This window comes from Malaclemys terrapin, chromosome 3, assembly GCF_027887155.1.
Source record: "Malaclemys terrapin pileata isolate rMalTer1 chromosome 3, rMalTer1.hap1, whole genome shotgun sequence".
Taxonomy (NCBI): domain Eukaryota; kingdom Metazoa; phylum Chordata; order Testudines; family Emydidae; genus Malaclemys; species Malaclemys terrapin.
This window is the reverse complement of record NC_071507.1, coordinates 77,359,591-77,481,486: the sequence shown is the minus strand read 5'-3', so window position 1 is coordinate 77,481,486 and position 121,896 is coordinate 77,359,591. Positions and strand designations below refer to the sequence as shown.

General features: G+C 41.9%; 3 protein-coding genes across 3 annotated transcripts; 2 read left to right on the top strand and 1 right to left on the bottom strand.

Annotated features, from left to right (window-relative positions):
* The first annotated feature begins 939 nt into the window (after positions 1 to 939).
* Positions 940 to 3,589, top strand: LOC128833850 (cytochrome c oxidase assembly factor 6 homolog). Its single transcript, XM_054022060.1, has 3 exons — positions 940 to 1,201; positions 1,974 to 2,125; positions 2,944 to 3,589. Exons 1-3 carry the CDS (start codon positions 1,069 to 1,071, stop codon positions 3,037 to 3,039), a joined length of 381 nt encoding a protein of 126 aa, XP_053878035.1. The 5' UTR covers positions 940 to 1,068; the 3' UTR covers positions 3,040 to 3,589.
* Positions 3,590 to 4,757: 1,168 nt separating this feature from the next.
* Positions 4,758 to 103,992, bottom strand: TARBP1 (TAR (HIV-1) RNA binding protein 1). Its single transcript, XM_054022059.1, has 30 exons — positions 103,104 to 103,992; positions 101,410 to 101,507; positions 99,529 to 99,595; positions 89,795 to 89,943; positions 87,719 to 87,771; positions 84,708 to 84,805; positions 78,225 to 78,360; positions 71,112 to 71,208; positions 68,790 to 68,879; positions 63,488 to 63,626; positions 62,270 to 62,366; positions 61,849 to 62,024; positions 57,865 to 57,962; positions 53,041 to 53,202; positions 50,198 to 50,391; positions 49,525 to 49,786; positions 49,236 to 49,424; positions 38,410 to 38,609; positions 38,186 to 38,257; positions 34,101 to 34,221; positions 32,052 to 32,162; positions 30,688 to 30,837; positions 26,624 to 26,710; positions 24,543 to 24,739; positions 20,725 to 20,806; positions 17,530 to 17,701; positions 17,041 to 17,232; positions 14,222 to 14,346; positions 6,840 to 6,976; positions 4,758 to 5,161 (listed from the first exon to the last, which is right to left on the bottom strand). Exons 1-30 carry the CDS (start codon positions 103,990 to 103,992, stop codon positions 4,996 to 4,998), a joined length of 4,806 nt encoding a protein of 1,601 aa, XP_053878034.1. The 3' UTR covers positions 4,758 to 4,995.
* Positions 103,993 to 104,097: 105 nt separating this feature from the next.
* LOC128835043 (uncharacterized) lies at positions 104,098 to 107,031 on the top strand. Its single transcript, XM_054024353.1, has 3 exons — positions 104,098 to 104,186; positions 105,234 to 105,792; positions 106,460 to 107,031. Exons 2-3 carry the CDS (start codon positions 105,525 to 105,527, stop codon positions 106,900 to 106,902), a joined length of 711 nt encoding a protein of 236 aa, XP_053880328.1. The 5' UTR covers positions 104,098 to 104,186; positions 105,234 to 105,524; the 3' UTR covers positions 106,903 to 107,031.
* Positions 107,032 to 121,896: the final 14,865 nt, after the last annotated feature.

Genomic DNA, 121,896 nt, shown 5'->3' with positions numbered 1-121,896 from the left:
GTCAGCACTGCCTTCAGAGCTGAGTTCTTGGCCAGCAGCTGCCACCCTCCGGCCACCCAGCTCTGAAGGGAGTGCAGAAGTAAGGGCAGCAATACTGTGATCCTCCTATAATAGCCTTTTGATCCTCCCCGTGACCCTCTTTTGGGTTGGGACCCCTACAGTTACAATAGCATGAAATTTAAGATTTAAATATCTGAAACCATGAAATTCAAGATTTTAAAAATGCTATGACTGTGAAATTTACCAGGATGGACTGTGAATTTGGTAGGGCCCTAGTTATTGGTCTGCCTCCACACTTCAAAGCAGAGGAGAACACCCCTCCAGTTTGGACATGAGAAACACTGGTCGCAGCTTTGTCATTCTAGCTCCCTACAGCTTCTCGGTATGGCTTGAGAAACAGGTTGCTACAGTAAAAATACATTGTAATATCTGTGGTCCTATCAATCACGTGTCCACAGACCCCCGACTTATCCTCGACATGCCCATGCTTGGCTGCGTCCTGAATCCCGCGCTCGTCCCGCTACCCAGCACCGTTGACTGTGATAAGACCAAAGATCAGCCTCGGCCCACGAAGCTGCGACATTTGCCTGGCTCAGCATTGGCAGGATCAGGTGTTACGCGGGGAGAGAGTCGATCACGAGTAACAAAGCCACAGTCAGGATTCACACTTCAGCCCAGTCGGGTACAACCTCCCCTCACAGCCCAAGCCCCTCCCCCCTCGCCTGGGGCTGCAGCCCGAGGGCAGGACTCGGCTGTGCACCACCGGGGCTTTGCCTGACTCCCAGCACCCGGCCTGACCACTGGGGGCGCAGATGGGAGCTGGGGAGCCCCCCGCAGCCCTAACCTGGATCAGGCTCCACCCCCTCGCCTAAGAACCAGGGTATTTGTGCCTGGGCCAGATAGGTCCCGCTCCAGCCCCGCCCCGGGCCCAGCAGCCTGAGGGGCGCCCCGCCCCGCCCCGCCCCCTTGGGAGTTCAGCGTCCCCTGCCTAACGCTGCGACCCGGGAGCGAGAGTAACAGCAAAAGGTGGCACTACTAGGCCCGGGAGCGTCTCCTAGCAACGCGGAAATGGCAGCCCCCGCAGCATTGCGCATGCGCACAAAATCCCGGTCCCATGTGTTGTCTTTGCTACCGTCACGTCCGGCTCTTTGGATCTGTATCCGGTCTGGGGTCACAGCCTCAGCTGTGCAGCTGCCGGAGGGTGAGTGGGGCAGGTGCCTGGGGACAGACGCCAGAATCCCGCCTTCCGGCTCTGCCGGCGGAGACGGGGCCGGCCCCGAACCCGTGTGCAGTGGGGTTAATGCACCTTGTGGGCCGGGGGAGACGCTCCCTGCGCCGCGGGCACACGGGGGTTTCCCTGCTGCTCTCCCACGGGGGTGGTGGTTTCGCTCTGCAGGCGCTTAGTTTTCACCGCCCGATCAGCGTTTCTATGAGCTTGGGGCCTGGGGAAATAGCTTCAGATTCTTGTTATTAAACTGTAACAGGGGCCAGGAAAGGGGGAGCCTTAGTGCAGCTTTGTCCTATCACTACACTGATTTAAAGTGTAGTTTAGTGTTTGCTCTTTTAAAGGGAGCATATACCCAGATTTGTAATTTGCGTTGCTACTTTGTTAAGTGCGGACCCTTTCTGGTTCCTGTAAGTGGAAGCCGGCTGATGTGAAGCATCTTTCCTCTTTCTAAAATTAAATGTTGGTGACTATAACTTCTTGTAGGGTTAAGCTTCTCAGACGTACAGCAGCTGCCTATCAGCAATATGATTCATTTTATTTAGTTCTCCACCGTTTACTGTGGCACAAGATCAAGTGGCACACTCAAGGTTATTGAAGTCATTACAAATAAAGTCTCACATCTTGCCACTTCTTGGACCTTTTTCACTAACCAGTGCAGTATTTGTGTGTGAATAAACTTGAGGCAATAGGCAGATCACTGTTTAAAGGGGACAAGACATTTACAATTTTTTTTTTTTTTTGCCAGTAATAAAAATGTCAGCGCCATCAATGGAGGAAAGGAAGGCTTGCTGGGGAGCCAGGGATGAATACTGGAGATGCTTAGATGAAAATATGGAAGATGCATCTAGCTGTCAGAAGCTTAGATGTTCTTTTGAATCTAGGTGTCCACAGCAATGGGTGAGTGCTAGTAGCTTTTCACCAGTCATAAGATGCAACCTGACTGTTGTATCAAAAATGAATTTCTTCTGCACATAAATTAGTTCAGATAAGCATTCTCAAGTAATACTGCAATCTGCATTATTCATAATACCTTACAGTAATTGTTTTTCATTTAACAGACACTGCTTCCCTTTAATTTTTCCAGTTATGTAACTATCCAGAATATTTGTACATTGGCATAAACACATGTAAACAATGCCCTACAAATAGTTAACTTCTGCTGCACAGTGAGCAAAGCATTACTATTGTAGATCCTCTTAAAGATTGGGTATTTGTTTCATGGAGTGGTATATTGAAAAAAACAAAGTGTGTATTAAATCCAGAAGACTGCCTAGTCAGATAACTGGTGAAGTAGATTTCACCCTATCTAAGTTATGTTGAGATACCACTGGCAAGGTATTTGGGAAACGTCCTGTCAACTCCCAGAAACAGGGAAATTAATGGATACTATTTCATAAGTGAAAACCTTGACTTCAAGGGGAGAATGCTCATGTAATAGTGGCAGGGCTTGCAATTGCATGGCACTTGAGACCAATGTATTCCTATGTGCTACATCCCATTTTTTCCTGTTTCAACGACTGAGTTCACATTCTAAACCATTAACATACACCACTTTTCAGTATCAACTTGGTCAAGTGTGTATGTTTAAATAATGATCAAAGACTGTTCTTTTCGCAATCCTGTTAGATGATGTGTGAATAAGAACTTTTCACGTTGGAGTCCCATACTACACCAGTTTGCTTTGATGAACATAAAGTGATCTCTCTTTAAAACAGGTAAAATACTTTGACAAAAGAAGAGACTTTTTAAAATACAAAGAACAGCTTCAAGCAGGAGAATATCAGCCTCCTGGGACTACTGAAAAGTCATAGCTACGCATCAACTTATTGAAACACAATCAATGAAAGAATAATAATATGGAAGAGAAGTACTGAAATATGACAAGAACTCCGAGTTAAAACTAACTGTATTGTATCTCTAGAAATTCATGCTGCTTTCCTTGTTGCAATGTCTCGCTTTTATGCGAGAACAGTAATTAAACGAAAAAGACAGTGACTGTAAGTGTATGTATCAAAGAAATATGGTATATAACTTTTCCTATACCTGATTTTTTTTATCATGTAACTAGGATGAAAAGCAGTGTTTCCCAGAAATTAATGCACTGAATTATAAATTTATATTTTAGGGAGAATATTAAACTGTTTTCAAACTTGACAAGTTTTTCTATGCATGAACTAACTTTTCTAAAAAGCTCCTGCATCTTCCCTCCTTCTCTATGAGGATAATGTGTCAGTGTAAGTGAGCAGGTATACTCCATGCTAATTCTTTGAACATTTTGTGAATCAAATTAATTTCAGCTGTCTTACTGTATGGCAAGATTTTAGATAAAGATCCAGAGGTATAAATAACCACTGCATCTCATTTCTTATGTAGCTGGTCTTCATTTATGTATTTTCATAAACATCTGCACAATTATAGTTGAGATTTGTAGGTGAACAGTTTCTCTAGTATGTCACCAACTTTTTTTTTTTTTTAATTTGGAGATATATCTATTATAGAACTGGAAGGGACCTTGAAAGACCATTGAGTCCAGTCCCCTGCCTTCACTAGCAGGACCAAGTACTGTCCCTGACAGTGTGTGTCCTCCCCCTCCCATCATCCCTAAATGGCCCCCTCAAGGATTGAGCTCACAACCCTGGGTTTAGCAGGCCAATGCTCAAACCACTGAGCTATCCCTCCCCCCTGTATTTGTGAAAAATACAATGCTACAGGTATGATTTCTTATATCCCTGTTTGTATAATTTGGTGGCAATGATATAACCAACTCCTGTATTATTCACAATGGATTTGCTTCAGTAAAGGTTTGTTTTACGTGAGATAGTCCTTAGGCAAAATAGCAGCTGCTTTAATAACGGCATTTTCCAAATTGTCAGTGAAAAAGGCTTAAAAAAACATTGTGTATTAGGACAGGGCCCTACACCTGAATAATTCACCTGGCTAAATTACCAAGCATAGAGTTTACTGGGATCAGCAAACACTGTTTAGGTGTTTAAAACCTGTGTTTTAAAAATGCTCACTAACATACACATGATTTATCCCATACTCCTAAACCACTTCCCCATTTCCTGATGTAAAAGACCCTAACTGGTCCTCTGCCAAAACTTCCAGCTTCACTTCTAAAAATGTTATCACTTCAAAATCTGCAGTACAGTGAAAATTTAGGGAGAGAGTAAAAAACTGAATTTAATATGAAAATGACCATCACGAAGGAATAATATAATAGATATTTCATACTTAATGTCAGTTTTTAACTTCACCTAAGACAGCTGCTGTACCCAGATGCTGCAGAAAACAAAGTACCTTACCACAGCCTACACAAGAGTGTTAGTAGTGAGTATGGGTGATAAAATTAAAACCATTTGAACCTCAGCTACAGCTATTGTGACCAGAATGACTGCTATAGTAAAAACCCTAGATTTTGAAGTACACTGTATGAAACAGTTAAATGTCAGTGAGTTGCGTGTTCGAGGGGAGAAGTCTGTTAACTCTGATTGTTTCCACTGCAATACGAGATCCACACATACGTAAGCACTATACAAATAAGACTATTTATTACCAATAAAACAGTTGTATACAATCAGATAATACACGTTAAGGCATTTAAAAACAATTTTTGTACTACATAATACCGTTGTATGACATGCAAAATTTAAAAACATCGTCATTCACCCTGAGTCTGTAATTATTCCATGTGTTTAAAAACATATTTTACAGCACCATAAAAAGCCATCCAGCTGCATTACAAATAAGGCACAAGACTCCTGCAGTTATTTCAGTTGTTTTTGCTTGATCAGTTGTTGCCTTGTATACTCCCAAATCAGCAGTGCTCCACTTACATGAACATTCAGTGATCGAATGATACCCTGCTGAGGAATTTCCACACAAACATCCAGATGTTGAATCAGGTTTGCTGGGATTCCCTCATGTTCATTTCTAATAAGGAGGAAATTAAAAAGATGTAAATCTTTTACCCAGAAAAGAAGAAATATCACTTCATGCTGTCTCCAATATGCACCTGTCTGGAGAAACCGAAGTATCCCACAACAGAAAAAACAAGAAATGAGCTACAGTAGCAAACACCACTCACACCACTAGTTGCTGCCAGCTCCACCCATCATGGAATAAGTTTCTTATCCATGCAGCTGATGCTTACTTCTTCATACATATAACTGATGAGCACAAAAAAAGAAAACCTAAAAATTCCATAGCATTGTAATCGGAAACTTACAAAATGCTAAAACTAGCGTCTTGCTTCAGAAGCAAATGTTACAGAAACACTGAAGACAATGGAAACTAGACAGTGTAGTAGTTTAGTCCACTATCTTTTTGCTTTAAGAAAAACTCAGATTGGTTCATTTTGGTTGTGACTTAACCAAAGTATAATATGGTCTTATCCGAATAGAGGTTTTCCACATCTCAAACATGAGACTGATATACAAGGATCCTAGATTAATCTTTTTGCCACAGGAAAACAAGGAATTTGCATTTTTACAGAGAATCTTCAGTTTTTACATTTTGTGAAAATAGTTAATATGTTTTTATTTTAACTAAATTTTATTGACAGTACCAGTATCACTTATTCAGTGCGCGCAACCTCCCCGCTCTTGTGGTTGATTTTTGAATGTGCTTTAAATTTACATAGCTAAACATACTCCAATAAACTGCTTCTGGCATATAGAGGTTACTCAATGGCCTATGGGAGTTCGTGTTTTAATGCATCTCAAATTTCACTTCAGCCTCCAGATGTAATTAAAGTTATGAAAAGATGCCAAAAACTTTAAAAATCACCCCTAAAGATCGAGTCACTGAGTTTGGCAAGGACAAACTTCACATTGATGGTAAGATTTCTGTGTTTCCAGGGCTGGGCCAGCTAAGGGATAACCAATCACTAAATACCCGTGACTATCTTAAATATTCCCACACTGGTCCATAGGTATCCAGGTCTGCTATTTCTAGTGACAGCACCTCAGAAAGCACTGCTTACACAGACTGTACCCCCTTCTGAATGAGGTCACTGAAAATAACATCACATAGTTATGCTGAAGATAAAATGGGTAAACTAAAGTGTGCAACATAACTGGAAAACAAAGTGTGGAAAAGGAGGGTGAGTGAAAGAGAGGCTGTCACATTACAAAAGAGACTCAGGGCATTTATTCTGTCACGTGAGAGACTTATTACTGGGTTTAACTTTAGCTCATTGGCAAGGCAACGTCTATGAAGCTCTACATTAACACTGTATTCAGCTCATGAGAGATGAGAGCACTCTCTTTGCAGAAATTCCTGTGGCTGAGCAAATGAATTAGCATTATTGGGCTCTACAGTCCTATCCAGAAGCCCTAGCCAAGGAATAATGCCATGGTGTGATGCTTTGTGGTGAACCACAGAGACCAGAGTTATAAAGCCCTCTTTAAAGACAAAGATATTTGATCCATGGGGTTCTATATTTTAAATCTTTTATACCAAGTGGAAGAGAAATACTGTTATATACCGTCTTTTTTTTCCTTCCACCAACATTGCTTGATTTTCAAATCATTAAACTGCTGCTCACGAGGAAGGGTGGCTTGATGGACCACAGTATGGAAACTACAGATACAGGTTATTTGTAACTTACCCCAGCAATAACAAGGATTTCTCTGGAAAGCAGTATTCAGTCAAGTCAGAACTTTTAGCAGTTTGCTCCACACCTATGATAGTGTAGCCTTCAGTTTTCTTCTGCTGTAAATAATTAACAAGCTGAGATGGTTTCACCTGCATGTTAAGAATGGGGGGAAATGTATAAATATTTAAATATTTTGTATATAAAAATATATTACCGCAAAAAACTTTTACACATTTCTAAAGTTGAGAATAGAACATTCTACAGAAGAAAAAATAACAATTAAAATTTTAAACTAATTTTAAGATTTTTTTTCAGACTGGTAATTGGTAATAATACAGAAATATGCTAGGGCTCTGGGCTTCACAGATATTCGTATAACGCAGATCGTAAGTTTTACTGAATCCATACATGATTATATCATATGGGAGTGTTACTGCAGATCAAGTGCTGGACGTCTGGTGTTGCCCCAGCTTATGTTTACAAGGCCTCATTATAAAATCCCTTTTTAGGAGGAAGTCAGTAAAAGAATGGGACTGTTGCTAGATAATCCCCTGGTATAGCTGACCGAGAACCTGCTAGAAAAACAGCACCCACTGGGACTATACAAGTATCCACTCACAGCAACAAATGCTCAGGAGCTGAGGTGACAAGAGGCAGTGAGTCCCACATCTGCCTCATTTCTTATTGCCAACAGCCAAGTCCTTTTGAAGATGGACGTGTAGTGTGAATAGCAGGACAGCTCTACCAAAATAGGAATGCGATCTGGAAGCCTCTACTAAAGAACAGTGTCTTGAAATTGCGTGGACCAAGTATCAGAGGGGTAGCCATGTTAGTCTGTATCCACAAAAACGAGGAGTCCGGTGGTACCTTAAAGACTAACAGATTTATTTGGGCATAAGCTTTCGTGGTTTTTTTCACTCACAAAAGCATATGCCCAAATAAATCAGTTAGTCTTTAAGGTGCCACTGGACTCCTCGTCGTTTGTGTGGACCAAGTACCACATAGCTGTGCTGCAGATTTGGCTACTGGTACATTCTTCAAACAAAGGCAGCAGAAGCTGTCTGAGCAGTAGTGGAATGAGCTCTAATATGGCTAGGTGGATCTAGTCTACCTTTAGTATGTCCTTATACAGGTGAACGCCCATTTTGATAATCAATGGGAGGTTACTGCCTGACCCTTAATCCTATCAGCAAAGATCACAAACTGGCTAGGTGTGTTCCTGAAAGTTGTTGTCTTGTTAAAGTAGTAAGTATGACAATGCCCTTAATACATCAAGCATATGAAGTTTAACTTCCCAGGGGATTGAGTGAGGCTTGGGAAGCAAACTTGGTGATGAATAAATTGCTTCATATGGAATTCCAAAACCACTTTGGGCAGGAACTTGGGATGAGGCCTCAGAGTAAGCCTGTCCTTATGAAACTGTGTATATATGGGGAAGCCCCCCACGAAAGACTGCATCTCCCCTACTCAAGCTGATGTAATGACTACTAAAAAGGCAGTCTTCAATGATTGACGGTATACAAGGTTCAAAGTGGGGAGCGATCAACCTTGTTAATACTATATTGAGATCCCAAGAGGAAGGTCCAAGGGCGGGCTCCTGAATTGGGTGAAAAAGCATGAATGAAGTCCTTAAGGAATATAGCCAGTGTTGGGTGAGAAAATACAGTGTGGCCTGACATGCAGATTTTAGCTAGATAGATCTTTATGGAGCTAACAGAAAGCCCCAGAATAGAGATATTATTGCTAGGTAGATCCATATGGGGCTGACAAAAAGCCCAGAATGTTTCTGATAGTAAATAGTTCTGTATTGTTGAAATGGGTGTCCAGTGAAATGAAATGGGTGCTCAGATGTCCAAACAGAAAACCACCACTTGGTTTTATAAGTAATTCTAGCTGAGGCTTTTCTGCTTTGGAGCAGAATGTACTGACCTTCAGGAGAACACCTTATGGTGTACATCAGCCAGCCAGCATCCAGGCTGTCAAACATAAGGAGATTGGGTCTAGGGGTGGATCTAGCCTCCCGGGATGTTTTGTGTGACCATGTCAGACTCAGCAGGTAAGAGATCAGGGGCTGCATTGAATAGTTCATCAGATCCGAATACCAGAACTGCTTGGCCCATCATGATAATCAGTCCAGCATCTTGACTCATTTTCCTCAGGACCCTCTGTCTCACAGGAACCAGAGGCAAAGCATATATCAGTCCCTGTGTACAGACGGTAAGAAAAGCATCCTGGATTGGAGCCTTCTCTGGAGCAGAACACTTGGGATTTCTTGTTCTGGTCTGTGGCAAATATGCTATTGATTGGTATCCCCCCTTGCAAAAGATGCTCTGCAGCACCGGGTCCTTAACTGACCACACATGGTTGTCTGTGAACTGCTTGCTGAGGTGATCTACTAGTAAGTTCTGTCTGAATGTCTGCAAGGGCTAGTGATATGAACCAGTGACAAATATGCAGCAAGTCAACAGCCAAATGGCCTGACAGAGCAGAGATGACCTGGCGCCACCCTGTCTGTTGACATAAAGCATAGCTGTATCAGGCCTACAGACAGGTCTATTGGTGCAAAATAGGCCACAGGTACCGAAAACAACAGTACTGACATGCCGGCTACCAAGAGTGCCAAAGAGGTGTGTCAGAAAAAAGGCAGTCAGTGGATTTAGCCAGTACAAGTAATTTTTTTCATGGCTGTAATAAGGCGCCAAAGGGACCCATCTTAGACTACTGGCTGCCCATAGACTAGTCATAAGCTTTGCAGCCAAACATGTCAATTCTTGGGTCTCAGTCTAAAGGTCCTGGAGGGGGGAGATCTACATGTGTAGGCTCATCTCTGGAGTGATGCTCCTTCCTAAACCTGCTTAAAGAAGTCAACACATGGACTGAAGTTGGCAACTGGGACCTCAGACATCTCAGCCCTGGAGCTCAAGGTGGAATCCTGGCTCGCGGGGACACTAGCCAGAAGGGACTGGAGGGAAGACTAGGCCTTAGCTACATTCTCCTCCATGCCCAAGGAAGGTGTCAGAGCATTTCAGAAGTAGTAACTTTAGTCGGGCATCTCTAGACTTCTAAATCCAACTGGAAAAAGAGTGTCCACCATTGAGGGACACAGAAGCAGCACAGGAGGGGCATGCCTTAACCCTAAGGAGTTAGCTTCCATCATAAAGAGCTTGACTCTAGCCCTGCCTACTGAGGAGGGCCCCAGGCTCACTGGCAGGTGTCCCTGGTCACGCTAGTGTGTGCAAGCAGCTTGCACGCTCCCAGACAGGAGTCCCTTCCATGCAGAGGTCTACATCTTGCACACACTAGCCTGACCAGGGACAGCTCGAGTTGCCAGGTGTCCGGTTTCTGACCGGCACACCTGGTCGAAAAGGGACCCTGGTGGCTCCAGTCAGCAGTGAAAAGTCCAGTTGGGGATCTGGCAGGCTCGCTACATGGCTCTGCGTGGCTCCCTGGAAGTGGCAACATGTCCCTTGGCTCCTAGGCGAGGACACAGCCAGGGGGCTCCATGTGCTGCCCCCGCCCCGAGCACCAGCTCTGCAGCTCCCATTGGCTGGGAACCACAGCCAATGGGAGCTTCTGGGGCAATGCCTGTGGGCGGAGAAAGCACACAGAGCTGCCTGACTGTGCCTCTGCCTAGGAACATGTTGCTGCTTCCGGGGAGCCCCTCATGGTAAGTGTTGCCCAGAGCCTGCACCCCTCACCCACTCGTGCACCTCAACCCCCTGCCCTAGCCCTGAGCAACCTCCTGCACCCAAACTCCCTTCCAGAGCCTGCAGCCCTCACCCCCTCCTGAGCTCCCTCCCACACCCAAACTCCCTCTCAGAGCCCACACCCCAACTCCCTACCCCAGTCCTGATCCGCCTCCTGCACCCAAACTCCCTCCGAGAGCCTGCACTCCAACCCCCTGCTCCAGCCCAGAGCTCCCTCCCCCACCTTGGAGCCCACACCTCCAGTGGGAGCCATCACCCCCTCTCGCACCCCAACCTCAGCCCAGAGCCATCTCCCACACTCCGAACCCCTCGGCTCCACCCCGCAGCCTGAAGTCCCCTCCTGCACCCCAAACCCCTCATCCCTGGCCCACCCCAGAGCCCGCACCCCAATCCCCCGCCCAGAGCACCCTCCTCTACCCTGAACCCCTCATTTCTGGCTCCACCCCGGTTTTGTGCAATTAGGAAGTTGGCAACCCTAGGGACAGCTGCCAGTGAGCCTGGGGCCCGCCCGGTGGGCATGGCTGGGGACCGTACAGCCACACTGGAGAATCTGTCTGGGTTGGGCGCTGGCTCCTGCGAATGGCAGCCCGACATCCTGCTGCTTTTGCCGCTACGATTTCTGGTATAACACTACAGCTCCACAGATATCCGCTATATCTGCGGATATAAACTTTGTATCCATGCAGGGCTTTACAGATGAGATTTAAGGGACAGGGACAGTCTGGGAAACTAAAATCAGGCAATTGCACAGAAAGTGCCTAAAATTAACTATTTATAATGTATTAACTATAACAAGTTAACAGGAGATTTTTCATTAAAACCAATAAAGGTACTTTTGACACAGAGTGAAGGCCTTTTTTCTCACAACTAGTCACAGAAAGAAAGGAACTGAGGTGGCTGGGCACCACAAGACGACCAAACAAAATATAAAGCTTTAGATTTATTCCCTCATGAACTTGTCTATATACGAAAAAATCCTTTTTGCATATAACAAAATAGGAAATTATTAGTATTTACCCTAGAATCCTTTTCTGGAACTCTGGTGATTAGCTGATGTTTACATGGGCTTTCTTTCCACTGTGTATGCTTGTGTGGTATCTCTGACTGGGACCTTGGAATACAATATTTCTTTTTTTTCCTTCTTTCTCTCTTTATAATCTCAACTTGTCAGATACATATCAGAAACCAAGTCTCACAGGCAGTGTAAAATGTATCATTACTATAGTGTTCTGTACAGGCTGGGTGTGGAAAATGTTGTTTAAATGCAGGTCTGTTATCATGTAATTGAAGCAGAGTACTGTATGGCTTTATAATTTATTCTGAAAACAAAACTATTTTAAAGGATTGACAATATTGTGAAAATACAGAGAATTTTACTCTTACATCAGAAATAAAGTTTTCCAGAGATTAATTGTAAGTAGACTCAGAGTACTATGAAAATATACAAAGCTGACTCTGAAAATGGATATATCTATTAGGGCTGTCAAGCGATTAAAAAAATTAATTACGATTAATTGCTCTGTTAACAATAATAGAATACCATTTATTTAAATATTTTGAATGTTTTCTACATTTTCAAATATATTGATTTCAATTACAACACAGAATAGAAAGTGTACCGTGCTCAGTGTTATATTTATTTTTGATTTCAAGTATTTGCACTTTAAAAAAAACACACCAAAATATAGTATTTTTCAATTCACCTGATACAAGTAGTGTAGTGCAATCTCTTTATCATGAAAGTTGAACTTACAAATGTAGAATTATGTAAAACAAAAACTTCATTCAAAAAATAAAACCATGTAAAATGTACAGTCTGCAAATCCCCTCAGTCCTACTTCTTATTCAGCCAATCACTCAGACAGACAAGTTTGTTTACATTTACAGGAAATAATGCTGCCCACTTCTTGTTTACAATGTCACCTGAAAGTGAGAACAGGTGTTCTCGTGGCACTGTTGTAGCTGGCGTTGCAAGATATTTACGTGCCAGATGCACTAAAGATTCATACGTCCCTTCATGCTTCAACCACCATTCCAGGGGACATGCGTCCATGCTGATGACGAGTTCTGCTTGATAACAATCCAAAGCAGTGCAGACTGACACATGTTCATTTTTATTATCTGAGTGAGATGCCACCAGCAGAAGATTGATTTTTTTGGTGGTTCGGGTTCTGTAGTTTCTGCATCAGAGTGTTGCTCTTTTAAGACTTCTGAAAGCATCTCCACACCCTGTCCTGATCAGATTTTGGAAGGCACTTCGGATTCTTAAACCTTGGGTCAAATGCTGTATCTTTAGAAATCTCACATTGGGTACCTCTTTGCATTTTGTCAAATCTGCAGTGAAAGTGTTCTTAAAATGAACATGTGCTGGGTCATCATCCAAGCCTGCTATAACATGAAATATATGGCAGAATGTGGGTAAAACAGAGCAGGGGACATACAATTCTCCCCCAAGGAGTTCAGTCACAAACTTAATTAACACATTATTTTTTTAAACAAGCATCATCAGCATGGAAGGATGTTCTCTGGAATGGTGGCCAAAACATGAAGGGGCATATGAATGTTTAGCATATCTGGCATGTAAATACCTTGCAATGCCAGCTACAAAAGTGCCATGCAAATGCCTGTTCTCACTTTCTGGTGACATTGTAAACAAGAAGCGGGCAGCATTATCTCCTGTAAATGTAAACAAACTTGTTTGTCTTAGCGATTGGCTGAACAAGAAGTAGGACTGAGTGGACTTGTAGGCTCTGAAGTTTTACAATGTTTTGTTTGAGTGCAGTTATGTAACAAAAAAATCTGCATTTGTAAGGTGCACTTTCACGACAAAGAGATTGCACTACAGTACTTGTATGAGGTGAACTGAAAAATACTATTTCTTTTGTTTATCATTTTTACAATGCAAATATTTGAAATAAAAAATATACACTTTGATTTCAATTACAACACAGAATACAATATATATGAAAATGTAGAAAAACATGCAAAATATTTAATACATTTCAAGTGATATTCTATTGTTTAACAATGCTTTCAAACTGCGATTAATTTTTTAAATTGTGATTGATTTTTTGAGTTCATCGTGTGAGTTAACTGCGATTAACTGACAGCCCTAATATCTATATAAAAGACTACAACCAGAGGCTTGCATATAGTGCTAAGTGTTAGACCTACAGTCTGAAGCAAGATGCCCTGATTTTGATAAACTATAGAAAAGGCTCTGAAATCTACTTTGTAAATTAGTTTCAGGCAAACTGTGTGATTAATTATTCTCATCATCAAATAAATGGGCTAAACAAGATGAGAATAACAACATTTAAATGAATCATTTAAGTTTTACAAAAGAATTTTAAATTTCAACGTACAACCATCAGCTGTAAAATACTAGAGTCAGAGTATGTTATAAAACAAGAGGCAACTAATACAATCAGTTTCATTAACACAAAAAACAATCAACAAACCAACCTTTTAAAAACTGCTACAAGGGTTTTCAAAAGCAGCAAGCTAATGCAAAAATACCTTGATACTAGCATAAAAAAGAAGCGTACTTATGCCAAATGGGTAAAGCAGTTAATTTTCAGGAGAGGGAAAAAAGTGAGACCCTTGACTTAGAGGGCATCAGTTTGAATGAATTTATATGTACAGTGCTCCTTTTAAGTAAGCACCTAAAATACTTTTTCCACTCACCTCGACAAGAGGAAGCCACTGTTCCGCGGAAACACTGAGATGTTGAAATTGCTTATCATTTATATAATGAAGACTGCCAACAACTAAAGCAGATGCCCCAAATATTTCACTTGTACGACACAAACCTACAAATAAGCACAAGATTTAAAATATAAAGAATACTTTAAACAACAAAACTAAGGTATTAAAGCACATGAAAAAGAGAAGACAATCTGAAAACAAATAATCTCCAGCAATATAAACATTTATTTCTCTAGTCCTGCTGTAGATGGTTTGGCAGTGATGATGAGAAGTGTGCTTGAGGAGTAACTTTCTCCTCAACTTCAGCCTTCAGTTCCTCCCTTGCCTGTTCAGGAGCTTCAGAAGCCCTCCAGGCTGCAGCTCAATGGTGTTTCCTCGGTTGCTGGTAGGTCACACTAGAGCAGTGGTTCTCAAACTTTTGTACTGGTGACCCCTTTCACATAGCAAGCCACTGAGTGCGACCCCTCCTTATAAACTAAAAACACTTTTTTATACATTTAACAACATTATAAATGCTGGAGACAATGCGGGGTTTAGGGTGAAGGCTGACAGCTCACAACCCCCCATATAATAACCTTGTGACCCTCTGAGGGGTCCCGACCCCCAGCTTGAGAACCACTGCACTAGAGGTAAGGGAGAACTGTTGTCTTTGAACCTGCTAAGGATTACAGTATGGCCACTGTGATGGGAAGGCGCTGGTGGTTGGTGCACAGCTGACCAAACCAGGAAGGCTGTGGACCAGGGGGATGATATGCCTGAGGTCCATCGTAAAACTGGGTCCCATATGGCAGGTGAGAAGAGTGATGGGAAACCATGTCCTCTTGCTCACTTTCTGAGTGCAACAATGAAAAGGGTGATGCATGGTAAGTCAAGGGTGGTCAAGGGCTCTCGCTGAACTCAGTACTGGGTCCCCGGTAATGAGCAGAGGCGAGTCGGGTGCATCAGACACCAAAAGATCTGTTGCGCACTGGAAGTCTGGCGGTCCAGAGGGCATCGGTCCCCGCAGTGGTTGTCGGTGCCAAGAGGCTTGTATAGATGGGGTCAGAGATGTGGACCTGATTGCAAGATCTGTTGGTGCCAGGCGTACCACAGGCAGTACTGATGTTGACGTCTGTACTGACGGAGCCTTCCCCAGGTCGGATCTTCTATATTTTTCATGCCCCTGTGGTACCAGTGCTTTTTTGCCGGGGACCATTGGGTCACTGGATGGAGCAACTCGACTTGCTCCATTGGCACAATATTGTGCATGCTCTGGGTACCAGATTGACACAACTCTGGTGCCATTGGTACTGGATTTGGGCTTCAGTTGCTGATACAAACCACAATTCTGTGGAATGTAGTTCTCTCCCGGGCAATGAACACACTGCGAGTGTCCATCAGTCACCAGGCTAGACTCCTTGCAATTGAGGCACTTTTTGAAGCCTGGGATGCAGGGCATACCTTTGTCTAGGGGGGGTAGTCTCCCCACCCGTCCCCACAGCCCCCCGACAAGGGGTTGGCAGAAGACAAAGTCCTTTTTTTTTCCTTTCTTTTTTTAAGGCGATGGCCAAAATAAAATCTAAACGAAGTAAAGAAAGAAAAAGGGCTTCAATGGAAGCTAAAAATTGGCAATTCTAAAAGAGTTAATGATCTGCGGATGGACAACTATAGCTCTGTCATTAGCCAGAGGCAGTTGAGAAGGAATTGAGGAGGGTTCCCCCGCGTATGACTTTTAAAAAAATTTAAATCAGATTTTTTTAAAATTTAAATTATTTTCAAAAGAGATATTTATTTAAACAAATTACATTTGAAATTATGACAACCTATGTAAAGGCCAAAACTTAGTATAATCTACTAAAATCATCTAAATTAAATACAAAAAATAATATTCAAGTACTCCGTGTTTACTGTCAAAATTTTAAAGAAAGTCAAACTCCTGAACTGGTGGTAGACTAAGGCTAAGCACCTGGAACTAAACTTTGTCGAAGTGCTAAATCAGTTTTCGATAGCAGTAGTTCCTTTTGCAGATGCAGAGTGAATATTTTCTTCATTTCAATTTATTCAACTAGTTCAGTTCAATGACTAGTTCATTCAAAGTTGAGAAATGGCCTGAGAATTGAAAAAGCAGGAAAGCTTATTTTCCTCTTCCAATCTATGAATAAAAACTAGATGTAAAAGGATGTGATTACGAGTTCTAAACTCCTGAATGACATGAAGGCCAGAAACCATCAGTTCAATTCACTAATTACAGATAATATTTACTTTGTTTAATAAATCAGTTGGTTTTAAAGGCAAAACATGTTTTGCTAAACATACTTTTATTTCTTATGTATCCAGCACATTTAGGATTGTTTTTATTAGTTAAATAAAACTATTTGAAAACACTGTTTTAATAATTTTTTTAAATTTAATTCCAATTTCCAATCCAAATTCAGTTTAATACAAATCACAAGTAAAAAATTAATCTAAACAATAAGAAATGTGTCATTTTTTCACCATTCTAACAATAACAAAAAGTAAAGATTAAGAATCTGAATAAATATATGTTGAGCTATATAACTTCTTAAATAATGACTATCCAGTATATTTTCCTGGCTAGCAAAACAAACAAACAAAAAGGTACTAAATTATACCAACCAATAAGAACCAACCTTTCTTTAGGAAGATAAATAAAAAGTACAAATGCAAATAAACTTTAAATTGATTATTTAAATCAATATTTCCTGCTTACTGATTTAAATCATGAATAAAATCAGCTATCACAAAAAGTCAATACACCCTGCTCAAATAAAGTATTAAAAATATGCATTGAACCTTACCTCCTAAATTGGTGGGTTTATCAATAAGTGAGGCCACTACAATCAACCTACTGTTGGATTTACCAAGTTTAGCTGCCCGGTCCTGAAATACCAGTTCCAGGTCTAAATCAGGACTACTGTTTTTCCAAGGGATGATCTTTTTCTGAACATCTGTCCATTCTGTTTGGTTATCCATTTCAACTAAATCTGAACCTAAGAAAAAAAGTGTTAGGTTTAATTATTTAGATGTGGAAAATACTGACATGATAATGAAACGGTTTGGGAACCCCTGTTTACTAGGACATCAAAGTTATACCTTTCTGAAACTCTAAGGGTCACATATGATCATCAATCTCTATACATGATGCTAATAGCACAGCATAACTATATGCTCTACTGCAGGTTTTTTAACAATTATGTTTAGCAGAGCAAGTACTGACCAAATATATTGCTACTACCAAACCCAAATAATTTATCTTAGATCAAAACATATATGAATTTATATTTTACCCATATCTTGCTGAGACCAGTCACTTGGTTTTAGATTAAGAAGTTCAGTTCGAGAATGCAACCAATGAAATGCTGCAGGCAAAGAAATGTCAGTATATCTGGTAAATTTACAGAGTGGGATCCATTCATCTTCAACAAGTTCTGAAAGGCGTGGAAGGGTGTAAAATATTGTCTGCAATGTAACACAGAACTTTTAGGATAATCTCAGAAAAAAATAAACTTCAAAGAGATACTAAACTAACTTCAGCATTATTTTATATTACAAATATTTTATCTATCATAAGCTATAACTTACTGATCAATACATCTCTGAATACTCATCACCTGGTGCAATACAGTAACATATATTTAACATTATGGACATTTTCCAGTTTTAAAGATAAAACCCATAAAATCCTACCAAAGCAACAATCTAAGAAAAGGTCTTTACAAATATTATGCTGGAAAATGCCTCAAATGTACAACTTTTCTAATGTTAAAAATTGCTTGTTTAAGGGGCTAGCAGCAAAGGAACTCAGACACACACTGGAAGCTTATACCTCAGAACATAGAGTTTTGAAGGGCAATAATTTTTTAATCCCTATATTTCAACAAAATTAAAAAAAAACAATAAAAGATGTTAACTCCTAAAAATAAACCACAATTAACTTAAATACAAAACATGGGGGTGGAAAGGGGAGGGGAAATCAGGAAAAAATAGAAAACCACAAATTGAAAATCCAGACCTTCTTTCAATTTCAATGGTTAGTTTTATTTAATCAGTGGAATGTTATGCCACCCTCATATGTTGGTACAGTCACTAAACTTCACAATAGTTTGGAACTAAAAAATGTGTAAGTCTGAAAAGAAAAACAATCCTTTTGTGATGTTTCACTCATTCTTTATGAAAATATGCTTATGATATGAATATGACATAACTGAAATGTACTTTATACAAGATGGCGCTTGTAAGATATCATTGGAAAGGTTATAATTTATTGAATGTAATTATCCAATTTGTATGCCTGTATCATTTCTGTATCTGAAGTTAGAAATATTAACTATGTATCTGTATTTCAACTATGCTACTTTGGGTGACACCCACTGCTAACACTTCAGGTACAACAATGGAAATGCCAGACAGGGCTGATGACCCATCAGCCAGGACAATGGACAGTGAAAAGGCTTGGCCTTCCTGCAGACGCTCCATACTGCCACTGACTCATGGATGCTGTGATACTACAGAGTCAGGTGGTCTTGTCACCTGATACTAAACATTGCCTGGGACTTCTTGTAACTTTCCACTGGAAGGGAAGGGGGGTCAAGTTTGGGAAACAAAGGATTCCCGCCTTATGTAAATCCTATTTAAGGGCGGGGAGGAAGGCAAGCACACCTCCACTCCATGGCCTGTCTGCCCAAGAAGAAAGACTGCGAAAGCCTCCTGAAAGAGGGTGGGGGGGGGGAAATGAGTCCAGATTGAGACGGGTCCAGTCTGAAAAGGAATATAACTGGAATTCTGAATCACAGAAACTTTGCAGCCTGCCTAAAATAACATTTAGGGTGAGAATTTACATTTTGTGACCTGTTTCTTAAGTATATTAAGCTTAGCTTGCATATTTTGCTTTATTTGGTCAGTAATCTGCTTTGTTCTGTCTGTTATCACATATATTCACTTAAAATTCACCTTTTGTAGTTAATAAAGTTACTTCTTGTTTATAGTATAACCCAGTTTATGTAATTTCTAACGGGGGCAGGGGGGCAAGAAGTTGTGCATAACTCCCTCCACATTGAGGGAGGGGGCAAATTTCATAAAACCTTTGGGTTTGTACCCCTTAAAGGGAGTGGGCACCAGGGTGTTGGGGCAAGCACCTAAGGCTGAATCTTTCCAGAGTGGACTTCTGCCTCTCTGTGCAGCTGGGTGTGGCGCTTCCTGTGTGCTTGACTGGAAAAGGCTTGTGAGCCTAGCCCAGCAAAGCCAAGTAAAGGGAATCCAGGCTGGCAGAACAGGCTGACTCAGTGGCACCCCAGCACATCAGGTGATACCCCAAAGGGCCCAAACCCATCACACCTTTCTTTTGAGAAATTTGGGAAAATTTAGTCTACAGGAAAACTAAGGCGATGATCTTAGGTGAATCTCCCTGAAAGAAATGAGCAGATACAATTTGGACTCTAAAGAAGCAAGAAATGTAATTCATTCACTGACTTCCTGTTACTGTTTTAGAGCAACAGATTAAATCACTCTAGCTAGGATTGCATAGAAATGTATTGAGCCATAACAAAAAAATATTAAGATATTTAGAAAACTAATTGATCACCAATAGCATGGATGGATTGACTATGTAAACTATTATTTTATTAACTGAGATGCTCAAGTATAGAAGACACTCCAAATTCATACTCTTATGTAATACATCTGAAAACAGGTAGTTTTCCCTCAATCAACAGCAAGCAAATTTCAAATTTCTGAGAGGATGTTCTGTTTTTGTCAAGATAGCTGTGCATTCTTCCTCATTCTTGCCTCTTTTCTGCTTTAGACACCCTACTCCTGTTTTTCATCTTCACCTTTATTTTGCCTTATTTTCTCTTCCCCTTTTGTTAATCACTCAGCTTTGAGTTATTCTGAGCCACAGTGATGAAGCTGAGCTGAAGGAGGAACTGATGAGTCTGACTTAAATGCATCTTTGTCTTTAACTGACAGAAAGTGAGTACTTTTAGCTAAGCCACTCCAAAAAGCAGTTTAACAGCACATCATAGAACAAGTGCAAGAGTGAGCGGGATAAAATTCTGAAGGTGGGTCATATAAAAAAAACGTTGTGGCGGCCCATGTGTGTCTTATTGGCTGCAACTGAGCTACTGCAAACAATTGATCGAGCAACAAATACAAATATGACTAGAAAGGAGTTCACTTGTCTGCTTCCTCCAGATTAACCAACAACAATTATAATACACTCCTACATTCTTGGGTTTTCTATGTCATTGATTTAGTTTTCTAGCCATGATGGCTATAAAAAAATAATTTAAAAAATAATTTGAGTCCAAATATATTTGTTTTAGTCTAAGATGCACTAAAACGTTATGAAGTTATTTTTCATGAAATCCAAAAATCAGTTACAACTGATCATTACTCATCATGCAGTAGAACAATGTCCAAATTACAAATACAGTAGCAAAGCAGTGAAAAATCATTGACTATTATATACAGTATTTTGTACTTGCCTCTAGACTGTAATCCTTCAGGGGATGAAATGTTGCAAAAAAGAAATGATCCTGGATTCGTTGCCAATTCTTTCTAGCATTCCTATGCATTGCAAAAATACAGTAAGATATATGCCAAAATTCTACATGTTGACTTATTACAGTCTGACAGTAAAGAAGTCCAGTCTAAATGCATATATTATATATTGTGTTAATAGAAAAGAGACTATTTTAAATATATATTAACCACTCATATTTATGAGACTCATTTATGAATACAATGAACTGGAAATAAATTCACTTTGTGTTTCCAGGAACTGGGAAGGAACATATTTATATGAATTATGGTAACTAAGATAAGTATGTTTGATAGGGAAAGGTATCATACCCTCTCTTAGAGAAGGGGAACAAAAGTTATCCCAGGAACTCAGAATAAGAGGACTTATGAATGGTGACAATAGAGATGAATGAAAAATTAAACAAACTAAACTGCTTAAGACCCCAAACCAGTAATAGGAGGAGTGTTCATGTCGATCTAATTACAAATAAATACTCTGCAAAAATAGCAGATAATCAATTTCTCTATTATTTCAACCTTCTCTTTCTCTTGCCATGGTTAGTGAAATTACGAACACCTAAAACAGTGCAGGGAGTTGCATTCAACATTTTATTTCTTTGGGTTTCAGTGATACCACAAATATTTGCAGGAGGATCCTAATTTAAGAACATAAGAACAGTTGTACTGGGTCAGACCAAAGGTCCATCTAGCCCAGTATCCTGTCTACCGACAGTGGCCAATGCCAGGTGCCCCAGAGGGAGTGAACCTAACAGGTAATGATCAAGTGATCTCTCTCCTGCCATCCATCTCCACCCTCTGACAAACAGAGGCTAGGGATACCATTCCTTACCCATCCTGGCTAATAGCCATTAATGGACTTAACCTCCATGAATTTATCCAGTTCTCTTTTAAACGCTGTTATAGTCCTAGCCTTCACAACCTCCTCAGGTAAGGAGTTCCACAAGTTGACTGTGCGCTGTGTGAAGAAGAACTTCCTTTTATTTGTTTTAAACCTGCTGCCCATTAATTTCATTTGGTGATCCCTAGTTCTTGTATTATGGGAATAAGTAAATAACTTTTCCTTATCTACTTTCTCCACATCACTCATGATTTTATATACCTCTATCATCTCCCCCCTTAGTCTCCTCTTTTCCAAGCTGAAAAGTCCTAGTCTCTTTAATCTCTCCTCATATGGGACCCGTTCTAAACCCCTAATCATTTTAGTTGCCCTTCTCTGAATTTTTTCTAGTGCCAGTATATCTTTTTTTTTCCTCAAGTCTTGGCAGATAAAAAGACCCAAGTCTGCACACATTTGATTAGATGTGGAATAGAGAGATAAATGAACAGAAGCAGTATTAGTAACTGTAGTGAGCCGGTGTGGCACCCCTCCGTCTCCGATAGGGCCGAGCTTCCTCCAACCCCAGCGTGGGCGGAGCCACCGGGTCCGGGGCCCGCGCCTCCGAGGTCACGGCCCCGACCCGGAAGTATAAAAGCCCGCCAGCAGAGCTCAGCGAGGCCCAGACCGCCAGAGAGAGCAGACGTCCCGGGCCGAGCTCCCGCTTGGGAGACAGCCGCAGGCCACGAGCCGCCTGCTAACCCCCCGCGCCGGTCAAGCCTACCTCTCGCCAGGTACCCCGAGGAGGACTGGCCCAGCCTGTCCCGGGCCCGCTACCCCGAGGAGGAGCCAAGCCTGCCCCGTGCCAGCTACCCTGGGGGAGAGTTGCCGGACTGGCCCCCAAGCCCTGCACCAGAGGAGCCGATGCTGCTGGACTGGCCCGAACCCGGCATCGCCAACGAGGTAGGCCCCGAGGGGGAACATGGAAGTAGCCCGGGGGTAGCTGACCCCGGTCAGGCTGCAGAGGCCGGTGAGCCAATGTCAGTGTGTTTCAGTCAGGATACCCCACTGACCAGCAGCGGCAGTAACCGCTGCTAGGGCCCCGGGCTGGAACGCAGTGGAGTGGGTGGGCCTGCGTTCCCCCCTGCCACCCCGCTCACGGGTGGCAGGCTTCCTCCTCACCCGACGCTCAGGTGTAGAACCCTGGGCTTACCCCAACTGCTTGCCTGCTCAGCCCCTGCGCCAGAGGGCCTGAGTTGTGACTGTTTGTGTCCCGCTCTGACCTAGGGCCTGGGCTCCTTAACTGCTTGTTTGCTCAGCCCCTGCATCCAAGGGCCTGAGCTGGGACTGTTTGTGCCGCACCCTGACCCAGGGCCCGGGCCTGCTTAAGCCGCTGATTAGCGCCCAGCCCCTGCGTAAAGGGACCTGAGCTTTAACTGTCTGCGCTATAGTGAGCCGGTGTAGCACCCCTCCGTCTCGGAGAGTAGAGCCCCGGCGCGACCCTACTACAGTAACATGTCAACATGTTCGCTGTAGGTTTTGTGATGTGATCCTACACCCAGGAAGGAATTTGTAGTGCTCACTAAACATTACTCTTTGAACATGGATCTCCTATGTGAATGATCCTTTAAGCCAAGTACAGGTGAACCTCGATTTTATGAGCACCAATCTTATGAATGGCCATTTATACGAACCATTTTTCCTCCATAGAAAAAAACAAAAGGTCACATAATGAGAGAAATGTTGATGAAAAATAAGTCAACATCCACTCACATTCCAATGCCTTCAATGCACTGAAAATCACTTTGCAGTGGTTTGATCGCCAAGAAGGCGGCTATGCAGTACACCATCCTGCAATTTATACACCATACGGACTGTAATTTTGAGATGTTCAATGTTAGGAACTTTTGAATTTTACAAACTCATCAATCTACAATTAATTCATAAAATAGGGGTTCTACTGTAACTCCACATGCAGGGGACACACAAGTACTGGCATTTCTTTATATATAGCCAAGAAATGCAAATCTTTTGGGAATCAATCTGTTAGATCAGGGGTCGGCAACGTTTGGCACGCAGCTTGCCAGGGCAAGCACCCTGGCAGGCTGGGCCAGTTTATTTACCTGCTGATGCAGCAGTTTCGGCCGATCGTGACCCTCACTCGCCCCGGTTCGCCGTCCCGGGCCAATGGGGGTGGTGAGAAGCGGCACGGGATGTGCTGGCCGCGGCTTCCTGCCGCCCCCATTGGCCCGGGATGGCAAACCGCGGCGAGTGGGGGCCGTGATCGGCTGAACCTGCCGCGTCAGCAGGTAAATAAACTGGCCCGGCCCGCCAGGGTGCTTACCCTGGCAAGCCGCGTGCCAAACGTTGCCAACCCGTGTGTTAGATTAAACGTTTAAACACCTGTATTTGTAAACATGTTATATTGACAAACTAGCCCCAATTCACAATGCACAGAACAAATAAACATTTACTGTAATTTATTAGCTAATAAGCTTTGTTTTTCAATCTGGGAGGCAAGATGAGAAAATTCAGGACAGACTACAAAAAGTTATAAGCCCTATTCCCCAAGCCACTAAAGCTCATCTCCATTACACTGCCGATAGTCTGAATAACAGTCTGCTCACATTCTCAGACAGGCACAATAGTTATCGGATGAATGCATAACTTTCTACCGAGGATTCAAATTAAATGAAACCTTTTAATTCTGAAGCACAGAGAAGGGAGGAAGTTTTCTATAATTTCATTTTATCTGCTGATGACATCTTTAAATTCCATTTCTAAGTGTTCTACTTAAATAGATGAAACACATGAAAATCACAAAGATTATCAAGTGCTACTTGACAAGATTAGACAAGTGGTTTAAGAAGGTCCTCAGACACTACAAATGATTCCAGCAAAGATAGATGGAAGAGCTGCATTCTAAATCAGAAGAATTTCACTAACCCTGCACCATGCATGTTTTCCACTTGATGAAGACTCGATTCAATAACTGGTGTCAAAGCTTCAAATTCTTCCACACACAATGCTTTGCACATGCCCCAGATTTTCTTGAGGGCTACTAATGCATAAAGTCGAACACTGAAATTGTGGTTGAAACACCACTGTAGAACAACAAGAAGGGCTTTCTTCAAAATTGGTTTCTAGAGAAGGAAAAATATTCTTTAGTTTACATTTTTGACTCATCACAGCATTTTGCCCTTGGAGAGCATAGGAAATAGTTTGGGATTGTGAGATAAGAATATTAGCTAGTGTTCTGCTAAAATGGTCAGCACTGAAATACCTAACAGTTTCATTTAAATTGCAAGCTTTAAGTTTCAGACTTGACAACCCATTCACATGAATGGAACAGTTCACATCTTTCAGAACCAAAAGCTTGTCTGTACATGGAGTTAATTCATTTCTGAATAACTCCATTTGTGGACACTTATTCCAGAATGAAAGTGCCTTGCTCCTGTTTAGCTTATTAAAAAACAAATACAACTTTTATCTGTAAATGTTTAAACTTCATGTTGGCTTTCATTTGTAAACACACCAAAATATTATTTACTATTTGTATTACCATGGTACCCAGAAGCCCTAGTCATGGGCCAGGAGCCCATTGTGCTAGATGCTTACTAACACAGAACAAAAAAGATAGTCCCAGCCCGAAAGAATGTGCAACCTAAGTATAAGACAAAAGATGAATACATTCAGCTAGACTGGAAGTACCAGGAAACAATGAGACAATATTGATCAGCATGATAGGCTCTGATTTCAGCATACCACTGGCCTAACCATTGTCACATTTCTTGTAGACATCACAGGAAAGTAGAGTTTTGAAGGAAGACAATGAGGTTGCTTTGTGGGTGATTATGGGGAACTCCTCACAAGTATGAGAGGCAGCATGGGAGAAGCCTGCCATCTTCTCCTGGAGGTCTGCATCAAGCAATTAGTTAAATGGACAATGTCAACTTGAAATCTAATCAGTTTCAAAAAATGAGTTAAAAACAGTCAAGTACTATACCCCTTCCCTACATTTTCCTCCCATTGTGGTTTTAAAAATCACCTTTTCCTATTTTTTAAAAAAATGTATCTCTCTCCCCTCTTGCTGTGTGAAAGCTCTCACACAAACTGTAGAGGAAACCAATATATTATTTTGGGGCGGGGGGGGGGGAAAGAGGGGGAGTTGTCAGTAAAACTGACTATACACAAAATGACCAAACTGGGGAAAAAAAAAAAAAACAGAATGTTTTTCCTTCAACCAGTTTCAGCTCAGTAATCTGAAATGCCAACTGTAATAATATTAGGTAAATGTTTTTCAGACACAAGTGTGATTTTGATGTTGACAATAATCCTTTAATAAGCACAATTCCTTTTTATATGTGGTCCAAAACAGAGAAGAGGACAGAAGGCAGCAGTGTGTGTGGGTTTCTGCTCCATAAGAAACACAAAAGGATGGGGTAGGGCAAATAGCTATGTTAGGCTCAGAAATTTAATTGAACATCACACAATGCTATCTAAAACATTAAAACCTAAAACTGAACAGGCACAATCAGATATTAAAAGCACACTAAACACACACATTAAAAAAACCTTTCACAACCACATCTTCAGGGTTGATTTTGTTTTTCTCTGATTTCCGCCTTTAATTTAACATTTTGGACAATAAGGGAAGAGCTTTATTTAACTTTGATAGTCTATCACTGATTAACTTGATCCTGACAACTTATACAAAAGGCACTGAAGATAGCAGGATTACTTATATGAGTAATAGTTTGCAGGGTTGGTCTCTATATGCATTTGGACTTTTATCCTGTACAAAAGACTCCAGAAGTCATCTAAACTAGTGGCAAACTGACAGAGTTACAATGAGCACAGGAAAAGTTAACATTTGACAACTTGAGAGAGACTGACAAAATTACTAGGGAAATAAACATTTCCAAGATTCCAAGAAACTATTACAACCCATTTTTAAAATCCCTATATAATACAATTGTGAGCATTCCTTTAAATGTTTGTTCTGGTTTTCTGTAATTTGAACTTACCTTCTCAGAGGTATTTTCAAGAATAATGTCAAAGTGAGACAACACAGATAAAAATGTACAGATGCTAGTTTTAAGCTTTTCTTCACCCTGAAGTGAACACAATGTAATAAATGGAAAAATGTTATTGCTGCACCTTTTTGTATTTCACAAAGTGTTCTATAGACTCCAATTATAGCTGCAGTCTTTGTAACCACAATGACCATTCTACTGGAAAAACATGTTTTCGTTAGCAACACTTGTTTAAAAAATTAAGTAATTTTGTACAAGAGTATGGTTTTAGTTATTCATGTTGTGTTCGTTTTTGTAAAATATTTTAACCAATACTAACTATACTATGGTATATATGAAATAAGCTGCATTCTCAGTTAAGTCTAGATAAAAAAATTATCGTGACAATTTGTCCCTGTGCAAAAAAAAGCAAAAGTGTGGAAAAAAAACTGATCGGAACTGAACTAGCTAAAACAACAAGGAGTCTGGTGGCACCTTAAAGACTAACAGATTTATTTGGGCATATGCTTTCGTGGGTAAAAAACCTCACTGCTTCAGATGCATAGAGTGAAAGTTACAGATGCAGGCATTATATACTGACACATGGAGAGCAGGGAGTTACTTCGCAAGTGGAGAACCAGTGTTGACAGGGCCAATTCAATCAGGGTGGATGTAGTCCACTCCCAATAACAGATGAGGTGGTGTCAATTCCAGGAGAGGAAAAACTGCTTCTGTAATGAGCCAGCCACTCCCAGTCCCTATTCAAGCCCAGATTAATGGTGTTAAATTTGCAAATGAATTTTAGTTCTGCTGTTTCTCTTTGAAGTCTGTTTCTGAAGTTTTTTTGTTCAATGATAGTGACTTTTAATCTGTAATAGAATGACCAGGGAGATTCACTTACTGGCTTATGTATGTTACCATTCCTGATGTCCATTTATTCTTTTGCGGAGGGACTGTCCGGTTTGGCCAATGTACATGGCAGAGGAGCATTGCTGGCACATGATGGCATATATAACATTAGTGGATGTGCAGGTGAATGAGCCCTTGATGGTGTGGCTGGGTCCTCTGATGGTGTCGCCAGAGTAGATATGGGGACAGAGTAGGCAACAAGGTTTGCTACAGGGATTGGTTCCTGGGTTGATGTTTCTGTGGTGTGGTGTGGTGTGTAGTTGCTGGTGAGTATTTGCTTCAGGTTGGGGGGGTGTCTATAAGCGAGGACTTGCCTGCCTCCCAAGGTCTGTGAGAGTCAGGGATCATTTTCCAGGATAGGTTGTAGATCGTGGATAATGTGCTGGAGAGATTTTAGCTGGGGGCTGTATGTGATGGCCAATGGGGGTGGCGAGAAACCACGGCCAGCACATCCCTCAGCCCGCGCCGCTTCCCGCCGCCCCCATTGGCCTGGGACGGCGAACCGCGGCAAGTGGGGGCCACGATCGGCCGAACCTGCCACATCAGCAGGTAAATAAACTGGCCTGGCCTGTTAGGGTGCTTACCCTGGTGAGCCGCGTGCCGAACGTTGCTGACCCCTGGACTAAAGTATAACTTGTATTTTGCTAAAGCTTATCTTATAGAAAGGCATCCAGTCTGGATCTGAAGACTTCAAGAGAAGGGGAATCTATTACTTCCTTTGGTAATTTGTTCTAAAGGTTAATCATCATCACTGGTTAAAAATGTGTACCTAATTTCTAATTTGAATTTGTCTGGCTTTGGCTTCTAGCCACTGGTTCTTGTTATGCCTTACTCTGCTACATTAAAGAGCCTCATGGTACCTCATATTTTCTCCTGTGAAGGTACTTAGGCAATTGAGATGCAACTTGATTACTATGTATTTCTGATAAATTAAACAGATTGAGGTCTTTAAGTCTCTTATTCCGAGGCATTTTCTCCAGTCCTCAAATCATTTTTGTGGCTCTTTTCTTCACCTTCCCCAAGTTTTCAACACCCTTTTTAAAATGTGGACACCAGAACAGTATACAGTATTGGGTTTTATCAGTAATGTGTACAGAAATAAAATCACCTGCATATTCCTACTCCCTGATTATATATCCATGGATCATCATTAGCCCTTTTTGTCACATCACATTGGGAGCTCATGTTGAGTTGTTTGTCCACTATGACCCCTAAATCCTTTTCAGAGTCTCTGTTTTCCAGTCCCCCATTCTGTAGGTACGGCCTGCATTCCTTGTTTCTAGATGTACAACTTTGCATTTGGAGTATTAAAATATATATTGTTTGAACAGGTCCAGTTGACCACGCAATCCAGATCACTCTTTATGACTGCCCTATCCTCATTATTTACAACTGTGCCAATCTTGGTGTAATCTGCACATTTTATCAGCAATGATTTTATATGTATTTCTAGAGCACTGATTAAAATATTGAATAGTGTCAGACATGCAAAACCCCACTAGAAACACCCCCTTTCAATGATGATTCCCCAATGACAACTACTTTTTGAGCGGTCAGTGAGCCAGTTCTTAATCCATTTAACATGTGCTTACTGTATAATACTAAGTTTTTAATTCAGAATGTCATGCAGTACTAAGTCAAATGCCTTAGAAAAGTCTATTATATCCACGCAGTTACCATGAAATTACAAACTTGGTTGACAAAGAGTGAAATCAGGGTTGTTTGACAAGATCTATTTCCCATAGAAACATTGAGACTAGCATTAATTACAGACCTATTCTTTACTTGTCAATTAAATCCTGTATGAACTTTTCCATTATTCTGCTGGTATTGATGTCAGGCTAATCAACCTATTGTTAGCTTTAGGTTTTCCTTTTTGATAATGGCACATTAGCACTCTTCCAGTTTTCTGGAATTTCTCTGGTACTCCCCAATTTATTATAAGTTAATATCAGTAGTTCAGAGATCTCCTCAGTCAGCCCTTTTACGATTTTTGGATGCAAGTTATCTGGGCCTACTAATTTAAAAATGTTTATCGCTAATAGATGTTATCTAACATCCCCTTCAGCGACGAATGGACTAAAAAGTAGGTCTTCATCCTCATAGGATACAAGTACATCATCCTACTTCTTTCCAAATATAGAACAGAAATATTTATTGAACACTTCTACCATATATCTACCATCAAGATTAAAATAAATATTTACTTTATTTGTACATTTTGTTTGGAAGGTTTTTCCTCCCCTCAAGATGGTGAATTTTAAGAACTTTTTTTTAGCAACATATGAAAATGCAAAATATCTTGAAAGACAAAAGTGAACAATATTCAAAATTTGTCTCCAACACTCATAACTGGGTAACATGATGCTGAGCAAAACGGCCACATTAAAAGCTATAATTTATAAATGGGAATATTACTTATATGACACAAGCACACTAGAAACCAGATTCTGTGCTGCACTTCGCAGATGGAGATATCCTATCTCCTAGAACTGGAAGGGACCTTGAAAGGTCATCGAGTCCAGCCCCCTGCCTTCACTAGCAGGACCAAGTACCAATTTTGCCCCAGATCCCCAAGTGGCCCCCTCAAGGATTGAACTCACAACCCTGGGTTTAGCAGGCCAATGCTCAAACCACTGAGCTATCCCTCCCCCCCAACTTAGATGGGGAAACAAATTTGACTTTTTAACACCTTTGTACTTCCAAGATTTGAGGCTGGTCCAAAGGCTGGCATGGCTCCCACAGTAAGACAGAGGAGTTCCTATGGCTGTTTTAATTTACAGTGCCTTCAATGACTTTGTGGAGCCATCCCATGTCCCGTCATACTCCTGAAAGCCCCTATGTTGTTGGCTGCCAGGAGGGATGTTACTGGGCTCTGACACCAATACCAGTCTTCCTGGGGAACCACAGCGAGCATGGGGATTTCCAAGCTGGAGGCATCCATGCGGGTTACAGCCCCCTGTCACACCAAAGTATCATATCAGGGTGCCACACAGAATCAGATTCTGTGGGTTTGATCTTGTGGTCTTTAAGCACTCAAAACACTTACTGACTTTAAGAAAAATTATGGATGTACAAGAAATATTGCATTAGATCCCATGTATGTGAGAAGACATCTTACATTTGTTCAAATTAGACACAGAATGAATGTCAAGGTTCTTACTTACATAGCAGAAACAATTCCAAAATTTTTCAAGACACTGGGGGTATCTGTGCAGAATCAAGATGATAATCCATTCTATTAAGTATTTTATGGATGCTTGATTGTTACCAAATCCAGCCTGAAATATCTTGTCAAGAGTCCCAGTCAAAAAATTCTGAGCAAAATAAAATTAACCCCCCCCATTGATTAGTCATCTAAAGTTTCATCAATAAATTTCAAAATCTTGCTAAACTACAAAAACCAAAAACTTTACAGTCATTTGTTCTTCAAATCTTGTTTGAAACACCTTAGAACAATCAAAGCAACAATATTTAATAGATACATTTAATATCTATATGCTACATGTTCACCAATGTGGGAAAAACTCTACTCTGTAGGGAGATACTGAAATATCTGGGGCCAAAAAGAAATATGCTGCAGAACTGCTGCTTTAGTCTCCTCTGCCCTATCTTGCCAAATATGTTAACCTCAACACACAGCAGAAGGTGGTCCTTTATTTTTCGTTAAGAGGTAGCAAGGAAGTGCTGTGTTTTTGTTTTTTTTAAATTATAACTGTATTAACAAAATACCTTATTTTCAAAACAACTCTTTTATATAACCAATTCATATGAAGTGGGAATAAAGAGCGAGTATCTTTTGAACTTTTACATAATTAAAAATTATATTGCTGTGCCAGAATTTAGGTCATCACTAACTGTTCTAAAGAATGAATGTAGCACCTATACAATTCTTTCAATGGCTTCTTTCAATTCTTTCCATGTGTTTTTATGTACATTATGACAGATTATCCAAACAGTACAAAATATTCCATTAGGAAGAAAAATAAATGAAATTCAAACAAGCACCAGAGGTTTAGAAAAGTAAATCCTAAACATTCTGAATATTTTAAATAGTAGTATTTTTATTAAATGAAAACTAGAATCAGCATCTGTCCATGATATTTAAGGGCACAAATCACTACAGTATCTAGGTGTTGGCTATACAGAATTTAAGGACTAAATCTTGCAAATGAATCCAACCTGTTCACATCCCAGACCTACTGAAGTCCATTTGCAGGATCCAGCATTAAGGCAGCACATACAGATAACTGTATTAGTCAGCCTTCATGTAAATAAATTAACAATCAAATCTGTTGTAATGTACATAAGTGTTACAACTAATTTTGTCTCTCTAGAAAATCTATCTTACATGAGAGTTCATGTTACAGAAATGAAGTTTATATTACACTGGACTTTTGGATGCCAAGTGCAAATATAGATCAAATATTTATGAAATTGCCTACTCCATTTAATATATTCAATTTTGCTTAACAAAAATTACATAAAATTACATAGTATTCCATTAAAAATAAAAGCAATTAGGTAATACCTGATCAAGTTTTGGAAAAATAACTAGCAGTGTTTGCCACAGCCGATTTTTAATTCTGTGTTGTAAAGAGTTCACATAATAGCGTGTTCTAGATTTGGACACCAATTCATCCTGAAAAGAAATTCAAAGTACATGTAATAAGTCTTTTAAACTTTTAAAATTTAAAAAAATGGATTAAACAGTAGATATAAGTGGTCTCTTCAATAGCTCTTCAAGTATTATTCTGAAATGTATTGGTTTTTTAGAATTACATTTTGAAATCCACACACAAAAAGTAACTGAACTTAAGAAGGATACTAAGGGTACATCTACACTACAGCGGGGAGTCGATTTAAGATACGCAAATTCAGCTACGTGAATAGCGTAGCTGAATTCGACGTATTGCAGCCGACTTACCCCGTTGTGAGGACGGCGGCAAAATTGACTTCTGCGGCTTTTTGTCGGCGGCGCTTACTACCACCTCCGCTGGTGGAGTTAGAGCGCCGATTCGGGGATCGATTGTCGCGTCCCGACGGGACGCGATAAATCGATCCCCGAGAGGTCGATTTCTACCCGCCGATTCAGGCGGGTAGTATAGGTCTGGTCTATACTACCCGCCTGGCAGCTTGCGACCCCCAATGTAATAACCTCGTGACCCCCTGAGGGGTCCCGACCCCCAGTTTGAGAACCCCTGCGCTAATACATACCAGAGTAATGTTTGCTTTTTTTTTTTGCAACAGTGTTGTTACACTGTTGACTCATATGTAGCTTGTGGTCCACTGTGACCCCCAGATACCTTTCTGAAGTACTCCTTCCCTAGGCAGTCAATTCCCATTTTGTACGTGTGCAATTGATTGTTCCTTCCTAAGTGGAGTACTTTGCATTTGACCTTACTGAATTCCAACCTATTTACTTCAGACCATTTCTCCAGTTTGTCCAGATCATTTTGAATTTTAATCCTATCCTCCAAAGCACTTGCAACCCCTCCCAGCTTGATGTCATCCACAAAATTTTCTAAGTGTACTCTCTATGCCATTATTGAAATCATTTATCAAGATACTGAACAGAACTAAACCAGAACTGATCCCTGAGGTACCCCCCTTGATATTCCCTTCCAGCTTGAATTTGAACCACTGATAACTACTCTATGAAATTCATCTGGAATTATAGTTTATATGACAATTTTACAAAGCTGTAAGATAAAACAAGTGATAGTCCAAAATAGCACCCCAAGGACTGCCAAGCTGGCTTTCAGTCACTTTTGCGCTGTTCTGATCTTGAACCAGTTGCGTGCTGGTCTAGTCACCCAGCAGAACATAGAGTAGTTTAAAGTCTACTCTAAATTACACCAGCTGCCGATAGCCCTAAGGGGATGTCTCAGTAGCCAGGGACTGCTGGAGTGCATGGAAGCCCTAGGTCAAGGCCCTACACCAGACACAGGAAAGGGATTGCCATAGGAGCTTACATGCCCCCAGAGGGTCTCCCTATCCTCTCATGGCAGCTTTGGAATGCTTTGTGCCAGCACTGGGGGATAGAGTAACTATAGGGTAGCTGAAGATTGGGCCTTCCACTGCCATCAGCCAAAAAATTATTTTTATAAGCCAAACCTCTTAAAAATGCTTACGAATAGCCTAGAGTTTATTGGACATGAAAGATATTAGACAACACAGTAGAAGGCAAGGGAAACCCAGCATTTTCAACATCGCCAAGCCAAATACAAATTCGAGACAATGATGCTTATGTTTTGAATATGTGCAATGAAAAAAACAGCCCAGCACAAATGGAGTAACAAACCTGAGACTTGCCACTGTTACTTCCTCAGTTCTGGCTGAATAAACTCTAATCTCATCCTCAAGCAATAATATAGTCAGAAATATTCAAATCACACTGACAGGTCTTGTGGTGGTGGTAAAAAGATATTATTTATTGGATAAGGAAGTCAAAGCTAGAGATGCTTTAAAAAAAAGATTTTGACCATTCTATAATACCCCTTGAACTGTGAGTACCTTATATTTCAACTAATTAGTATGATATCAACATTATCTATATTAAATAACAACAGAAATTTACTTTATCAAGTAGTTTGATGACAAGGTCTTCCATAAACATCTTGTGCAATGTATTTGATCCATCCAACCAGCATAGAAATTTGACAGCACAAACTCGCACATAATGGTCATCTCTGTTTGTACTGTAAAACATTTTATTAACACAAAAATGAGAATGAACTAATTCAGATATTAAGCAAGCTGAACCTCATACATTATAAAAACCCATATATATTTATTATCTAAAATATTAATTTGATATTTACATTTTATTAAAAACAAATATGAAGACAGAAAGAAGCTGGGGAGAGTCAGAGGACACCCCTAAAGGTTAGTATATTTTGCACAAGTACTTGGTATTACGTTAAAAGAATATGCATGTTTTAATCACATTATATGGCAAATGAAAATCTAAATTCCAAAATACATTCCAAACAGCAGGTAAATGTCTTCTAGAGTTCCATGTTACAAATGAAATACCCATGAAACATCGTAAAGAGATTTCTTTAGCGTCACAGCATCCATCTGTCAAGAGGGACTGGGTACTTGTATGATGCTGAAGCTGTATGTAGTGAAATTATGTGAACTACTCACCAACCAACTTCAATGTAAGTAACTAGCCGATATACTCTGAAAGGTTTCAATTGTGTGTGTATATAGCTTTTCATTCATTAAAACATTTATATTTTCTTAGAAATAAGCACATTTTGAAAACCATATCTGGACTGCAAATTTCATTTTTACCATTTAATTCCCCCTATCCCCACATTCCTCCTTCATCCACACCACAATCAAGACAAAATACATGTTTCTCTGTCTACTAATAATGATTTTTGCCATATAGGCTCTACTCCTGCAAAGGTTTATGTATATGCTTACCTTTATGCATGTGAGTAATTCCACTGACATCAACAGGACTACTCACATGTAAAGGTAAGAACATAAGCAGGCAGAAAGCCTACAAGGAATGAAACAATGGATCAGCAAGAAAAGGGGCCTCTTGGAGGCCAGACAGTGTAGGGGAAAAGTGAGACCTGCCAGAAGCCAAGCAAAGTTGGACCTTGCAAAAGAAAGCAAAATCAATAGTAAAAAGGTTCTTTAGCCATATATATGAGAAGAAAACAAGGAAAGAGGAAGTGGGGCCACTAAGCACTGAGGATGGGGTGCAGATTAAAGATAATGTAGGTATGACCCAACACATAAATGAAAATGTTGCCTCAGTTTTTAAGAGTAATGAGGAGCTTGGAGACAGTGGCAGGATAGCTAATGGGAATGAGGATATGAAAGTAGAAATTGCCACATCCAAGGTGGAAGCAAACTCGAGCAGTTTCTTGGGACAAAATCAAGGGTAGGAGGGCAGCTAATCTCCATCCAAGAATATTAAAGGAACTGGCAAATGAAACTGCAAACCCACTAGGCAAGAATTTTTACTGACGGGAGAACTGCAAATATAGCACCTATATTTAAAAAAAAAGGGGGGGGCCGCAGGATGGGAGAGAAGCAATCTGAGAAACTATGGGTCCATTAGTTTGACCTCAATTTTATGCATGATCTTGGAACAATTTTTGAAAGAGAAAGTAGTTAAGGACATAGAAGTAAAATGGTAATGGGAATAAAATACAACATGGTTTTACAAAAAATAGATCGTGCCAGACCCCAACCTAATCTCTTTCTTTGAGAAGATAAACAATTTTCTAAATCTAGACAAAGGAAATGCAGAAGATCTAATCTACCTGGATTTCAGTAAAGCATTTGATACAGTTCCATGTGGATAATTATTAGTAAACTGGAGATGATGGGGATTAATATGAGAATCAAAAGATTGATAAGGAACTGGTGAAAGGGGAGACTACAACGTGTCATGCTGAAAGATGAACTGTCACGCCTGAAGGAGTTTACTAGCGGAGTTGCACAGGAATCAGTCTTGGGCCAATCTTATTTAACATTTTCATTAATGACCTTAGCACAAAAAGGGGGACTGTGCTAATAAAATGTGCAGATGACACAAAGGTGGAATGTATTGCCAATACAAAGGAGGACCAGAATATCATACAGGAAGATTTGCACAACCTTGAAAACTGGAGTAATGGAAATGGGATGAAATTTAATAGTGCAGAGTGCAGGACATACACTTAGGGACTAACAACAAAAATTTTTGCTGTAAGCTGAGGACGTATCAGTTGGAAGTGACAGATGACGAAAAAGACATTGGTATTTTGGTTGATCACAGGATGACTATGAGACACCAATGTGATGCGGCTGTAAAAATGCTAATGCATTCCTAGGATGCATCAGGCGAGGTATTTCCAGCAGAGATAAGGAAGTGTTATTACAAGTATACAAGGTACTGGTGAGACCTCATTTGGAATATTGTGTGCAATTCTCATTCTCCATGTTTAAGAAACATGAATTCAAACTGAAACAGGTGCAGAGAAGAGCTACGAGGATGATCAAAGGAATGGATAACTTGCCTTAGGAGAGGAGAGTTAAGGAGCTTGGCCAGAGAATGGCGGCTGTTGGCTGGGTGCCCAGCTCTGAAGGCAGAACCCCACCACCAGCAGCTGAGAGGTAAACGTGGCAATACCATACCATGCCACCCTTACTTCTGCACTGCTGCCTTCAGAGCTGGGCGGCCGGAGAGTGGCAACTGCTGATTGAGGGCCCAGCTCTGAAGGCAGCAGCGCAGAAGTAAGTGTGGCAATACCACACTATGCCATTCTTACTTATGCGTTGCTGCTGGCGGTAGCTCTGCTTTCAGAGCTGGGCTCTTGGCCAGCAGCTGCCACTCTCCAGCTGCCCAGCTCTGAAGGCAGCACCACCACAAGCAGCTGCGCAGAAGTAAGGGTAGCAGTACCACAGTCCTCCCTACAATAATCTTGCAACCCCTACCCCACAACTCCTTTTGGGGTCAGGACCCCTACAATTACAACACTGTGAGGTTTCAGATTTAAATAGCTGAAATCATGAAATTTACAATTTTTTAAATCCTATGACTGTGAAATTGACCAATATGGTAGGGCCCCAGTAATAAATGTTCCATTTACAAAATGGTGTTTGATTACATATGAATTAGAAGAAAGGGTACCCTGAGACTTTTGGAGTGAGTGATCTCAACTCCAGGTTTTCATTACATTACGGACAACTGAGTATCTGACTGTCATATCAAACTCTTTGTAAACTGAGACCCTCTTGGGTGAGAATGCTGAAGCAATAAACCCCTAGAAGTGTCAAGTAAAGGCTGGCGATTGTCAATTAAGTTTTTAAGTAGCTACTGAAACTAGCTAGAAATGCTATTTGGGTGCAGAGGTGCTAGGGAGGACATATTTCCTTGGGTCTGGGTGGAAGTGTGTGTCAAGCTGCACAAAGGATCAATATTCTGGTGGCCATAGTTTTTCATTCAAATTTTCAGCTACAGCCATGACGGGAGGCAGAGCTTGCTGTTGAATTGTGCATATTAGACCAAACTGAAGAGTGGTCTACAACCAAGAGAACAGAGATCAAGACATACTGGTAATAATTAGGGCAGCCAAGAGATCAAAAAAATTAATCGCTATTAATCCCAGTTTTAATTGCATGTTAAACAGTGCAATTAAACTCCTGTTAAACTCCTTTTACTGAGCTAAGTGGGCTCTCTTCAGCTGAGCGAGCCCTTGTTTGCAGAGGAGAATGGATTTTACCTTAGGGACTCCACGTGTGGCAGGAGAGGTGAGGCTGGTGTAGGGAGGCGGAGCTCACCAGGCCCCTGTTCTCTATGGGATACCCCCAGAGGGGGCCGGAGGGGAAAACGGGGGGCGGGGCAGGGCAGGGAGGGGTCGGTTCCCCATCCCCAGAGTGAGGGGCCAGGTTGTAGGTATTGGGGCATGGCATGCATGTGGGGGTTTGTCATCTAGTCCAGTCCCCTGCATTGATGGCAGGATTAAGTATTATCTAGACAATCCCGGAATATAAACATACATTAAAACATGTATGATTTACCAGTATTTAGGATAGAGTTTATGACCATGTTCATAAGAACTTGGCTTTGAAGAACATACAAAGAATATAATTCCAACCCCCAGCAACAATGAAGGATGCAGTTATCACACATGTTAACTATAAAAAACATACCTTTCTGTGACAACATTTGCTGCACATTCATCTCCAAGATTTTCTACAAAGGCATGGACATCCTGAATGAGTCTTCTCAAATGAAAAGTTATTTGAAAGACGAAGAGAGAAAACACAATTAAGTGAATCTCAAAAAACTAAACCGAGTAGCTAAAAAGCACAAAAATCAAATAAAAATCACACATACATAATGAAAATCTAATTAAATGCAGGGTATTTTATACCTTTGATCTCGCCTAAATACCATTCCAAAGACACAGGCCTCCGTGATAAGTTCACTGTAGTTTCCAGCATTTGAGAAGGGATTCTCTAAAGCACCTGTGTCATCAGACGTAGGAAATAACCATGACTGACAGCAATAACTAAGCACTGTATTAAAGACTCCAGTTCTTGCAGTGGACATTTCAACTAGCTTGACTATGATCTGAGGAGGGAAAAAAAGAGATAAAAATCCTAACTCCCAACAAAATATCTAGATTATTTAAATCTTATTGTAGCTGTATTGGTCCCAGGCTATGAGAAAGACAAGGCAGAGGTGAGGTAACTTATTGGAAGTTATATACACCTTTCATATAGCAGTTGGTCCAATACAAGATATTACCTCACCTACCTTCTCTTTAGATTATTTAAATGTACTTGTAGTACTGATCCAATATGTTGGGCTTGATTTCCGAGACAGAGATTTGCTCAGCATAGTGGAGATGAGGGTGTCTTGGAGCCAGTTACAGTTCCCTAATTCTGAGGGCCAATGGCTGGGCAACAATTCACCCATTATGTGCATCTACTTCAATATATAAGTAAGGCTACAATTTTATCACAGATCGCGGAAGTCATGGAATCGGTGACTTCTGAAAACCTCCATGACTTTAGCCCGCAGGCGGCTGGGAGCAGCAGGGTCCCACTACCACCCAGGGCAGCCAGGAGCTGCAGGGTACCCCCGCCACCCAAGGCAGCGGGAGCCCCAAGCTCTGAGGCGGTGTGGGTACCCAGCAGTTACCGGCCACCGCAGGTTGAACCCAGATGCCCCGGCCACTGCCGTCAGTGGGGTCCCCGCAACTCCCCATCACCGTGGGCGGCTGGGGGGGGACTCTCATAGCTCCTGCCCGCTGTGGGTGCAGGATACCCCACAGCTCCTCGCCACCATGGGCGCTGGGGGACTCAGAGCGGCCACGGGGGACCCCGCAGCTCCTGGCCTCTGGTGGCAGGGGACCCCACAGCTCAGAACTGCGGGGGATGGGGACCCTGAAACTCCGAGCCCCCATTAGTGGTGGCAGCCCCTGGAGCTCCCAGCCAGGCCCCCGCAACTGTCCTGCGGCTCCCCATTTTGTGATGGCTATTTTTAGTAAAAGTCAGGGAAAGGTCCCTGACTTTTACTAAAAATATCCGTGAAAATATCTTAGCCTTATATATAAGAAATGGTTACTCACTCTGTGCATTAACTGTGATTCTTTGAGATGTGTGTCCCTATGTCTGCTCCACTCTAAGAGCACTTGTGCCCTCTGCACCTTTGATCGGAGATTTCTCATAGCAGCATCTATTCAGCCTGCGCGTGCATATTACTCAGTCTCGTGCTCTGTGTCATTGTTATATAGCATGGGCAAATCGCAGTCTTCTACCGAGAAGCTGCATAGCGGAGAACTCTGAAGTAGAGGGGAAGGAGTGCAGGTAGTGGAGAATCCAGAAGGACACTCATCTCAAAGAAGCACAGTTACTGCACAGGGTGAATAACCATTTCTTCTTCTTCGAGCAGTGTCCCTTTGGGTGCGCCACATCAGATGAGTACTCAGCAGTTCCCTCTAAGGAGGAGGGGGCTTTGGAGTTCAGTCCAATACTGATGAAAATATAGCCAAGCCCAACGCAGCATTGGAAGCAGAGTCATGAGTTATTGCATAGTGCTCAGCAGACACGTGTACAAAGGTCCAAATCACGCTCTACATATTTCAATGATGGGAACATTTTTGAGAAAGGCTGTAGAGGTGGGAATAGCCCTTGTAGAGTGAGTTTGTATACCCCAGGGTGTTTGGAGATTATAAGATTGATAGGAATAAATAATGCAGTCAGATATCCACTTGGAAAGTCTTTGTTTAGAGAGTGCAGACCCTCTTGATCTGTCTCAGATCAAGACAAATACTTTGGGAGTCTTTCTGAAATGTTTAGTCCTGTCAACATAGAAGGCCAGGGCTCCCGACATCAAGTGTATGTAACGGCGCCTCTTCTTTGCCTAGGTGAGGTTTAAGGTAGAAAATCAGAAGGGGAATGGGTTGGTTTATATGGAACTCAGAAGATATTTTTGGTAAAAACTTGGGATGTGGTCATAATATGATCTTGTCCTTGAAGAATACTGTAAAAGGAGGATATACCATAAGGGACCTTATTTCTCCAACTTGTTGAGTCAACGTGGTGGCTACCAGAAATGCTGTTTTCATGGATAAATGGAGGAGTGAGCAGGTAGCCATTGGTACAGACAGCGATCTTGTAAGGCATTTAAGAATCAGATTGGAGTCCCAAACTGGAGCAGGATGCTTCCCTGGCAAAAGGAGAATTCCAAGCCCCCTGAGGAACCTCATGTAGTTGGGTGGGTGTGATGGGAGTTGACGGTATTGTGAATCTCGACCACTCCTAGGGAGTCCAATCGAGCCCGGAGTGGGCTTCTTCAGTAGTAGGTGAGAAGAGGTAGAGCTCTTCTTGCCACCGTGGTCCACTGACAGTACCAATGACCTCTCAGAGCCCAAGACTTTACAGTCTTTAGGTTTGAGAGTGCCCTTGATACCTGAGGAACAAGCAGTCTCATTGGCACTGAGTCAGAGAGCAATGGGTGCTGAAGTGGATGGAGTTATCAGAGACCACAGCTTCTTCAAGGTAGATTTCCTACCTGGAGAACTCGAGCGATGGTCTTTGGGAGTCTTTTGGGTACTCCTCTGAGATGCCCTTGAAGAATGCAGTTTGGAGAAAGTGGAGGCAGCAGACTTACTCAGAGGCTGGTGTATAGGGGGTCCCCTGGCCTGGGTCGGAGGCTGGGCGCAGCGACCTCTCCATCATGAGAAGTCGAAGTATGATCTCCCTGTTTTTTTCTGGTTCTAGATTTTAATGTCAGACAGAAGTTGCCCTTTGGGGAAATACGAGATTCTCTGAGGCAACTGATGCACTGGGAGTATCCATCACTCTCCGGGATTGCCTCCCAACAAGACAAGCAATGCCTGAAACCAAAAGAACCAGACACACCCTCCGAGTGAAGTAAAACTCCAAGGAGTGGAGAAAAGCTAACTGTCTATTATATATACATACATACATACATACATACATACATACATACACACACATATATATATAGAGAGAGAGAGAGAGAGAGAGAGAGAGTTTGAAATATATATTTTTTAAAACTACTACAACTAAACTAAAACTACTACTAGGAACAATTAAGCTAAGGTAAAACTCAATGCAGTCAACTGTTAAGGCACTATCTCAGACCAAGGCAGCCAGGGCCAGCTCCAGGTACCAGCTTCTCAAGCAGGTGCTTGGGGCGGCCGCTCCGGAGAGGGGCGGCAGGTCCAGGTATTCGGCGGCAATTCGGCGGACGGTCCCTCACTCCGCCTGGGAGTGAAGGACCTCCCGCCGAATTGCCGCCGCAAATCGCGTTCGCGGCTTTTTTTTTTTTTGGTTTTGTCTGCTTGGAGCGGCCGAAACCCTGGAGCCGGCCCTGAAGGCAGCTGAGAAGGAACTCATGGTGATTCACTCACACAGTGGTGTGGAGCAAGAGACTGAGTAACACTCATGTGCAGGCCAAACAGACACTGCTATAAGAAATTTCTGATCAAAGGGGCAGAGGGCACAAGTGCACCTAGGAGTGCAACACCCATAGGGACACTACTCAAAGAAGAATACAATGATCCAGTGTTTTCACACAAGTAAAAATCCTTTCCTTTGTCTGACCCTCAAATATTTGGAAAAATTTGTCTGTTTATTTCGATGAGCGTATATATTTGGAGTTGTAGAACCGCTTCACAATTTAGTGGGGGGGGAAATCTAACTTCTATTTCCAAACTAAATTTCTTCATACATATCAAATGGTACTTAATCCTCAGTTGGAAAAATTAGAAAAAGTCCATGGCAAGTTTAAAATTAAAATGGTTGAATTACAAAAGTGTGTCCGAACCATTTTCTTAACACGTGAAACCACCCTTCGTTGCCATTGCTCTGACATTTCAGTAGCTGAACAGATTTTACTTTTCCAAAAAAAAAAAAAAAAAAACACCCAACCCCAAAACCTAAATACACTTATGCCCCTTTGGGCTGAGTGTAAGAAATTGCAGGCCCAAAGTAGAAATGCTTCCAAAAAGTGGTAAGCCTCTAAAAAACAGGGATTTAGAATGGTAACAGTTCAGCTGTATTTTATATAATATGTAATTTGAAACAGAGTTTTAATTGTGATTTCTTCTCAGAATGGTTTACTAAAGTAGAATCAAGCCTGGAGAAGGCAGAAGATTTTATGGAGTAAAATAATTTATCTCCAGAAAAAGATACTATTTTGCCATTATTATACAATTTTCTGACTGCCATGTGATCTGTCTTTGTAACCATAAAATGTGCTGTGATTACTACAAACTAAAATATTCCCGGAAGAAGGATCTTTAACTGGAATACTGAAACATATATGATTTCAGATAAAAATAATTCTAGGAATATTTCTTAATATTCTTACCAAAAAAATCCGACTCGTGAAATTATCTCTCTGAAATTCAAGGATGAGAGTTGGTAAAACCACAATGAAGGAGGGACCTATACTGCTCTTCAGCTATCTGTTTAACTTGCAGAGAACAAGCATGATACTTTCTGTACATTTCAACAAAATCCTAAAATCCTTTTTCACAAATTCCTTAACCAATAGGGTAAAAATCCATCACATACAAAAAATAAATTTAAACCCGTGCAGGAGTGTGCATTAGTATGGATCCAGTGGAAAGGAGGAAAAAGGCAGAAAAAATAAGACCAGAAGCACAAAGCTGTGGACACTGCTCTATGCAGTCTATGGTGGGAGTACTCCATGTTTAGCTCAAAACTACCCTTATGCCCACTTTTTGGCTAATGTTTTAAAGCCGGTAGAGTCCACCACGGTAGACATCAGAAACATTTTAGCTATATTTCTAAAGCAACTCAGTATTCCACAATTCAATTTTTAATGTCTCTTAAGCTAAAAGCTATAGGGACACTCTACAGAGGTCAATGGAAAGAGGTACTGCCAAAGAGTGGGGTAAGAATGTACATAAGTAGACACCTGCTTAGGAACTTTATCTTCATTTTCTTATGAAGGGACAGAAGGTAGGTTGGACTCTTAGTTGTGTATAGGAGACCTTCATTACCTCCTTGATTCCTGTGGTCATGGTATGTCCCAGTGCAGACAATGGGATAGCTGTCACAGAGACTCAAGACTCTCAACACTGGCACAAATATACCTTGGCAAGAAAATATTTAAAATACTAACACTACTACTACTAACAAAAACTACAAATATTTAAAACAAACAACAGCAAACAAACAATGGCTACAGCTCATAGGTTCAAACAACACTGAACATGCGATTGCCAGGTGTGGTGGTCTGTGAAGAAAGAGAGACCAAACAGAGAGGTCAAATACTGATTTCTACCACTTGGAATTATTTTACTTGTATATACTAAGGCAACAACATGTCTTCTTTCAGCTGGGATCCAAGCAAAGATTGCTACTGCTAAATCTGATGTAACCATTACTTAACATAGATGCTGTTACATCTTAACATTTATTTGATTAAGTGGATTTCAAAAAGAATGAACTGACAGAAAAGAAAACCAATGGGTATTATTTTTTGAAAGCTCTAAAAAGAAAAAGGTTACTCACCTTGTGCAGTAACTGAGGTTCTTCGAGAGATGTGTCACTGTGGGTGCTCCACTTCAGATGTCAGTGCGTCCTGGCGCCGTCGATCGGAGATTTATGGTAGCAGTGTCCGTATGGATCACGCATGCACAGTAGGCATCTTGTTGTGCCGTTGGTACCGCGTCTAGCGCATGCATGACGGTAGCCCTCCAGTTCCTTCTCTTCGCAGTAAGGACTCTGCAGTACATTCTGAAGTAGGGGGAGGAGGGTGTGTAGTGGAACACCCACAGGGACACACATCTCGAAGAACCTCAATTACTACACAAGGTGAGTAATTGTCTCTTCTTCTTCTTCTTCTTCTTCAAGTGCTGTCCCTGTGGGTGCTCCACTTCAGGTGAATGTAGAGCAGTGCCCCCCAGAAGGCAGGAGGGACTTTGGGTTCATTTGAGTCATAGAGGTAGATACAGCTAGGCCAACTATGGCATCAGCCCTGGAGTCTTGAGTGATTGCAGAGTGCTCAGTGAATGTGTGGACAGAGGCCCAAGTGACCGCCCTGCAAATCTCTAATATCGGAACAATGTTCAGGAACACTATCGAGGTTGAAACTGATCATGTGGGGTGCGCTCTGATGTGCGCAGGAGGGTCCACGTTCCAAATACGATAGCAATGTTGAATGCATGTGGAGATCCATTTAGACAGTCTTTGAATAGATATTGCGCAGCCTTTCGAATGGTCGGTAGTAGAAACAAAAAGTCTAGGAGATTTCTGCAACAGTATGGTCCTTTCCAGGTAAAACACTAATGCACTCCTGACGTCCAGGGTATGCAAGACGGCCTCTGTTGGGAGTCCCGTAAGGCTTGGGATAGAACGTGGGAAGATGGATTGGTTGGTTCATATGATATTACCTTTGGTAGGAATTTTGGGGGCAGATCCAGCACAACCTTGTCTTTGAAGAATAACGTGTAGGGAGAATCAGCCATGAGAGCCCCTATCTCACTCACCCATCTGGCGGAAGTAATAATGACCAAAAAGGCCATTTTCATGGATAAACGAAGGAGGGAATAGATGACTAGGGGTTCAAATGGTGGTCTGGTGAGGCATTTCAATACCAGACTGCACGCCAGCGTAGGTTAGCGAACCTCTGGGTAAATGTTCTGGAGACCCGCGAGAAAGCGTTTAGTAATGGGGTGTGCAAAGATCGAGGTCCCATCAATCTCATGATGGAATTCTATAATGGCCACGAGATGGACTTTGACTGAGCTCATTGCTAAACCCGAGCATTTCAGCTCCAGTAGGTATTCCAACACTAATGGTGGCGATGTTGTGGAGGCTGTCACACGTTTTTCTTGACACCAGGAGGAGAATCTCTTCCACATCTGAAGGTAAGTATTACGTGTGGTCACTTTCCTGCTGTTTAGTAATACATGTTTAATTTGTTCCAAACAGGCTAGTTCGCCATAATGGAACCATGCAGGAGTCATGCTTGTAGGTGGAGTTTTTCCATACTCGGGTGAAGCGTGCAACCGCTGTTCTGAGACAACGGGTCCGGATGGCAAGGTTGAGCTCAAGGGCCACATATTGCCATGCCCATCAGGTAAGGGTACCATGCTTGCCTGGGCCATGTCGGAACTATGAGGATGACCTTGGCCTTGTCTATTCATATCTTGTGTATCACACCTAATATCAGGGGAAATCGTTGGGAACGCACACATCAGTTGTGCATCCCATGCAATGAGGAAGGCATCCCCAGGGATCGTGGTCCCATTCCTGCTTTCAAGCAGAACATTGCACATTTGGGGTTTGTTGGGGATGCAAGCAAGTTGATGAGGGGAGTGCCCTACCGGCGGAATACAGATTGCCGGACTCCCTCGTTCATTTCCCATTTGTGGTCTTGAGAGAAGTACCTGTTTAGTGTGTCCGCCATTGCGTTCTGGCAACTGGGAAGGTAGGAGGCCAAAATGTGTGTGTAGTGGTGAATGCACCAGTTCCACAGTTTCGTGCCTTCAGTGCATAGTGAGTGAGATCAAGCGCCCCCTGGGCGATTGATGTAAAACATGTAGGCAATGTTGTCAGTCATTATGTGAATTGATTCGTTCTTTATGTGAGGTAGGAAGTGTCTGCAGGCATTGTGGACCACGCGTAGCTCTAGTAGATTGATGTACAAATGAGTCTCCGCAAGAGACCATTTGCCTTGAACTGTGTGCAAATGCATGTGGGTGCCTCAGCCTATCAGTGAGGCATCCATCATAATTACTATTGATGGGGGTTACTGTTGGAAGGGGATGCCCATGAATACATTTTCTGGTCTTGTCCACCAGTGCAGAGTCCAGGACACTGGGTGATACTGTAAGTCGTCCAGGATACTATGATACTGTAAGCCGTTTGTGTAGGCTGTGTTTGCTGTGTCTCCTTCGCTTGGGACTCAGTGGTGCTGGAGGTGCCCGGAGTGTCATAGGTGCTCACCCAAGCATGTGTAGGCATCGGGGATAGCGACCTGGCAGGAGACCGCCTATGTTTCTGTGCCCTCTTCCTTGGTCTTTTAGAGGAAGGTATGTCTCCTGAAGGAGGGGTGCCCGGAGAGGAGATCCGTTGTTCTGTCTCTCGTTGGAGAGATTTCTCCATTAGGATCATTTTGAGTCGGAGATCCCGGTCACGCCGGGCTCTCACCTTTAGGTTGCTACAGTGGGCACATTTTTGTGGATATGCACCTTACTGAGACATTGGACACACAAGAAGTGCCCATCAGAAACTGGCATTGCTTCGCGGCAGGAGCTGCATAGCTTAAAGCCTGGGGAGCCAGGCATCTTAAATGGTTAACCGATCCCGCAGCAGGGGAACTACGGGAAGGTAAACTGGGAGAAATTAAACTTTTTTTTTTGATCCAACAAAACTAACACTAACTACAACTTTCTATATGACTAACTATTTAAACTATTATTTCTAAAGGTTTGGCAAGAGTGATGAACACTGCCCCAGAGCTCAGTCTTCAGCTGAGGATGGCTGACAAGGAATTGGAGGACTCAGGTCATGTGCATGCTAGACTCGGCACCAACGGCACCGCGAGACACCTACTGTGCATGTGCAACCTGCACAGACACTGCTACCATAAATCTCTGGTCGACAGCGTCGGGATGCACAGACACTTGTAAATGGAGCACCTACAGGGATAGCACTCAAAGAAGAATCAAGATTACACTGTTTTAAAAGTTTCAGAGTAACAGCCGTGTTAGTCTGTATCCGCAAAAAGAAGAACAGGAGTACTTGTGGCACCTTAGAGACTAACAAATTTATTAGAGCATAAGCTTTCGTGGACTACAGCCCACTTTCGTGGACTACAGCCCACTTCTTCGGATGAAGTGGGCTGTAGTCCACGAAAGCTTATGCTCTAATAAATTTGTTAGTCTCTAAGGTGCCACAAGTACTCCTGTTCTTCTTTTTACTGTTTTAAAACTCTTCCCAATATTTATGGTTTTATCGGCCAAATACAAGCACAAAGCTTTTTGGAGATTATTTAGTTTCCCCATAAGAACTTCCTGTTCTTTGTTATTTTGTAGCCTCTCAATGCAACTCACTCTTCAGTACCGTCCCAAAGGATATGCTATCTTTCTATAGCACTGATCATCTACAGTGGAACCAAATATTTTTAAGGGGGACTATTTTTCCACTTTAATCAGAAGTAGGAAGCCAGTGGAGTAAAAGGTTTTTCTTGTGTTGACATAAGTCAAGAGATCACACAAAGTCCTTCAAGTCCTTATCGGCTTAATATTGCTGTGGGTGTCATCAAAAACTCAATATTTACTAAGCTACTACAAGACGTATCTGAGATACTACATTTATTTTCTATTCTAAACAGAAAGGAAAACAACAATATTCTCAGTTACCACTATGTGGTAACTGTTGGTAAACACTGACTTTTTAAATTCATCTACTAAAGTAACAGATTAAGAAAAACATAATTCATAAATTGGTCAAACATATACACAAAGATGAGGAAAGGAGCTAAAGAAAATGCTACAATTTAGATCAGAATGGACTACAGTTATTTGGTGCCAAAATACACTACAATAAACTTGCATGCTGGCATCAAGGATCTAACTGTAAACATGATTAAAAAATCCATAAGCTTCATAATCAATACAAACATCCAAAAAGGATTTTACTAAAACCCAGGAAAATAGGACCTTTCACTCAATTCCAAGTTTTCCTGAAACTCCCCCTCCCCCTTCATCAAATGTAGCTGAAGCAACTGGACTCCTGGAGGACAGGAAATGACATACTTCACCAAATTCAGTAAAGATGGATTTCCTGTTTTCCAGAATGGCAAGTAAAAATATAATAGAACTGGCTCCAATGTTAATAAATTAATCTTTCTTTAAGATAATAAAATCTTTGTTTGCAAGATTACATTTTTTCTCAGCATTCTGGAATCCTGGGAAAAAACCTCTCTACAGCAGCAGCAAAAGTTGTCTGTTTAAATAGTGTCCTAACTTCTTATCTAATAGCTCACCAATGTCATCAAAAAACAGCTCTATAAACCATTGGATAAAGATACAAGTAATAATGCATACTGTAGATATGAAATTATAGCAAAACACTCACTAATGAGACCAAAGGAAACTGAAATCATTTTCATGAATTCAGAAGATCTTGGATAGGAAGGGAAGTGAATAATTTACAAGTCAAAGGTATAGTACCTTTCATTACCTATATCACAGGAACAAGTAAAGGGGAACTGGATGAGTGAAACAAATTGTAATGAGATATAAAGCCTCTCTCTTGTAGGTCACCATTTTGAAGCCAGCACAGATTGGTAGCGACCAAAAGTCATTGCCATATAATGATTTTTTGTGATCTACAAGAAATGGTCTTTTTCTGTGTAGTTCATAGTAGACAATTTTCCCTCCACTGCTCACTAGAACCCTAGCTGGCAGGACCAGCAGAGACGGCATGGACTTAATGGACCTGAAAATTAAACAACCTTCTTACCCCTAAAGGCAGTCCCTCCTGAAAGGGTGGAATACACTATATTGATGTTCTGAGGATAAACAAAAATGACTTTGGTTCTAGTGTTCTCAATCCAGCATCTTTTGTGAGGAGAAAAATTCATTGAGATAGCTGAGAGAGGAAAAAATCGTCTATTAAGAAAAGATGTCTTCCACTCGACAATTTACATACATTTACAAAAAAGAACACTAACACTTACCTCCTTTATTTTTGAATATGCTTGACCCTTGCTACTTGCAGCAACAGCAAGAACTTCAGTGTCAAACACAAACTGAACAAAGGCTTTTAAATTAGACCAAAATATTAGCTGTGTGTTGCTCAAAGAGGATATAACTTTCCAAGCCAGATCAAATGCATCTATGCAGAGAGATTCGGATGAGCCCAGAAGCTGAAAATAAAGAGGAGGAAAGCAGTGTTTAATTTCGGGCGGGGGGGGGGGGAATCTTCATTATTGTTACTGACCATAGGTGTGCTTTTTTGTCTCTTACCTTGGGAACAAGCACTTTCATGCAATGAAACACAGGTAAAACCTGGTCAGAAGGCAAAAGAGTTAGAGCTTCCAGTGCAGACTGTAGAGTTCTTATTGGCCTTTGGACTGCAAGCAAAGATAGTTCCAGAGTCTCATCATTTGACAATGGTATAAATTTATGATACTTATTTAAAATAAAATGAAGGCAAACCCACTGGTTATGTACATAGCTTGCAACGATTTTCCCCCATCCTTGAGAAGATGTTGATTCTTCAAATAAACTGTAACAGAGAAAATACTTTTAAGTCCATATTAATACTTCAGTTTCTTTACATACAAACTACAGGCCATAATGTAATGTCCTAACAGAAAGCAGATTAGAATCAAAAGTCTAAATGCCAATTCAACTCCCATTAAATTCAGTGGAAAGATATCTATTCACTTCAGTAAGAATCAATTGAGTCCTAATTCTCTACTCCTACTACAGAAAGAGCTAAGATGAGCAAATCCATTTCGCTTCCACCATATTCTGGATCTGAAGAGTAAGAAGGCTCTTTTAGCTACTTAGACATCCTAAATTAATTAAGTTATCACTTATGAAACTTGTATCTTGTCACAAATTACCAAAAAAAGTTACTTTACTCTGTATTAAAGATGTATAGATAGTGACTTGAACTGTAGCATAGACATACCTATTTTTTTCCTCAATTTTGGAAGGCTTCTTTAATACTTGATTAAGTTGAACAGAGGAAATAAAACCTTTTAGGGTTTCAACAGCATGTAGAGATTTAAGTTGCAGTTCAGGTTTCTGATCAATAATCTCACAAACCACAGTTAGTGAGGCCATACTAACTACTTTTTGAATCTGTTCTCCAAGCTTTGGTTCCTAGTAATGAAAAATTAAAAATCACACAATCAACATACTAAAATTTCCCCTAATAAATTATGAATAATATACGGATACATATTGAATACCTTTAAAATATTCTATTATATATGAAAATCTGATTAGAAAGTAAAATGTAGGGAAAAACAGGTGTGTATGTATCTATCTATCTCATCTTACAAATTACAAGCATTCCTTTATCAGCACCAGCCCTGTAGTCTGAATATGACATGACATTCATAGTCAACTGAGTGGGCAGAAATTAACTTATGTATTTTTACTAATAATGGAAATGGTAAGAAATTAATTTCATTCTAGTAAATTACAGCACTTGTGCCAGTACAGTTAAGGCTGAACTGCAACTAAGGTCAGTCTTAATTTCATATTTTCTATTTTATGTCACAAACTTAGTGTTAAGCAAATATTCAAATGTATACCTGTCACAAGGATATTTTCCCCCAAATGAAATTCCTCACAAATTATAAGTTTGAATTCTATTATTTATTGAAATCTGAACAAAAAGTAAAATTCAGGCACACGTAGCCAGAGTCCTCCAAGGCCAGTAGAGAGAGTAGTTAAAGCAGTCTAGAAGGCAACAACTGTCACTTCAACTAAAGAGGAATTATTGTGTCTGAGAAGCAGAGCAAGCAGAAGAGACTATGCGATCTATTATAGCATAAAATGCAGCTCACTCCTAATCAAAATATATTAATTTGTGTGTAAAGTTATATAAGAACAAGTGTGCAGGGGTGAGGAAAAGGGACAGAAGATTATATAAAAAATTACTGAGCACTGTCAATGTGTACAGCAATGTACAAAATGCAATATTATAACAGATTATTTTCTGACTGCCTCCAGCTATCAGAAACACAGAAAATGTTTCGAACCTCTGCCCACCTTCTCTATGAAGAATGGCTGTAAGAATTTGCTGCAATCTTTCAACAACACATAACTAACATAGAGACCCTATTCAAACACTCATTACTCAGGAAACCCCCTTGATTCAACTAACGTATTGACTTGGGAAGAATTACTGAGTCAGGCCTCAATATACTGTTCCAATATGCTACTAATCGACAAATGTCATTTTTGTTTGATAAAATGATAAATTATGATAAAGTCACAAATAGCTGGAAAAAAAACTAACTTGTTTTTCCACTTAGTCATGCAAAAATGATACTAGTGTGTTTTATCTCTCATTCTGCTCTCAATGTATGATTTAATTTCTTAACTTCTTTGAGCCTACTGATTTGTTCTGACAAGGATAGGATCGGAATATTAGAGGGTGTTTATCACTGCCACTATAATCAAGGTTGAAAAACAGTTTCAAACATACAATTCTGTTTTTACACAATTCACCAAAACATTCACTTTGTGTAATAAGGATGACAGTGATTTATGCTAATAAAAAAATGAGAAAGTGAGCAAAATCTGTCCATCCATTTTTTCACTTTGTGAAGGCTTAAAATGAACACATTTTTTCCCATTTTAAAATTCTATCCTTTTAAAAATATCAGGGCTACCATAAAATAAAAACAGATACGGATTTGGCATGAATACAATCCTCCTCTCTTTTTGAACTATTATCTTTGCTTGGCTTGCGGGAGAAAAATATTTTGATTTAAGAAAGAGATGAATGCATATTCTATAGAGGATATACCTTAAACCTAGAGACACCAACTTAAAGATTAACTGAGCTGTGAATGCATGCAAAGTACAAGACATTCTGCTGCCACTGTAGTAATCATTAAACTCCCACTAACTTAAAAGGGAGCAAGAAAGACAGACAGACAGACACACACATAGGAAATTAAATCCCCCCAAAATCTTTTTGACAAAGCATTAATGTCAAGTCTGGAAATTCCAAAAGTTAAAGTTCCTCTAGCAATATGAATTCAGCCATGTTTCACATCAAACTTTTCTCTTTCTCTTGAAAAATGAAAATATTAACCTATTACTCTACATATAACACATATATAACTGTGGGATATAAAAAGTGGGGGGAATGAATACTGCAACAGAATGTTAGCTTTTGGAATTTCTTGACCTTGCAAATTTAACACTGTATTAATACTAACGTTTGGGAGATGGGGTTTCAATTTAATTCTATTTTCAAAGCTATCTAACATTTTACTGTATTTTAGGCAAAGGCCTTTGAGTACTACACAAACAATCTTATTTGAGAAAAATGTGTTTATTGCCACCAATGCATTGCTTTAGCTATATAGCAGCTGTATATCGTTAACAAAGAACTACAGCCAGGGCCGGCTCCAGGGTTTTGGCCACCCCAAGCAGCCAAACAAAAACAAACAAAAAAAAGCCGCGATCGCAATTGCGATCTGCGGCGGCAATTTGGTGGGAGGTCCTTTGCTCCGAGCAGGAGTGAGGGACCGTCCGCCGAATTGCTGCCGAACAGCTAGACTTGCCGCCCCTCTCCGAAGTGGCCGCCCCAAGAACCTGCTTGGTAAGCTGGTGCCTGGAGCCGGCCCTGACTACAGCACTACAGTCCTAACAATGTCCTTTGGGAAACAGAGTGTTTCACTGCAATATAACACTGCAGATGAATTACACAAATGAGTTTTCTGTAAAGTAATATATTCATTAATATTTGTATCATATAGTTATGCCATTTATCCCTTGTAAAATTACCTGTTCATTGCCCGTCTCCTGCAGATTTTGAATAGAGGCATTTATGAGAGAAGAGATGAAATTCCAAATGGAGGGCCCCTTTTTCCAGCCAGCGTTTGAGCATAAATTCACCAGCTCTGACGATAATGCTAAGTATAAATTACAACGATCCAGATCTGAAACCTAAAATGAAGAAGGTAGGTAGTGTCACTAAAAAGGAGAAAAAATAAATTGAAAATGAGACAGCTAGAAAAAGGCAGGAGCAGCAGCAACAACTACAGTTGGACAGCCTTTTCTTCTTGTGGCTAAACACACTTTCTTCTCTCCCGTCCTGTCAGGTTCCCCCACTCCACCTTAGGGTTCTCTGAGTAACCAACAACAACTTTGGTACTATGAAAGGAATCTCCAGTCGTCTTTTTTTACTAGAAACTTCCTTTCCTCTCCATTTGACCACGGGCTCTGCCCTTCTTTCTGAGGGTCCATATATTGTTTCAAGCAAAATCAGCTGTTTGATAACTGGACCACTGCTTTTTCTTCTTCTGCAGATGTCTCACCGCAGAGTCCTAAGAAAATAGCATACTTCTCCCTGGCCCTACTTCGCTTTCCCACTATGTCCCCTTTGTTCTCTGGCTTCTAGCTTCTGCACTCCCCTTCACTTACTTCTCCTACTCCACACCACATAATATCACCACCACCTTCCTTTTCTCCTCTCTTCACCCATTGTGTACTTTCATGAACTTTACTGCCTTCTCTACTCCCGGAGAGGTAACACCTCCTCTTCTTTAGGAACTATTAGGAAAGGGACAGAAAATAAGACAGAAAATACCCATAATGTCACTATATAATCCATGGTGCACCCACACCTTGAACACCATGTCCAGTTCTAGTAGCCCCATCTCAAAAAGGATATAGTGGAACTGGACAAGGTTCAGAGAAGGGCAACGAAGATGATTAAGGGTATGGAATGGCTTGAGGGGAAAGAGGAGAGATTAAAAAGATTAGGGCTGTCCATATTAGAAAAGAGACAACTAAGGGGTGATATGATAGAGGTCTATAAAATCATGAATGGTGTGGAAAAAGTGAATAAGGAAGTATTATTTACCCTTTCCCACAATAACAAAACCAAGGGTCACTCAATGAAATTAATAGGCAACAGGTATAATACAAACAAGAGAAAGTACTTTTTCACATGATGCACAATTAACTGTGGAACTCCTTGCCATGCGATGTTGTGATGACCACAAGTACAACTGGGTTCAAAAAAAGAACTATATAAATTAATGGAGGATAGGTCCATCAACGGCTAGGAGCCTAGATGGTCATGGATGCAACCCCAGACTTGGGGTGACCCTAAACCTCTGACTGCCAAAAGCCAGCAGGGGATGGATCGGGGCGGATCACTCCAACTGCTCTGTTCTATACACTGCCCCATAAGCTTTGGTACTGTCGGAGACAGAATACTGGGCTAGATGGACCACTGGTCTGACCCAGTATGGCCATTCTTATGTTTCTTTTCTCACTTTCACAAATCCTCTTCTCATTTCAAACTTAGTCTTTGTCTCAGTCCAGGTCCCCTCTTCATCCCATCCTCTATCATGAACCTCTCTTGTACTCTTTCCATATCAGTTTTATTTCCATACTCCACGCTCCCTCTTTGATTATGTTCCCTCTCAAAACTCCCACTCCACTGCTGAAAAACTCACCCTGATCCATAACCTCTATTTACCTGCTACCCTCCACCTCTTCACTCTTGATGAAACACAGCTCTTTTCTGACGCCTCAACCTCTGTTGCTACATTCCTCTTACAAGGACCATCTTTTTGCACTCCCCCAAGTGTTAGAAGTGGCTATGAACTTCTCCTCCCTCCCTGTTAGTCACTTCCTGTCCCTTCCTCCTTCCCATACAACTTTCTTCTCTGGAGTCTACACTGGCCAGTTTAGCCTAGATTCACAAAGGGACTTGGGCTTTGTGACATGAGTGTCACTTTTAGGTACCTAGAAAATCACAGGGACAAAACTGCGATTCACAAAGCCTGAGTCAAGCACCTTAGCTCCCTATACAACAAATGGGGGGAAATAGGCAACTTAGAATGAGATTTACAAAATCAAACAAATGAGGCAAGGAAGCGTCTAAGTTAGCCAATAGGAGACAGCAATGAGAAGAATGTGTGCTAAGTCCCACTCCCCTCAGAGAGGTAAGTGCTGAGACAAGGCTGCAGGGAAGTTCCCATCACTGCTAGCGATTTATAGCTGGGTATCCCTCTCATGGAGTCAGGTGGCATAAGTGCCTAAAGGTGTTTCTTGTGAGAATGAGCTACGCAGGTGCTTAACTCCACACAAAATGGCCGGAGGTGATACCCACCTTATAACTTTTAGCCCACTGATTAGAATACTAACCTGGGATGAGGGAGACCCAGATTCAATTCCCCCTGAACAGAGGGAGAAAGCATTCGAACTGGGGCTACCCACCGCTCAGATGACTGCAGTAACCACTGAGCAATGGGATATTCTCATGTGGGTTTTTCTCAATTTCTCCTGTTGAGGCTGTTCCACAAAGGATAAATACTTAAAGGGTCACTGGGCCAGAGAGAGAGAGAGAATAAGACTGTAGTCTGGTGCTTAAGGCACCCTCCTGGGAGTTGGGAGACCCAGGGTCCAACGACTCGTTCATTAGTTAGCTACAGTGGAACAGCTTCAACAGGACAGACTGAGGGAGCCCCATATCAAACTATCCCAGAGCTCAGGGGTTAGAGCACTCTTCTGAGAGGTGTTGGAAACCCCTGTTCAAATCCTTTCTCCTTCTCTGGCACAGAATGGGGAATTGAACCTGGGTCTTAGACACTAAATGCTATTGTGAATCTGGACCTTTCTCCCTTTACCCTCTGAGTAGCCACTACCTACAGTTAAAATCTTGCCCATGATCTCCTATCTCTTATCTTGTTTACAGTAACCTTGTTTCTGTCTTTCATCTTCTCACTTCTCCCCATTTAGTCTATCCAAATTGCATCTGCTGAAATCACCTTCCCCTTGTCACAGTGCTCATCTCCTTGTACTCATCTTCAAGGCCTTTAAATCTTTGATCTCATTTCCTTCTACACTTCTATTGCCACTCAACTCCCCACACTTCTATCAACCCATTCATCTTTTTGCTTTCTCTCTTTCCTCACCCTCTACCTTTGTACTTTCTGTTATACTGCCTTCTATGCTTTGAACAGCCCTCCTCTGTCTGCCAAGTCCCTCTCTCTTCTCCTGAAAACCCACATCCTTCAGGACTACCTCTTTTCTCATCACCATGTCTCATTCTACTCTTTCTCCCATGAACCATTTATTACTAGTTTCACCTTGTGTGTGTCTTTTAAGCTCTTTTGTAAAGCTCTCTGTGCAAGTCCAACACATATAACTAGTACTCCTGGGGGAATTCTGCGCCAAAAAATAAAAAAATTGGAGCACAGTATTTTAAAATTATGCATATTTTAGTTGCCAAAATAACACAATATAATCACTCAATTTTTAATAATTTTGGTAATTTATTTAAAAATATCTGTCAACAAATATGTCAGCAATACAGACAACAGCAAAAAAGAATCCCCCAGGAGTAGAGAGTTAAAGAAACCCCTACAACAACCCAGTTCCAGTTGGAGGATGATTGAGGGGGCTGTGTGGGACTCCCAGAGCCCAGACATCTGCACTCCCATCCCCCCAGAGTCCAGCTTTGGGGCACCCCCGCCCTCCGGCCCAGATACACACACCCACTTCCCCCCAAAGCCAAGCCACGGAGCACCCCCTGGCCTAGACAGCAGCCCCTCCCCCGTCCCCCCGCACAGAGCCCAGCTGCACAGGGAACCCCTCCAGCCTAGACACCAGCCCCCCACCCCCCAAACACACACACACACACACACACACACACACACACACACACAGAGCCCAGCCGCAGGGCATCCCCCAGAAACCAGCCCCTTCTTTCCCCCCAGAGCCCAGCCGAAGGGCAGCCCCCAGTCCAGACACCAGCCCTGCCAGAGCCTTTACTCCACCCAGCTTCTATACTGTCCCGCTGGGGGACATGGTGTAGTGCGGCCACCTGCTCTTCCTCACCCTTTGCTAGAGCTGGCTGGGTCTCCCAAGCCCTCTCCCGTCCTGGGAGAATGAGGATCAAAGAGCATGCAGCCTCCAGCCCTGCCAGGCTGGGCGCTCCAGCAGCCCTTAGCGGCAGCCAGAAAGTCTGTGGGCAAAATAGGGAATTGTGCATTCTGCAGTAGCGCAGAATTCCCCCAGGAGTAAACTAGTTATTAGCTATTTTTTATGAAGTCAAATACCACTAGCACCTCTCGGGTTTCATTTTAGGACTCTCCGTGAAACCACAACATGAAAAACTGTTTAAATTTTAACTAGCCATTAACTGAATACAGTAAAGAGGGAGAGGAAAAATAAAATTTTGACTAGTACTATAAAAACAAATTGCCAAGTAACTGTCTCTCAAAACCCGCAGTTCAGTACCTCTGCTATAGAATTTCTTTAAACCAGAGCAGTGACAATTAATGTAGTGAACCGTTCCCACTGTGTCAAATTTCAAGTCAGTTTACTGGCTAAGGTAAACCGAATATTTGCTGAATTCCCTTTACAGGAAGAAACTTCAGATATCTGTCTCAGCAGGCTTTTATCAAAAACCATAACAAGAGTTTAAAAAGTATTTCTATGCAAAATGATTTTCTGGGTGTTGAAATATTTCATTTGGAAACATGTAAAAACATTGCCAATTCTGTGCATAATAGATTAACAATCAGAACTGCACTGAAAAAACAAGAAATCAGACACAGAGTCTTTCAAGTATCTACAGTAAATACTTACAGTATTCAATTCACTTGTAGTGAGTCTTCTGAGGACAAAGTCCAGTATACTTTCTGCAGCAGTCATAACAGAATTAGAGAGAAAACTTAACACCACATCTATACAGAAAACAAAACAAATGCACTATTAAAACAATGTACTTTTTTGTGTTAGAGATACATGATATACAAAGTGGACTAAATCAGGTTACCATACAATGTCAAGCTATACAAGAATAAGCATTTACAGTTCTCTTAAGCTTCTGATCATTCGGTATAAATGACTGCTCTTCATTTTATTGTATACTGTATTATTGCAGTGGGTTCTACTTCTCTTTTTGAGGGGATCTGCATCTGATTGGCTAGAGGGCTATAAAATGGTGCACAGAATATCAGGGTTTTCAAGAAATGTTTATGATTGTCTTTTTAGGTTTAGGCATTCTATCTTAAAGGACACACGCAAAGCTCTGCTGCTTAAAAAATTATAAAAACTTGATGTTAAGAATCCCTCAAATCTTCTCTAGTGTTAATAAATCTGGAGGGCATTCAGAGTTCCAGATCAAATCTCAAACTGGTAGGTCCAATTTAATGGCCAGGTAAACCTGTAGTTCATTGGTTTGCTTTCTATGTTTATCAGAAATCAATTTGATTGAATAAACACCAGAGAGATCTCAAAGTCAATGAGATTATTCAAGTGCTTAAAGTTAAAGCACATACTCAAAGGCTTTGCTGGATCAAGGCCTAAATTAATTAGAACGACTCTCAAACTTTATTATAGTACATTATATTATATATATGGGGGGAGGGACAGCTCAGTGGTTTGAGCATTGGCGTGCTAAACCAAGGGTTGTGAGCTCAATCCTTGAGGGGGCCATTTAGAGATCTGGGGCAAAAATCTGTCTGGGGATTGGCCCTGCTTTGAGCAGGGGGTTGGACTAGATGACCTCCTGAGGTCCCTTCCAACCCTGATATTCTATGATTATGGTATTCTAATGCCCAAATTATGTGTGTGTGGTTGTTTGACCTTTACTACAAAAGTTTCTCGGTCTTCAATCAACAATTTAAGTTAAGGCTGCAAAACAGGTTCCATTCAAACTGAATTTTCACAGTTTCATAACTTAAAACTGGAGCAAAATCCCTTCAACTGCTTTTACAGTTGAGTGAAAGTGAAAAAAAAATACACCTTTTCTGATTTAAACCAAAACTGCTATGATCATATACATCACTGAGGAGTAGTATGCTTGTATGGGGAAATTATGTTATATATATTATATATAAAATACATTTGTTTACACATTTATGATTGGATGCAATTGCAGAATGAGCATGCACATCAAAAAAGATCACCATGGGCAAGACTTTCACTTGCCCAACGCACCCACGCAGGAAAGTAAGCGGTTGGGCTACCTGGAACACCAGTGTATGCAATGGGGACAAGCGCAGGCACCACTAACACTAGCCCTCCTTTACCTCCGCAAAGGTAACCAGGGAATGGATAATGAACACAACCACTGGCTCTGTTCCCACAATATGCCAGTTAGCACAACTGAACTGGCACAGAGGGAGAAGAATTTGCTACTACAATAGCCAGTAGCAGATACTTTCTCTCTTAGAACAAAAACGAAGGAAGCTGAGAAAGGAACTCTTTCCTTGCTGCACCACACTCTGGGATAGATGTAAGGTCGCAATCTGGCCCAATGTCTCTCAATAGACACATAAAGATAGATCTATTTCATTTTTACGCACAGCTAGTTAAAGTGGGGTTCTAGTAAGAAAAGCAACTATGTGAAAATGACATGTTCTAACTACCGATCTATCTGCTCTTTTTAATTATTAAAATAAGGATATTTAAACTACTTTGTACTTTCATAGCATTGCAGAGCCACATGTTGCAGTGTGAAGTGGGTTATATTCCTTCTTGTGAGTGATCAAAGTTTAGTGAAATTTGTAAAGATGAAAGATAAAGAGCTGGACTGTTTTCAAATGTTCATAAACATTATTAAATTCCCAACCCATTTTTGCCCAAACTTTGTCATGAGCTTATTCCTCAGTGATGACATTTAGAATGCTCAGTTTCCAAATTCAGCTACTAATGTAATGTACCTGGGGGAAAGTTTTTTGTTTTTTTCTTAAACACATCTGCATACACAACCGCTAAAAGAGCATTCCTTGAAACTTTCTAAAGTAATTCATCTTTAGGTAGAGACCAAGCATGGAAGATTTCAGCCTAAAAAGTTATTTTCAAAAAGTTATAAGTAAATGAGAGCACAAGATTGTAATGGAAAATAGCATTTGTTACTTAGGGAACGCTATGATAAAACATGTACAAAACATAGTGCCACACAATACATTTGCATGGCACTTAATCATAGAAAATGACATAGGTATGTTACTCTGTAGGGGCTGTAGTGGGTAAATGTGGCAAAATGTACTTCACCACCTATATACCTCAATCTATATTTCAAGGGAAACCACAGTGGCACTGAAAGTCAGACGGATAATACATCAATATGGCGATGGCACTGAAAGCCTCTGCATGCCCTTTTTGCACCAACATATGGGGAGTTAACAGAACACAGGGAGGATAACAAAGCATGAAAGTGGAGTCTATCTGATTGGACCTGCTATGAAATAAACACCTATGAAGCACAGGTTGAGCTCCCAGAGAGATTCTCAAAGAATACCTTTGAGGATTTCCTCAAGGTTTTCTGTGTCACCTTAGAATTACAACAAAGAGCAAGCTCAGGGGAAAGCCTAGTACCCTTCCTGGAGACTTGCTCTGATATTTAATTTTTGAATTAAACACAATTTTAATTAAATGGAAAACTGCCAAATGCCAGAAACAATATGGACATATTCCAAAACTATATTGTGCTTATTATCAAGGTTCTCTATTTATTAACATGGCTGAAAATGGCTCAGCTGGCTGCTTTTATAGGAGTGCACATCTCTAGTTTGTTCACAAGGTTAAACGTTATAATTTAGTTCCTACATCAAATTATTACTATTACACCATAATTCCCCCTTGCATGCTGTTTGGTTCATGCTTTATCTGCAATAACAATTCTGCAAATGGAACTTAGGAATTCTTTTGATAAACCACAACCCAGAACAGAATCCAGCTAACGCTCCTATAGTTCTGTTGGCCCTCAAAGGTTATCAATAATAATAATTAGTAAAAAGTCATTTTTCAACACTAATGTCTGCAGACTCAATAAACGCAGATCTGTTGAGTAAGAAAATGCCAATAATACAGTCACCTTTCTGACCACAACCACATTTTGAAAGGAACATCAAGTACATTTTTGTACTTTTTTTAAACAAAGCATTCACCACTGTTAGTAACATCACTGTACAAGTTTGAAATCAGTTTTCCATACATTGTGTCCCTCTCCCTTTTTTTTAAATGGTAAACATGGCAAGACAACTTGTACATTTACTGTATTTCCCTGTTCAGTTCATAGCTATGGCAATTAAGTTTATTACTTGGCTTTACTCTGCATCAGAGAAGCATGAAAACACAGCAGGTCATACCTAAAATGTGGCGTGGCTTTTCTTATATGTCTTGATACCAAAGCATTTAAAAGGAGAAAAAAAGTTTGGAGTTCAATCCTGTAAGATGAAAGCAGCCTCCTGGGAGATTCCTCGGACTGCTAGGAACTCTGCAGGCTCAATTCCCAAAGAATGGGCTCATAGTTATTTATAATATGTGCATGTTATCCAGGTTCTAAATACCTGTGGGTCCAATCCTGAAGGATGCCAAGTGCTTTCTTGGAAGCATTCTACATCCTCAACTCACAAGCAGTGGTGGGATTCCTGCTGAAGCCCTTCTGGGGTTTGAGCCCAAATTCTGATTTGGAAGGCATGCCCTTGATTATAAACTTTTTTATGTACATTACTTATGAACTGATATTACTTGACAATATCCCTTTATCGTAGTAAATATCCACAAGTTTAGTTTGATTATAAATTATATAGGATGCAATATACTGAAGAGATCACTAACCATCTTGTGGACTAGACTGTTTTAACAAACAGGTCTGTAATAGCTTCAAGAGTAGCTGTAGACTTTTATCCGTTTTCAGTGTTGGTATGTAAGCATTAGTGCCAAGTTTCAACAAGACATCCAGAAGAGGGTGCAAGAAAGACTTTAGTTCAACCCGTTCAGCGTTGCTTTTTTTGCTGCACAAAACAAAAATTAAAAACAAATATTCTGTGAACTTTTCTTAAGTGTCTAAGTCACATGAAAATCTAGGACTTAGGCGCCAAAGTCATTTAGGCACTTTTGAAAATTTTACAAGACAAGTTCTAAGGCAATTGACTACAGGATGATCCAAAGCCCACTGAAGTCAACTGGAGTCTTTCTACTAGCTTCAGTGGGCTTTGGAACAGGCCCAAAAGAAAAATGTGACGAGATTCCTACTTGCCTTTGTTTATTCTTCATCTCCTCCACATCTGCAGCCAGCAGAATCATTGTAGCAACAAGCTTAGCTTCAAACCAGTCAGGCATACAGCAGTTTTCTCCTGATTAAAGAGAATTTAAATTTTCCATGATATTTTTAAAAAAAATCTCAGAATAGTAATTTTAACTGCTAATGTAGGTTTCCAATCCTATTAACAGCAGGCAGTGATATATAAATGATTCATTAATTCAATGTACAAAATATCAGCATAAATATTAATAATGAACACTTTGCATTCTTGTATATACATTTAAATTAAACCAGGTTAATTTTCATCCTCTACCTACTACATAAGAAGGCATCTACCTGCCTTTTGGTTAAAATACATTTTAGGCTACATGTTAGGTTCTTTATCAGTAAATCCTGATAAACTTTTTTTAAAAGTACTTTTTAAAGGGAGGCTGGGATTCTCAAAGGAGCTTAAGGGAGTCATCCCCCTGAAATTCAACCTACTTAGACTTAAAACAATTCTTAAAAACAATTATGAATGTTTGAAATGTGGCTGTGAGGCAAAAAGTAGAAAATTCTGTTCAGAATTTAGCTTTGTGCTCGTGATTTGCATGCATTTATTAAACTGCATACTTCTTGTGTTATAAGAATTTACAAATTCATCTGCTGAACAAGGTGAAGACTAATCTCAAAAATCCTAATTGCTTGCAAGTATGTGCAGAAAGCTGTTTAGCTCCAAACTAAAAGTACGACACAACACATTTGTATATCCACAAATATGTAAGTCCAGAGTATGTAATTTATAAATTCTGTTAGTGCATGCTATGGATTTTGTAAACTGTGCAACCTCAATAAATCTATATTTTTTTCCTTTCCTAAACGGAGACTGGGAAAAAAATAAAGAAGGAAATTAAATGCACAAAACTACTAGTGCTAATGCAACACTGAAGTTGCAAATCAAGCATTCAATTCAGCTAATTCCAAAAGTTTAAATTTTTTCTGCAATATTGTATTTTTTAGTCCTGTTTCCTTTCTTAAATGCAAATACTTTTTTATTAAGCATTAACAAAACAATATCATGAACTACATAGGATTGTGCAATGTAACAAGGTTAACACTGTATAAAAATCTTTAATTTTACAAATTTGACTTTAAGACATTAAGCTTGTTATATCACTAACTCTGGTGTTTGCATTTAGGAGCTATTAATTCATAAAGATTAACTGAACTTACTTTTTGATGCAGGTGCCTTAAGGTAATCTTCCACGAGAGTATGTACATATACACTTAATGAAGATCTTTCTTGATGCTCAGCATGGCAGTTTATGGACTTTCTGAAGCATCTGTCATGAGTATACAGCCAATCGCAAAGCTAAATGAAATAAACGTTACTATTTAAACACTTCTGCCAACTTAGGTTATACAGAAGAAAACAAGTAATCTGACACAACTCAATACACTTAAATTCTCTCGAAGTGTGTGTGTTGGTGTATGTAATAATACACTTTTGAGACATATGTAGAAAAAGGAAGAAACCTACAGTATTTTAAAAAAAAAATCCTGTGCTTGTTTAAGCTTTTGATACTCATAACAAGAGTAGAAAAGATGCTGAGCATAGTCATTACTTCATTAACCTGCTGTGCCATCGCATGCAGCTATATCTACTTATTCAGCCCGAATGTTCTGAAGTCCAAATATTACTTCTTCCATGTTTTTTCATTTAAATTTCTAATTCTGTGGCTGAATGTACCCCTTAAAGGTTGTGATATACGTGTATTTTGAGAATTAAAATTCACAATGGAAAGCAAAAAATTAATCTTACATGCAAATTTGTCTTCTTTGGGAATGGAGTTCTGTTATTCTTGTAAATGCTGGGTTTTGCCACACACACACGAAAATCAGAGGCAATTCTCATGCAATTTTTTGGCACCCAAATACTGGCCCTTTAAGAGGCTCCCAGACACCCACTGCCTCAGAAAATACTTCCAAAACTATGAAAAAGGAAAGACACATATAGCAGATAATCATTCTGAAGAGAAGGCAAATTTAAAGATAAGACAAAACAGTTTATTACTCCAGCAAACAAATACTATGTCCACTAAGAAGGGTGGATAAAAATCAATGATGTTAAAAATATATATATAAAAACAAATCTGATTTTTTTTTAATTTAAATCGGTTTTTTTTGATAAAATGCTTTTTGAGGAAAAAACCTATTAAGATACCTTATAGCTCAAAGATATCTCATTATGGAATAGGGATTATAAATTCTAATTCTGAGTCTGAGTACATTCATGTAATGTTTAAGAAAAGTTTTGAAAAAGAGTTCCAATAGTTCATGGATTAGGGACCCAATCTTACGGAGTTCCAGGGGCTTCTGTATAGATTATTTAGGTTAATCTTTCTATTTACCCAATGGGACTCAGTGCTCACTCTAGAAGAGAGCATCAGAGATGCTTAGTTGTGCAGTTCTCAAACTGTGGATTTGTGTCTCCGGAGATAACATGCTTGTTAACAGCAAAAATGTTTTAAAATACATAAATAATATATAGAGGTGAGAAATAGACTGCAACTCTATTGTCCTTCTGCAAATTTGTGTACACAGTCAGTCCCTTACCTCTCTCTAAAAGTGCAAAGTTTCAAAAAGTTCAATGAATAGACGATTGTTGGGGGCAGAATAAATCTGGACAGGGAGAAGAAGTCTGGAGATAAATGTGAGTAGGGAGGGACAGACAGTAGAAACAAAAGTGGAACTGTTTGAGCAGCATATTCCAGAAGTCTGGAGGTCTTTCTGAGTGTAGCCTTCATTGATTTGAGATCTACCATACCATTCTCTCACTATAATGGCAGCAGGCTGTAAAAGAGGCCCAGTTTGGGAATATTTTAATGAAGTTCCTCTACCTGTGGGTAAGACAGGCATGCATGCAAAATGCAAACAGTGCAACAAAGAAATGCAGGGCCTGGTTGCCCAAATGAAACAATATCATGAGAAGTGTTCCTTCTCAGGAGGAAGCTGCACTGAAGATGATGAAAGGAATGTCTGAACATGCAGGATCTTCAGGTTGGTAAACCTTTTAATTTCATACTTCTTTCTTAAGGACTGCTTGTCTTCCTTCTGGACTATTCTTGAATTCTCATGTTTGAGCAAAAAACTGTAGTGGTTACTCTATGGTACTAGCATTTTAAATGCAGTTGTGATAAAAAATAAATAACTGAAATAGGCAGATCTTCCTTTTCCAATTTCCACCTTTAAAGAAGTACGGAGTGTCAGTGAATGCAATGAGTAATACTAAATGAGCAGTATGGTAATAATAATTAAATAACTGCATTGACTTATTTTGTTTAGGAGAATCCATCCTCAACATACAGGATTCTGAAGACTATCCACCTTCAATATCACCACCATTTTCTATATCTGTTATCTGCCAATTATAGTGTTTCAGTCTCATCATGTATGTCACACAGCCACAGTATATCACCTGTAGCAAAAAGAAAAAAATATCTCCATCATCCAGAAACAACCACAGATAAGTTTGTGATAACCATCAGTTTACAAAAAGAGGTAATTGATGAAAAAATTGCCCGGTTTGTTTATGCAACAAACTCCCCTTTCTGTATGATTGAGAACCCACAAGTCATTAACATGGTTCGGTCATTAAGACCAGAATACAGTCCACGCAACAGAGCAGATGTCGCAGGAAAATTGCTGGATAAAGTGTATGAAAGAGAAATTGAATAGTGTGCAAAAGGTCTAGAGGGTGAAATTGTTAACCTGAGTCTTGATGGGTGGAGGAATGTCCGCAATGATCCTGTTGTATGTGCTTGTGTAACACAGAAGAAGGGAATGTCTTCCTTACAGAAACAATCAATAAAATCAGGAAATGCACACACAGCAGAATACTTACAAGTAGCAGTAAAAGCTATAACAAACTGTGAAAAAAAATGTAAATGTCTATTACGCAGCTTGGTCACAGACAATGCTGCAAATGTATCCAAGATGAGAAGAAATTATTTAGAAGAGTCCCAAGCTAATAACATACGGTTGCAGTGCTCATCTGCTGCACCTCCTAGCCAAAGACTTCAGTGTTCTAGAAATAAAGGCTAATGTTGTTGAAACTGCAAAATACTTCCGTAACAGCCACTTTGCAGCAGCTGCTCTGAAAAATGTGGGAGGAACCAAGCTAATTCTCCCACCAGACATGTGATGGAACTCAGTAGTGGACTGTTTTGAGCACTATATCAAGAACTGGCCTAACCTGATGAGAGTTTGTGAACAAAAGCGTGAAAAAATAGATGACACTGTCACAGCCAAAGTTCTCAACATTGGGCTTAAGAGAAATGTTGAACACATGCTGAGTGCCCTGAAGCCTATTTCTGTAGCCTTGAACAAAATGCAGGGAAATAGCTGTTTTATTGCTGACGCTGTTGAAATTTGGAAGGAACAGAGTGAGATCTTAAAAAGAGAAATATGCAGTGACAGAGTTAAATTACAAGTATTAAAAAATGAATGGGACAAGCACTATCTCCAGCTCATTTTCTTACAAATATTCTCAATACTCAGTAGCAGGGTCAAACCTTAACTGCTGAAGAAGAGGAGTTGGCTATGACATGGACAACCAGCAATCATCCCTCCATAATGCCAACTATAATAAACTTCAGAGCTAAGGGTGAATTATTCAAGAAATACATGTTTGCTGATGTTTTAAAGAAAGTCACACCAGTGAACTGGTGGAAGTCACTTAAGCACTTGATTCAGAGACTGCTGAAGTGATAATCTCACTTTTAACAGCAGTAGCTTCTTCTGCCAGTGTAGAAAGTAAATTTTCTTCCTTTGGACTAATTCATTCCAAATTGAGAAATTGTTTGGGACCTGAAAAAGCAGGAAAGCTTGTTTTTCTTTTCCAGATTATGAACAAACAGGAAAATGAATGTGAAGATGACCTGAGTTACCTGCAGAAGCCAATATTTTAAGTTTCTCATGTTGACCTGGCGGACACAATCTATTTAATTTTTTTTTTAATATTTCCATGTAACTATTTTAGTTAAAAATGATTTTAACAAAAACAAACCTGATTTTAAAAAACTTTAATGTTTAAATAAATTCAAAAATGCATATGCTTGTTTTGTTAAAATATTATGTTTGCTGTTGAAGAAAAAAATCCAGAATACATAACATTGTTGTTTTAGTTAAATAAAACAATGTAAGTGTCTGTCTGGTGACGTTCTCCTCCTAATACTGCTTGGCAAGAAAATCCTCCAAATATTAATGATTAATCTATTGAATTGGAGATAGTTCACCTCCCAATGACTTCATAAATATCTGCTTCAATTACCTTTGATAAATGAAATAACCAATCATTCATTTTCTGATATAAAACTCATCTGAAAAGTTTTCAAAATAAATCACTTTAAAAATGTATAGTGTGTACCTTCTAAAAACTAAACCTACATCTACCTCTAAGTTGTGAAGAATATGTATTAAGGTTATAACAACCAACAAGAATGCACTTCTATGTAGAAATCCATGATTAAATCGAGTCTTCCTGACTAGTGATTTAAATCATGATTTAAATCAAATCCACCCTGGCGCTAACTTTGTAATTTCTGAAAAACAGCAAGTAGTAGGGGGAAAAGTTGGGGAGGAAAGTACCTACAATGAGGAAAAGAAAAAACATGTAATACAGGAATAACTGCTTGAAGGGCAGCTTCAGCCAAGGATATTACATCCATCTTGTATCGTTAATAAAAGCAGAGGGAAATGCCCAACTCGTGGCTCTGAATATCTCATAAGAAGTCCTGCTTCACTTTCTCTCCATGAAGTTACCACTGATCTAATGCAGTGAGCATAGATCTCTGATGGAAAAGATTACAGACACCAGTACAGGCTCCCCAAACTGTAGCCTTAATTTCCAAGGGAATGGCAAGGAAGAAAGCAGGCTGGCACTGTGGATGCCTGGAAGTCTTTTGTAGAACAAGTATTTGGGCACCAAAAGTGTGCATGAAAGAACTGATTCTGATTTGCACTAGGATAGGGCTAAACACAAAAGTTACAAATTAGCTCATGTTCTCTCTCTGGAGAATGCTGTGGCAAAGCAGGGCATACAAGTCCGGTATGAGCTCAGCTCCAGCTCTTATGCTGCTTTGAAGTGCAACAGAAGCTCTGCCCTCAGGAGAAAGCTGCTCTTGTGCAGAATTCAGGTGCTCTGCAGAAGAAAAGAAAAAAAACAACCTTCCCCTTCTTCCTTACCGTCTCACACAATGGAGGTACATATTAACATCTTCTGACTAATTATCTGCTGGATAGCAGGTTGAGGGGTAAAATTAATCCCCTCTTTAGTGTTACATGTTACAAGGTACAGATACAAAGCACAAATCAATTAGCACTCAGTGCCAGAAGCGCCAGATGTGCCAGTGCAAAAGGGACTGAAAATTACTTCACATGCATATATTAGAGAATTAAAACATTCGCTATAACTAATACCAATAGATCAGAACATTTTGATTAACACAAAACCAGCAGCAGTTTCAATTCTCACCTCCATCCATAGTATAGTCCCTCTGCTTAAAGACTCCTCTGGTCTAAGAGACATGAGAAAACTTGAAATCTCTGGAAGTGACACTTTCTCCTAAAGACATTATTTAAGGTTCATTAGTCCCCAACACACACACACTCACATACCCACGTAATATTTTAGTGTGAAACTGAGACGAGTTTGCTTTCATCTGGCAAATGTTTCAATAAGAAAATCATCTTTTCCCTCCCACCCCCAATTTATTACCACAGGGATATAAACTTTCCAGAAATATTCATTTTTGCCTTTTTTCAGGACACACGCACAGTTCATTTTCCTACAGTCTGATGTACCCATATAGAGATGTACACTGAAGGCGAATGAATGGCTTGAAGCGAGGTATTCACTGATGGCTTTTTTTTTTTAAGTGAGGGGCAGGGTGTGTAAATGGACAACCTTAGTTATATTAATTTTAGATATTTAGAAGCCCCTGACTAATTCTTCTGTTTCTGCCTTTTCACAGGAAGCCCTGCTCAGGTCAGCTCATGGTCAGCCACAGCAAAATCTGAGACAGCAAAGAGAAAAGGTAAGCAGCTGTATTAGCAGACAAAAGAAAATGGGGTGGAGAATACAAAAGAGAACCTTTCATGTGGCTATCAGGCATAAGCAAGAGTACTGTGCACTCCCCTTTCATTCAGTCACAAACACCTCCATTCTCACTGATGATCATATGACATCCTTATGGCAACTACAGCAATTGCTTATGTGGAAATACATTAGGAAAGAAAGTAATTTTAGATTATTCTAAAAGAGATTTAGCAGATTAAAAAAAAAAAAAAAAGAGCCAGCAACTATATGATAGTAAGTTCTCCAAATACCACTGGTTGGGAATTGCTACTTTGCAGGAAATTATTATTAACCTACCACCGTAGCTGTTAGGTGATAAGCAAACAACAATGTATTAGTATTATTGATTAGTAGTAGTCTTCACCATGTGCTATGCATTGTCCTAGCAAGAAGACATCCCCTACCCCAAAGAGTTTATAATCTAAGAAAGCAAGACACACGTGAATGGAGGGAAAGAGGGATACAATCAAAAATATGTATTTATATCATGTAGGTTTTATATACATTATATACATCAGGGTCTTTTTTTTTTTTAAATTAAAACATATAAATTGAACTCAATTACACCATCAGCCTATCCGCTGTTAGATGGCCAATGTCTTGTAGGCTTCACAAAAGAAATGAGGCCTGAGGAGAGGGCTTTGTTCAAGGAGAACACACACACATTGCTGGTATAAATGAAAAAGGCAGAGAAACATTTATCAGAGGGTGAACAACAGGCAGTCAGGACTAGCATCACTTGATGGAAGAGGCAGGAAGCTAATGCTATCAGAGACAAGAGTAGATAAGGAACAGGAGCAGAGTCTTTAAGGTGGAGAGAAGCCGTTTCTACTTACATTTGGATTTCTTTTAAGTGTAACATTAACTCTGGATTTCCTGGGTTTCTATTGCCCTTTTTATTTATTTATTTGCAACAGTTACAACATAGCTGTAATACTTTATCCTTAAATTACTAATATGTACTCAGTCTTAACTGCAGTTAAATATATAGTTTTTATCCAGGAATTCTACTGAATTACATCAATCAAGATAAAAGCATGATCCTTGTTTGAGGTCAAGTTTGAAGTTTAAGAAGAAAGTTTTCTGAGCTATCCAAAGCATCAAAATCATTTGAAAATTTTTGAACCACATTTTATAGCTTAAAAGTGCCTAGACAAACTCTTGTGATGTTATAGAGGAGAAAGAGGGGAAGGATTTCCTTCTGATTCAACACCGAGCATGAAAAATTTCAGTCCCATAAAATAATTTGAGAATTAGACAACTTATATTCAAGATTCTAAAATGAAAGTGATATTTTAACCTGACTATAAAGTCATCATGCTAACATTACAAATATTGTTTTAAAATCTTTTATGTCATTTTGAAAGTCTCTTTAATATTAAATTTTAATTGTTAAATAAGTGTTTATATGGCACCTAGCACAACGGGATCTTGGGTCCATGCTTCTAGGCATTGCAATAATACAAATATTATCAATAAAGTACTGCAAATGAAATGCTGAATAAAAAAGGATCAAGTTGTTTCATATGAAAAATAAAGTTAAAAGAATTATTAGTATTAGCATACAGACCTACATCACTCAAGCACATTTTTAAAATGGACATTGCCAAAACTACAAATTCAGTAAAATCAGCTGCTCAAGTTCTATTTGGCAGCACTTACATATTGCATTATCATCTCTGAAAAATAAAACATTACACTAGAAAAAAAAGAACTTACCACATCTGTCAAATGCATAGCTGTTTGCAGAAGAAAACACTGAGCAGCTCCCCGCAACAAAATTTGATGTGTGATCATAGTGCACTGCAGGACATCTCTGCAAATGGATAAATATGCACCTTAAATTATAAACAGATTAAGTAGCTCTTAAAATACATATTTACCAACTATATTTTAACTGTAGTGATCAATATATTAAGAATGCAGGAGCATTCAGAATGTGCGCTGCACTTTCTAAATATACAAGATGATATAATTCCTCCCCTGAAGAGCATACAATCGAAAACAAGTGGGGTTATGATTCTAAATAAACACAAAAAACTTTTGTTCAGTGACAATTAAGGTTGCATAAGGACAAAACCCACCAACTCAAAATCTGAAAAGCCTGGAAATGAAAAGGTAAGGGCCTCTATTCCATGTCACATTCACATTGCCTATAACGCTGTTGGTAAAACACTCCAACAATTCAGAAGGCTTTCATTCACTTACATCTCTAACAGATATCGAAAAGTAATATGTACCCAGAGTTCATTAAATTCTCACTCTATCACAAAACCTTAACAGTGATCTCAGATGCTCCTGTATCACCAGATTGGCACATCTGCCTGTCATACATTCCATGCATTTGGGAAATTACTCCCTTAACATTGCTGAGGTCATCGATAAGATTTTGTGCTAGAATTCAAAGTTGATTATGTTGCGATGAGCATTGGTTTTCAGTATCTGTTGGAGACAAAAGCAAAAGCCTTACAGACTGATGGAGTGTATTATTAAGTGTTATAGGCAATGTGAATGCCAGATACTTTTCCCTTAGTTTTTCATTTTCATGTGTTTCAGATTTTGAGTTGGTTGAGTGTGTCCTGACACAACTCTAACCGTCAATAAACTACATTTTTTGTGTTTGTTTCCAGTTCTTTTTATACAAGGTTGGTGTACCTCAGTTGGTAGGTTCCAGGATCAAGCAAGGAAGAGGAGCTGACAAATGACTGAAATGTAAAATATCTGTATTTTGACACACATCTTGAATAACCGCAGTTCCTGCACAAAGTGAGTAACCTCTTCTTCTTTGAGTAGTGTCCCTATGGGTGCGCCACTTCAGATTACTTCCAAGCAATATCCCTAGATGGAAGAGGGAGGTTTGAAACAGTCCAGAACTGAAGACAGTACGGTAGAACCAAGTGCCGCATCGGATCTGACCGCATGGATCAGAGAGTAATGTTTCAAAAACATATGTACTAAAACCCATGTAGCGGCCCTGCATACTTTAGATACAGGTACATTCTTTGTTAATGCTGTAGATAATGCCTACAATCTGGCTAAATGTGCTATCATCCTTTGGAGCGGATGAACACCTGCAGCATCATAACAAGTGATAATACATCTAGATATCATCCTGACAGTCTCTGAGTAGAGCTCAAGAACCATGCAGATCTATCCGTGAAGGAAATGAAGAGCCTAGGTGACTTCCTAAATTGCTTGGCCCTATCTAAGTAGAAGATCAATGCCCTTCTAACATCTAGGGTATGTAAACCTGATTCCTGTAGAGAACTATGTGGCTTTGGGAATAACATTGGTAGCTGAATGGATTAAGGTGAAATTCCGATATAACCTTAGGTGAGAATTTAGGGTGTGGATGTAAAGAGACCTTGTCCTTAAAGAATGTCGGGGGGGAAGAGGGGTGGAAAGGATCTGCCATCAAGGCTCCAATCTGCCAGACCCTATGGGCCAACGTAATGGCTACTAAAAATGCTGTCTTCATAGATAAATGCAACAGAGAACAGGTTGCCATTGGTTTGAATGGTTGTTTCCTAAGGTAACTGAGTAGCAGGTTGAGGTCCCAGGTCAGGGTAGGGTCTTTAATCTGCGGGTTGTCACTTCTCAGACCCTTAATAAACGTAGACAAAACCAGATGAGCAAATATGAAGAAACCATCTACCAGAGAATGAACGGCTGATATTGCAGTCAAATGGACCTTAATAGAACTGATAACCCAAATTTCCACAGATCCAAAAGACAATCTAGGACGACTGAAAGTAGCACCAAATCAGGCAGGAGGGAGTGACAACAACACTAATAGAAGAAACTCTTCTATTTCTTCAGGTAAGTAGTGCAGGTTGATCTCTTTCTACTAACACTTGTACTTCCATAGAGCAAGAGGATTCTAACCACGTGAACTATCGGAGCTGGAGAACCACTGGTTGGGATGAAGCACAAAACCCGCATCCTGTGACAGGTAACGAGGAATGGTTGGGAGCCTGAACGAGAACTGACACATACATGTAGAAGGTAAGGGTGCCAACCGTCTCTTAGCCAGGTTGCACTGTAAGGATAATTCTGGTTGTGCCCTGTCTGATCTTGTTCATCACTCTTAGTATCAGCAGCATTGGAGAAACGCATAGAAGAGAACTTTCTTCCAAGATAGAAGAAGGGCATCTCCCAAGGACTGGTGGCCCAGACCCCCTCTTGAGCAGAAAAGAGGACATGTCCTGTTCCTGGAGGTGGTGAAGACATCCACTTCTGGCAGTCCCCATTTTTGGAATATGCTGTGAACTTGGGTTCTAGATCCCATTCGTAATCCTGTGAGAAGCGTATGCTGAGGAAATTGGCTATGATGGTCTGAATGCCTGAGAGGTAGACCACTGATATTTGGATTTAATGAACCATGCACCAATTCCATAATTTCATGGCTTCAGCACACAAGGAGGGGGATCTTGCTTGTTGATATAGAATGCATGACCTTGATTGATTTGCCCATGATGAAGGGTAGGAAATGAAAGCAAGAATTCCTGACAGTCCTATTCTCCAACAGATTGACGTGGAGACTGGTTTCTTGAGTTCTCCATTTGCCCTGAGTTGTGAGGGTATGGAGATGGCCTCCCCATCCCAATAGTGATAAAGTCACTGATAGGGCTACACTACAGAAAGGAATGCCCGCACAGACATTGAGTTGATCCTCCCATAGTCTAAGGAGTTCCTCACATTGTAAAGGAACTGTCACCTGTCTGCCCAAGGTGTGTCTGACTGGAGAACAGGTCATTCTGAGCCAACCCTGGAGGCGGCGGATACACAGCTTTGTGTGATCATTCACAAAGGTGCAAGCTGCCATGTGTCCCAGCTACTGAAGACAGTTCCTCATAGGTGATACATAGGGGAGCATGCGGGGTTAAGTGCCCCACCTCCAGATTTCTGCTTGGCTTGCCGGGGTGCGAGGAGGGGACTCTGTCCTCCACTGCACTGCCCCCTGGCATGCTCAGCCCCTGTCCCTGACAACTGGGCCCGGGCAGGTAGCAGAAGGGGCAGGACCAGCCACTTCTCACACCGGCTGCTCTAGGTCACTGCTCTGTGCAGAGCAGCAGCTGCCTGAGAGAGAGCCTGGCTGGGGAGGTGATGGCGGCAGCAGGCTGCCCCCCACCTTGGCCCAGTTGCCAGGGACAGGGGCCGAGTGAACTGGAAACCAGCAATCTGGAAAATTGTTGTTGATGGGCAACCCAGTATGGTCATTGGCAGGGCCTGTAGTACAGAAGTGGGGATGACATGCAGGGTTGGTTCCACCACTCTCAATGAGTCCAATCTTCCCTATGACTTTCAAAGAACGTGTTTCTGAAGGAACATGTTAGAGAACCATGAACAGAAATAGAGACTGACTGGAAGTCACTTTCGTCCTCCTCCATCTCATCCAATGGAGGAGCACATGTAGAACACGGTAGAGTCCTGTAGTCCAGCCAACAGTAGTCTAGAGATCGGGATCTTAGTACCGAGAGATTCTCAGTACCCACCAGGAGCAGGGACTCCGGTTCATCTGTTATTGAGAAGTCCTTAGTATATCTGAACTCCTGTGGTACAGACACAGTATTCAAGGCCACAGTCACTGAAGCTGATGATTGATGTACTGAAGTAGATGCCAATGGTGTCTAGCTGAGGATGCCACATGCATGGGTTCTGACAGCTATGCTGAACTTGGTGGTGCCAGCCCCAAATGTCTATGCTTCCCCTCCTTGCTGATAGAAGGTACCCAGACCCTACTGGAGCCATGTCTCTCCTTCATGCTCTGGGACTTTACGGTCCCACTAGTACTGGAGGAGGAGTCCTTCAACTCAATGATACCAAGTCAAGAGGTTGAAGCTTCAGAGATTGTGGATCTCACCTGGACTTTTTGGAGCTGGCTCTTTTTGGATGCCTTCCCCATCCGGGGGGCGGGGGGGAAGGGCACGGAGGAGTTGGAGGGTGGCTCCTGACCTAACTCAGAAGCTGGCCAAAGGAAGTGATCCTTCATTAGCAGTCTGCTTTTAATCTCCCTGTTTTTCCTTGCCCTGGACTTGAGGGTCAGGCAGAAGTTTAACTACCGGGAGACGTAGAACTCCCCCAAGCAATGGAAACACTTTAAGCCCATCACTCACAAGTACAGGAGAGACATCATCTGAAACCTGGAGAGCCAGGCATTCCCCTGCTACAAAAAAAACAAACAAACCAAAAAACCTCTCTCTGAGGGGAAAGAGGAGTTAGATCAAGGGTTTGTGTGGCACACGCACACCTGAAGTGAAGCACCCTTAGGGACACTATTTGAAGAATCCAGGGTTCTATTGCTGACTCTGGGTGAAGCATGAAGTTGAGCGGTTAGAGACTGAATGTGATTTGATTATCCTATCTGAAAGGCAATGCAGCCAAATAGCTAAAAATCTGCGTCTACCCCATTAGAATCCTATTCCTGCTATTAACTTGTTTGCCTAATGCAGTGGCAGCTCTTAATCGTCTACATTCTAGGATCCACATTCATGCGTTTGGTCAACAGTAAGAGTGGGGACCTGCATGAGGCCCATGGTTGTCTCTTGCCCAGCTCACAAAATTTCTCCTTGGTTAAAAGGGTATTTGGTGGGTGGATAGGCTGATTGACCTTCCTCTGTCTCTCTCACCCACCCACAGATGATTTCATCAGAATGGAAGGATTACATCATCAGTGCTAAATATGGTGGGGTCATCCTGGTGCATTTCTTTTTCCATTTATGGAGGAAAAAGTGAAAAGTCATGACAATCACAAGCACTATGTATTTGTAATTGATATTGTATTAATCAGCACATACGGAGCAGCACATGGAGCAAAGCAAAGAGCCCAATGTCTTAGATGTCCTGCAAAAGAGAATCCAAGAAAGATGAAACAATCCATTGAAAAACTTCAAAAGGGGGATTATTTTGGAATTATTATTCTCTCTGAATCAACCCAATTTTCAAACCAACATGAAAAATTCAAATTGTACTCAAAATTTACAATCTAGGTTTTGGCCATGTTAATAAAAGTTTAAAGTGCCTGTTGAAATTAAAACGGATTTCACCTTAACTATAAATTCATGACCAATGCCTCCGTAATTAATGATTATGTAATATTGCCATGAGTACTGCAAAAGAACCTTCTAATGTTAAACACATAGGTTATAGGCACTATCACCCACTGAAGAGCTCTCCAATTAAATCAAGTTTTCCCTAAAAACTGCAGTATATGAGTTAATTCACCCCCACTGGATGGGTAAGAATTGGAGTGCAAACTGTATCGCCTCTAAGCAAGCGGACATAGCTTTACCCAAATTGGGGAATTCACCCTTAAAAGAGGGTAAGCACCATTTGAAATATTGCTTTCACTTGGAAGTTCACCAGAGGAGAGTAGCTTTACATTCCAGAGGGTTCACCACAAGATCCTTAGTGGCAAAGGAAGCCAGGAAATACACTGAATTAGCACATCATTTTTGTGCCATGACCATAACTCCTTCCCAGACAGCGTCATGTGCTATGTGGGTTGTGGTAATTAGCTGCAAAAATGGTACTGTGTCAGGGCTTACAAGAGGGTTGTGCTTGCTGCCAATACCTCTCAAGGCAGACTTTCTGCCACTAGAGCTTGGCATATCCATTAGGGAACCAACCAAGACCAACATGGGAGAAAAATTTGCCACAAGGTTCACAATTTGTCCCTCACATTCACTTTGTGTTCTTTAATCAGAATGCTATTGACTACACCTGTTTAATGCTGCTTAATTTACTACTGTACTTATATTCTTAGATACTAGGAATATGCAAAAGTGCTCGCTTAACGAAGATGTCTCTTTACTGAAGAACTCTGAAGAACACGAAAATTTGTATTAGTAAGTATGCCGTGTAGTCATACCCATGTTGCTCCCAGCATATTAGAGAGACCAGGTGGATGAGGTAATATCTTTTATTGGACCAACTTCTGTTGGTAAGAGAGAAGCTTTAGAGCTTTCACAGAGCTCTTCTTCAGGTCTGGGAAATTAAGGCATGTCAACACTAGCACTGTCCGCAAAACTTTTGTTGCTCAGGGTGGGGGGTGGGGGGGGAAAACCACACCCACCTCAAGCGACATAGTTTTGCCAGCATAAACACCAGTCAACACACTCTCCCGTCAACATAGCTACCGCCATTGGTTGAGCTGGTTTTATTATGTCGACGGGAGAGCGCTCTCCCATCAGTGTAATGCAGCTACTTGAGCAACCTTATGTGTTGGTACAGCTGTGCCACTGTAAGCTTGTAAGTGTAGACATGGCCTAACTCAAAGTGTCACTGCTAAATACAAGATTTGAACTGACTATGTGGTATAAGCAGTTAACACATATTTCAAGGGACCATTCAAGGTGAAGTGCCCCATTAAACACCTCTCCAGACACAGGGAGGAAAGGAAGAGTGGAGGGAGCAGCAGCTGGGAGAGGTTGTCAGTGGGTTCAGATTGTTGTAATAAGGTATAAATCCAGTGTTTCTATTCAGTCCATGATTTTTGGTGTCTAGCACAGCTATGAATTTAAGCTCCCAGGCTCATCTTCTGAAAGTGTTGTACAGGTTTCCTTTGCGGATAAGGACTGATAGGTCAGATATAGAGTGATCGCTTTGTGAAAAGTGAAAGCTTTTCTATTGGACCATAGTTGAAGAGAGTGGGGAAGGATAGAGAAAAAAAGTTTCTTTACAAGTTTAAGCTTTCAGTCTTTCTACTACATTTGATGATTTAAAATTTTCCCAAAAAGAGTCAGACTCTGCTGTGCATTCCCCAGAATTGTTTTATTAGTCTCCCAGAACCTGTGCATAAGTAAGAGACATAAAACCGCTGAAGTGTGTTACCTTAGAGCATGAAGTCCTTCTGTACCCAATGCTTTACATGATGGGATGCAGGCCAGTGCCATAGACAGAAACAAAATGGGAACAGCACACCAGTGCCTACTTGTCATCTTCTGAATAAACTTTAACAGGAAACTACCTTTAAATAAGAGCAACCAGAAAAAAATATATATATTTTGTAGGTCAGCTGAAATACAATATTGAAGCTACTGTATTTTGAAAAAATATCTTAACTGATAAAGTAGCATTTTCAATGAAAAATTCCGTTCTGTATAGCCAGAATCCACTTCTTGTTCTTTTGAAACCATTTAAATGATGTAGGTGCAGAGAGAGTGAAAGAGTGGGTACTTTCATGATGAAGATTCAGGGTCAGTTGCTTGAGCAAGAAAGCCAAAAATCAAGCTCTTAAATAGCAAGGATTGTCTACTACTATTTGGTTTCAATTTTAATATTTAATTTGGTTTTAAATTATCTATTTTATCATGATTTTCAGTTGTATATTTTAATTGATTATGCAGTGCTACAAGCACTTCCACAGAAAGGACAGTAGCTTTTCAGGAAAACTGAATTGCAGAAGCACAAGTGTAAGATACTTTTCCATTTACAATTACTGAAATACAACTTCCTTGAAAAGCTTATTGACTGTCCATTACTTCTCTTTTAACTATGTTACTGTGCTACAGGAAATTCAATATTTAATTTTTTTTTTTAAATGAAAGAATAAAAACTAGAGAAAACAAAATGGACCGCTTAACCGCTGAAAGATAAATTGCTTTCTAAAAATACTACATTTTGGCCCTTCCTCCTACCTCCCCCCCTTTTTCTTCCTCATTTCCCTTCTTTCCTCCCTCTTATCTCCTTTCCCTACCTCCTTTTTCCTCCCAACAGGTCAGCAAGGCTCCTCCTTCTCCTGAAAATATCTGCCATACATTTGTAACACTGTTTCAAAACTGAATTGGGAAAGAAGATTTACCATGTGCAAGCAAACAAGAGAAACTAAAAACTCTAATATACAACGCTTATTGTGGAGACGAGACCCAATGGACTGTAGGAAGGGACTTGGAGTAAGAGAAATGGCTCAATCCTAGGTTCTGATTTTGAAATGTGATCTGTGTGATCCAAGAGCGAGACTGGGGCCCATCCCACTGAAATCAGTGAAAATTTTCTTGAAGTCACTGAAAGTATTTTCCAATTACTTCAATAGAAAGACTGAGCATGAATCATAAAATCATAAAAATGCAGGGCTGGAACAGAGCTCAAGAGGAGGAAAGTTAGTCAGTGGGTTCTTAAGCACTTTTAAAGTATATTTTCTTTTGTTTGCTTTTGATTTATTTCGCCCTTCTCTTTCTTGTAAACTTCTGACGTTTTTGGTTCCTGCTAAAGGAAGCAAGAGGCTGAAACGCTGTCTGCATTGCTGGAAAACAGCTTGAAAATTCTGAACCCAAAACCACACAGAGCAAAAGGATTATCACAGAGAGAATTGTATGTTTGAAGTACTGTCACTGAAAAATAACTCTACAGCAACTATACAAATCCCTGCGTTATGATTGACCACTAAGACTGTAATCCAGAATCATATGCTGCACAGCTGAGAAATAACCATATGATGTGTACACAGATCAGACATTTAGAACCAAAATTCCATCACTGAGAGGGAGGGGAATGTTATTGCTCTATTGTTCTCAATGGGAATTGCTGGGTGCGGAATATTTTTATAAGTCACAGAACTGGAACGGACCTCGAGAGGTCATCTAATCCAGTTCCCTGCTTTCATGGCAGGACTAAGTATTATCTAGACCAGAGGTTCTCAAACTGTGGTCTGCAAGCTCCATTCAGGTGGTCTGCGGATAGTTCCCTCTAAGGTGGACTATCCGCAGACCACCTATCCCCCCTCCTTCCCAGCCCCAGCTTGGGAGCTACCGCGCACATCCATCGCATTAGAAAGGTAAGACTACTGATATTAAAATATGAGTTGTGTGCTTTTATTTGTAGAACAAAAAAAGGTTAATGATTAAGTTTAGAGAGAGCGAGAGCACGCTTTTATCCAAAGCGCTTTACAATAGCTAGCTAACGGTACAAACAACATTTGGAAAGATCATTAAGTGGTCTGCCAAGACTGTCAGCAATTTTCAAGTGATCCACAAAAAGAAAAGTTTGAGAACCACTGATCTAGACAATCCCTGATAGAGGTTTGTCTAACCTGATCTTAAAAATCTCCAATGATGGAGATTCCACGACCTCCCTAGGCAATTTATTCCATGGTTTAACCACCCTGACAGTTAGGGAGTTTTTCCTAATGCCCAACCTAAACCGCCCTTGCTGCAATTTAAGCCCATTGCTTCTTGCCCTATCCTCAGAGGTTAAGGAGAACAATTTTTCACCCTCCTCCTTGTAACAACCTTTTATGTACTTGAAAACTATTATGTCCCCCCTCAGTCTTCTCTTCTCCAGTTTAAACAAACCCAGTTTTCTCAATCTTCCCTCGTAGGTCATGTTTTCTAGACCTTTAATAATGTTGTTGCTCTTCTCTGGACTTTCTCCAATTTGTCCACATCTTTCCTGAAATGTGGTGCCCAGAACTGCACACAATACTCCATTTGAGGCCTAATCAGCGTGGAGTAGAACCGAATAATTACTTCTGGTGTCTTGCTTACAGAGGTACTGAATCTCTGGAGGTCTTGTGCCTCTTCCATGGCACCAATGACAGTGATCAAGCTCTGGACTCAGACAATACAGGAGGAGCACTGTGGACCAATATCGACATGCCCAGTGCCCATTCCAAACTGACGGCTCCAAGAGAGGATGATTGCCACCTCCACAAGAATACACTTAAGCTTGGCCGCTCTCTCCTTTTTTGAGCAATGCTGATAACCTTTGCAAATGTGACATTTGTCACTAACATGGGACTCCCCCAAGTGATCAAGGCAGCTGGGGTGCAGGTCGCTCACCGGCATTGGTTTGCTGAATGAACAACATGATTTAATCCCAGAGATTGAGGTACAGTTCCAGTACTGCTCCCAGTACCTAAAGCTGAACCCAGCAGTCTAAGACCTAAATCTGAAACTTATAACTAGCTAATTATCTTAACTACAGATTCCCTAAACTCTATGAAACTACGCTAAGCAAAACTGGGTATATTTTACAAAGAGTGAGAGAAGAATTTGGAACGATTGCAGCCTTACTACTGCAACAACCATCATGGTTGATAACAAGGAACTGAGAGGGGCCAGGGGCACCTCCACCCTTTATACCTGCACACAGCAGCACTGGATGCTCAAGCCACCCTAATAGGTACTGCTGAGGGGAAAAAAAATCTCCAGCATGCACTCACCTACAGTGGAATGGACATGTGCAGTCACTCAAAGAAGTACTATTGCTCTTCCAAATTTGGTGTCTGCCCTGGTTGACAAGTCAAAGGCATAATATTTCATGTAAGTCAATGGGTTACTCCACATTACTGTCTTGCAGTTTTAAGGGATTGGAAGATTTCTGAGGCAGGCAATAGCTGCAGGCTATGCTCTGGTGGCATGTTTCTTGATATGCTGTAGTTGGTTCAGGTAGGCACCCCAACCTGTCCCTGAAGCATCTGTGATAACACGTAGTTGGGAGGGGACAGGGAATGACTCCTTTTTTACATACACACACTGGGTCCATTCCCCTCTATTCGGCATTGGTGAGGCCTCATCTGAGATACTGTGCCCAGTTTTGGGCCCCACACTACAAGAAGGATGTGAAAAAATTGGAAAGAGTCCAGCGGAGGGCAACAAAAATGATTAGGGGGCTGGAGCACATGACTTATGAGGAGAGACTGAGGGAACTGGGATTATTTAGTCTGCAGAAGAGAAGAATGAGGGGGGGGGGGGATTTGATAGCTGCTTTCAACTACCTAAAGAGGGTTCCAAAGAGGATGGATCTAGACTGTTCTTGGTGGTAACAGATGACAGAATAAGGAGTAATGGTCTCATGTTGCAGTGTGGGAGGTTTAGGTTGGATATTAGGAAAAAGTTTCTCACTAGGAGGGTGGTGAAGCACTGGAATGGGTTACCTAGGGAGGTGGTGGAATCTCCTTCCTTAGAGGTTTTTAAGGTCAGGCTTGACAAAGCCCTGGCTGGGATGATTTAGTTGGGGATTGGTCCTGGTTTGAGCAGGGGGTTGGGCTAGATGACCTCCTGAGGTCCCGTCCAACCCTGATATTCTATGATTCAGTCCTCAAATAGTATCTAGCAGGGCTGGGGGTGCTACTGTGACCCTTTGGTACCTGTGGTATCTGGACAGGGTATACATGGACCTTAACGTAGCTGCATGGGCTGCAGGTGAAGTCTGGCAAGCAGCATACATACACACTAACATATGGCCTCAGAGCCCCAGACACACATGTATAATCATTGTTGGGTTTGACTTTACATTGTTTGCCATCGACTGGAGAGAGTGGAATCTCCCAGCGGGGGTAGCAGCCAGCCGGGAGCCCAGGAGGCAGCTGTGCTCCCAGCAGAGAACGGAGAGTCGGGGGGGAGTAGGGGGCGGGAAGAGCTGGTGTGCTGAGAGCCCATGAAGCAGCCAGGCTCCTGGCAGGGAGCTGCGAGCGGAGCTGAGAGACTGGGCTCTCAGCTCCCTACACTGCCCCTCTTAGGTCAGTGGAAGTGCTCCTGGTGAAGACGCACACCACTGATTAAAGGAGGGTAGTGTGGACGTGAACCACCACAGTAATTACTTCAGTTGCTGTAAGTCGATCTAATATAGGTTGACTTAAGTTTTTAGTGTAGATGTACCCTAAGTATACCTAGATCATCCATGACAAATGTTTTTCTAACCAGTTCCTAAAAATTTTCAGTGATTAGGATTCCACAACTACCTTTATAGTTAAAAAAAAATTCCTATTATCTAACCTAAATCTCCCTTGCTGCAGACTAAGCCAATTACTTCTTGTCCTACCCTCAATGGACATGGAAAACTATTGATCACCATCCTCTTTATAACAAACTTTTATATATTTGAAGATCATTACATCCTCCCACAGACTTCTCTTCTAAAGAGTAAACATGCCCAATTCTTTCAACCTTTCCTCATAGGTCATGTTTTCTTATTCTCTTATTTTTGTTGCTCTTCTCTGGACTCTCTCCAATTTGTCCACATCTTTAATCTAGCTGAGTCCTCACCAGTGCCATTACAGCAGAACAATTACCTCCCATCTCTTACATATGACACTCCTTTTAATACATCAGAAAGTGACATTTGCCTTTTATGCAACAGCATTACATTGTAGATGAACATTCAATTTATGATCCACTATTACCCCCAGATCCTTTCGGTGCCCGATTTCAACATGGGAGTTGTTGGTGCCTGATTTGATATTCTTGTTGAGGTCGGCGTCTTTCCTTGGCACTGTCTTTTTTGCCACAGTCTTAAGCGATGCTGACTGCTCAATGGGTCACTTGATAACACTGGTTTGTTCATTAGTAGGATTTTGGAACTTGTTTCATTTATAAACTGTTCCAAAAGGTGGAATTTCAGTCTTGTCTTGTGCGACTTGCACACCCATATTGATCATCTGTTTAGAATGTGCAATTTGCCCAGAGAACAGAGATACCTACTGTATCCATCCTTCAGAGGGAATAGTCCATTGCAGGATGGACAGGGCTTGAAGCCTGTAGGTTTCAAGTGCAACAACATGCTGATCAGAGCCGGCTCCAGGGTTTTTGCTGCTCCAAGCAGCGGGGAAAAAAAAAAAAAAAAGGCGATCGCGATCAGCTCTACCCGCTGCTTCAGTCTTCAGCGGCAGGCCCTTTGCTCTGAAAGGGACCGAGGGACCCGCCGCCGAAGAGCCAGACGTGCCGCCCCTCTCCGTTGGCCGCCCCAAGCACCTGCTTGCTGGGCTGGTGCCTGGAGCCAGCCCTGATGTTGATGAACCCTGTTAGACTTGGTGGTGGTGGTGGGGGAGGGGGAAATGTACAGAGAAGGGGCATATAGGGTCTGACCAGCAAAATTTGGTCCAGGCAGGTCAGCTCAGATCATGGCAGTTGAAAACAGGAGATAAGAAATGGTTCTGAAGAAGTTCGTCTGAGCTACAAACTAGCAAGTTAGACACTCTTCCGGCTCTGTCTTGCTGGCACAGATAATAAAAGAGAACTGAAGAGACATTGCAACTGTTCTTCCTTTGATGCCCTCACATGGGAGTACAAGGAAGCACACGGCACATGCACAATTCCAACAGATACACCTGCTCAAAAATTTGAGGTCTCATGTGCACTGGGCACACGGGTACCTACAGTGGGATCCACACTGACACATACTCAAAGAAGAAGAAATTTTTGTATGAAAACATTTTAAAAAACATAGACAGACAGACTAAGGAGATTCAGTCTATGACTCGTGCAGTACACTAGCAGGGAGAGAACACACTAGTAAACATGTACATTAGATACTGGAAATGGATCCATGACCCTTACTTCCCTTATCTTTCGAAAGAAAAAATTAATTAAAACGTACTTCTTTCTTCTTCTGGAAGAAGTGTGAGGTAAGTAGACAAAAACTTCTGTAACTTCATCCCTAAAGGAGGACAAGCTCCTATCAACTGGCCTGGTGACCTGTTTGGTTAAAAACATAAAATTAACAATATGCACTTTATAAGAAGGGACGTCAAAGCCCCTTATAAAACAAATTAATCAAAAACATTACCTAATTGTCTAACTCATTAGAGTGCAAACAGCCAATCAAAGTAAAGTGTTTCAATATGAAGAATTGTTTGGGTTTTTTTTAAGTGCTTTTGATACTTTTAAAGGGTATTGAAAATGTAAATATTGAAACTGAAATACAGCAATTGCCATGCTGAATCATAACTGTGGTCCATCTAGTCCAGTCTCCTATCTCTGACAGCATCGGATGATTCCCAGAAAGATGCAAGAAACCCTGCAGTATCAGATGTGGGACAATGTAATCGCAATGAAGGTTTCATCTTAATCATCTTAAGACCTGAAACATGAGTTTTATATCCTTTTCAAAATGTATCAGCATTAGCTATTTATAATTCTGGATATTCTTGGTATCCATATAAATGTCCAATCTCTGTCTATTTCTCTACCTTTTTAAAATACGCCTATATCCACTCATCCAGTGCTCTGAGTGCCTATCCCACATGTTAAAAATTACAAGAAAAATATACACTGTTGTTGTAGCCATGTTGATCCCAGGATATTAGAGAGACAAGGTGGGTAAAGTAATATCTTTTATTGGACTAACTTCTGTTGGTGAGAGAGACCATAAAAGATATTACCTCATCCATCTCATCTTGCTAAGAAAAATACAGACAAAGGACTGTCCATAAATATTTCCAGCTCAACCCTCACCCTGAACAGCCTTGACAAAGAGGGGAACAAGATGGGTTTTGCAGAGTGCTCAGAAGGCAAACAAATCCTACCTCTGGCAGACCAAGGGGGGAGGGGGAAGCAAGTTCCAAAACTGAGGATCTTTCACATAGAAAGCACTGCCAGCAGTTCCCTCTTATTTATATTGAGGGAGATCCAGATAGAATGCCTCTGTTGAGCTCAGCTGTGGCAGAATATCGTAAGAAGAGAGGCAAGCTCTCGGGTAATCAGGTTCCAAACCATTTAGACTTTATGGGTTAAAAACAACACTTTAATTCTACCCAGAAACATACTGAAAGTCAGTGGAGATAACGTGCTCCCAACATGCAACTCCACTTAATAAGCAGGCTACACCATTTTGCACTACCTTCATCTTCTGAATATTCCCAATACAGCCCCATGTACGACACATTACAGCAATCTAATCTTGAAGTGACAGAGGCATAGATTTTTGTGGCAAGGGCCACAGAAGAGAGAAACGGTCACACTCTTCTTGCCAGGTGCAGAAAAACACTCTTGGCCTCAGCCCCAACCTGGGCATCCAGGAGCAGCCCAGGATCCAATGCTACCCCCAAACTAAACTCCCCCCCCCCTTTTTTTTTTTTTTTTTTTTACAAATGGTGGCTGCATGCTCTTTATGAGGGGCACAGATGTAAGTTCTACCAACTCTTCCAGCTGCTCTCTCCAACCCACAAATGCTATCTCAGAGCTAGTCTGCACTATGGAGTTAGGGTGGCTTAACTACATTGCTTAGGGCTGTGAAAAATTTCATACCCTGTACTATGTAATTAAGCTGTAATTAAGTCCCAGTGTAGACACAGGTAGGCCAACGGAAGCTGTGCCACTAACGTTTCTAGTGTAGACATCCTATGTCTATTCTGGTTTGAGTTTGAACAGTCAACTAATACTTATCCAAACTCCAGGTTCATCTAGGGCATTGGATAATTAATTCCGCTGTTCTGGCTGGGTAGGATGTGATAGAAACCTAGAGCTGGATATCATCTGCATACCAAGTGCACTACCCATTTCTCCTCACCATCCATTCTAGCAGCCTCATACACACATTGAACAAAAGAGGTCACAATAGATTCTTACCCTCCAAGATATCCTGTAACAAAACATTCCAAAATCTAGTTACATAGAAATTTTATCAGTTTTGAATTTGCCACCTTTTGACTTCATTGTGCTATGAGACACAGAGAACAGAAGCTCCCTATCTTCACTACTTTTATCATGTCCATGCTTATATTTCTCCTTTCTAAAATAAACAACCCCAATCTTTTCAATCTCTCTTCACATTAGAATTTTTCAGTGCCCTTTTTATTGCCCTCTCTGAAACCTCGACTTCTGCTGTATCCTTTCTGAGAGTGTGTAGTTCTGACCACCCTTATTCCCAATGAGGATGTACCAGTTATTTATATAATGGTATTATGTTTTTTCATATTATTCCCCATTTGTTCCTTATGCATTCTAACACTGTTTACTTTTTAGACCACAGCTACACACCAAGCCAAAGTCTTCACTGAGCTGTCCACAGTCATGCCAACTTTTTTTTCCTGAGTTGATACAGTTCGTTTAGAACCCTATGAGATGTATCGTTAATTATTTTTTTCCCCTTGAGTGTGTATCACTTTGCATTTATGAACACTGAATTTCACTTGACATGTTGCCCATTCATCTAGATGGGTCCATTCCGTCTGCATTTCCTCCAGGCCTTCTCTAGATTTGGATTAAGCTAAATAACTTTGTCTTCTGTAAATTTTGCTACCTGACTGCTTGCTCATCCCCCTTTCCAGACCATTAATAAATACAGTAAACGATATCAGACTTAATAAAGAACCTCGAGGCATCCCATTATTAAATTTCTGCATAGGATGAAAACTGACCATTTATTCACACGCTTTGTTCCTGTCTCTTAGCCAGTTTTTGATCCATGACAATTTTTTGCCTCTCACCCATGACAAAGTAAGTTTCTTTAGCACCTTTTTGTCAAAGGCCCTTTGAAAGTCTACAAAAGTCTACAAAATTATGTCAAATGCTTGACTGACATGTTTAAAGTGATATCAACTGATATTGCCCATCAAATGTAACGGTCCATTGCTCAATAATTACTAAAATAAATAATCAATGGTTTACCTGCCATAGAGAGAACTTTCTGAAAGTGCATCCATTAATGGTCCAATAATAAACTGGAGAGAGAAAAATTAAATTTACATTAAAACCAAACATTAAATTTTATACACGCACTAACTAGATTTATTTTACTTGTGATAAACAAGATAGAGGAAGGGTTCCTACTAATGAGAGAGACTTATTACTAACCTACAGCAGCAGGGGATTAAGCAATGAGCTTTGTACAGTCAGTCATTTTTGCTAGAACAACAACACTAAAAGAGCGGTGGTTTGCCTATTTGGTATAGAAGTTGGGCTACTGAGGAGAGGATGTAACCTGATTCGAGGAACAAGAAAGGCATTAATATTAGTTGCACATGGAAGTTGAAAGGAGGAAGAGAATGTGTCTTCACTGATCACTAGTAAAAATGTTAAGTAAAAACAGTCAACTTTAATAAAAAAAACCCCACCTGTTCCCCACTACTGTTCATACGTAGGGCCCTACCAAATTCACAGCCATGAAAAATGCATCACGGGCTGTGAAATCTGATCTCCCCCGTGAAATCTGGCTATTGTAGGGGAGACCAGATTTCACAGAGTTGGGCAGCTGGAGAGCAGCGGTTGCTGGCTGAGAGCCCAGCTCTGCAGGCAGCATTGCCACCAGCAGCAGTCCTTTACTTCTGCACTGCTGCTGGCGGTGACGCTGCCTTTACAGCGGGACGCCTGGCCAGCAGCTGCCCTCTGTCTGCCCAGCTCTTAAGGCAGCAGCACAGAAGTAAGAGTGGCAATACCACGAGACCCCTACCATAGCCTTGCGACCGACACACACACACACAACCCCCTTTTGGGTTGGGACCCCCATGGTTACAATACCGTGACATTTCAGATTTAAATATCTGAAACCATGACATTTATTATTTTAAAAATCCTATGACAGTGAAATTGGCCAAAATGGACCATGAATTTGGTAGGACACTATTCATAAGTAACCTTTAAGAGTACTACAACTGAAAAAGAAAAAAAAACGTTTTTCGCTTTGTACATTTTACAGCACTTGGTGTATAGTCAGTTCCTCTACTACAATCCCCTACAATCTATTTTCCATTTGGGTCTGTTTTTCATAAAACAAAAAAGAAAATTATTTTTTACAAAAGAAGAAAAAAAATTAGAACCATAACACTGACAGGAGTCCTCAGGGATATATTGTAATTGTAGCTATTTTTAACCTTTTTTTTAAGTTGACTATAAATCAAGTTGGTGTCACTTTAATGAGAGATTGACCTTAATTGTATAAAACAGAAATTTTGGCTTTTGAGCTACCTGCAAGCTATTTCTTGGAAGTGGGGCTGGACAGAGTACAGAATAGATCATTTATACCCTGTGAGATGTAAGCTAACTACTAAATCTATGCAAATGCAATATGTTATTACAACAGTAAAACAGAGTGTAGTTTTAACACCTATAATATTTCTTTATTATATAGTAAGACATACTTTTTTCATAATTTATTATAAGAGATACAGTAAAAAAAATTATTCAACAGTCTCTAGGGATATCGGAACCTTCCCACAATAAGGGGGGATAACCATCAGGCTTCAAAGTCTGTCCTTAGAGTAGTGAAACGCTGAGCATGGACTTCAAAACCTCCTCAGTAATCTCCTTTGTGGCCGGATGGTTCTGCTGAACTGAGGTGCTCAACAGCTCCAGTTCTGAAAAAGCTGAGGAGCTCTGCAGAACTGGAACATCAGCAACCCTCAGGGAGAAAGAGATCATACCAACCTTCATATAAAAAGAGTCCCAGTTAACTGGGATTCAACTAATTAAGGTTAGACTGCACTGGTCCCTGAAATAAGTATTTGTGGTAAATGACAAGGAACACTGCAATAGGCACTCTTTCTTTGACCAACATAATGTTAACCCTGATATCACTTCTAAATAATGTCATTACTATTGACATAGCTAAATTTGATATGGTTTCATAGAATTTGTCTACCAACAGCTCATGATTTAAATAATCAATTTAGGAAATGTTTCAGATTAAAATATCTATTTATCCTGGAAAATAGTTGGGAGGGAGGTTGGTTAGGGGAATACTCTTACCTCTGAAAATCCTGGTGAATTTGGAAGATGTTTTGCTTCATAAATCTCCAGAAATTGAGCAACACCTTCCCTTGTCAAAGTTTTGTTTTCACTCTCAAACATCCTTTTGTAAATGCACATATGCCATGATGGGTGAAACAACCAACAACCTGGTACAAAGATGACAACTTTAACTGGTGTCAAATGATAGTGACATCAGCATGTAATCTGTCTAGTAGTAAATTTTAAAGAAGTGTATCAAACTAAAGCGTAAAATATTGAAGGTATCATGACATGATGGTTAGCCATTACAAAACACTATTTAGAAAGAGGTTATACAAGTAGCTATTTATCTGGTGTCTAAAATGCACTTTTCTCTAAAACACACAATATAAGCATTTATTAACATAGCTGGAAAAACTTACCCAATGCTTTCTAGCCTAAAGACTAAAACTAATAGCAAGAGTGAAAAATACTTGTTTCCTTTTCCCCTCCAAGCCACTCCCTCTGTAATTCAAAGCAATAAACAGCTATCTACTGTATTTACCTGTGACAAACTGTCAATCAACTATCTATTTAACAGATTACAATTTAACTTACTACTCATATTTTATTTTGGTTAGATCTTTTTTCCCCTTCTCAGATTCACTCCATCATGGTGTATCTTTCCCAGTATTGTCTCGGATATCCAGTTCCTTCCTCTCCTTTGTCTACTGCAATGTTGCCCAGGCAGCCTGGCTCAGCACCTCCCTCCCCAGCATGTAAGACAGGGAAAAAGGAACTTAAAACTGGCTTCATTAGTTCATATTGCTGGCTCCCTGGGCCATGGCTGCTGCATTGTTCTTCTGGCATTCTACGTGGCCATCTTATTCTCTAGCTCCCACTGCTATCTGTCTATCTTAAGACAAAGCAAACTCAGTGGAAATGGGCCTATTTGTGAGGCGGGAGGGATGAGAATTAAAGGAATTTCATGGTGATAGAATAAGTAACTTTGCTGCAGGTACTGGTCTAAACAGCACTGACTGTCAGCACTGAGATCAACGGCACCGGTAGGTCATGTCTCATTTCAGACAGTAGTAGGGGGAGTTGAGCCATAGTTCTCACTCTGACCTTGGTACCGTAGGACTCAGGAGATGATGTGTGCGAGGAATGAAAATGACCCGAGTCTCAAGTGTTTGAGTTGCCCTTCTTGGGTCTGGATTCAAGTTTTTGTTCCAGAGAACGAACAAACAGTTTTGGACCTTGTGAGAAGATCCTAGCGAAGGTGACATCTCTTCTCCTCATGAAATCTAGGAGTCTTTGAATCCTTGTCAGGGGAAGCAGATGCAGAGCTTCAGGGGCACTTCTAGTCAGTATATACTCAGCTCTGCCAACTTCTGTATGGACTAGATCAGGGGCTGGATGCATTGATTGTTCAATAAAGTAGTCCCTCAAACACACCTCCTGTTATTTCTGTGTTCTCTTCTTGAATGACTTGCAGATGCTACATTTCTCTCTCACATGCCCCTCTCCCAAGAATATGAGGCATCTGATGTAAGCATCGCTCACTTGTGGCATAACAGCCCTGAAGGAAGGACAATGCTTGAAGGCCAAGGACTTCTGCATTTCAAAGCTAATGCTGGAGGCTTTGATAAAAATATCAAAGGAAAGTCCCATCCCGAATGAAAGAATAATTAAAACTAGTAAGCGATCTACTAACACTACTCTATTTACACTAACATTTACAAGATAGTAAGTGATAAACATGTGAGAGAGGGGGCCATTGGCACCAGACGCACAGGAAGCTCCAACTCCTAGGCACAGACAATTCAGTCTGAGATCATGAATAATTCTATGGGCAAGTTAATGACAGAAAGATAAAAGTGGTGTTATCTGATTCATAAAAAAATCTACAGAATCATCATTTCAGTGGTGTCACCCTGTGTATCATGACAGGGAAGTTTTGCTACTCTCCAGCTCCAAGTCCTCCGACTGGTGGAAATTTTGCTAGTACAATGTCATCAGAAACGGGTAGAATTGGGTATCCTTTGAAAGCCCTTTTTTCCACAAATACAATGGTACCAAACACTACAAACTTAGAACAATTATGTAGATATATAGGCAAGAAAATGATTAAAACGATCAACTTTTTTTTAATTATACTTTAGCACAAGCATGTCAAAAATGCAGCCATCACAAAATTAAATTGTGGCTCTCAACTGACAGTACTGAGTTATCAGTTAATGCTCATAAAATGATAACTAATTCCAACATGATCAGCCTTTAACTTGGCACTACACGAGGTGCCAGAATGAATGACCTGTGTATGAATCCTGCCAATCATAGCAGCTAGCCCCACTGATTGCTCAGTTCATTTAACATTCCTTATGCAGCTGGAACACATGAACAAATATATCTGCAGAATTGAATCAAAATGTGTCACAGGCCTGTTCAACAGAAGGCTAAACGAGAGAAGATATGAGCAATCAGCAGGCACAAAATCAAGATGTTGGGAACAAAATTAATCAAGAAACCTACAGCATGCAGAGAAAAAATGCTTGAATTGCCTATGCATTAATAGTAAGAGTTCAAGTAACTAACAGACTTGGAATTGCTCATTTATGAACATAAATTTGCTCTAACTGGTATTGCTGAAACCTGGTGGGATGATTCAAATAACTGGAATGTTAACTTCAATAGTTATAACTGATTTAGGAAGGACTGAGTGGGCAAAATAGGAGAGAGGGAATGGCACTCTACATCAAATATGGCTTTACCTGTCTCAGAGTCACTGATAACTCAGAAGAAAATTATCTTGAATGCTTATGGATCAATAACCTCACAGATAAAGCACAAGATGAATTATCAGACACATAGATCAACACAATTTGTTGGAGAAGAGCCAATACGGCTTTTGTAAAGAGAAATCCTGCCTCACCAATCTATAAGAATTCTTTGAGGACAGTCAACAAACATGTGGACAAAGGTGATCCAATGGATATAATGTACTTGGACTTTCAGAAAACTTTTGACAAGGTCCCTCACCAAAGGCTCTTAAGCAAACAAAGCAGTCTTCGGATAAGAGGGAAGATCCTCTCATGGATCAGTAACTGGTTAAAAGATTAAAAACAAAGGGTAGATATAAATGGTCAGTTTTCAGAATGGAGAGAGGTAAAATAGTGGTGTCCCCCAGGCAACTGTACTGGGACCAGTGCTGTTCAACATATTCATAAATGATCTGGAAAAAGGGGTAAACAGTGAGGTAGCAAAATTTGCAGACAATTCAAAATTACTCAAAATAATTACCATACCTACTCGTTCATTAGCCCATTCGTTTATAAGCCAACCCCCCAAAATGGATAGGTAAAAATAGCAAAAACTGTATGACCCTTTCATAAGCCAATCCTATATCTCAGGGGTTGGAAAACTTTGGCTCCCGGCCAGGGCCAGCTCTGGCTTCTTTGCCGCCCCAGGCAAAAAAACCTCCGGCCGCGCCGCCCCCCCCACCCCCAGTGCGGCAGGGGAGGGCGGCCGGGCTCCGCTCGCCCCCCGGCGGCCAGAGACGGAGCACCGCACCGCCCCCCTCCAGGTGCCGCCCCAAGCACAAGCTTGGTGGGCTGGTGCCTGGAGCCGGCCTGGCTCCCGGCCCATCAGGGTAAGCCTCTGGCAGGTTGGGATGTTTTGTTTACCTGGAGCGTTCACAGGCATGGAGTCCCTCAGCTCCCAATGGCTGGGGTTCGCCATTCCCAGCCAATGGGAGCTGCGGGAAGTGGCGCCACTTCCTGCAACTTCCATTGGCTGGGAACGGCGAACCACAGCCACAGGGAGCTGAGGGGCTCCATGCCTGTGAACGCTCCAGGTAAACAAAACAACAATGTATTAGATATTCAATTAAATGATTCCATAGAGTTTAAAATCATCAAATTTTGGTGTAGACCCATTTATAAGCCGACCCCTGCTTTTGATGAGTCACTCTTTTACCAAAAATATTCGGCTTATGAATGAGTATATACGGTAAGTCCAAAGCAGACTGCAAAAAGTTACCAAGGGACCTCACAAAGCTGGGTGACTGGGCAACAAAATGGCAGATGAAATTCAGTGTTGATATTTGCAGAGTAATGCACATTGGAAAACATAATCCCATCTATACATAAAAATGATGGGGTTAAATTACTGTTACCATTCAAGAAAGAGATCTTGGAGACACTGTGGATAGTTCTCTGAAAACATCCACCGAATGTGCAGTGGCAGTCAAAAAAACCTAACAATGTTAGGAACCATTAGGAAAGGGATAAATAAAAAAAAAAAGACAGAAAATATCAATACTATTACATAAATCCATGGTATGCCCACACTTTGAATACAGCACACAGTTCTGGTTGACCCATCTCAAAAATATATATTAGAATTGGAAAAAGTACAAAGAAGGGCAACAAAAATTATTAAGGATATGAAATAGCTTCAATGTGAGGAGAGATTAAAAAGACTGGGACTTTTCAGCTTGGAAAAAGAGACAAGTAAGGGGGATATGATAGAGATCTATAAAACATGAATGGTGTGAAAAAATGAATAAGGAAGTGTTATTTACTCCTTCACATAACACAAAGACCAGGCATCACCCAATGAAATTAAAAGGCAGCAGGTTTAAAATTAACAAAATAAAGTACTTATTCACACAACACAGTCAATCTGTGGAACTCGTTGCCAGGGGATGTTGTGAAGGCCATGTCACAATCAATAAGCTACTGTCTCACACTTGCATGAAGGACAAGTTAACTTCATATTTTGCAGGGGAAATGCTACAGCAGGCAAAAAACTGCTCGAAGAATTTTGTCATCACATGAAATAACAAAGCTGTTGAAACGCCACTGAACAGTGTGGAGTTTCTTCATTAAAAGACACTAACATCATCTTGCATCAATGCCCTAGAGAGAGTTGCAACTAAACTCCAGATTTTTGCACAAAACTCTACCCAAGACTTCCACAAGATTCTGTCTTTGTGCCTTCTGCTAGGGATCAGAATTGCTGTATAATCCTCAGAAATGTGTCCCTATCATTCAAAGCATTAAAAGCCGCTGCCCTGCCAGGTGTCCACGCCCTTTTAGGATGTGACACTATTGGAAGGCTGGCATGAAAAACCAATTTATCTTACTGAAAAGCATCTGATTCAGCCTCCGAAAATTCTCTCCTCACTCTGAAGGGGCTCGGAATGGCTAAGACAGTCATAAATGCACTGAAGGTGTTCATAACATGCGTTTACCATTTGAAAAACAACATTACAACACTTGCAGAGATTAATGGAAAACATCCGCCATTGTAACTGACAAACAAAGAAAAACTGCCAGGGATAAGGGATGCATTTATACTTGCTAACAAGAAGGCAAGAAATGAAATGGTTCTGGGATGGTCAAGCACATCCAAAGCAAGCCTCGCCTATCAGGCACTGATAGGTCTTGGAGAACAGACTGATCACACCAGTTATGTGTGAAATATCATGCGCTCCCAAATCAATCCTTCAGCTAATCAAATGCTTGTCTGCAAAGACCAGATGTTTGCCACCTTACAAGTTTATGGCCAGCAGCCTGCCCTGAACGAAGATGTATGAGCGTAGCGCAAACAATAACAGTGTTACAACATAGATTCATAGATTCTAGGACTGGAAGGGACCTCGAGAGGTCATCGAGTCCAGTCCCCTGCCTTCATGGCAGGACCAAATACTGTCTAGAATAGACCATCCCTGATAAATGTCTATCTAACCTACTCTTAAATATTTCCAGAGATGGAGATTCCACAACCTCCCTAGGCAATTTATTCCAGTGTTTAACCACCCTGACAGTTAGAAACTTTTTCCTAATGTCCTACCTAAACCTCCCTTGCTGCAGTTTAAGCCCACTGCTTCTTGTTCTATCCTTAGAGGCTAAGATGAACAAGTTTTCTCCCTCCTCCTTATGACCACCCTTTCAGATACCTGAAAATTGCTATCATGTCCCCTCTCAGTCTTCTCTTTTCCAAACTAAACAAACCCAATTCTTTCAGCCTTCCTTCATAGGTCATCTAGACCTTTAATCATTCTTGTTGCTCTTCTCTGGACCCTCTCCAATTTCTCCACATCTTTCTTGAAATGTGGTGCTCAGAACTGGACACAATACTCCAGTTGAGGCCTAACCAGCACAGAGTAGAGCAGAAGAATGACTTCTTGTGTCTTGCTCACAACACACCTGTTAATGCATCCCAGAATCATGTTTGCTTTTTTTGCAACAGCATCACACTGTTGACTCATATTTAGCTTGTGGTCCACTATAACCCCTAGATCCCTTTTTGCCATACTCCTTCCTAGACAGACTCTTCCCATTCTAATCAAAGAGGCTGATAAAGGAGATGCTGTTGTCATCATGAACAGGTCTGACTACCAGACGGAGGCTGCCAGACAACTCTCCAATACCAAATTCTACAGGCCACTGTCCTCAGATCCCACTGAGAAATATACTAAGAAACTGCACCATCTACTCAGGACACTCCCTACACTAACACAGGAACAATTCAACATACCCTTGGAGCTCTGACCGGGGTTATTCTATCTACTACCCAAGAGCCACAAACCTGGAAATCCTGGACGCCCCATCATCTCTGGAATTGGCACTCTCACTGAAGGACTATCCGGATATGTAGACTCTCTGCTCAGACCCTATGCCACCAGCACTCCCAGCTATCTCCGTGACACCACTGATTTCCTGAGAAAACTACAAAGCATTGGTGATCTCCAACACCATCCTAGCCACCATGGATGTGGAGGCTCTCTACACAAACATCCCACACACAGATGGAATACAAGCTGTCAGGAACAGTATCCCTGATGATAACACAGCACAACTTGTTGCTGAGCTCTGTGACTTTATCCTCACGCACTACTATTTCAAATTTGGTAACAATATATACCTCCAGACCAGTGCCACCGCCATGGGCACCCGCATGGCCCCACAATATGCCAAAATTTTTATGGCTGACCTGGAACAACACTTCCTCAGCTCTCATCCACTCATGCCCCTCCTCTACCTACGCTACATTGACGACATCTTCATCATCTGGACCCACGGGAAGGAGACTCTGGAAGAATTCCACCACGATTTCAACAGCTTCCACCCCACCATCAACCTCAGCCTGGACCAATCTACACGGGAGGTCCACTTCCAAGACACCACAGTACAAATAAGTGATGGCCACGTTAACACCACACTATACCGAAAACCCACCAACCACTATGCCTACCTTCATGCCTCCAGCTTCCACCCCGGACACACCACACGATCCATCGTCTACAGCCAAGCACTGAGGTACAACCGCATCAGCTCCAACCCCTCAGACAGAGACCAACACCTACAAGATCTTCACCAAGCATTCTCAAAACTACGATACCCGCACAAGGAAATAAGGAAACAAATCAACAGAGCCAGACGTGTACCCAGAAGCCTCCTGCTACAAGACAAGCCCAAGAAAGAAACCAACAGAACTCCACTGGCCAACACCTACAGTCCTCAGCTTAAACCTCTCCAACGCATCATCAGTGATCTACAACCCATCCTGGAAAATGATCCCTCTCTTTCACAGGCCTTGGGAGGCAGGCCGGTCCTCACCCACAGACAACCTGCCAACCTTAAGCATATTCTCACCAGCAACCAGGCACCGCACTATAACAACTCTAAATCAGGAACCAATCCATGCAACAAACCTCGATGCCAACTCTGCCCACATATCTACAACACCACCACCATCACAGGACCTACCCAGATCAGCTACAACATCACCAGTTCATTCACCTGCACGTCCACCAATGTTATATATGCCATCATGTGCCAGCAATGCCCCTCTGCTATGTACACTGGCCAAACTGGACAGTCACTACGCAAGAGGATAAATGGACACAAGTCCGATATCAGGAATGGCAATATACAAAAACCTGTAAGAGAACACTTCAACCTCCCTGGCCACACAATAGCAGATGTAAAGGTAGCCATCTTACAGCAAAAAAACTTCAGGACCAGACTCCAAAGAGAAACTGCTGAGCTTCAGTTCATTTGCAAATTTTACACCATCAGATCAGGATTAAACAAAGACTGTGAATGGCTAGCCAACTACAGAAGCAGTTTCTCCTCCCTTGGTGTTCACACTTCAACTGCTAGCAGAGGACCTCACCCTCCCTGACTGAACTAACCTCGTTATCTCCAGACTGATTCTTGCCAGCATATTTATACCTGCCACTGGAAATTTCCATTACATGCATCCAACGAAGTGGGCATTCACCCACGAAAGCTTATGCTCTAATACATCTGTTAGTCTTAAAGGTGCCACAGGACTCTGTTGCTTTTTACAGATCCAGACTAACACGGCTACCCCTCTGATACTTCCCATTCTGTATGTGTGAAACTGATTGTTCCTTCCTAAGTGGAGCATTTTGCATTTGTCTTTATTAAACTTCATCCTGTTTACCTCAGACCATTTCTCCAATTTATCCAGTTCATTTTGAATTATGACCCTATCTTCCAAAGCAGTTGCAATCCCTCCCAGTTTGGTATCATCTGCAAACTTAATAAGCGTACTTTCTATGCCAATATCTAAGTCGTTGATGAAGATATTGAACAGAGCCGGTCCCAAAACCGACCCCTGCGGAACCCCACTTGTTATACCTTTCCAGCAGGATTGGGAACCATTAATAACTACTCTCTGAGTATGGTTATCCAGCCAGTTATGTACCCACCTTATAGTAGACCCATCTAAGTTGAATTTGCCTAGTTTATTGATAAGAATATCACGTGAGACCGTATCAAATGCCTCACTAAAGTCTAGGTATATCACATCCACCGCTTCTCCCTTATCCACAAGACTCGTTATCCTATCAAAGAGGCTATCAGTCTACATGATGTCTAGCAGTGATAGCTGGAGACAACACTGATGATGACTTTGATGAATAAATCTTTCCAGTCCTACATGTCAAGGTTAACTTCCCTAGGACTACCAAAGATCAAAGTCTTTTTCATGTACACAATGCATACCTGTGTTGAAGTATTTTAAAAGTTGCTTTTTAAACATTTTCGTGAATATATATCTGCATAATTGTTCTAGTTTTGTCATGTTTGGTGCTTTGTATTCGTGGGAGAAAGAGCTTTTAAATGACACTCAACTCAGTCCATTTCCGACAACATTGTATTAGCAAAATTTCCAACAACCAGAGGACCTGAAGCTGGCAGCAAGTCCACCCACCGCAATGCAGAGGGTGACACCACTGAAATGATAATTCTGTAGATTTTTATGAATCAAATGACTCCTCCTCCCTTGCCTTTCTATAACTAACTTGCCCATGGAATGAGATTTAACTACATTATGCTCCCAGATACCGTAATAAGAAGGAACTGAAGTGGGGTGATTTCACCCTTTATACCCTCAACTGGAGGCACCAGGAAGCTCATGAAAACTCTCTGACTCAAGTGCACTCAACACACACACACACACACACACACACACACACACACAGCTAAGTGAAACAGACACGAGTACTCAAAGAAGAATTAGGGGTTCTTGCCACAAAATTAGATTCCATCTTACTTTGGAGTACAGTGGGCCCTGACAAAGTATGTTTGGTGGATAGTCTATAAATCAATATGAAAAGCAACTCTGGATAGGACATACATCTAGCTAAAAGATAGTTGTTTCAAGTGAATGGTAAGGAAAAAACATTATTTTATTTTCATTTGTATGGTAATGTCTGAAAATAATTACCTTACCTTTTTCTGATAATGCATATTCATACAAACTGTTTAACTTTGGTAAGACTGGCTTTATAACATGTATCTGAAATTCAAAAGCAGATTTTACATCATTAATTTAGTTCAACACTCAAACCAAAAAGTTGGTATCATAGCTATACTTATGGGTTAGAATTTGCTCTCAGTTACACTAGTATAAAACTGGAGTAACTTTATTTAAATTAAGAGTTACTCTGAATCAGTACCTTTTGTAATTAATCCTAGGATCTGGTGCATGGTACTTAAAGTTAGTTTACAGGTTTCTTATTGAACTGCCTTCACTGTCATGCTGTTCTATCACACCAAACACTGCACTTACCCATCAGCAATTGACATTTTCATTCATGATTGAAAACTTGTAGGTTTTCAATTCAATAAAACAGCACAATATATTTACTAAAATTTGAAGGTTTAGTTGGAAAGAAAATTGTAGGAGTTATTTCTCTCAGTAAAGGCTATCTGTTGATACATTTCATTTTAGATAGTGAAGAAGTGCAAATGGTTTGACTACGGGTGATGGATAGGACCCTACCAAATTCACAGCCATGAAAAACATGTAATGGGCCATGAAATCAGACCTCCCCCAAGAAATCTAGCTATTGGAGGGGTGGGAGATGGAAGGGGCTGGGGGCTCCTACCATCCACCAGGCTCCAGCTGGCTGGGGAGGGATGGGATTTCCTCTTTCCCTGCACAGCCACTTTTGGGGGGAGATCAGACCCACCTCTGGATACCTCCCCTTATTGCAGGAAGCTCCATGGATGCTGCCAGCTCTGAAGGCTCCCAGCAGCACGGGGGAGATCAGACCCACCTCCCTCTCCGGGAATCTCACCTGGCTGCAGGAAGCTCTGCAGCTGCTGCCTTCTCAGCCCAGCTCCGAAGGCAGCACAGAAGAGAGGGTGGCAATCCCATGACCCCCCTTCATCAGCTTTGTGATCCCCCCATAACGTCTTTTTGGGTCAGGACCCCCATGGTTACACCGCCATGAAATTACAGGTGTAAACATCTGAAAACGTTAAATTGACCAATTTTAAAACATTCCGGCCGTGAAATTGATCAAAATGAATCCTGAATTTGGTAGGGTCCTAGTGACGGGCTTTACAGACCCCACACTATGGATAAAAGGAATAGTGAAACAATACTGTGCCCAGAAGGCCCCACCTCTCAGCAGCTGCCAGGGATGTTCCCTATGGAGGATCTACTTAAACGGGAAGCTCTGGCAGTCAGCAGGGGGAAGAGTGAAGGAGAGACTGGCTGCAAGAAGGCAAATGGAGAGTAATTGCTGAAGCAGAGCAATATATAGGGGGAAGACTGGGACTGTGAGTAAGACATAGCCAGGAGACCGGGGTCTGACCTTGCCCCCTCTTCTCCCTGACCCAAGAGAACAAGTGGACTCAGGGAGTGAGCTGGAAATCTCCCCCTGCAGCTGGAGCTCTGAATTACTGAGACTGTGCAAGGATGGGAAACAGAATGAAATAATGAAATCTGATTTTCATCATCAGATAAGTGACTTACCCATAGTCTTTCAGCAAACTCAAATCAGGTCTCCCAACTGCAATCCCCTGCTCAACCCACTAGATTTATTGTTGTCTCAAAGAAATTATGAGGGGGTTTCTAACTCCAAAATAATTCAATCACACTAACTTATAAAAGCTGTATGTTAAATGTTTTGCATGTGAAAACCAAAAAGTCTAAGGCAAAAGACTTATAAAGCTGTAACAGGCTATTTAAACATGCTTGTTAAAGCAAGATTACTAGTTTGTGATATCTGAACAAAATGTGTGATTGACAATACTGTTCAGCATATGAACATATAATCAAAAATACTCAACATGTTATACACAAACTTAAAGTACACTTACCTGATTTCCTTCCAGAGTCTCCATTATTAAAATGTAATTTTCCCAAAATTGCAAAAGTTTGTCATTCTTCTCCACAGACCACCAGAAAAGACTTGGTTCTAATTGAAAATATTAAATTGTTTAAATTACAAATATATTTCTGCTCCTATTCTTCAAGCAAAAAGTAATATAATGCCATCTCCAGCATGAGTTATCATCACCAAGAAGAGATAACACAGGACTTGATCCTACAGTCTTTTCATTCCTACCAATATCAACAGTTTTGCCTCAACAAGGGCTGAAAAAAGCAAATTTTGCAATTTCCCATGTGGCTGAAGTGAAAATATATGAACACGCAGATTTTTCTGATAAACCCATTTAAGATTAGCTAGAAAACTGCGACTATGCTAATCACCTGTCAGAATTTGCTATTCTTTCCAGATCTCATCACTCGTTTTTCCAATAATAGTAACTCATATTTTGTTACCTGCTGTATAAATGGTAAACTGACATGAAAGTGACACTTCTCAGAATCTGCTAGCAACAGCAGAAGTAGAGATTGAGTGTTTTATCCCTTTGTGGGGATGTTGGATTGCAGATTTTATTTTTTAATTAATATTTTGCACCCACTTAAGTAGCTTGCCCACAATTACACAGGAAGCCCAAGAAAACAGAACCATTTTCTCTACTCATGCCATGTGCTTTTAATGACAGTGCAACAATCTTGAAAGTTTCAAATAATCTGAGACTTTAAATATTTGAAACTGTTAAGGGAGAATCTTGCTCCTACCTCTTAAACACCAAGTGCTAAATTATGCCTTGCAGAGTGGGTGAGGCATGAGCAGGGCTAGCAATCCTTCCCCATGCCATTTCAAGACAGCCCTCAATGGTCAGGCTTCCAGCACTGAGGAATAGAAGGGGGAACCAGCTGGTACAATTGCCAACCCTAGCAGCCCTACAGTGCATATTTCAAGATGCACTCTTCCCAGTGATCCCCCAGATTTCCGAGTTAAATCTTCCATAATAGTCTACAAGACTGACTAGGCATCATGTGAAGAGCGTTGGCATAGAAAGTATTCTGCAAAACGAAGGATCATCTGATAGGCTACAAAGTGGGTCAAAATTTGGAATGCACCTTTGCCCACTGTCTACCTCCATCTTTACTTAAGCCTCGGTCAGTGGTTCATTAGAAAGGTGTTTAGTTTCCTTGGCTATTTAGACAGGGCCCAGGGCTTGTCTGTGCTGATTTTTACCAAGTTTGAAATGAGGTTGTAACATGGTGGCCTCCATGAACAGTTTGTTTCCATACTTTATGATTAACACATGCTTCTGAGCCATGTAACTGCAGAGTTTCAACTTAGCTCATAAGTAGCTGTAACAAATGCCAGAGTGTAAACAGACCCTAACACCATTTTTGTGCTGTACTGGTTAACCAAATTTGCCTATTTTCCTACCTCCCAATACCCAGTACAAGAGGACAGAAATACAATAATCTCCCGGACACCAACAACTCTGCAAGGCACCTATGGAACAATTATCATCTTGGCACCCAAGCACTGGCAGAACAGGCTGGCTGTGCAGATTGCCCCACAATGCAGTAATGCACACATGGCCGTGCAGGGGGGCAGGCCGACTAAGCTGTGTGAGTCGCCGATATGTGGATGTGCTCGGAGGGGTTAGCAAGGGCAGTCGACTGACAGGTGCGGGCTATGTACCGTCTCCATTGTCCGGGGGGCAGGTGCAGTCCGTGCGCAGCTGATCGGACACCTCCACCGCTCGCTTCAGCAGGTAGCGGGCTCGTTTCCGGCACAACCCGTCCCCGTCGGTGAGTCCCTCCTGCACCACTCGCCAGAAGCCCCCGCAGAGCCGAGCGTCCAGAGCCGGGCCCTCCCGGCCGCCATCCCCGTCCAGGCCGGGGAACAGCAGGTCCGCCAGGGCTGTCAGGGCCAGCAGGGTCCGGCTCACCCGCTGGGCGGCGGCGCCCCCCTCCCCGCGCCCCGGCAGCAGCCCCGCCCAGACCCGCCCCAGGGCGGCACGGTTACTGCTCAGCGCGGGCAGCAGCCGCCCGGCCACCAGCGCCGCCGCCACCTCCTCCCCGGCCTCGCGCCCGCCCGCCCGCACGAGCGCCAGCGCCGCGTCCACCGCCCGCTCCAGCAACGCCGGCTCCTGCAGCTCGGGGGCCACGGCCACCAGCGCCTCCACCGCCGCCTCGGCGCCCAGCCCGGCCCCCGGCGGCTCGGCCCGCAGCGCCGCCAGCGCCTCCCCGGCCAGCCGCGCCGCCAGCTGGGCCCCGCAGAGCCGGGCGCAGAGCCGCAGCGCCCCGCAGGCGGCTCTCACCAGGCGGCGCCGCTCCGGGTCGTCCGCTCCCCCGCCGCCGCGCAGCAGGGGCCAGCAGCGCCCCAGCGCCACCTCCCAGGCCGCCCGCCGCAGCGCCTCCCCCCCGGCCCCGCCGGCCTCCAGCCACTGCAGCAGGAAGCGGAGGGTCTCCACCCGCTCCACGGAGAGCGGGGCGGCCCCATCCCCGCCGCACACCGCCCGCAGCAGCGCGCAGGGCTCCGGGCTCTGCGCCAGGCCCAGCAGCGTGTCCGCCAGCACCAGCTCCATGGGAAGGCGGGGGCTCCGCGAGGGGAAGGGGGCGCGCGCGAGTTCAATCGGCCGACCGGCCTCGCGACCCAACTGTCACCGCCTCCGTTCTCCGCTGCCCCGCCCCTTTTCTCCCAGCAGCCTTTGCGCTACATTGGGGCGCCCGCTGGTTTCCAAAGTCGGGGGATGTCTCGCCCCAGTATGGGAAGAGCAAGGTGGGCACAACCCTTTTGCCACCTGTCGTGTTCACGAACCCCCGCTTCACAACACCTGCCTTAGCCAAACTATATGCAGTTACATTGTCTGCAGATCATGTACTTGTTATTGCAGTGATTTCTGCCTGTCTGGCCAGACAGGTCTACTCTGACTGTAGTAAAATGGGTGACTTTGCTAGTAGTCAGTGATATTAACCCAAATTGGAGCAGGATTATGGGCAAAATTACATGAACTGGAAGGTTATTATGCGTCCCTGAGACCCTCATTCCATGCAGTTTCTAAAAATATATAAATATGCTACCAGCGTGTCATTATTGAGTTTAGCTGCTGCCCTGGATTAATAAAGTGGGAATAGTCCAAAAGGGGTTACAAAATTCAGGAGGAAAAAAGTGAAGCACTGATGGTGTTTTGGGTCCAACAGAAACTTGTCCTCTCATGAAAAGGTATTTCCATGTGGTGCTCTTGTAGGCTCCACCTACAAGAGCACCCTCCACACACACAAACTCTATGCACAGATTCCCCTCCCCCATTCACATGAGATGGGGCCTCAGATGCCTCTGCAGACACCATCCTTTCCCCCTTGAGGCTTCTCTGCAAGGTCTCAGATCCTCAGGGGGAGGGAGGGCACAGCATCTCCCCATCCAGCCCTCCTATGATTCCTTGAAGAAGATAGGAGGCATAAAGCCTTAGGGCTTGGCTACACTTGCAAGTTAGTGTGCAATAAAGGAGCCCTGTGTGCACTAGTTCACTCCCCATCCACACTGGCAAGGCACATAGAGCGCTCTGACTTCACGGCTAGAGCGCTCCTGGTACTCCACCTCAGCAAGTGGAATAACGTTTACTGCGCCCCTGCTGGGGCACCGCAGCGCCAGTGTGGACGACTTCTCCTGTTAATGCGCTCTGATCAGCCTCCAGAAGTGTCCCACAGTGCCTGTTCTAGCCACTCTGGTCATCACTTTGAACTCTACTGCCCTGCCCTCAGGTGACCAACCGTAAGACCCACCCTTTAAATTCTCTGAAAATCCCCTTCCTGTTTGCTCATCCAGGCATGGAGTGCTCTCAGCGCATCTTTCCAGGTGACCATGTCTCCACGCGCCAGGCGATCCCCAGCATGGAGCAATGGCATGGTGCTGGACCTCATCAGTGTTGGGGGGAGGAAGCTGTCCAGTCCCAGTTGTGCTCCAGCTGTAGGAATTACGATACCTTCAGGCAGATATCAAGGAACATGATGGAAAGGGCCATGACCAGGATGCACTGCAGTGCAGGATTAAAGTGAAGGAGCTGTGGAATGCCTAGTGCAAAGCCCGCGAGGCAAAAACCGCTCTGGTGCAGCCCCCATGATCTGCTGTTTCTACAAAGAGCTGGACGCGATACTTGGGGGCGACCCCACCTCCACTCTGAGTGCCAGCATGGACACTTCAGAGCCCAGTTCAACATGGCAGGAGGAGGAGGAGGAGCAAAGTGGGAGCAAGTGTGCTGAGGCGGAGGAAGGCACCCCAGAATCCCTAGATGCATGCAGCCAGGAACTGTTCTCAAGCCATGAGGAAGGTAGCCAGTTGCGGCGGCTGGTACTTGGGGAAGGACAAACATCAGAGGAGGTTCCCGGTAAGCGGCTTTTATTTTGGGAAGGAAGTTATTCGGGGCGGGCTCTTGGGGCGAGGAAGGTTAGGGCTGCACGCATGCCTAGATGCGGAATAGGGCGTTGATGTGCTCTCTCACATCGCGGTAATCGGCCTCAGTGATCTCTTCAAAGGTCTCATCAAGAAGCTGTGCAATGTGCTTGCACAGGTTTCTCGGGAGAGCCACTGTGGTCCTTGTCCCAGTAAGGCTAACATGTCCACACCACTGTGCCATGAGGGGCGGGGGGACCATTGCTGCACACAGGCAAGCTGCATATGGGCCAGGGCGGAAGCCGCATTGCAGTAGAAGACCCTCCCTTTCTTCCCAGGTCACCCTCAGCAGTGAGACATCTTCCAGGACAAACTCCTATGGAAAATGTGGGAGAGGTGTTCAGTATAGGGGCCCCCTGCTGCTGTTGGCTCTCCCCATGGCACAGAAACCCAGAGGACAGTACAGCCGTGAAACAATCAGTCACGCTTGACCCTGTGCTTTCTCACCATTTTGGGGCTCCCATGGGTTATGTGCGCTTGCTTTGGGATGGGCAAATTATGCTATTGTGTAGACTGTGCTTTCCCTTAAGTACGGGGGAATCATTGCTCTGTCTGGTGTGAACAATGCTGCCTCTGTTAAGTGTTGCATTTTGCCTTTACAGATGCAACCTTGAGATCTCAGCCGTCCGTATTATCACCAGCTGAAAGACTCCAAAGAATCAGAAAGAGGCCACGTAGAAGCAAGGAAGACATGTTGCATGAAGTAATGCAGCATTCAAGTAATGAAAATCAAAAAGTGCAGGATTGGCGGGAGAGTGAAAGGAGGATCCGCCAGCAGAACAAGGAGCACCGGCACAAAAGCGCGGTGCTCCGGCAGCAAAGCACGGATCGGCTGATAAGCATAACGGAGTGCCAAGCAGACTCTATCCAGGCGCTCGTAGCCATGCAGGCGGAGCACTACCGTGCCCGCCCCCCCCTTGCAGCCCTTGTCCCAAAACTCTTTCCCTTGTGCCCCCATTTCATCTCCAACCCACTTTCCCCAACATCCAGGTTCTTACTGCCACCAGCTGCCTCCAACACCTGTAGCTTCACCACCCAGCCCTGAAAACTACGACTCTTACCCACTGCACTCAACCCCCATAACCATCCTGAACTGCAGCACTCATTGCACAGCACTCCAGACAGGACATATGCAAATCTGTGATTATACCATTCCCCACCCCACCCCCTTGCCCTTTCTGTTTCCCAAGCAGTTGTGTTTCTTTTCAATAAATGAATTTTCTTTTCAATAAATGGATTTTTTGGTTTTGAAAAACATTCTTTATTATTGCCTAAAGTAAAAGATACCTTAGCCCAGAAAAGAAACAGGCACTGCAAGTTACCTTAGCAAACACAGATTCCTACTAACATTGGAACCACTGCACTTCACTCCCGTGCAGGGCACCAGACATTACTGGTGGCTTTCAGCCTCAAATTGCTCCCTCAAGGCATCCCTAATCCTTGCAGCCCCGCACTGGGCCCCTCTAATAGCCTTGCTCTCTGGCTATTCAAATTCAGCCTCCAGGTGTTGAACCTCCGAGTTCATGCCTGAATGAATCATTCACCCTTCCCTTCACAAATGTTATGGAGGGTATAGCACGCGGATATAACCGTGGGGATGCTGTCATCGGCCAGGTCCAACTTCCCATACAGAGAGCGCCAGCAGCCCTTTAAACAGCCAAAGCACACTCCACAGTCATTCTGCACTGGCTCAGCCTGTTGTTGAACCGCTCCTAGCTGCTGTCAAGGCTCCCTGTGAAGGATTTCATGAGCCACGGCATTAATGGGTAAGTGGGGTCTCCAAGGATCACAATGGGCATTTCGACTTCCCCTACGGTGATCTTCTGGTCTGGGGAAAAAATGTTGAAAGATGGCGCCAAATGTGGAAGGAAGCACAGGGAATGCTGGGATGTGAACCGATGCATCACGGAGTGTTGGGACAGGACCCAGAATGCCCCATACATCCCGCCCCCTTCCCACAAGCCACAGTGCCAGAATTGGAAGAGGTGCTCTGTGGGATAGCTGCCCATAATGCACTGCTCCAAATGCCGCTGCAAGTGCCGTAAATGTGGCCACGCCAGTGTGCAAGCAGCAGTCAGTGTGGACAGACTGCAGCGCTTTCCCCTACTGCACTCTCCGAAGGTGGGTTTAACTCACAGCACTCTACATCTGCAAGTGTAGCCATGCCCTTAAGGTACTGTGGATTCCTTCAGGTGGAAGGGCAAACTTCACCACTCTTCTCAGCAGGACATATGGGGTAGTGGAAAAGGTTGGGGAAGAGATCTCAGTATAAAGGAGTCCTGCAGGAGATTTCCCACCAGAACCCTGTCCTACACTAACATGGATTCTAATTAAAGCACTTACTGAAATTCACAGATGTCTCCAAATATATTAGATGCCTCTCCTCGGCTTTCCCCGTGCTGCCATGCAACAAGTAGCCCCTTAATTGTCTTATGGGGCAGCCTTTGCAGTGAGAAAAATACAAGGGAAGAGGGAACAGGGTACTGTGGCTGATGTTCAAATAAAGATCCAAAGTGTGTGACCATATGCATTGCAGAAGGTTACCTGAAATTGGGTAGGCGAGGGGAAAGAAAAATACAAAACAACAGAAAATGATTGCATATCAAGCCACAGAAAAGAAAAGATAGTAATAGATGTTACCTACAGTCTTGTGACTGAGCTTTTGTGAGGAAGAGAAATCAAAGAAAAACGGAGTGCAAGCCAGGATAAATGATAAGAGCTCTAGAATACTTGCAGCAGCAAAGCTCTCACTCTTGCTAAGGCAGAGTAGTAACATAGTGGCTCACAGTTCTCTGTCCTGAGCAAGACATCACAGTCCCATCCCGACAGACAGTGGACTGGCCTCCGTTATTCATACCTCTGTCACCTCTCAGCTGACACAGCAATGCAACATACTTGGACATGAAGCCTCCAACTGGTACACAATGCTGCAACATATCTCCTGAGCAACACAGGTTACTGCAAACACATCACACCTCTCCCTCCACTCTCCACACTGCCTCCCCATAGTATGTTTACTTAAGTTCACGTTCTCAGTCCTTTTTCTTAAGGGCTCCATGGCTTGCAACCAGGGTATCTGAAATATTGCCTAAACATCTAGGGTGAGGACCATGGTCAACAACTTTGCTTCTGTGGCACAATGTCATTTTCTATAAGGATAAAACTCATCTGTGTGGGAGACAGAACCTTCTCAGAGGCTGGGCCAATGAATTCCCACAGGAACTAAAGACCATCACAAACCTCATCCCCTTCTGTTCTAAGTGTAAAGCACATTTCCTTGACATTGCCTTCTCTAACATAAACTTATAGCAACATTCCACACATGTAGCTACATATTATTAATTTTTTAAAATTCCAAAACAAAATACTCCCCCGCACACACTTCTCCCCTGGGGAAAGGATGAAAGACAAAACGTGACAGATGTGTAGTCACATTGTTTAATGCACTGTTGGAAGGCACTCAGATACTACAGTGATGAGCATAATATAAGTACCTACACAGAACAGAATATACTTAGCAAATTACAAAATGCAAAATAAAAAGATCCCCCTCCCTCCCCAAGCCAAAATACTTGTAATGTCCTAGTTATCACTTTGCAATGCAGCATTACTGAGACATCCACATTTGAATCACAGGCTCAAGGCTAATGCTATTTTGGTGAGCAAAGCTGGGAGCACTGCAGAGGTAGCTACATTCAACAGAAGCCCCTGTTAGGATATTCTAGGAAGTTGATGAAAATATAATATGTAATAAAGGTTGTTCAAGATATCAAAGGGGCACTGCTTTGTGGTATTTAGTACTCCCCTGACAACACTTTACGTAAATATCGGTAAATATGTATAGAGTGAAGACCAATTCTTTTTTAAAAAATAAGTGTAATATTGCTGCAATTTCCAACAATAAAACAGCCTACACAATATGCACTGTTAATCTGAACAGGCAGGTTTCTTTTGCTGGTTTATTCAATTAAAAGTCCTCAAAACCTGGAGGCAATCCAGGTAATAAACTTTCTGCTCCTACATCGGTTTAAAATCAAAATTAATCTACTTATTCACTTAGACCAAGAATTTTAACATCCTCCAGAGTTTGATGCAAAATCTGTTCTCACTTGCACCAGTGTAACTGAGTGGAAAATGTGTCCCTTTGTGTTTAAAGCAAAGCCAGAGTCCAACTGCTCTAATGTGGTCAAAAATCTTTCATTCTGCAGCTGAGAATCTAAATGGGTGGTTGGAAAATAGTGTTGTATCTGACTTGCGCATTCCTAATGAATAAAAAGTTGCAAAGCTATAGTAGGTGGTATGTCACTGTGAGCTGTCGGGGGGAATTAAGCTGGTAAAGCTCTAGTTAGAGTGAGTGAAGTACAGTGGTCTGCAATGGCTATGTTAGGATGAAGAATTAGACTTAATACTTCACCATCTGTCTTTATTTTGCTAACCTACTTGAGTGGAGACCACAGAAAGCTCAACAAATCATGTTCGATCCCTTTCATGTGGCTGAAGAGCATTTACCAAACAGTATGTAGTGGAACTATTATGTTCACCAGTAACAGTCTGCTTTCCCATTTATTAGCCTGGATCACCTTCTTTGTAGGAATTTCCACTTAAAACTAGATAGGCTACAGCATTCACTTTTGAACATTTACACGCACTTAGACTCAGAGCCAAGTTATTGTGGTGAAGCTTAAATGGATGTCACCATTGGTTCACTAGCAAAGCGACGATGTTGTTAAGATGTGCATAGTCCAGATTTCTTTAGCTTTGAGCACTGAAAAGCTTATCTGAATTAGGCATAAATACGATAATGGAGAACACAACTCTGAATGCCATCACTCACCTTCTCCATAAAATCAGCCTTTTTCATATAGGTCCCCATGCATCAAATCATTTAAACATGTGCTTAGAGTTAAGCACATGCTTATGTGGTTTGCTGAATCAGGGATATAGAGTACAAGGGAATCTGCTGTCAATGAATTGGATAGTAACTGTTCATAGTGAAGAAAGCACTATATTATTTCAGGGCATTTTACTGTGCCAACTGCAATCCCAATTACAGTGACATTAATGGGAGCATAGCTTGAGTAAAGATTGGGGATTTGGCCCATGGACTATAATAAAGTTATTCAATTTCAAAAACAGACCACAACTTCACTGCCTTACTATGGGGCCAGTCCAATTCCCATTGTCTTCAATGGGAGTTGGATCAAGCCCTCTTGGAGGTTTCCACTTCATTTTGACTCCTTGGTATTGTCTATCTGAGAACATAATATGTAGTTTTTCTTTTAAGAAGGCAAAATATGAAGAACTTTGAAGTTTCTTAGATTAAGAAAATAAAATACAGTTGAATAGTTTTTCGGTTATCTACTAAACACAGGTCTTCTCTTCGGAAAGGCAGAGATAACATGCTACCTATGATAAAGTTATTTTTGACTTGGAAGACTGATGGAGACACTAATTGACACCATGTTTGTCCTATGATTATGAACTTAGACCGAAGTTTAGGCACTGTGGGCTCAATTCACCATTGCTGTGCACCTTGTATAGTCATTTATACCAGTCCAAAGTGAGTGCAAGCTGGGAATAAAATGTTCTTCTTCAAATGATACCTCCAGTCTGTAGTTTGTCAACTACCACCTTCCATCTTTTGCAGTCATGACGAAGTTGTAAAACTTCCACTCTCCTTTGGATACCATTCCATCTGATGATATTTCTGATATAACTGGCTCTCTTTCTTCCTCTTCCTAATTTGCTTGCGCTCTTGTCTGATAGTATGAGTACTAGAAGCAAGTGGCTCTGCGATCGGTGAGCTACGTGTCCACAAAAAGATGTTATTCTGTACAAAATGTTACCATTCTTATCTGGTAGTATTTATAGTCACCTTGAACTGTATAAATGACTACACAAAGCACAAAGTAACACTGAATTGGGCCCTCTGTGCCAACATCTCATTGTCACTTTTTGGCTTGCACATCAAACTATAGACTTCAAAGAGTTCCCTCTTAGTTTATTTTAATGTGAGACATTTCAAAATAAAGACAGCATCTCATCAATTTGGATGATAACAGTACCCTTGAAAACATTAGCCAAGGGAAGCTCTAGTGTTTAGAAAATAGACCTTAATGCAGTACGTTCTCTTTAATGATTATGGCTAATCCTCTCAGTCTGCTCATATTCACAGCAGCTCCTTCTGAGTTGAGGCTTGCCAGTTACTTTGAAAACTCCTGACTCATTCCAATATCACTTAGGGCTCCCTTAATTGAGTGTAGAACATCTTCAGCATCAGAGGAGGGCCCTTGTTTGATGCTGTAAAGGGCTTTCTTGGAGGTTACAATCTCTTCATTTTTTGTAATTTACTTTAATCTTTCATGGATCAAAGAAGAGCCCCCAGATCAGCTCCTTTTTAGAAACACTCACCTCACTTATACCATCTAATTACAAAGAAAGATATTTGATTTTTTTATTTTTAAACTCAGCTTCCAAGATACACCTTCAGACCTTTTCCTGTACTGTTTCACAGGATTTATTTCAACAATATTAACACCATGTTTCCCCTCTGCCCCACCCCCTATTTCTCAACTCTCTTCTATTTTAAAAATAAAATAATGCTTTGAATTTTCATAGCACCTTCCATTCAAGCTATTTCAATGCAATTTTTAAACATGAATGTATTAAGTTCAGAGCACAGTTTTGAGGCAGGCATTACGTATTTTACAGATGGGGAAATTGAGTCCAGAGAAATTAAGTGATTTTCCCAAGGTCATATGGGTCAAACAAGGTCATACTGATTCCCAGTTCTGTGCTTTAGCCATCAAACTATTTTGTTTGGTTAAAAAAAATAGACACAACTTGAAAGACAAGATAATTAACAGTGATTTGGGGTACCTTGATTTTTGTATGCTTAATTGGAGACACCTTTAAGGGACCATCTTTTCAGAGGGTGAGTGCTCAGAACTTTCTGAAAACCAAGCCCCTTTAAGATGCCACAGGTTGGGCACCCAAAAATGGAAGCATCCAAAATCACTAAGCACCTTCAAAAATTTTGGCCTCCGCTGTTTTGTTTCTTCCCACCGCCCGCCTTAGTTCTGTGTTTAATCCGTCTCTTCCCTGACAGATCAGATATCTGCAATGAATTTAGCAGCAAGAAGTTTTAACAAGTTTTTCCTCTTTTCACACTTAGTCATTTTAGGCCCATTGTGAGACATGCCCATTTGTTGTGCATCTTCAAGAGCAAGCCACTAGCACTATGCTCTGGAGAGCAAGTAGGACACTCAGAGAAATAGTGGCTACCCCATACATTGTACTGGATTGTACGAAGGTTACTTAGCCCTGCTTAGTTCCTTTGCAGCCCAGCTTATGAAGCCTGAAAAAACTGTTGGAGACAGAGATGAGGAGACAAGAGGATGAGTAGATACTCTCATAAGAACATAAGAATGGCCATACTGAGGCAGACTTCAAAGGTCAACATTTTATTTCTTTGGGTTTCAGTGATACTACAAATATTTGCAGGAGGATCCTAATTTAAGAACATAAGAACAGTTGTACTGGGTCAGCCCAAAGGTCCATCTAGCCCAGTAGCCTGTCTACCGACAGTGGCCAATGCCAGGTGCCCCAGAGGGAGTGAACCTAACAGGTAATGATCAAGTGATCTCTCTCCTGCCATCCATCTCCACCCTCTGACAAACAGAGGCTAGGGATACCATTCCTTACCCATCCTGGCTAATAGCCATTAATGGACTTAACCTCCATGAATTTATCCAGTTCTCTTTTAAACGCTGTTATAGTCCTAGCCTTCACAACCTCCTTAGGTAAGGAGTTCCACAAGTTGACTGTGCGCTGTGTGAAGAAGAACTTCCTTTTGTTTGTTTTAAACCTGCTGCCTATTAATTTCATTTGGTGACCCCTAGTTCTTGTATTATGGGAATAAGTAAATAACTTTTCCTTATCTACTTTCTCCACATCATTCATGATTTTATATACCTCTATCATATCCCCTCTTAGTCTCCTCTTTTCCAAGCTGAAAAGTCCTAGCCTCTTTAATCTTTTCTCATATGGTACCTGTTCCAACCCCCTAATCATTTTAGTTGCCCTTTTCTGAACTTTTTCTAATGCCAGTATATCTTTTTTGAGATGAGGAGACCATATCTGTACGCAGTATTCAAGATGTGGGCGTACCATCGATTTATATAAGGGCAATAATATATTCTCCGTTTTATTCTCTATCCCCTTTTTAATAATTCCTAACATCCTGTTTGCTTTTTTGACCGCCTCTGCACACTATGTGGACATCTTCAGAGAACTATCCACGATGACTCCAAGATCTTTTTCCTGATTTGTTGTAGCTAAATTAGCCCCCATCATATTGTATGTATAGTTGGGGTTATTTTTTCCAATGTTGTATTTTTTCATGCTGTATTCCAAGTGGCTCTTACATACCCAATGGGCTGTCCAGCAGTCACTTCACTCCCAGTTGCTGTTCCTATGTAGTTAACTCCAGATGGTTTGCTAAAGAAAGACAGTGTATATTTTTATCTCCAACATCATTTATTACTTTGCTTCTCACTCCGTTACCTTCCTAGCACCTCTTGCCTGAACACTCCCTTTTTTAAATCTCTCTCCCACCCTTGTCTCTGTGCCTTTTCCATGCTCTTCCTTAGGTCTGGAACACACTGTCTGAGGCAAAAAACCCAGCTCCCCGATGGTCTGAGATCCTCAGCAGCTGCAGACACAACAACCTGTCTCAACCAGCCTGGGGCCAATACATTTGCCAAAGAATTACTCCTTATAGATTTATTTTAGCTGGTGTAAGTGGAAAGTCATCTTTCTAGACCCTGGCAATTCTAAATGTCGAAAAAGAAACATCTCACATATCCCATTTAAAACAAAGCAAGCCTAAAACACCTATTTATTTATTTATTTAAACAGTATGCACATGAGCTAACCCCTAAATACCAGCCCCAGTTCTGTGCTTATCTCTCTGTCAGCAAAGGGCCCTCCCAAGGGGAAATATGCATTAGTTACCTGCTTGTACTTGGATGCTCCTTAGCTAGGGCCCAAAAGTACCTAAATAATTTCATTGAAGCCAAGGGCAGCTGGATTGAGCTCCCCCTTACATTGTATGATCCACAAGGCAGGAACCAGTGTATTGTGTCTTGTACAGCATGAGTACTATCCATTTTAAAAATAATAAAGACATGATAATAAGAATGACAAGATTACTCCAACACAATGGTAGCCCTGTGACTTTACAGGCATATAGGATCAGGGCATTTGAAAGCATCACACATATATTCTTACAATACAGATGGCCTTTTGTTTAAAAAAACAAACATGTGAAGTGGTATTTTCAAAAGCACTCAGCATTGACCTAACTCTCCCATTAGTCACCCTTGAATGTTTGATATATGCTTAATAAACATTTCTCCTTGGGGATCTGACAGTTTTGCTTTTAAATTTGAAACCAACTTTGCAGCCCATAGCCACAATATTATTATTGTAGGTCTGCAGTCTAGTTTCCCTCTAGATCTGCTAGAGCTACCTTACAATTATCTACCATCTGTGCCTTTTAAAATGATATTTGCAGCTCCAGGTGCCAATTTTTCCTTACCAAAAAAAATATATATATATATATATGAACAACAAAACCCTCACAGACACATCCGAACTCCTAACGTTCAGTTAGCCCTATATATAAGTTCTCAGAAGAGCAACAATATGGAGCTGTTCTGGAGTGATCATAGTTACCAGGCCAAAATGTATATACAAAAGCTTCCCCCTACCTTTCAACTTAGATGCTTTCATGTACAAAACTACTTCTTGGAACCTAAAGTCCTGAATAATAGTGCTGCATATTTTTGGACAGAGAATATTTAAATACCAAACAGACACTCATGCTAGTGGAACTATAGGGTATTTTTTAAAGTGCGGTTCTACTCTGAAGAACAAATCTGTAAAAATGGCACTAAGGTTTGGAAGGGGTTCCATGTTTCTTCTCTCTCAATAGTTCCGTATCATATTGACCCCGTTTCCATGATTCAACTCAATCTGGAGTCTGAAAACCAAGTCATGTTCTTTCTGGCTTATGGATCATCATTAATAATGAAAATACCGCAACTGGATTTTAGTTAATAGTTCTGTTGATATGCAATGCAAGCCAGAATCCAGCTCACTTTCAAATAGCTGTGTTGCGTCTACAGAGCTAACAAAAAATACAAATTAGTAAAAACTTATTTTTGTCAGTAAAAGAAGCAGACTAAAAAAAACCCAAATGAGCAGATCTGGTGATTAATAAGGTGACATTTTTACATACCCCTAAGTATGGCTTAAATATTTCCCACAAAAGAGAAACCTCAGTATTACAGTCATGCAAAATGTAGATTAGCTAGGGCACCTTTCACAAGGAGTAGGACTAGTTCTACATTACTCACTGCTCCTTTCATTTATGACTCCAAACTAGGGAGTCACAAAATATGTTTAAGAAATGGGGGGTGGAGGAGGAAGAGATTAAAGGAAACAAACAAGTGCATGAAAAAGGGGCTCAGCCTACTACTGCAATTACAAGAAAACTCCTGCAGATGGCATATGAAAACCATCATGAGAGGTTATGTTCAGACTTTGTTTCTGTTATGGATAATAGCCCTTAAGAAATATGTTCCAGTGTCTTATTACTTGCAGCACATGGTATATTTTAAACATAAATGGGATCAGAATTTCCTAGTCTTTAATTTTGTTAAGGTTTTCAAAAAGTAAAGTGAAATAATGCAAAAGCCATTTTGAATGAAAAGTCAAATTCACCCTATATTTTTAAAACTAAAATGTAGGGGGTTTTGCTCCAAAGCCCATTGAAATCAGAGAGTCTTTGCAATAAAGTTTCAGAGTAACAGCCGTGTTAGTCTGTATCCGCAAAAAGAAGAACAGGAGTACTTGTGGCACCTTAGAGACTAACAAATTTATTAGAGCATAAGCTTTCGTGGACTACAGCCCACTTCTTCGGATGGAAGTGGGCTGTAGTCCACGAAAGCTTATGCTCTAATAAATTTGTTAGTCTCTAAGGTGCCACAAGTACTCCTGTTCTTCTTTTTGCAATAAAGATTATTTTGACCAGCCAAGGTACTGAAATGAGAATTTTTTGCAGTTATTTGGATTTATTGCCAGAACAAGTGGATAAGCAGCTGCACCTTCCAAGCATGCCCCAACATGTTGCTTTGCTCAATTGCCTGGACATGATGGAGATAGGAGAAGGAACATTCCATATTTATACCATACTGATTGTTGGAGTGACAACAGCACTTCCTGTGTCAAGTAACTTTCAGGAGAATCAATGAGGACCCAGAATTAAGAGGTACATCAGCTTTGAACTCAATTGATTTACGGTCATAGAGGTTGACATTTCGTTTTATCAGGTTTATCCTTAAAATACAGTTTTTACTTTTAAAGCCTTGCATATGGCAAGTCAAAACAGAAATGAAACAAGCAAGAGGACAACATATTGCATATCAGAGGGGTCCAACATTTTCAGCCAGAGGGCCAAGATATTATAGCATCCAACTCCACTGCAGGTAGCTATTGTGAATTTTGTGGTACACCGGTCAGACAGGCTCTGCAAGCACCAGGCTCTATAGATTCCAGGCCTTAGTGGGTTCCTGTACACACTCATATATTTCCAACAACTAACAAGATTATTTTACTCAAGAGGACAGAAAATAAACTTGCAATAACCTAGGCACAATTACTTTCACAGTTGCACAAAGATCAACCCACCAGTTCCACACCCAATCCCTACAGGCAGTTCTGCATGAGGCTATAATAACTGTACCTCCTACGGTTCCTCAGGCCTAGTGCCATGGCTAGGTAATTCCATCTACCCTCTCCCAGAGCCAATGAAGCCCTGGCCTCCAGACAGGGCCAGCTCCAGGCACCAGCCCACCAAGCTTGTGCTTGGGGCGGCACCTGGAGGGGGGCGGCGCGGTGCGGCGCTCCGGCTCCGGCCGCCTGGGAGAGCGGGGTCATGGCCAGTCACTCCACCCTCCTCCCAGGGCTCCGGCCGCCCTCCCCCCGGCCGCCGGGGAGAGCGGAGCCCCAGCCGGGGCTCGCCACCCTCCCCCCGGTGCTCTGGCCGCCGGGGAGAGCGGAGCCCTGGCCGGGGTTCCCCGCCCTCCCCCCAGCACTCTGGCTGCCGGGGAGAGCGGAGCCCCGGCCGGGGCTCGCCACCCTCTCCCCGGTGCTCTGGCCGCCGGGGAGAGCGGAGCCCCGGCCGGGCACTCCACCCTCCTCCCAGGGCTCTGGCCGCCCTCCCCCCCCAGCACACTCCCCCCGGCTGCCGGGGAGAGCGGAGCCCCGGTCGGGGCTCGCCGCCCTCCCTCCCCGGGGCTCCGGCCACCCTCCCCCCCCGCGCCCTCCCCTGCCGCCCCTCCCAGAGCCGGCCCTGCCTCCAGACCCCATTGGCCAGAGTTCAGTACTTTTGTCTGTGGTCTCATTGGGGTCTATCCATACCATTCTCCTGAGTCCTGCCATGCATATGCAGTTTAGGGTGGCCAACTTTCAGGGCCGGCTCCAGGCACCAGCCCAGCAAGCAAGTGCTTGGGGCGGCCAAGGGGAAGGGGCGGCACGTCAGGCTGTTTGGCGGCAATTCGGTGGTGGGTCCCTCTCGGAGGGAAGCACCTACCGCCGAATTCCCACCGAAGAAGAAAGCGGCGCGGTGGAGCTGCCGCTGGAGTGCAGCTGATCGTAAGTCCGATCGCGGCTTTTTTTTTTTTTTTCCCCCGCCGCTTGGGGCGGCAAAAACCCTGGAGTCTGTCCTGCCAACTTTCTACCTGCACAAAACTGAAGACCCTTGGCCCACACCTGCCCCGCCCCTTCCCTGAGGCTCTGCCCCCCCCACTCACTCCATCCCCCCTCCTTCTATCGCTCGCTCTCCCCACCCTCATTCACTCACTCATTTTTACCTGGCTGGCTCAGGAGGTTGGGGTGCAGGAGGGGGTGAGGGCTCCAGCTGGAGGTGCAGGCTCCAGGGTGGGGCCAGAAATAAGGAGTTCAGGATGCGGGATGGGGCTCTGGGCTGAGGCAGTGGGTTGCGATGCAGGAGGGGGTGAGGGCTCTGGTTGGGGGTGTGGGCTCTGAGGTGGGGCCAGGGGTGAGGGGTTTGGGGTACAGGAGTGGGGCTGGGAGATGGAGCCAAGGGGTTCAGAGTATGGGAGAGAGCTTCTGCTGAAACAGAGGGTTGGGGTGTAGGAGGGGTACGGGTTCTGGGCTAGGAGTGCGAGCTCTGGTGTGGGGCCGGGGATGAGGGATTTGGGATGCAGGAGGGGGCTCCAGGCTGGGGCTGAGGGGGTGGGAGTGTGGGCGGGGGCTCCAGGCTGGGACAGGGGTTTGGGGAGGGTGAGAGCCACCAGGGTCCCTTTTCGACTCTCCGTACCTGGCTCTCCGCTGAACCCAATCACCTCTGACCTCCCAGTGTTACTTCCTTTTCCTATACACTAGGGATTATGCCCTCTACTGGCGGACTGTTGAACTGGGTAACCTGGTGTCCTCCGTGGGCTATATCCTCCCCCTCTGGCTCACGGGAGGAAGGGAAAAGGTACCCAGTAATGAGACAGCATTTCTTTATTTCAGAAAGGCCAAAGGATCGCAATCAATACTGTGGGGCACATCCTCTGCCCTGTTCTGCTTCCTTTGAGCCTCTTGGGCTCTTACACCTCCCTCTCTGGAGCACTGCCACAGGGGACATCGAGGCTGAAGAAGGAGAGAGGTTGGAGTGTGCAGCATGTCAGTTATACCCAGTGGGCACACAATCCATGGGACTGAGACAGGGAATCAGGGACCATTGATGGTTCTCAGCTTCTCCTCTCTTCCATTCTCCACCAGCTGCCCTGGGTATGTTATGGTGTGAGCTAGGCACAGCCCTAATCTCAAGCAGAGCCAGTCATGCTCCTGTCCCGTTCTTCTGGGGTTCCAGCCCAGAAACAATCAATGGAACAGCCAAAACTACTTTCTCCTTCCTCCCCTGTGATTCAGTAGCAGGCTAGTAGGGGAGCTGCAGAGCAGTTGCCACAGAGGAGTTGAGTGCACTCCTTGGGGGAGATATTCAAAGGGGAGTTAGGCACCCAACTCCCATTAAAAGTAATTAATTTTTGTAAAACCATTTACATGCAAAACCTATTTTGGGACCTAACCCAGTGGTTCTCCCCTGGGAGTTCACAGAGGTCTTCCAGGGGGTACATCAACTCATCTAGATATTTACCTAGTTTTACAACAGGCTACATAAAGCACTAGAGAAGTCAGTACAAACTAAAATTTCATATAGACAATGACTTGTTTATACTGCAGTACACTCTATACCCTGAAATGTAAATACAATATTTATATTCCAATTGATTTTCTTTTTAATTATATAGTAAAAATGAGAAAGTAAGCAATTTCTCAGTAATCGTGTGCTTTTGAATTTTTATGTCTGATTTTGTAAGCAAGTAGTTTTTAAGTGAGGTGTAATTTGGGGGTACACAAGACAAATCAGATTCCTGGGAGGGGTAGTCTGGAAAGATTGAAAACCACTGGCCTAAACTACCTGATTGGTCTGATGTGTTTTGCTCCTGTGCCCAAAATTCCCACTGACATCCATGCGAATTGTAGGTGAACAGGGAATGCAGGATGAGGTGCAATCACCTTTTTAATGGCCACAGAAGAGTCATCCCCACTGGCCTATTACACTCAAGGTAGCCCCAAAGCACTTTGTAAAATAATGAGTGAAATACTGGTAGTGATATGATTGCATAGACACACAAAGTAACCACTATGCACTCAACAATAGTACACTTTGACACTAGAGCAACCTTGACACTAGAGATTGTGTATACATATAGTTTACAGATATCCTCAGGGATCAGAAAGTCCCTCAGCAGCCCTCCCCCATTATACCAACTACTGAACTTACGTTTCCAATTGGATATTCCTTTCTCATACAAAAGTTGAGATCTATCATTATCTTCTCTGGAACATTTTAGCCTGCTGGTCACACAACAGTGTGTCTTTATGCACACACACAGTTACAACACTCAGCAAACATCTAAAAATTTTAAAAAATTGTATTTCTCAATTTTTTTCAACTAAAGGAAAATGTGAAGGCATAAATGCAAAAGTAAGTGATAAAGAGAAAAGAGAGAACACTGGTTGTGGCAGCATCTTGAAACAAAATAGGGAAGTGTTGATGTATTGAATGTTGTTGGTCTTGAACAGGATTTAAAGCAACTTAAAGCTGCATGGATGTGGGAAATGACCAACATGAGACTGAAGATTCTCCTGTTAACTGAACTCTTTGAAGAGATCCCAAACCACTTGAAAGCCTGTATTCTACTTGACATGCTTGCCTTAGAAATTCATATCAAACCTTCCTCTCTATGGAACCTAAGAAATTAGAAATTCCATGGGCCAGATCATCAGCTGGTGTAAATCTATTGATTGCAATGGAGCTACTCCAATTTATACCAGAAGAGAATCTGGCCCCAGGAGTTTGGACTTGTGGAATTTCTACCGTGACATTTCCTTGGGGTTGCATTGTCCCTCTGCATTACAAGCAGAGTTCAAGGCCCCAAAATGGGACAAAGAAGCAAACAGAGGGATCCACCAAAGGCCGGAACTCAATGTACAAAAGCCCTGGTCCTCCACACTACTTCCCAGCTGCCAAGATCCCATTCCTGCAGGAGCAATGCTTTCCCCACTTCTACAAGCCCTCATGATGGGTGGCATGGGAAATGGCATAGGTTACACCAGGAATGAGAGGGGACAAGGTCAAAGAGAGCAGGTGTCCCACCAACCTTTGGTTTGGCCAACCCCCACCCCATCTACAAAGCACCACACCTGGGGAGCACCCACAGGAGGGCTTCCATAGGATCAGGGGAAGGACATGTCATACTTTGAAACGCTACTTTCCCTCCCCATCCCAGATCCCCTAGTTTGCTATTCATGATAGAGGAAAGAATGGTCTATGCCTCAGTGATGAGAATCGACGCTGTAAAATAATATGTAGAATTTCTAGGGTGAATGACTGATG

Coding starts and splice junctions, on each gene's coding strand:
- TARBP1 (XM_054022059.1), bottom strand. CDS start 103,992: ATGGAGCTGGTGCTGGCGGACACGCTGCTGGGCCTGGCGCAGAGCCCG. Junction 53,203..57,864: donor CTACAAGTGAATTGAATACT/GTAAGTATTTAC, acceptor TCTTCATTTTAG/GTTTCAGATCTGGATCGTTG. Junction 20,807..24,542: donor GAAAACATGCATGGTGCAGG/GTTAGTGAAATT, acceptor TGCAATGCATAG/GAATGCTAGAAAGAATTGGC.
- LOC128833850 (XM_054022060.1), top strand. CDS start 1,069: ATGGCAGCCCCCGCAGCATTGCGCATGCGCACAAAATCCCGGTCCCAT. Junction 1,202..1,973: donor AGCTGTGCAGCTGCCGGAGG/GTGAGTGGGGCA, acceptor TTTTTTTGCCAG/TAATAAAAATGTCAGCGCCA. Junction 2,126..2,943: donor CTAGGTGTCCACAGCAATGG/GTGAGTGCTAGT, acceptor TCTTTAAAACAG/GTAAAATACTTTGACAAAAG.
- LOC128835043 (XM_054024353.1), top strand. CDS start 105,525: ATGATCTGCTGTTTCTACAAAGAGCTGGACGCGATACTTGGGGGCGAC. Junction 105,793..106,459: donor AACATCAGAGGAGGTTCCCG/GTAAGCGGCTTT, acceptor TTGCCTTTACAG/ATGCAACCTTGAGATCTCAG.